The 144,179-nt window shown below is 40.1% G+C and overlaps 2 protein-coding genes and 1 pseudogene across 3 annotated transcripts; 2 read left to right on the top strand and 1 right to left on the bottom strand.

Moving 5' to 3' along the window:
• Positions 1–10,992: 10,992 nt before the first annotated feature.
• Positions 10,993–11,439, top strand: LOC307113814 (small ribosomal subunit protein uS19-like; the record flags this gene model as incomplete). The annotated part of the gene is made up of 1 exon (XM_079795755.1): positions 10,993–11,439. One exon carries the CDS (start codon positions 10,993–10,995, stop codon positions 11,437–11,439), a length of 447 nt encoding a protein of 148 aa, XP_079651881.1.
• A 31,829-nt stretch (positions 11,440–43,268) lies between these two features.
• On the bottom strand, positions 43,269–56,997 carry LOC307113422 (large ribosomal subunit protein eL38-like; annotated as a pseudogene). Its single transcript has 3 exons — positions 56,940–56,997; positions 51,278–51,380; positions 43,269–43,463 (listed from the first exon to the last, which is right to left on the bottom strand). The product of its transcript is annotated as a large ribosomal subunit protein eL38-like (transcript).
• An 11,737-nt stretch (positions 56,998–68,734) lies between these two features.
• Positions 68,735–143,518, top strand: STT3B (STT3 oligosaccharyltransferase complex catalytic subunit B). The gene is made up of 16 exons (XM_079794791.1): positions 68,735–69,520; positions 96,860–96,968; positions 101,702–101,989; positions 108,492–108,557; positions 110,491–110,590; positions 120,167–120,265; positions 121,842–121,988; positions 122,929–122,977; positions 124,270–124,424; positions 126,239–126,450; positions 127,967–128,154; positions 129,018–129,189; positions 130,077–130,250; positions 132,751–132,864; positions 137,610–137,822; positions 141,895–143,518. Exons 1-16 carry the CDS (start codon positions 69,207–69,209, stop codon positions 141,973–141,975), a joined length of 2,481 nt encoding a protein of 826 aa, XP_079650917.1. The 5' UTR covers positions 68,735–69,206; the 3' UTR covers positions 141,976–143,518.
• Positions 143,519–144,179: the final 661 nt, after the last annotated feature.

Here is a 144,179-nt window from a genome sequence, read left to right as displayed (position 1 = left end):
AAGTGGAACAACAAATCAATCTTTCTCTCTTTCTAAAATCAGTAATTTAAAAAAAAATTTTTTTTTTCTTGAGTCTGCCGGGTCTGGATTGCCTTCAGCTCAAAACAATCCATTTGCCAAATGGCATATTTTGGGGTCACATATCTTGCCCCCCTTCACAAATAATAAGACAAATGGAGAAACAAGTTGAGGACTATTTTCAGTCCAAAAAAAGTATAAATGGGAAACTCCAAAGTTTACTAGATGGGTCATCACAGAAGTGAGCCAATTTGGATTCTGTAAAATAGTCACTAACTTTTGCCAAGATCACAGGTAACTAACTACGCTTCCCCACAATCAAGGACAGTGCTTCACTTTTTTTGAAACAGTCTTTTAAAAATAATGAAATACAAAACTGTAGCATTATAAGTGGAACAAAAAGGAGGAACTTCTTGTCAATTGTTTGACAAGTGTACTTCAAAACTTTCCTTTAAGATTGGTAAAAAGAGAAAACTAACAGCGGGTGTTGTCAACAGTCAATACATTTAAGGATAAAATTGTACATCGCTTTTCTAAAATGTCATGATTTAGTTGGAGTGGGCGTATTCAATACCATATTTCTCAGGAATGAGCAATTACCCAGTTTAACCAGCAGTACTCCAGTTGGCAACCAGATAAATGCAGCTTGATCCGATGGACAAAGCTGGGTATAGAAAATTCAGCAAATTAAAAGCCATGTACAAACTGCATTAGTGTTAAAAAATGTGTCTTCTGAAGATGCGTGGTCATAATAAATAAAAGTGTCCTTTGATATAATTCTCATTAGTAGGATGCCTGTTTCTTCTGGGGGTTATTTTAAGCACATGGAGTGTCGTCCTCATTAACCACACGAAAGAACTTGGGATGAGCCCAAGAAGGCCTCAAGAAACCCTAACTCCATGACCATAGCATACTCGCCCACAGTGTTGGTATCTCAAGGACATCTGGCCGCCTTTTCCTTTTACCTGTGATAGATGCCACTTGTCCCCATTGTTCTGCCAAAGCAAATTAAACCAAGCTCTCTCTGCTAACCTTGAAGGCATTCTATTGGTCAAAGCCACCTTCCTTAGCTGAGTCACCTTTCTTATTCAGCCAAGAGCAAACCCACTCAGGAATCTTGTCTGTTGAAAGCACTTACTCAACTCCCAGAGATTCTTTTGTTGGGTATATCATGCCTGGTGCTCTGCAGTGTGTGTGTGAATAGGCCGAAAGACTTCAGGGGAAATGGTTTCTGGCCTTTCTTGAAATAAACGTAACTATAGCTTCAAGTTTGGAGATCGACAAGTCTAGACGTGAACTCCTGGCTAATCTCCCAGGTTGTAAATACATTTATTGGGTGGAACTAGAAGTCTATGAGTCCTGTCTTACTCTTCTGGGGAAGATATCTCTTGAGAAAATTATAGCAAAGCAATAAGATTTTTTCTTTTTGTTTTCTGTTTAAAAATAAACTGTTCGGAGAGTAGCATGGTATATTCTGATGTTTTTGTCCTGAGATAACTGCATTTTACCTTATATGTAATGTGACCTGAACAATTATTATTTCTATCATCCATATGACATAGGGATGGTAACGTTTCCACTGGGGCTACTATTCATCCAACTAGTCAATATATTTTATTCCCTCCAAATATTCATAAGGCGTCTTAAAAATTGATTTCTCAAGTATGGGTCAGTTGGATCCAGTGAAACACAGTGAGTTTTCAACAGGTACTGGTAAGTCAGTTTTCAGCATTTTCTGGTTTTTGTTAGGTTCAGTCATTCTTCCAAAGAATATGCCAGCACATCCACTGGATGGCTTACTGCGTTTCTTTCTTGACCTTCTCCCAACCAACACCAGAAAAATAAAATCCCCAGAAAGCCAAGTTTAAAATATAAATATTAGCTGACAGGTTGTCAACTTTCCAAATGTCAGGAGGAGAAATAAAAGGCTGCAGACTGATTATTGGTAGAAGCAGAGACATACGAAATGACCCCAATCTATCCAAAGGACTGTCTTCTGTCTCCCTTGTCCCAGGCCTGTTTGAAATGATTCCAGCTCAGGTTCTATTTGGGATATTTACAATTCTTTTCTGTTTATGTAATGCTCTTCTTCAAATTGACTAATGGTCTCTTTCTTTTTCTCCTTTCCACGATCTCTCTCACAGTTCTCTAGAGGTTTTGGTTTCTAGGAGAAACATGACTGAACAATTCAGAAGCTTTTTTATGGCTCTAAAAGAAAAACAAATTCCCATCTTACATTTCCACACAGGAAGTTTTCCTTCATGATACTTTCAAATCTTTTCAGTTCACTGTTATATTCGTAATTATCCACATTTTCTAAGTAGTTGAGATTTTCTTTTCCATAAAGATTCATAAATATCTCAAGTTGATCATTTTCACGTGGATAGTATTACACTGGACATGATGCAGCATTAAAGATTCCCTAAGAAAACATACAAGAAATACCATTCTTTCTATTCTTAGATCATCCCAAACAAAATCTTTCGGTTTAAAATGTGCCAAATTGTTCTGATTTCCCCTCTAAACATAGGGAGGTTGTCTCAAAAAAGAAATGGAAGACCGGGAGCAACAGTGGGAGTGAAATTTGCATTTTCACTTGGCTTGGTTTTCTATTGATCATGAAAAGCTTCGCAGCTTGAAACAATAGGAATTAATCATTTCATAGTCACAAGTCTAGTTTGGATTGACTGGCTTCTCTGCTCTGGATTTCATGGGGCTCACATCAAGGTGGCAGCAGGGTTTTCAGCTCATTCAGGTTGTTGGCTGAGTTCAGTTCCTTGTGGTTGTAGAACTGAAGCCCCAGCTTCCCCGCTGGCTGTCAGCCAGGGGCTGGTTTTGGAGCCCCAAGGTTGCCCACATTCCATATGGTACCCTCTCCCCATGGCTGCTCCAATCTCGCTCACACTGGAATCTCTCTGCCTCCCTCTCCAACTCCAGCCTGAGAAATTCTCTGTTTGTAAGGGCTCATCTGATTAGACTGGGCTACATGATGCAGGATAACCTAGCTATCTTTTTTTTTATTTTTATTGATTTCAGAAAGGAAGGGAGAGATAGAAACATCAATGATGAGAGAGAATCATTGATCAGTTGCCTCCTGGGGATCGAGCCCACAACCTGGGCACATATGTGCCTCCTGGTTCATGGGTCAACACTCAACCACTGAGCCACACTGGTCGGGCATAACCTCCCTGTCTTAAGGTTCATAACCTTAATGACCCGTGAAAGTCCTTTTTGCCATGTAACATATGCCCAGGATCCAAAGATTAGGGAGTAGACATCTTTGGGAGGGGGCATTATTTGAACTATTACATCACTGAATATTTTTCTTTGTATTTTGAATTTGTACCATTTGTCCTAGTATGTATTATCTATTCAAAAAGTAATTAAAATCATAGAAAAGGACATATGGAACACGAAGATGACAACATTTGTGGAAGTTGTAGCATATTTGCTGAGTGCTTGCCAAGTGACAGACTGTTCAAAGAGCTATACTGGTATCACCTAATTTAATCATCACATTATCATCTCGAATTTACAAATGAGGAAACCCACGTCCAGAGAAGTTAAATGTTTGCCCAAGGTCCTGCCAAGTCCCCAACTATGGGAAGCTCTGCTCTAATACCTCCTTTGTCTCTCCCTCTTAGAGATTTGTCTAGGGCCATGGTTGGCAAACTGCGGCTCGCAAGCCACATGCGGCTCTTTGGCCCCTCGAATGTGGCTCTTCCACAAAATACCACGGCCTGGGCGAGTCTTGAAGAAGTGGCGTTAGAAGAAGTTTAAGTTTTAAAAAATTGGCTCTCAAAAGAAATTTCAATCGTTGTACTGTTGATATTTGGCTCTGTTGACGAATGAGTTTGCCGACCACTGGTCTAGGGGAATAAACGATAGAGGGAAGAGACTAGATTTGTCTGGGGGAATAAATGGCGGAGGGAAGTGACTTTAAATGCACTGTGTTTTATGAGAGCCCGGGGAAAGTTTTCTTTTTCTAATAGATCAGCACCCCTGTACAAGCCATTTTCCTCCGGCCCAGCCCAGGGGGAGAGAGCTGGAGGCCACCACCAGGACCAGTGGGCTGGGCTGGGCAGAGAAAGGCACTGGGAGCAGTCTTTACAGGTGGCAGGCTACAAACCACCTCTTGACTCTCTACACCTGCTTCTAAGCACCACATGTATACATTACCCCAACGGCCACTGAGTAGCTGCCTGGTGGCCCTCAGAGGCTTTCTGCTCCCCCCCCCCCCCCCCCCCGCTCCCCAACTATCCCTCAGCTAATGGAAAGCCACATTTTACCTGATAAAAAGAGAGCCCCACGCCTACATCAGCATGCCATAGGGAAGAGGGTGAAGGGCAGAGAGAACAGAGCCACCCAAATTCCCCTCCATACACATACTTCCAGCATCCTGTCTAGTGCATGTGAAATTAAGCTCTATTTTCTTCTAATTATACAAGTATTTAATGTTCATTGAAGAAATTTATAAATTATACCATGAGCAAAGAGAACAAATTAAGTTACCATATCTCTCCACTAACACAAAACCACTGTAATATATTGGTATATGTGCCTCCAGATGTGTGTGTGTGTGTGTGTGTGTGTGTGATGAGGGAGAGAGAGAAAGAGGCCAAGAGAGAATAAATTGCATTCTTTTATGAAAAAGTAGAATCATCACACCCTTTCATTTATATTTATTTTTTGTGAACATATTTTTCATATCAGTAGACAAACCTCTACAATGATCCTCTTTTGCAGTTCAAATGAAATTTTTGAAAACATTTAAAAATGAGTAACACAGCCTTGGCTGGTGTTGTTCAGTGGTTAGAGCATCGGCCTGTGCACCAAAGGGTTGCAGGTTTGATTCCTGATCAAGGGCATATACCTGGATTGCAAGTTCCATCCCCAGCTCGGTCAGTGCGCATGGGGGAGGCAACCAATCTATGTGTCTTTCTCACAGTGATGTTTCTCTCTTCTCTCTCTCTCTCTCTCACCTCCCTCCCTCTCTCCCTTCCACTCTCTCTAAAAGCAATGGGGGGGAAATATCCTCTGGTGAGGATTAGCAACAACAAAAAGGAGTAACACATATTCATTAAGGAAAAATTAGAAAATACAGGTAAGCAATATAAAATTGTAATTCCACCATATGGAGGCAACCACTGTTAACATTTCCACCTTCACTGTTACTGAATATACATTCCTCTAGCCCTCCAAAACTGAACACTGTTGCCAAGCTCTCTAGACAAGATTTTGCTAGACACACATTTGCTAGACAGGCAGCAACAAACAGAAAGGAACCTGAATCTTTGCTCACATCCTTGATTTTTTCCTAAAGACTAAGTTGAGAAGTGTTATATCAAAGTATATGTACATTTTTAAGGCCATTGATCAATATTGCTAAATTGCTTTTAGGAGGAGGTTACAAGGTATGGGGGTACTTTTTCCCCAGGCCCCCTCACCAATATTGGGTGATATAATTTTTTAAAAGTCTTCCAAACATTTTCAACTCTGGCACAGTCCAAAGCTGTTTTGTGTCTTGCTTTGGGAATACAGGTCTAATAGCTTTTCTGGCATAGTGTTTTAATTAGATCCTGGTCCACTGTGAGGGGCAGATATATTCTTATACCAGAAAAATCATGAAAGACACATACATTTACAAGGAGAAAACTATGCGATTACAAAAGAAAATATGCTGGCAAATAAGATGCCCTTTGAAATTGTTTTCAGAAGAAAATAGAATCATCTTCAGTTTGATTTCATTTTCTTTAGCGCCCAATCCCAAGGAGTCCATTTGTAACTTTAAGACTTTGGTGTCAAATATCAATTTAAAAACCTGAACAAGTCTGACACGCTTTTGGTGACTATCTGAGCACAAAGAAAGGGAAACACAGGAACATCCCATGCTCTTCTCTCTTGCTCTGCTCCTCAAAACACAGAGCACCTGTTGAGAAGGTTCATCTCTAAGAAGGTCTTGTCTTTTGTGGATCTGGTTTGCCAGAGCATGTCATCTGCCACGTGGAGCTCAGACCAGCACAGGCACTGGCCCATTTCCAGCAATTATCTGGCCAATTCTATTTCAACCACTAAATCTCCAGTTTTAATCAACTTGCAAATTCCAATCACCCCCAGCAGTGAGCAGTCACAGTTAGGTCTGATGGGAGCAGTGATTGTGTCTGCGACTCCAGAAGACCTCTCTCCATCAGCTATCACTTGGAAATCTCTGGGGGGTCTCACTGTCTCCCCTTAAATTGTCACTCCTTTTATATAAGATATCTGAATGAAGAAGGAAATGATGCCCAGGTACTGGAAGGGCTGCTAACTGATATTGTGCCCCTCGGGCTGGAGCGTGTGGAAGGGAAACAGCTACCCAGGAAATAGGTGTCTATTTTGTTCTTGAGCATCGCCTGCCTGTCTTGAGCAGATCTTTTTCTCCCAGCAGCTCCAGCGGTGATACTACTGTGCCAGCCATCTGAGGGTAACGGGTTCCTTCGTGGGTTTGAATTTGGTGCCAGCAACTATTTCAGGGTGACATGTACCCAGAGTTTCTAGTTTAACCCCAGCAGTTCACCCTTTTGGGCACTGCCAAAAGCTGCCATCTCACCCAGCAAAAAACCCCTATGTAGAGCCTTGGGTACCCGGCAGAGGTGCAGGTTGTATATTGCAACAAGTGGAATAGATCACCTCTTCACATGGCAGGTAAAGCTCATTCATTCTGAACATCTGCATGTTAAAAACCACATACCAAGTAAACGAATTGTTTTCCTTCGTAGCTAAATCTAGGAAAAGATATCGCAGAACTTACCAGTTCATATTATGGATTAAAAATAAAAAACCTATTTCTGCTTTTTTTTAAAGCGTTGAGATAGAAGGGAGAGGACAGAGGTAGCCAAAATTTGCCTTTAAAAAATGAGACCTACTTCCTAAAACTGCCAGCACAGTTATTCCAAAACACGGTATTGAAAATTAATTCTCTCTGTAGAAATAAATGAATGCTAACCAACTTACACTTTTAAAAATAGCTCATATTTATGTCCTAATTGAACACAACAAAAAAGACCACAGGTATTGTTTCAGTTGGGTCAGAAATTAGGAAGTTAGTTGTGCCAACACTACTGTCAGGCACACCTGCCAACAATTTAGCATCTCCTGCTTCATGCTTCTCTGAACAGCAGGAAATGTTCAGCTTTGTCACAAAGCTGCTTTCTTGTGCTCTGCTACGCAAGCATCTTCCACCTGCATTATTTTTCAGGGCTTTTCCCCCCATCTTGCAAAAAAAGAAATTGCACCTACCTGTTCCTCTATCTACAAAGATTCCTTCTAGAGTTTGTTATTGTTAAATAAAGTCCTGATTCCTCTTAATCAATCAAACTTAAGCTTTATGCCTGAGAACACTTGCATGGTGTTTTTGCTTGGGTTGCACAGTCCGTTCAACATTGAGAAATAGTAACAGGCAACAGTTACTACTACATGCTTTGAAATTGGTGAAATGCATGCCACAGGCCAGGGGTGCTTGGCCCTGCCCACACTCCATAGTAAGCCAGAAGAGTCTGCCCACCGGAGTGGCCTTTATCCAATAACCAGGAATATGGAAATCTAAGGTCAAGATAGCTCTGAGACAAAATTCAGATCTCCCCAATGGGATCAGGCTAGAGATGCCCATAGGGTTTTGCCTGAAATCTTTCCCCTACTGAGTTTCTTCCTATTTCCATTATCTATTGCTGCTTAACACACTACCCTAAAATCACTTATCTATTGTGTGTAAAAAACTACTCCGAACTTCAATTATCTATTGCTGCAAAAAACTACCCCAATGCTTAAAACAGTGATTAAGGGGGAGGGAGGTTGTTTGTTTTTTTCTTTTTGTGTTTGTTTTTTTGTTGTTGTTGTTGTTTGTTTGTTGGTTTTTTTGCCCTGGCCAGGGTGGCTTAGTTGGTTGGAGCATCATCCTGTATACCAAAAGGTGGTGGGTTCAATTCCCGGTTAGAAAAACAGCAAAAACAAAACCAGTGACTATTTAATTTGCTCATCGTTTTCCAGGTCAGGAATTCAGACAAGGCCTGATAGGGATGTCTGTCCATGATGTTTGGGGACCTCAGCTGGGATGGCTCAAGTGAGTGGGGAACTGGCTGGGATGGCTTGACTGGTGTCATATGACACTGTCACCTGGGTTCCTCAGTTCTCCCTGTGACCTCTCCAAGTCACTAGCTTGGATTTCTTCACAGATTGGTGGTCTCAGGGTGGCTGAGTTTCTTACAGGGCAGCCAGCTACCCTTAAGGACAAGAAGAAGCTGCTAGGCCCCGTAAAAGATACGCCCGGCATTGTCTCAGCACCATTTCCACCATGTCTACTGTCCGCGGCAGGTTAGAAGGCCAGTTCTGACAGCGGGAGGGTGGACTGACTGCGTCTTGGCCAGTGGAGTGTCAGGTGCAAACAGAGAGGGAAGGAATGGAAAGCAGCCACCTTGGGAGACCAGCTACCATACTCACCCCCACAACTACTTCCTCACCCCACCCCCACATCCGCCCCACCTTACTCCCTCACAGGTTTCTCCTGGGAGAACTAATTGAAACCACTTGTACCCGAACACTCATTCACCATCTGCCTCTGGGGAACCTGACCTAAGACACAGGTGATCCCAATCCAAAGGTTCCAGCCTCTTCTTCCAAGGGTGGTTACGAGCACAGGCCAAACCCAAGTCTCCATCCTGACACTTGCAAAACCCTCGGGGAAAGCAGTGTCGCTCTAAGTCGGGGGACCTCAATTTTGCCTGCTCATCATAAATACCTGGGAACTTTTTTAAAAAATTGTCCAGGTCTGCCGAAACCGGTTTGGCTCAGTGGATAGAGCGTCGGCCTGCGGACTGAAAGGTCCCAGGTTCGATTCCGGTCAAGGGCATGTACCTTGGTTGCGGGCACATCCCCAGTAGGGAGTGTGCAAGAGGCAGCTGATCGATGATTCTCTCTCATCGATGTTTCTAACTCTCTATCCCTCTCTCTTCCACTCTGTAAAAAATCAATAAAATATATATTTTTACAAAATTGTCCAGGTCTCTTACAAAACCCAGAGATTCTGAATTAATTGGGTGGGTGGAACCTACACGTGGGTATTTTGGGTTGTTAGCTTTTTTTTTATTTCCCCTAGAATTTCTAATGTGCAGCTCTGGCAGAGAACCACTGTTCTAACTAGTCCCAGCTACGTGTGCTCACACTGAGTGTGTGTGGAGAGAGGTGTCCTGTGAAGAGGAGAAAAAATAGTAACCTTTGAACAAATCACCTCTTGCCTTGGAAACAAAACTCTTATCACTGCCATCAAATAATGTTGGTTGCTAATCTGCTTTCCAAATCCAGTTGCTCTGTTTTCCAGTCTAGGAGTGGCATGGGCCGCTGAACATGTCTTGGCTGAATAAAAGTCACATATACATACCCTCCTAGTTTTGAAAAACAAATTAGTTAACATGGACCCTTTGCCTTATGGCCTATACTATAGACCCTATAGCATAGAGAATGTGATTCCTAAGCCCACTCATGCTTTATCAACACGGTACTACCTAACTTTCTCTTCTTGAAGGACAAAAATCAATCTTGGCTATATCAGTGCCTGAGTTTGAAAATATGTCTTCCAATGCCCTTTATTAAAAGTGCCTATTAAATTTTCAGAGTCTAAAAGATATTGCAGAGTATAAAGTATCAGCAGGCACTTTTCCTGGCTAATTCCACAATAAACAGGACAGTTCTCTTTTTTCTTTTCTTGCTGAACCTGTTCCTGTGGTTATATTTTCTTCTTAAACTTTTATCCTTATTCCTAATTCTCAATTTGGTTCCTATCATCACTGGCTTTTATTCTAGAAAACTTTGTTTTTTTAATCAGCAAGATAGAGATCAATGCAATACAAAATATGTGCTAACGCAGAACTGGATTCTGCTGTTCCGTGCATGGGCGCCAGGAGTAACAATCACCTGCAAACACAGTCGGGAAGAAACTTGAACTCATCCCAGAACCTGAGCTTCCTCTTTCATGGGAAGCAGCAATCTTGAAATATCGCACTTCAACACGCACTTCCCCTTTTTCCCAGGAATTTTAACATCTATGAAATGAGATGTCGTATCATTGTTATAGTTTAATTGGCTTTTTTTTTCTTTCATAGTCGTACAAAAAGTAATAGTGGGCCTTAAAAATGAGAAAGTCTTAGTTTAGATGATATATGGCAATCCAGCCCTAACCGGTTTGGCTCAGTGGATAGAGCATCGGCCTGTGGACTCAAAGGTCCCAGGTTCGATTCCGGTCAAGGGCATATACCTTGGTTTCAGGTACATCCCCAGTAGGGGGTGTGCAGGAGGCAGCTGGTTGATGTTTTTCTCTCTCATCGATGTTTCTAACTCTCTCTCCCTCTCCCTTCCTCTCTGTGAAAAATCAATAAAATATATATATATTTTTAAAAATATGACAATCCACATCCACTTGGCTGAAGAGAGAATTGAATATATTTCCGATGAAATGCAGGGATGGGAAAGCAAAGAGAAAAATGGAATTTCCTCTCTGATGTAGCCCATTATGGATCCTTCCTGGAACGAACAGCTATCCCCAAAGCTTGGAGTGCTACTTGCAGGCATGTGTAGACACACACAAGGTGCACCCCCCCCAAAAAAAAGCATACACACACTTTGAATAATTATAAAGGCAGTGTTAATTAAACTACATTTCATTCTCAGAGTTGAGCCATCAGCTGTTAAAGTGTGTCATCATAAGAGGGATGCAGAAGGCTCAGAGCCGGAGAAAGAGGATGGAGGCCTGGGCCAGGGAGGAGAGAATGTGGTGCCGCCGGCCTTAAGGAAGGAAGAAGGGGCTGTGAGTCAAGAAACAGGCAGCCTCTATTTCTAGACTCAAGAAAAGGCAAACAAGCAGCTTCCCCCCCTAAAGCCTCCAGGAGAAACCCAAGCCACTGGTCTAAAATCTCACCTGGAGGTCCTTTCCCAGGAACCGACAGGATGGCGGAAGCGGAGCAGAAGAAAACGCGGACCTTCCCCAAGTTCACCGACCTCGGCGTGGGTCTCGTGGATCTCGATCAACTGCTTGGCATGTCCTACGAGCCGCCAATGCAGCTGCACAGAGCCTGGCGGCGGCCGCAGCTGAACCGGGGTCTGCAAAGGAAGCAGCACTCGCTGCTGAAGCGCCTGCGCAAGGCCAGGAAGGAGGCTCCGCCCCTGGGGAAGCCCGAGGTGATGAAGACACACCTGGGGGACATGATCATCCTGCCGGAGATGATGGGCCGCATGGTGGGCGTGTACCATGGCAACACCTTCAACCAGGTGGAAATCAAGCCCGAGATGACGGGCCACCACCTGAGTGAGTTCTCCATCACCTACAAGCCAGTGGAGCACGGCAGGCCTGGCATCGGAGCCACCCACTGCTCCCGCTTCATCCCTCCCAAGTAGTTAATAAAAGCACAGACTTACCTAAATAATAATAATAAAAATAAAATCACACCTTGATTTTATTTTATTTTATATATTTTATTGATTTTTTACAGAGAGGAAGGGAAAGAGATAGAAACATCCATCAGCTGCCTCCTGCACGCCCCCCACCGGGGACGTGCCCACAACCAAGGCACGTGCCCTTAACAGGAATCAAACCTGGGACCTTTCAGTCTGCAGGCTGACACTCTATCCACTGAGCCAAACCGGTTTCGGCCACACCTTGATTTTAGACCAGAATTGTAAGATAGTGATTTGTAAAATACCCATCCAGAATTGGAAGATAGTGATTTGTGTGATTTTAAACCACTGAGGTCGTGATCCTGTGTTGTAGCAGCAATAGAAATTTAACACAGTGGGGTTTTAAATTGTCCTTCTTACTATAGAGCCAAAAATTCTCAGAGCAGTGACCTCTGGGAGACCCAGGGGAGCAGGCCTTGCAGGAGCCTGAGAACCAGCACCCGGATTTTCCTGTTTCCCTGAAGCAGCTGGGATTGACCGACTGTGACCCTGATTCTTAAACAGCAGATGCCGGGGTCTCCGGGCCCATTCCAGGAGATGTGCTGCGTTTTGCAGCCAAATGAGAGGACTCACCAAGTCTGCAAGTCTCCTCTTAAAACCCGCTTGTGTTTGAAAACATGCTTGCTTGCTCCTGGGATGTGTATAAGGTTCTGTGAGAGTTTACAGGAAAGCTTATTCACAAAAAAAAAAGCTTAGTCACTTCACAAAAGTGTCCCCCCCAGAAAAAGATAAAAGAAGGTGTGGCTCTTGCCCTGGCCCATGTGGCTCAGTGGGTTGGAGTGTCATCCAGTGCCCCGAAAGGTGGCTGGTTTGATTCCTGGTCAGGGCACATACCCAGGTTTTGGGTTCAATCCCCATTTGGGGCATGTAAGGGAGGCATCTGATCAATGTTTCTCTCTCTCGCCTTTCCTCTCTCTAAAGTCAATAAAAAACATATCCCCGTATGAAGATTTTTTTTTTAATTTAAAGAAGGATAATCTGCCCTACATTAGATGGTGAAAGGGACTAACCTGTCCATGCTTGGAAGTCTCCTGTGTTCTTAGACTGTAGGCACTGGCTATCACTGTCCCATTCATTGTCCAGTCTCTCGCCCCACCCCCACCCGGGTCAATCATCCCTAAAAGGTCATCCTATGCCAATGCTTAAGCTTTGGGAGTCTTTGGTTGATTTTTACCATCAGGAAGAGGGTAGGAACTTGGGGGTGAGATGCCTGATGGCATCTGGTACGTCCCAGCCCTACACTCCCCTTCTCCAGCCTGGTCTCTCCTGCCAGGGCCGAAAGCTGCAGACTACACTTCCCAGACCTGCCTTCCCCCTGGCTTCCAGTCAGGTGCTAGCGATGGAGGCCTGGCAGGAGCCGGGAAGATGAGAGAAAGGGGAAAGCCTTATTCTCTGTCACTTGGCAGTGCTCTTGCCGAGGGGGCCACGGCGATGAAGGAGCGGCCACGGAGGCGGCAGTAGCCGTGGGCTGGTGCTGGCTCCTGGGTTCCTGCCAAGTCTGCCAGCCCGGCTCTGACAACAGCACATTGTGCACTCCGAGTAACATTATTTTCTCCTCGTTCTCTCCGATCCGGAGGTGGCAGACGCTTCCGGCAGTTAATGATCTCTGAGAAATCTTACCTTTCCAATGTTTCTCCGTGGCTTCTAACGCCTTTGCAACCTGCTCCCTCTTTGAACACGTTCCTGATTAGATGCAGACTGATAAAGCCCGAACTTTTCACGTTTGTTAGCAGGGGACAGGGAGTAAGTGAAACCCTTCATCTGCCTTCACTATCCTGGGTTTAATGGATCTCATTTCATTGGGATCAAAGGAATCAAAGTAGGATCCTGCCCCAGAAAGGGGAGGTGGCTGGAATTTGGCAACACGTGTCAAACTAGACTGGAAGCCACTGTTCCTTCTTAGATACTCGCGGTCCTTAGGTGGCTTTCCCAGGCATAGCCCCCGAGGTGTTTCAAGCATGAGTGGCTTTCTATAGGCGTGCTACCAGGAGAGCCTGTAAGAGTGGAGGTAAGCAGGGCGGGGTGAAGCCCAGCAGAGAGGAGCTGCAGGTAAAGCCTCCGAGGCCACTCCAGCCTGATCCCCAGGGGAGCTCTGCGGTGTCATCTCTGCCTTAGGGCTTTCATAATGATTGCACCCATTAGTCATTTTCTAAGTGCTGCAGGAAGAGGCTCGTCACTCCCAGCAATTTGCCTGGCTCTGTAGCCTGAGAACAGGCCTCTAAAGAAGACTTGCAGGTGTGAACCTTTGGAAACACAAATACCCTGAAGCTGGGGGAAAGCACCCAGGAAAGGTCAAAGGAGCCCGAGGGGATGTGGCCAGAGCACTGACTGGGCCCCTCTGATTGTGGCTCTCCTTATATCTGACTAGGAAAAGACCCTCGGAGAGGGATGGCCGAAGCTTCCCCGCTGCCTCCCAAACTTCACGCAAGGTCCTCCCTTGGCCAACTCTAAGCAACAACCAGAGAGCGAAGGGGATTCTGGGAAATATAGTTCCCAGCTTCACCAAGCTAATAACAGAACAATCCAGATACAGTATTAGGCCTGGCTGTTTCAATAAAGTGTCACAAAATCCCAGGATAAGGTAGGCTTCCTTTTGCTGCCAGGTCCACAGTCACTGTCCGTGAAAGGCCCAGCAGTACCAGGAAGAACTGTCGACACAACGCCTCTGTGTGGCTCCTATCGTGTGTTCAGTGAAATGGAAGGAGATGTTCTTCAGGTGGAAGATAGGGTTCCATGCAGCAGCCTGGCCCTGGCCCTGGCCCTGGCCCTGGCCCCGGTCCTGGCCCCAGCCCGGAAGGGGTTAGGCCAGTGGTCGGCAAACTCATTAGTCAATAGAGCCAAATATCAATAGTACAACAATTGAAATTTCTTTTGAGAGCCGAAAACCGACTTCTGCGCAAGGGCCACGAAGTTTCAATCGCACTGTACGTGCGCACCCGCATGTGGTGTTTTGTGAAAGAGCCACACTCAAGGGGCTAAAGAGCCGCATGTGGCTCGTGAGCCGCAGTTTGCCGACCACTAGGTTAGGCCAATTGTACACCTCTCCGCGTGGGCACCCAGTTCCTCTCACCTTAGCACCCCCATCCTCAGCTTCCTTGAGCCTTTCATCTCAATTTTTAAGTGCTTATTTGGGAAATCAAAAATACTGCTCACGGATGATTTTTATTCGCTTTCATGCCAATTTAGAGGCCTTGTGGTGTTGCAGCTGAAGACATGGTCTCTGCAGCCAGATTTTCTGGGTTCAAGTATTAGGTCCATCACTTACCAGCTATATATACTTGACTGAGTTACTTAACCTCTCTGCCTCAATTTTCTCGTTTGTAAAACAGTAATAGTGTCACCTCCCTTCTTATAGAGTTTTGGAGAGGACTAAAGAAGTTTATAGGTGTCAGTCCCTTAGAATTTATATAAATAACAAACTCATTGAACTTCAATGATGATAAGTCACCTTTATGTAATGACTATATCTTGTTCTTATCTAGTCTACTAACACATTACCCAGTAAGATTTGCTTTGGGACAAATTAGCATCATCATGTGTAAAAAAACATTAAAAGTGCACAATATTTTCAAAACATTCTTATTTCTACTTGTCACTATTTCAGAATGGCCTCCCCCAAATTTGTGAGTTTTTATCATACATAGAATATCGTCTTACAAGACAATCGTTAGGGAAATTTTTCTAATAAAAAATTGTGATTATAGAAAGGTTAAAGGCTGAATATGAGACATTGGAAGTCTTATTCTATTAATAGCTGGCAAATTTCACCAACTATTTGCCTAAGTAGTGAGAACATAGAGCAATAAGGAGTGTTTGCAAGTATTGGGTTTCATTTGAAATCTCAGCCAGAATATAAATGTATCCTCTCTGAGACATATAAATAACCCAGAGTTCCTTGTGCTCAGTCTCAAATAAGTACCTGGCATTCTCTAATGATCCGGGATGATGAATCATCACTGGTCAAAATTCTCCCTCTGAAACACTCAGTGCTGGTGGGATTGCATGCTTGGTACAACCTCTTTAGAGAACAATTTGGAAGTGTCTGTCAACACTTTCAGTGCTTACTAGTAAACCTAGTGGTCTGCTGTTCAGTGTTCGTTGCACAATCAAGGATTTGAATGATCTAGTAAACCCTTAGAATTTCCTGTATGATAGAAGTCCCTTGTTTTCCATGGTGGGCTCCTGGGATCACACCTGAGTTTCTTAACAAAGTGACTCATGGTGGACTCCTAGAACGTTTTAGAATGGGTGCTGGCCAAGCCAGAAAGACCAACCTTATGATTAGAGGGTTGGGGCTCTGGCCACCTGATACCAGCCCAACCTCCTGATCTCTGGGGAAGGTATAGGGCTGGAGATTGAGTTCAATCACATGGCCAGTGATTTAATCAACCATGCCTACAGAATGTCTACACTTGAAGCTCCAGTGGGCTTCCTGGTTGGTGAACACATTGGTGTGCCATAAAGGTGATGTGTCCTGAAGCCACAGGGAGGAGACACAGAAACTCCACATTCAGGACCATGCCAGACCTCACCTGATTTGCATTTTTCATAATAAAACTGTAATGATAAGTGTAGTGCTTTCCTGAATTCTGTGAATCATTCTAGTGAATTATCGAACCTGAAGAGGTCAGGGGAACTCCCAAGTTTGTAGTGAGTCAGTCAGAAGTGTGGGCGGCCTGGGAACTCTTGGACTTGAGGCTGGCATCTGAAGTGAGGGCGTCTGGTTGGGAACTGTGCCTTTAACTTGTGGAGTTTTGCACTAACTCTAGGTAGTGTCAGTATTGCAATGTTTAACAATCAGCTCTCCAGGAGATAGAGAGGAAGTTCTAGTTTGTAATGTTTGCAGATTTCCATGATGGCAATACTTTCACTATGGCCAGTTTCAAGTTACAACATGATGTCATTGATCGTGGAGTTGAGAAGAGATGCGAGATGCACTTGATCTGCTCCTCATGGGCCTATGTAAGTTGACTCCAGCACACTATTGCTTACATCTTGTGACTAAGCAATTCCATTTCTCAAAATTGATTCCACAGATAGGCTGCCACATTTTTTTTCTTTCTCAAATATGTGCAGAAATGTACATTGAAGCATTGTTTGTATTCATCAAAGATGAAAAACAAGCTACAGGCCCACCAATAAACTTAAGCAAACCAGAGTGCATGAATAAAATGAAATGCTAGGCAGGCTTTAGAAAGCATGAGGCAAATCTATACTGATGTGAAATAATTTGCAAGATATATTCAGTGAAAAAAGGAAGAGGCAGAGCAGTCTGCAGTTTGCTACCATTCGGTATTACATGAAGGGAGATGTGTATTGACTTGTATACATGTACAGACCTTCTTGGGAAGGAATACACACAGAAAACTAGTAAGAGAGGTAGCTTCCGGGAAAGATGATTAGATTTGAGTAAGAGACACCACTTTTACATATGCCTTTTTGTACTGTTTGCATTCTTTCTAGTATCTAACGAATTAAAGCAACAGGCAATGATAGAAAGTAGGGTAATAGGAATGAATGACTGAATGAATAAATGAGTGAACCCTCTGAATAAAGTGAATTTTGCTCTTTTATCTCACCAATTTCTGTGCACAACTCTATCCTAGTCTGATTCAGGAAGAAAGTGACTGCAGGGCATTTTCTCTAACAGTGAGGTCAAATGGTGAAAGGCCTGTAGGAGCCAGGTAAGCGCCATGAATGCAGGAAGTTGAGATCATGCTGACCTGAAGGGCTCCCATCAAACATTAATGGAGAGAAGCCATGACTCATCTACAGCAGCCACTGGCCTGCAGAAATGTGGGCCTGGCGTTGCCACATCTTTTTTTTTTTTTTTTTAATATATTTTATTGATTTTTTACAGAGAGGAAGGGAGAGGGAGAGAGAGTTAGAAACATCGATGAGAGAGAAACATCAATCAGCTGCCTTCCGCACACCCCCCACCGGGGATGTGCCCGAAACCAAGGTACATGCCCTTGACTGGAATCGAACCCGGAACCCTTGAGTCTGCAGGCCGACGCTCCATCCACTGAGCCAAACTGGCCAGGGCCACATCTTTTGATTTTTCAAGAAAATTCAGAAATCCAAAATAGTATGTAAAATTTCTTCACCTGATTAAAGTAAGTAACAAATACAAATCTTCCAACAATATAACGTGGGCAAAAGCAACAATAATATAACTTTATAATTTTTTAAGAGGATGGCTGTTTTTAATCAATGAAATACAGAAACTTACTTTAGGCTGAGCTTAGATGAGTAGCAAATATTTGGATTTGGTGTTCTAAGGAAAAGGATTTTATCATCTTCACCCCAAGTCCAAGACAATTAAATGTGATAGTATTTGTAAAGTCAGTGTCTTAGTTTGTTTAGGCTGCTATAACAAAATTCCACAGACTGGGTAGCTTATAAATAACAGAAATTTATTTCTTATAATTCTGAAAGTTGGGAAGTCCAAGATCATGGTCACATCCTGTGGTGATGGCACCCTTTCCAGTTCATAGCCTGGTTCATGCCTTCTCTTTGTGTCCTCACACAGTGAAAGGGGCTAGGAATTTCTCCATAGCCTATTTGAAAAGGGCACTAATCCCAGTCATGAGGGCTCCACCTTCATGGCCTAAGCACCTCCCAAAGGCCCCACCTCCTAATACTACCATCTTTGGGGTTAGTATTTCAACGTGTGAATTGGAAGAGGGGGGACACAAACATTCAGACTACAGCAGTCAATTAAAAAACCTAATTCTCTTGACAGTATGTGTTGATTAATAGATTTTAAATGCTATGAGAAGTCTGTCACGGCCACTCAAAAGTGAAGGGTGGGAGTGTGTAGAAAAAGAGTCAAGGTGGGAGAAAGAGATATAAAGGTGGTATCCAGGTAAACATGGGGAGGGACCCAGCGAGGGGAGCCCAGCAGGGGGAAGGTGAAAGCAGAGGACTGCAATACTGATGGACCTCAGGAGGACAGCAAAGAGGCCAAAGATGGGAAGTCCAACCATTATAAGGTAGGTTTTTTTTCTGTGGGTTTTCTTATTTATTGATCTGTCTTTCTGAATCCTGTGTTCCCACCCTATTGATTAGAATTTTCTGAGTCCATCAGTATCCAAATTATGACTAATTTATCCCCACTTACTCAGGTTCTCCCATCACGCTGTTGGCTGAATATATGCTGATTTCCTGTTGCTCTAGCTTTTAAAAAATCTCAGCTGTAAACATAACCACGTTTCTATGCAATCTTAGACCCATAAGTATTAAGCAAGTCCAAATGAAGTGAGAGTAATGGTGGTGCAGAGGGAGAGAAAATAGTGGCAGTAATAATAATGATGACAATGGCAGCATTTGTTATGGGCCAAAGGGCTTTGTGAGAGACAACCAGAAATCTCACCCTATTTCTACATATAACTTTAAGCCCAACATCTCTGGGAAATGTACCCTCCTCTGAGTCAGGTCCATGTATAACTTCTCAGAGTCCAGCCATGATAAATTTAAATATTTCCAATCTACCATACTCAATAGAACAATATAGAAAGGAAATAAGGTAACTACAGTAGACTCCTTTGGGATAAAAGCAAATAGAACAACCAGAACAACTAGTCCTTGGCATATTCTATATCCAGCCAGAGAAGACTGGCAGGAACTCCTGTCCTTGGCAATGAAGTAATGTCCTTGGTCAGTCAATCTGGCTGACCCTGGTTTTGCGAACAGAAAGAACTTTGCATAGCAAGGTTATATCCTGTTTCTTCTCATAAGAGCCAGCTTGGGTTACACTTGGTCCCATTGTTTCAGGACTTGACTGAAAGCTGTAAGAATGAGCCAACACTATGACATTTTTCTACTTAAGTCAAGGCTGAAGTTCCATATTATTGTCTCCTCTCTACAGAGAAGAAAACTAAGACTCAGAAAAATTAAATAACAAAACTAGAGGCAGAGCACAGATATGAGTGAGTTCATCCTACTTCAAAATTATTCTTCTTTCACTTTATTTCATTGTTTATAACTTTTTTATTTCTACTTACAGAAGTAAGTAGTACATAAGGATGGTGGAAAAAATTGGAATATACAAAAACATGCTTTGTATTTCTTTCCAGTCTCATTCTCTTTTATTATTACATGCACACAAAAACACACACAGTATTTCATCAGGATTAGTCATTATATATTCTTTCCACTTCTCTACAAAGGTACAGAATTCTCACCATGAGGCAAGAAAAACAGCCCCAAGAACTCCAGGTTTCCAACAGTTTATTGCTTAGGCAAGAGCAACCTAAAATTACCGCAAATGGGCTTATATTTCACTGTGTTAATTTTCATATAGCCCATTACAATGAATAATACAAACACTAGACTGAGATTTTTTAAATATTTCTCTTTCATGCCTGATTTCAGAATTGGTGCTTGGGAATAACAAATACCAAGTTTAACTAAAGTAAGAACAATCCTAGCTACAAAGGAGATGATGATGAAAAGTAAAATAAGGACCAATATCCATCTATTCATTTATCATTCAACATATAATTTTGAGCATCATTTATGTGCCACAAGTTGTTTTGGATACAATACTATGTCAAATAGCAAATTCCTCTGCTCTCAGGGAGTTTACACTCTAGGAAGGAGAAACAGACAATACACAAATAAATGGAGAAAATGTCAGGTGGTGATAAGTACTATGGAGAAAAATAAAGCAGAATTACGGGAATGGGAAATGTTGAGGAATGAAGTGCTGCTCTTTTCTGAAGTATATTAGTCTGCTGGGCTGTCATAATAACATACCATAAACAGGTTGGCTTAATCAACAGAAATTTATTTTCTCACTGTTCTGGAAGCTAAAAGTCCAGATCAAGATTCCAGCCAATTCAGTTTCTGATGAGAGCTCTCTTCCTGGCTTGCATACAGCCACCTTTTCTCTGTCCTCACATGATCTTTCTGGTGTCTCTTTTTATACAGACACTAATCCTACCAGATCAGGGCCCCATCTCTATGACCTCACTTAACCGTCATCATTCTTTATTCCAAATACCGACACAATGGGGGCTAGGGCTTCAACATATGAATTGGCGGGCCTTCTGTGGGACCCCCACGTGCATACACTTAGCCCACAGGATAGTCAGAAAAGGCATATTTGATAAGATGTGGTAGCTAGCTTTTAAGATGGCCCTCAGTGGCCCTCATCCTAACATTGACACCCTTGTGTAGTCTTCTCCCACAATAAGTCAGGGCTGGTCTCTGTACAGTAGAACACAGCAGAGAGTAAGGTTTGTGACTTCTAAGTCTGGGTCATAGAAGACACTGAAGCTTCCACTTCGCTTTTTTGGATCACTCACCCTGGGGCAAGCCAGCCTTCATGTCATGAGGACACTCGAGCAGCCTTGAGAGAGGCCCATGTGGAGAGGACGTCAGACTACCCACCAACAGCACTAATCTGTCAGAAATATGAGTGAACCACCTTGAAAGTGGAATCTCCAGCCTTCAGATGACTTTCACTCCAGCTTATTCCAACCCCATGTGGAACACTTAGCTGGAACCACCCAGCTAATCTTGTTTCAAATTTCTGGCCTATACAAAAGGTCAGGTAATAAGTGTTTGTTATTTTAAGCCACTACATTTTAGAGTAATGTTTTATGCAGCAAGAGATTAGTACATAAGGTAATGTCAACAGATCTAAAGGAAGTAATCAAGAAAAAGCCTTTCAGCCAGAAAGAAAAACAAGTGCCAAAGACATTACATTACAACATGTGTGGCATGTTCAAGGAACAGCCAGGAAGGCAATGTGCCAGGAAGAGAATGAGCAAGGGCAAGAAGAGTAAGAGGCTGGTCAGAGGGGAAATATGGGTCAGGTATGGAGCGTCTTATGTGACTGCAGCGTTACCAGGGTAACATGTAGGCAGACATCCACTCAGGAGGAGCATCTCATTTGTTTAGATGACATATTCTGGTCCTGTTATAATCTCATATAATCAGATTATATCAGCCACCTCGGAGATCTCAACAATTCTCATGCTTTTAACCATCATTTACATGTTTACAATTCCCATATTTATACTTCTAGTCGAGATCTCTCCCTTGAAATTCAGCATCTTATACCCAAAGGCCTAGTCAACATCTCCCCTTATCTAGTGGGTATCTCAAATTTACGGGGTCCAAAATAAGATTCCTGGTCTTCTCCAGCCTCACCCCTGCTCCCACACACACAGTCTTTCCCATCTTGGAGAGTGAAAACCCATTCTTTCAGGTACTTAAGCCAAAAATCTTAGAGTCATTTTTTACCCTCCTCTCCCCCCACCCCCACCCATATACCCATCCAAATTATCAGCGAAGTCTATTAACAACTCCTTTTAAAATGTACCCAGAATCTAACACTTCTCACCACTGTTCTCCATCTCATTCACTGTTCTCCAAGCCACTGTCATTTTTTTAGTCTGATTATGGTATAAGCCTTCTAACCAGTTTCTCTTTACCTTCTATAATCTATTGTCAGCTCATTAGCCATAGGGACATTTATCAGATCATGCCATTTAACTGCCTTAAATCCCCCGATGTCTCTCCATCTTGCTCAACATGAAAACCAAAATCTTCATAAGATAAGACCCTTCAGGATCTTGCCCAATTATATTTCCAACCCCATCTCCATTGACTCTTTCTTTTACTCAGCTTCAACCACAATGGCCTTCCTGCTGTCCCAGAAACAAGCCAGGTACACTTCTGCCTCAGAGCCCATGCTCTTGCTGTTCCTTTGAGCCAAGATTCACTCCATTACCTCCTTCAGTAAATTGCTTAAATCTTACTTTGTCAGAAAAATCTTCCCTGACCACCCTGTAAAAATTGCAAGGCCCCTCCAGAACCCCTTAGCTCTTTCTTGCCTTATTTTTGTACAGAGTTCTTATCACTACTGGACATTATATTTTTTCAGTATTTATTTGTTCTATTTATTTGTTTTTGTCTGTCTCATTCCACTAGAATATAAGCTCCTTGATAGTAAGGATTTTTGTCTGTTTTGCTCAATGCTGGATGCCCAGATTCTTTTCTTATATATATTTTTATTGATTTCAGAGAGTAAGGGAGAGGGAGAGAGGGATAGAAACATCAATGATAAGAGAGAATCATTGATTGGCTGCCTCCTGCACACCCCACACTGGGGATCGAACTCACAACCCGGGCATGTGCCCTGACCAAGAATCTAACTGTGACCTCCTGGTTCATAGGTCAATGCTCAACCACTGAGCCACACCGGCCAGGCTGCCCAGATTCTTAGAATAGTGCTTGATACATGGGAAAGCACCCAATAAACCCTTGTGGAATGATGAATAAGCCCCTTAGGGTGGATATAAGAGTCTCCAGGACATGGCTGAATGATAAAGCATGGTGGCTCACATGCTATGCAAAAGATAACGAGAACTTGAGATGCTCTAAAGCAGTGGTTCTCAACCTTTCTAATGCCGCGACCCTTTAATATAGTTCCTCATGTTGTGGTGACCCCCAACCATAAAATTATTTTCGTTGCTACTTCATAACTGTAATTTTGCTACTGTTAATGAATCGTAATGTAAATATCTGTGTTTTCTGTTGGTCTTAGGCTCTTCAGTAGCGAACCACAGGTTGAGAACTGCTAGCAGGGTCACCTAAGGCCATCGGAAAACACAGATACTTACATTACGATTCAGAACAGTAGCAAAATTACAGTTATGAAGTAGCAACAAAAATAATTTTATGGTTGGGGATCACCACAACATGAGGAACTGTATTAAAGGGTCGCGGCATTAGAAAGGTTGAGAACCACTGCTCTAAAGAGTGAGGAAAAGAAAAATAAAGGCAGGTTATAGAGAGAAGAATCCAACATGTCTGGGGGTACCTGGAAGGAGCCTGAGAGAAAGGTCTTCCCTTTGGGGTGAGCCCAAAACATTGGACAAATCAGATATATTTAAGGAGACTTTTCAACTAGTTTGCTGTGGGATATGAAGACGTAAACTTCAATCCTCCACCTTCTCTACAAAATGTTTGTACAATTCTTTCCTTGGTACTGCTTATGGGTAGAGGGATTCTGGTTGGGGAAATAGAAGAGGATTGATGTCTGCACCCAAGCTGGCTAAGAGTCAACATGTTCCAATGCAGAAGTCAAAGGCCAAGAGCACAGTTGACATCTGAGCTGCACATGCAGTCTTTAGCCTTGCTGTCTGTTTCCTTGGCTGGCTTCTGTTCAATGGCATTGGTGATTTTTAACAAGGACCAGTGTTTTTAATTAATCAGACCCTGTTCGCTGTGGCTCTGGTCCAACTCATCTTAGGGCAGCTGCTGGTCTACACATTCCTCAATTCATGCTTTTAATTATTATCAATAACCACCACAGACACACGCACAGCCTGCCAGACACGATAGCCTGAAAAGACGTGACCTCTGAGCTAAACAACTTAGTTTCTATTTTAATCATGTAGTCCTAGAAGCTTACTCTCCCACTTTTTTCCTAATAGGGTTAGCTTTTTAAAAGCAGGTACTAGCCCTTTAAAAATGCCTCTTCATGGAATTCCTCTCAAGCTGTTCTTTGGGAGTGCTGCAGGCAAAGACATTTTCTCCAGGAACAACAAAGGTGGTCATTGCGAGTGGGGAAGAGCCAGAAAATTAACATATGGAGATGAAAATCATGCTGTTTTGTATTGTTAATATAAAATCATATTGAGATAGCACATACAGTGATAGTTAAGCCTGTTCACACAGACAGAAAAATATTTTGTAGGCTAAATTGCCATATTCACAAAAATTATATATATTTTCTTATCTACATCCTGTCTAGCTAACTTTTATCTGCCTTTATTTTATTCCCATTACATCCCACTGAGTGGTTAAAGTGTTCCGTGGCTAACAGAGCCATAATATTCCTCTTCCTCCTGGGCTTTTTGGGAGGGTCTGTTTGTCCTGAAACCCCAGCTTGTGAGCAGCCCTTTCTCACTTCTGCTTCTCGCCCAGCTTTCCAGATCCCTAAACCCTCCCCTTTGAAACTGTTATCTTTTCAGTTCCCCTCTCCAGAGGTATTGCTCACTCTCCAGGTTCCCTGCAGGTAGAAGACATACAGAACCTTTTCCAAATCTCTCTGATTTTGAAACACAATGCCATTTAATTCAAATACCACAAGTGATAAAAAAAAAAAAAAAAAAAAAACAGCAAACAGTGCCATTGTTACAAATGAGTGAACAAGAATAGGGATTAAGAATGATACTTATTAGGTAGAATTTAATAAAACTTTTTGAAACCAGATCAGAAAACCCCTGTTGGGATATAGGATGAACCGTGGGAAGAGCCTTCATGGGTGCAACACTGATTTTCTAGGTCATACTCTATTCACACCCCAGGGGTAGTATCTAAGTCCTGTGTTTAAGAAAACAAACAGACATTTATTGATGCAGGGATGGACAAATAGACCAAAGGAATAGGACAGATAGCTTAACATATACACATGCCTAGAAGGACAATTGATGTATAACAGCAGTAGAGAAAGACAGTCATTGAATAAATGGTGCCAGTTGGTTTTCCATGTGGGAAACTTAAAGTTGAATACCTCTCTTACAACATATAGAATACATTTAGAAAAGAATTTCTTTATGACCCAACGTCTTAAGGGGCAGAAAGATTGCTTAAGCAAAGCACAAAAAGTACAAACCTCATAGGATGCGATTGACAGATAAATTGTACTATTAAAACCATGAGCATGTTTTCATCAAATTACACCATTAAAAAGGTGAAAAGGCAAGCCACAAACTGAAAATAAGTATCTGCAATAAGATAATCAGCAAAGTATTAGTATCCTGAAAATACAAAGAACCCCGTGAATGGTTGAGAAAGCAAACAAACAGCCCAGTACTGAAGTGGACAAAATATAAGAACAACTACATCTCCAAATAGAATCAGTAACTATGACATAGTCAACAAATATAAAAAAGAAAATAACAAAAAGATGCAATGCCACGTGTTTGTAGAACAACAGGAACTCTCATTCACTGCGAATGGGAGAAAAGAACTTGGCATTACCTGGGAAGGTTACATAGATGTCTATAGTCTATGTGTAACTCAATTTGACTCCTAGATATAAATCCTAGAGAAATTTCTAAAAATAATAATACAAAATCAGAGAGCACTGTATAGTTTATGAAGCACTAATATTCATAGGTGTAGTCTATAATGTGAACCCATTTTTTAGTAGGCATTATTAATTCTGCTTTTCACTGAAGTTTGGTTACCTCCCCGGGTCTCACAATTGGTGAGTGGCACTAACACCCCCTGGTGTAAATTCCTTCTTTTCCTTGTAACAGCCCCAACGTCTGTCAGGAGATCTCCCCTCCCCACTTTTATAGGGTTTAGATGCGGCTCCATCCAGACACAGTCTATCGAAGCGCCACAGTGATTGGTTCATGGATAACGTGGGGCCTAGGTCTGTCCAATCAGAGTGAAACTTATGCCCACTGGGAAAAATTCTTGCCCTTTCATAGTGGTCTAGAGCCTGGGAGGAGATGAGATTAGGACTGCTTTAAGCTGCCATTTGGAGTCTGAGAATGAGCCAGACAAGCAGAAGGTGGAGTTGAGAGATGAAATGAAATTGTTTTGATGACATAGTTTACAGTGCTAAGGTAACTAAGGCCAGCTCTACCTCTGAATATCTAGGTTACATAAACAATAAATTCCCTTATGCGTAAGTGATTTTGAGTTGCCCTTTCTGCAACTTAAAACCCAAGGATTCTGGGTTTTAAGTAGAGCCCAGGTATCCCAATGTTCACTGCTCAATATCTAGCAAAATGTGCCTGGTGGTCTCCAATCCCAACATGAAAAAAATGAAAACAGTATTTTGCTTTTACTATGACAAAAGTCTTTGGCTTTTTTCCCACGCCTATTATACAGAAAGATATTGTTCTCTCTTATTTCTAGGAGTATGTATCTAGTTTGTATCTTATCTAATTTAAGGTCAACAACTTCATAATTCAAGTATTTTCTTTGTCAAAAATTCTCCTTAACATAGTCAAGGACAACAACCTGTAATTATAGATAAATTCATCCAAACCATCAATAGTGCTTAAAGGTGATCAATGTAAGGGTATATATTTTAATGAAGGAGATTTAGACTATTTAGTTAAACCACACAAATGAAACATGGGGACACTGCAAATAAAATAACCAACAGTACAGAGTCCTGAGCAACATTCCCTCCCCACCCAGGAGAGTGGGAGATTGTCAGAGCTGTCACTAGGATGTCCTTGTCTTCGGACAGAGGCTGGCAACACTCAGAGAGAGGACCCACCTTGCCAGCTGGAGTCAACAGCCTGAAACTGAGGGGCTCTGGAAACCGTGCCCAAAATTGCAAGACCATGATTTTCAGACAGTCTGACAAGTGTGAATGTCCTTATGAGGACAGTGGAACAGGGTATTTGAAAGGAGGACTACCCAGGAGTTCCAGAGTGATGATCACAAAGGTAGATAATAAAAGCCCTTCTTTCTCAGTCAGAACAAAGACCTCTGGATATCAAAGCCTGAGCATGAGCTGTCAACACCGCTGCCAAAATCGCAAAGCATTCAAAGTTGGTCTTCAAAGTCTTCCATCGCCTGTTTGCCTTCCCCCTCAGACCTTGTCCCTCTTCCCGCAGCCCAGTTGCTCTGTCTGTGGAACGCCCCATAACGAGGCACTCAACTCAGACATACCCTCTGGGAAAGGGCTTAAAGCTCCAAAAATAAGTTTTCTCTTTTCCATTTCATTCATCAAAATTTCCATGTCCTCATACAATCATGAGCAGTGGAGCCAGGCAGTGCTAGGTTAGAAGCCAAGCCATGCCACCTACAAACCAGTGAAACTGGGCCAGTTAGTTAACATTCCTAAGCATCAATGTCCTCATCTGAAAAATGGGAATATCGGCATTCAAAGTCCTAAACAATATTAACCTCCCCACACTTTTCAAAAGTTCACTTTATGCCACTTTACTTTTTTTCTTTTTTCTTTTTTTTTTGGCGAAACACCTACATTAGTACCTATTTTCGGTAACAGAAAGAAATCTGAAAAGGTTTTTCACTTTTATGAGAAGAGACGAAAAGTGAAAATACTGTGTAGTGTCTGCTTTGCGGCAAGTTGTTAAAGAGACAGCATACATCCTGTGCAGCAAGAGGCCCTGCTAGGCTCCTTCTCTGGGAACGACAATCAGCGTCTCAGCATCAAGCTCCGTATCTTTGAAATGTGTGAGTGTCTGTGCTTTATCTCAGTTTATTTTGTGCATCGGTTAGCAAGATGGGGCCTCAGGTCATTGTTTCTTCACTTTGCACCATTTTGACTTATGAAAGGTTTCATAGGAATGCTCCCCTTTTGTTTTTGTTTTTTTAGTTTTTTTGTTTTTTAAATATATTTTATTGATTTTTTTACAGGGAGGAAGGGAGAGGGATAGAGAATTAGAAACATCGATGAGAGAAAAACATCGATCAGCTGCCTCCTGCACACTCCCCACTGGAGATGTGCCCGCAACCAAGGTACATGCCCTTGACCGGAATCGAACCTGGGATCCTTCAGTCCGCAGGCCGACGCTCTATCCACTGAGCCAAACCAGTCAGGGCAAATGCTCCCCTTTTGGAGAGCCGGGCGGGAAAACTTGTAATAATAGCCCCTAACTCAGCATTGTTGAGAGAATTCAGTGAGATAAAGCACGTAACACAGTTTACCCAATGAATGGTCCCAGGGAAAAGCCCAATAAACATCAGTAATTATTATTATTTCTACTACTAGAAATAATAGTAATAAAGATAAGGCTAATCAATAGGTTTAACCATACTGTGAAAAGTTATCTATTTTTGAAAGGAGCTTAATTGCTGGTTGACACCTTTTTGGAAGTACTCATCCCCTATTTGCATATTGTATCAACTGGTTTTGCCTGTGGGGCTTTCTGTAGAACAGGTCGTATATCATTTACTGAAGTAAATTTCAATATTCCTTTTTCACAGGACCCATTAACTCTGACATAAGAAACTCTTCATACACAGCGCACAAGCAATGCAAAACCATGCACCAGCCCAAAGACACGACACTAGCAATAGTCGAGAAGACCTTTTCTCTCTTTTCTCTGGTAATTTACTTTATGAATAAATTGTTTTTCTTTAAAGGTCACTTTGTTGTTTTAGAACACTTCACACCCAACACTATTCTTTTGCTGAAGGGACTTGCACACAGGATAGTTTAGGCAGTATTTCTAAGATTTCATCTATTACATTATAACAATTCTCCCAGAGGAAAAGAAACAAGTCATAATGTGACTACATAATAAGGTGGTTTGCCTGAAAAGACAAGTTTTACCAAAAATCAAGACAATAAAAAATCTATTCTGTATTTATCTTCCACCTGGGTAGGACACAATAGTTAGTTACAAGTAATGTTTATGGAATACTTACTATATATGCCAGTCAATTTACATTATGTTGAGTCCTGAAAACTATTTTATGAGATGAATTATTATTATTCCCATTCTTAAAATAATAAGAATATTAACGTTTAGGGATGGTAAGTGACTGAGCCAAAGTCACACAACTAACAAGAGGATGAGTAAGGACAAATTTAATTATCTTTCTCTCTGATTCAAGCTTGTTGCTCAAACTAGCTAGACCCAAACTCTTGATCATACCTCCAAAAGGAAATGTTAGAAATTTTAAATTAGTACAGCTTTGAAGACCTGCATCAGAATAGCCAATTCCAGCAAATGTTGTAGATTCTATCTTCTTAGTGTTCTTTGGAATGTCTATCCTGAACTTCCTACCTTCTAGAATGGGACCTGAGAATTTCCTAATTCTAAGGCAGATTCATCATGAAAAAAAAGTCAGTCTGATAATGATTATCTGCCCTGAACATACACTGTTTTCTTCCATTCTTCCTACAGCCCTTTTCGGTGAGTATCACTCTTGCTTTACAAGTGAAGAAATAAGGTTCTGAGAGATCAAGTCAAAGACCAGAGACCCAGCTCACAGGGATGTTCTTTTGAGCCCACAGAGTGGCATTAAAATATTTGAACCAACATTTAAAAATTAGATTACATGCTTAAAACCTGAATTTCTGTATTTTATTGAGAACTTCCAATTCCTAGAAACCCTAGTCCAATTCCCTCATGGAAATCAATGGCTAACGCTGAGGAATAGTGGCCCAGAGCACATTTTTTTCCAGCCTTGACTGTCCCCATCAGCCAGCATCACTCATTTCCTTTTAACATGAAACTCTATTAGTTCCCACCTCTCATGAGCACTGGCAGAATATTATGACCAATTGTTGACTGATCTGCAAAAGGCCCTGGCTATGCGAGATACTGCCACCATCTTCAAAAGATGCTAAATGACTAGGAGAGCCACAGAGGATACAGATACAAGGACACTGAGTGTTTTCTATAAGTCTATTAAAAATACTATTTGCCACAGGACACATTTTAAAAACTGTTGCAGAATATGGTTTTCATTAGTTGTTTTGTTGTAAGTGTCTATTATGTGGGCAGCCTGTTTTGCCTCATGATGTCCCTAGGAGCAATTCTAACAAAAGACTTAGAAAGATCACACTGAATCCATGTTCCCCTTCTTTTCCATAGTAGAGCCCCTGAGTATTATTTAGCTAGGCATATAATCACCCAAGAAGAAACTACATTCCCTAGCTTCCCTTGTAACTAAGCGTGGCCATGTGACTTACTTTAGACCAATGGGGTGTGGACAAACATGGAGCAACTTCTGGATGTTCTCCTAAAAGACTGACCTGCACACTTTTTTCCTTGCCCCAGGCTGGACCACCAAAGTGGACGTGAGCCAGAATCAGCCAAGTGGACATTCAAGGAGATTACAGAATAAGAAGATGAAAGGCACCAGAGTCTCTCTGGATGTCTCTATAGAGCACAGCCCCCTACCAGCCTAAGATAGCTCATTCTAGACTGTTTCTTGGGAGATAAACTTTTATTTACTTAAGCCACTATAGGTGTAAACGTTTTGTTACCACAGCCTTCCTCCCCATATCCACTCCCACTCCTTCCACTTTCAGTCACCCTTTGCTCTTCCTAGGATTTCAGAGGACGTGGTCTCCTTCCTCCACGGCAGTAAGTATAGCCTTAAGTCCTGACGTCGTTTCTTGGGAGCAGTGTGACCTTGGGCAAGTTACTTAACTTCTCTGAACCTGATCTGCAGGATAACAGTTACAATGCTTTGTCAAAAGGAGATGGTACAGGTACCTCCACCTCCTAACATAAAACCACCCTCCAACCTATTTTTCTCTAATGCAGGCTTCAGCCCGTTCCTCCACACTAAAATCTATCCATGGTATCTCTATTGCCTCCCGAAAAGAATGTAAGTTTTAAAAAAGAAGTTTAAAGATGATTGGCTTTAGTGTCATCCCAGACACACTCTCCAGGCAGCTAGGGATACTGTCATTGAGTTGGGAAAAGGCCCTTAGCCAACCAGGCCTGTAATTCTTTTTTTTTTTTTAATATATTTTATTGATTTCTTACAGAGAGGAAGGGAGAGGGATAGAAAGTTAGAAACATCGATGAGAGAGAAACATCGATCAGCTGCCTCCTGCACACCCCCCACTGGGGATGTGCCCGCAACCAAGGTACATGCCCGTGACCGGAATCAAACCCGGGACCCTTCAGTCCGTAGGCCGACGCTCTATCCACTGAGCCAAACCGGCTTCGGCTGTAATTCTTATTTTAAAGCCATGTACTCTGAGTGTCCTACAGCTTGGCAAGCCAGAAGGCTGTACAATGTAGAGGGTAAGACAGAGGAATCAAACAGACATGAGTTCAAATATTGGCTCTCCCACTTCCTGGTGTGATCTCTGGCAAAGAACTTAACTTCCCTGTAAAATAGGTATAATACTATTACTCACTTCAGGGTTGCTCTGATTAAATCAAGGCCAGTACACAGTGAACACTGCATCCCAGATTATATCTTCCTAATAGCAATCTCCAAGTGACACAAATGTAGCCCGAGCCTTCTCCCACACACCTGTTTGTCCAATGCATTCTAGGAGAGGTTAATGAGTGAGCATGACTCCCTGGTAGATAAGTGGCGAAGTTCCAGCATTCTTGTGCCCAATCATCAGATCCAAATCCCTCTATCCATTTGCCCCCTTGAACCATATGCAAGTTGACTCTGGCTTTTGGAGTATTCTCATGAAACCCTCAATAATAACCCCAGCTGTATCATAGTCCAGTTATGCATTAATTAAAACAATGAGCCAGCATCCAAAACGTAACTTGTAATTAGCATTTTACTGCAGTTTCTCTCAAAGAACACCGAAGAGAGAACACAGAACTGTTAGAAATTCTCTCTTGCCTTTCACTCATTTTCAATTATTCTCAACCGCTGCAGCTGCCGCAAAATCTCTCAGCCTTCTCTCTAAAGCTAGACACAGGCACACGCACACACACGCGCGCGCGCACACATACACACACATACACACACACACATACACACACACACTCATGTTCACACTCACATTCATACATACACACATGCACAGCCACCAGAGGTTTGCCAGAGCCAGCTTGCACCACCTTAAAAGAGCTGTTTGTTAAATTTACAGAAATTTTCCCAGCTGGTTGTTAAACAACATCCATTATTAAAAATTAAGTAACATGAACTTACAAAAAAGCAAATTATAAACAAAAGTGATAAATATACAATACTCAGAGGGAAAAAGGAGCAGACATGAATCAACATGAATGAATCTCAGAATAATTATGCTGAAGCCAGACAAAAGAAGAGTATACACTAAGTGATTCCATTTATAGGAAACTCATGTATAATTATAAGAAGCAGGTCAGTAGAGGTCTGAGGGAGAGGGTAAGAAGCAGTGGAAGAAGGAGATTGATTACAAAGGGGTGTGGGGACATCTTGGGGAGTGTTGGATATGATATGCTCAGCATCTTGATTGTGGTGATGGTTTCACAGGTATATATATATATATATGGTGAAATTTATCAAGTTATACAACTCAAGTAGTATGTTCAATTTATTGTATACCAATTCTACCTCAATAAATCTGTCAAATAAACACTCAAAATCCATCACTTTCTAATTATTTCACTCCTATCTAAACTCTTGGGGTTTCTTACATCTTGGTAGCTGTTTACCTAGTAAATACTACATAATGGTGCTTCTTGGAATCTCTTCCCAATCCCATACCCAGCGATGTCATGTTGGTAGCTTGAAATTGGCCATGGTGGGAGTGTTCACACCATGAAAATCAGCAAGCCCTATAAACCTGGGCTTGGTTCTTTGTTTTGTTGGTGTCCTAGATTTAAGAAAGTCAAGGAAAAAATGCTAATGATACAGATTAAACTTTTAACTGTGTTGTGCTTATCGCCATTACACTGTGAATAGTATCAAGAATTTAGAAAATACTCTTTCAGTATCCAAAGGTTATTGTCTGATTGAGCAAAGAAGTCACTCACATCATTGATGAATGTATAAAGTTAAGCATATTTTCTCTTGTTTCACTTTCTTATGTCTAGCTTGTTAACATAAATGAAAATATTAACCAGTGTTTATGTCAGAACTATATTCATTTGTCAATTGCAATGAATGCAAGAGTTCTGCAAAAGTCAATGAAAGCATTCTGTGAGAATCAATTGTTTACATAGAATTTTTATTATCACTTATAAATTGTGTGCTACACAATAAAATCCTATATAATAAAAGGCTAATATGCAAATCGACCGAACGGTGGAACGACTGGTCTCTATGATGCGCACTGACCACCAGGGGACAGATGCTCAATGCAGGAGCTGCCCCCTTGTGGTCAGTGTGCTCCCACAGGGGGAGGGCCACTCAGCCAGAATCTGGGCTCACAGCTGGTGAGCACAGCGGCAATGGCGGGAGCCTCTCCTGCCTCCGTGGCAGCGCTAAGGATGTCCAACTGCCAGCGAAGCGGGCCTATGTCAGCAGTCAGACATTCCCCAGACTGTGAGAGAGTACAGGCCGGGCTGAGGGACCCCTGCCCCCCCACCCCCAGTACAGAATTTCATGCACCGGTCCTCTAGTCTATAATAAAATTATATATGTATGTGAGCACCCACACAGAATTTATTTTAGTTTTATTTTTTATCAGAAAGCCTGTCTTAAACATTTGCTAGCACTGTGTGATCTTCATGTCACTATGATGTTGTCTATGAAGTAAACATTCCATTTCCTGGTGTCCACAGCCCTTTCTTTACCTCAGTCCTTTATTATGTAGATTTATGATATAGTTTTATTCATTATGTAGATTGAAATTTTTTTGTTGTTTTTGTTTCTCTGTTTTGTCTGTTCATTTTTTCCAATTCCAGAAAATAAGAAAGGAAGACTGGACTGACCAAATAAGCAAGAACCCTTCCTCCTTAGTGAAAGAAGATGGCAACCACTTCCATTTAATTAGCTCTCTTTTCCTTTATTTCTGCCACAGCCACGTTTTTTGCCATAGTTCTTCAGAGCTGATGAGGTGCTTGCACACACCTATGCTTGCTTCCACACTCACTTCCCCATCTCCCTGAAGGCTGACTCACCAGGGTCCTGTTGTAAAAGTCAGGATGCATTTGCTGAAGGCGTTGCGGAAGAGAAGTACAGGTGTTCATTGCATAACATTGACTGAACTCAGAGGTGACAACCAAGGCCTTGAACCCAAGATTGCTGGACCATAAAATCGTATCAACACTCTGATTATGGAGGTAGAAACACCTCAGAGGCTTTGCTGCAAGGCCTGGAAAGATACAGAAAAGAAAGTACTCCTGTGTTGGGATGGTTAAAACCTGGATGAACATTTTTTCCTATGTTTTTAATTCTATTATCACTAGTATATTGTTAGCATAACTCTAGAAATCATTAGAGGGATTTATTTATGTATAGCACATCAGAGTAGAGAAATAGCTTTCTGTTTTTTAAATATATTTTTATTGATTTCAGAGAGGAAGTGAAAGGGAGAGAGAGAGAGAAACATCAATAATGAGAGAGAATCATTGATTGGCTGCCTCCTGCACGCCCCCCACTGGGGATTGAGGCCACACAACACAGGCATGTGCCCTGACTGGGAATCAAACCCTGATCTCCATGTTCATAGGTCACTGAGCCACACCAGCTGGGCTGAGAAATAGCTTTCTTATTTGCTTTGTTCCTATTCACCCTAAAGCACAAAATCTTGTACAGACTTCCTCATATTCATCCCTAGGCCACACCCCTACTACTCCAACTCCCACTGTCTGCGGTTCTCTCCCCATACTTGTTTCCTCACCTCCCCACCCCCAATCACAGCTGCTCTCCTCCCACCAGCCAGCCAGGGCAGCTGCTTCCTGGCCCCTCATGCTCTCAATGAACATTCCCTCCTCCTGCCTTGGACAGAGCCAAAGACACTTCCCCAGGGTTGTGGCCATGTGGCCCACTGTAACCTCCTAAACATGCTCCATATCCCTGGGAAGGCAAGCATTGCCGTCCCTTCCCATCTCTTTCAAACTGTTTCCTCCACCTGGAATGTTCTTCTTTGCCATTAACCAAGGAAACCCTACCTCTCTTTCTAAACTCTACAAAGCCATACTTCCTCTGGTTAAGCCAAGCTTCCTCTGTGGCCCCGAGGGGATGATTAACCCCTATTTCTTGGACTTCTCCAGTCCCTACCTAACCCTCTATTGCCATGCTCCTCTAGTGCTGTTGTCCCCAAGCCCCCTCTGCCAGTCTTTGAGCTTCTCAAAAGATTAACCCATATTAAACTCCATCGTCTTGATCCTGGAACAATGCCCCGCTGATTCGCAGAACAAATGAGTGTTTTGTTCTACAATTAGTAATTCACATTAATTCAAGAAAGAGTTACTATGAACTTAAAATGTGCCAGATACTAGGGTAAGTGCTATGGATCATATAAAACAATTAGGCCCAGTCCTAGTCCTCAACAAGCTTACAGATGTAGTGGCGGGGGTGGCAGGGGGTGGGGGGGGGGGAGAAAGATACAGAGCTGGGACTAGGGTGAGGCAAGTGGTGAAGCACTTGCCTGGGGCACAAAACTCATTATATTAGTCAGCTGTCTCCAGAGAAACAGACCAAGTAAGATATATGGATAGATATGAAATTGGCTCACGTTATTATGGAGGCTGAGAGTCCCAAGATCCTTACAGACCCACCCAGAATAATGTTTGCCCAAATATCTGGGCACCCTGTGGCCCAGTCAAGATGACACATAAAATTAACCAACCATCTCAGTAATCAAAAAATAATATTTGAGTGCAATATTTTTTATATCAGAATTAATATGCAAAGTCCGTGATGATCAAAATAAAGCCAGGATCCTTTGCCTTTTGCCTCAGACTCCAGTAGGGCTCGGCACGGCGCTATAGGGTATGTGTATGTTGGGATGAGAGAAAGAAGGGAAGACAACAACCACTAAAATATGACACACAGGAAGAAGATCTGAACCGCCTTCCAGAGTCAACAGGATGGTGCTCCTCACCAGCTCATCCACCCTGACCCCATCCTGCACTTCCCCCGGTTTGTCTTATCTCAGTAAATGATGCAGCCATGTGACAGGGGTCCAGCCAGAAACCAGCAAATTGCCTTGTCTGTTCTGTCTCTTTCCCCTCAGGTCACTGTGCAAGCTTCCTAGGCCTTCCGTCCAGTTCAATGTCCACCTTTGCTCCAGGGGCTCTTATAAATTCCAGTCTGATTCTCCTAAGGGTTTACTCCTCAGAGAAGCCTGTAGGACTGGGCCACGCCGTCCTCTGAAGCTCTGCTGCTGCCAGACTGAGCTCCACCCCTTGTAGTTTTCTGCCTCCAGGCTTAGCCCTTGCTGCTCTCCCTGCCCCCACACCCTTTCCTTTTGATGCTTGCAAAACTTCTATTCAACCCACAGCTGAGAAGCAAAGCCAATCGATCTACTACATAGCCCCCTGTAATTATAGAGATACAAAGAGACGCTGCTTAGAAAACTTGCTCAATTTTCCTCCAACTCCCAAGACAGGATTGGAAGGCCCTTCTGTGTCCTCTCATGGAAGTCCTCCTGTATACCTAATATCTGTGCTGTATGTGCCTGTTGGTCTCCCCACGATAAGCAACCTGCAGTCAGGGACATTGTTGGGGTCACGTTCGTATCCCAGTGCCATTGTTCTGGCACTTTTCGTATATGTAGTACATGCTCAATAAATGTTTGTTGAATGAAGGAACCAATGCAAGCCCTGTGGCCTCTGGATTGTTAGGCAGTACCAGTTAGCTGAAGGGAGAAGAAATGTTGTCTCCCAGCATTGTTCTGAACAGTTGGACAGGTTGTACACTTCATAGCTTTAAGAAAACATGATTCATGTGAATGGCACCCCCAGGGACCAGGTGGAGAGACTCTTCTCCACCTCCGAATTACCTTTCCTTGCGGGAAGGAACCCTTCCTTATTCCCTTCAGTTCTGCATACAGCACCTAGCACAGTACTCCATGCCCAGTAGGTCCAACCAGCTATTAAAAGAATGGATGCATATATTCACGTGAACTTTTCATAAGGTTGTGGTAACTAAAGGATTGCTTTTCTTCACATTAGGGATATTTTCACCTTTACAACTATGAGGAATGGTCAAAAATGTTGTCCTTTCTTCCCTAAAGACATTCATTCACTTAACAAAATTTGCTGAAATAGCTACTGTGTGCCAGGCACAGGTACTGCGTTGGACACTGAGGATACAGCAGTGATCAAAACAAATTTGAGCAAGTTTTGATCACTGCTGCCCTCATGGAGTTTCCATTCTAGTGAAGAACAATAAACAAATGAGCAAAATAAATGTATAATATAAGTCAGATAGTGGGAAATATGAAAAAAAGTAATGCCATATTAGGGGACAGAGGGAAATTGGGAGCAATTATAGACAAGATGGGTAGGGGAAGCCTCTATGAGGGATCGATACTGAAACAGCCCTAAATGAATGAAGTGAGGAAATGAGCATGCACATTTCCAGGCGGGGAAATGCGTACCAGGCTGCAGGCAAGGTGAGTGGAAAGGTCTGACTGTAGGAATGAGCTCCATATGCTTGGGGAAGAACAAATTGGCCAGAAGTGAATGGAGAGTAGTAGACAAAAAAAAAAAAAATACCAGAAAAATCTTGCACTCCAGTCTTCTTTTTCTAGGGTCCAAGGAGATGATAAGCCTTTCAGTTAAAAATCAGTTGTTAAGCCGCAGCAATCTTGAGGAAGAACAAAGTTGGAGGGATCACAATACTAGATATCAAGCTATACTACAAAGCCACTGTAATCAAAACAACCTGGTACTGGCACAAGAACAGGCATATAGATCAATGGTACAGAACAGACAACCCAGAAACCGACCCAAACCCATTATTCTCAATTAATCTTTGATAAAAGAGGCAAGAGCATACAATGGAGTCTAGACAGTCTCTTCAATAAATGATGTTGGGAAAATTGGACAGCTACATGTAGAAAAATGACACTAGACCACCAACTTACACCATACATAAGAATAAACTCAAAATGGATAAAAGATTTAAATGTAAGTCGTGAAACCATAAAAATCCTTGAAGAAAACATAGACAGCAAAATATCAGATATCTCACATAGCCACATTTTTACTGATACAATGCTTAGAGCAAGACAAACAGGGAAAAATAAACAAATGAAACTACATCAAAATAAAAAGCTTTTGCACAGCCAAAGAAATCCACATCAAAATGAAAAGGGCCCTAGCTGGTTTGGCTCAGTGTATAGAGCATCAGCCTGCAGACTGAAGGCTCCCTGGCTCGATTCTGGTCAAGGCACATGCCCAGGTTGCGGGCTTGACCCCAGTAGGAGGTGTGTAGGAGGCAGCCGATCAATGATTCTCTCTCATCATTGATGTCTCTCTCTCTCTCTCTCTCTCTCTCTCTCTCTCTCTCTCTCTCTCTCTCTCCTTTCCTCTCTGAAATCAATAAAATATGAAATTTTAAAAATGAAAAGGGAACCCACTGTATGGGAGAATATATTTGCCAATGATACATCTGATAAGGGGTTAATATCCAAAATATATAAAGTACTCATACAAATCAACAAAAGGAAAACAAAACCCAATCAAAAAATGGGCAGAAGACCTATATAGACACTTCTCCAAAGCAGGCATACAAATGGCCAAGAGACATATGGAAAATTGCTCAATGTCACTAATCATCAGAGATGCAAATTAAAATGATAATAAGGTATCACCTCACACCTGCCAGAATGGCTACCATCGATAAATCAACAAACAACAAGTTCTGGCGAGGATGTGGAGAAAAAGGAACCCTAATACACTGCTGGTGGGAATGCAGACTGGTACAGCCACTATGAAAAACAGTGTGGAGTTTCCTCAAAAAATTAAAAATGGAACTAGGAATATATCCTAGGAAAACTGCAACACCAACCCGGAAGAACATATGCACCCCTATGTTCATAGCAGCACTATTTATAATAGCTAAGATCTGGAAATAGCACAAAGGCCCATCAGTAGATGAGTGGAATACTATGCAGCTATAAAAAAGAAGGATCTCTTACCCTTTGAGGCAGCATGGAGGAACCTAGAAAGTATTATGCTAAGTGAAATAAGCCAGTCAGAGAAAGACAAGTATCACGTGATCTCACTTATATGTGGAATCCAATGAACAAAATAAACTGACAAACAAAATAGATCCAGAGTCATGGAAGCATCAACAGCCTGAGAATCCTCAGAGGGAAGAGGGTGGGGGGAGGAAAGAGATCAACTAAAGAACTTATATGCTTATATTCATAACTCATAGACACAGACAATAGTGGGATAAAGGTCTGGGGAGGGGGAGGGAGTGAGAAGGAGGGGGGTCAATGGGGAAAAAAGGGGAGACATCTGTAATGCTTTAAACAATAAACATAAATATATTTTAAAAATCAGTGGTTTATTTTTATTCATTCCTTACCTCAAGCTAACCAGTTTACAGCATTATTCAAGAGATACCTTTTTTTTTTTTAAACATCTTTATATTTCAGGCCTATCTTTTTGAAAACCCCAGATAGATATTTTTAGGAAAAACAAAACAAGAAAACACACCTCTCATTTCTCCAAAGCAGTACAAGCTTTTTTTTTTTTTTTTTTTTTTTTTTTAAGGAATGTGAATTTGGAGGGAATTGCTTCTCCATATGGCCATTTCCTGACCTTGCCCCAATTTGTGAGTATCTCCTGTGTGTTAGCTATTGGCAGTCTGACTGAAAAGCAAGATGGCTCAGGCAAGAAGCAAACAAGAGTTTCAATATAAAAAAATAAAGAAGGCTGAATTTTTATCTTTGCTTCTCTAAGCATGTGATGTCAAAAGACAAGTTACCATTGCTCTTTACAAGGAGAACCTGGTTCAATATTAATACTTTTCATCTTATTAGGGGTTCTATTTGTTTCTTGTTACCCAAGTCTAATTTCATCAAAGCATTTCTTCTCTTATTCTCAAAGATACTTGTGGGCAGAGTATTACATTGAATACTCTACTCTTTTAGACAATAATTTCTGCACAATTTTTCCAATCATAGAATAATGAGCAATCTGGTCATGTGAAATAATTTATGATCAAATGGCTTGTGCTGGGAATATTTTTTCTCTGTATGCACCAAGTTATAATAGTGGAAAAACCCAAGTTAATTTCATTGTTCCCTATGATATTACCACATTCCCAGAAAATGATTGCTCATTTGGTAGGTTGAAATAATAGCCACATTAAGATTAGAGCTTCGGAAGTATCAAAGATAAAGAGTATAGTGACCTTGTAAACTGTGGTTAAAACATTGATTAGTCTTTCATAAAACCTTGACAAGAGGTGATAAAACTATAAACATGCCTCTCCTTTTCCTAGCTTATCCCAAGGAAAAAAAAATGTGTAGTTCAGAATTTTGAAGACAGGGAAGAGAAAAATTTCGCCTGATATCATGGTGAATCTCTTAAGTCATTTTCTTCTTCTTTTTATTGGCCCTCTGTTCTGTGGCTATATATCTATTTACCTATTTTTTTTTCATTTATAAATATATTCTTTTCCCCCCGCCTTACCACCTCAAAATTTGAGAAGGTATTGTTTCTTTCTCCCTTTATTCTTCTATTTTATTATTTTCCTCAAAAATCTCTTCTCCTAAAAAAAAAAATCTTCTCTTTCCTTTTATTCCTTCTCTCACAACTGATCATAATACAGAATTCAAGTTTACTTTAAACTAGTGATTGCATCTCTGAAATTAGTTTATGTTCCACATTCTTCTTTGTAAAATCAGATTTTGGAGGAGGAGAAGGGAATTAAACACGTTAGGGCCAGACATTATGCAAGGTGCTTTGCAGACATAATTCATTTAATCATTTTAACAGCCTATGGCGGATACGATTATTGTTCAGAAATATTCACTTCCTCTCCCTCATTTTCTTGAGAAGTGGATACTTCCTGCTCCAGTGATGTTGGGTTTGCTCAAATGACTAGCTTTGGCTTAAATTGAGCAGGGTCTACTTCCCCTCCCCTTGGCTTTGTTTTCAGTCATGTGGCAAGCATTGGCCAATAGAGTGTTAGCAAAATGTGATACAAGCAGAGACTTGAAATACAGGGGTAAACATTCTCAGGGAGTCCTCTGAGCCCAGGAGGAGGAGGAGGCTCTCAGAGAACAAAACCTTGGATTAGACAACACCCAGTTGATGCCAGCACCTCACAGATGCATGACCTAAAAAAGATTTATTGCTTTATGCCACTGAGATTTTGTGGCTTTTATCACAGAGCAATAGCTAACATTGCTATGAGGCAAATAGCATTATACCTTTTTAACCAAAAGTGAAAATCACGCCCATAGTTACACAGCTAGTATGCCGCAGAGCCAGGACTCATACCAAGTCTGTCTGATCTAAAATCCAATGCTCTTTTACATGCATCACAGCATGCTTCTTCCTTAAACTTTATATTCCTCTATCCATAAAATAAACAAAATCAATTTGAGTTTTACTTTCATGTATCTCTTGGTTGATTTTTGCTGAGGTCAATAGCCCTCCCTACAAAATGTCTTCATTCCACTGCCCAGAAATTTGACTTCCTAGAATCACACTTCTCCTTTATTCTCCTTTATTAGGTTATTACAACCTAATAACTGGTTATTCAAAAAAATGTAGTTTTATATATGGAACTTGTATGTTTAAGCTCAGAATTAATCAGATTTGAAAAGCAAGTGCTGGGTACAAGTGTGTGATGGGTAATCATTCCCTTCCCTCCTCTAGCCTAGAGGGGAGCCCACGATAAAGCGAAAGTGTTCCGAGTAGTGGGCCCTGATAACAGTTCTCAGCACTTGACAGAAATTGGCATAAACTGCTGAGTCATGTCATTATTTTTCAGACTTGATAATGCTGAAGAGAAATGCCTGAAAAATGAGGAAACAGGACAAACACAGTGCCCATTATGTTTAAAGGCCATTCAAGAGTGGCTATTCAAGAAAGACCAGTTTAACTTCAATATCTACAAGTGAACTAGAAAAAAAAAACAGCCAGTTTAAAATGATGCTATAGTCAACTCCATTGCCAGTTAAACGGGTACCCACTTTGCTAGCTTAACCCTCTATTGCAAGTCTCTAAATATCACTAATGGTGGCTATAAAGTTGATAGGGGATACTGTTGGAGTTTGTTTGTTTGTTTTGTAAATCCATCTTTGAAATACAATTCAGAGTTTCTCAACTTGGGCACTGTTGACATTTTGGCCCAAATAATCCTTAGTTACAGGAGCTGCCTTAGTCACTGTACCTGTTTAGCAGTATACCCTGGCCTCCATGAACCAGATGTCAAGTCTCCAACCATTGCCAATTGCCCCATGGGGGTCCAAAAGTTGCCCCTTGTTGAGAACCACTACTGTTAATTATATTCATTTGGTATAACAAAGTATAAGGTAACCTGCTTTCTTCCAGCCTTACCAGCCTTTGTGTATGTTCTCAGCAGGCCTTGCTCACACGGATATATAGACTGTCAGGCCTCCTCGAAGCCCCAAAGTCTTACCCTGTTCCTTTTGGGAATCAGAAGGGTTGTCCCAAATACATTCTTAAGGAAGTCTTCAGCTGCTATTAACACATGGTGTTTGCAAATCTTTCCTGGTCTGCCTCAGCCTTCTCCCCATGCCCTGCCCCCTCCTGGTACCTGCAACCTGGTAAGCTATTTGAGGATACCTCCCCAAGACTGTCCTGCCTCCAGGAGTGGTCAAAGATACCGGCCGTGATACCTTTGTGCACCTCCTGGGGTCCTCAGTGCACCAGAACCATTCTGGTTTCCCTGCAGGAGGAACGCTGTGTACCATGCTCCATCACCTGGGCATCAAAGAATACTATTTGTGCCTTACCGCCCCACTCCCATCACACAGAAACAGTCTGGAAAAGCTTCCTTTGGGCTCGATGGTTCTCAAACCATTAGATACACCCAGATAAGTTCAAGCCCCCAGCAACTAGCCTAGGTTAGATGCCTGCTGGGCCCCCAGCAGACTAGAAGGGGAAAAGGTTGGTTCTCCTTCCAGGTTAGGGCACAGGGAGAGTCTTAATGGAGAATTTTTAATATTTTATTTATTTTATTTTTTAAAAAAATATATTTTATTGATTTTTTACAGAGAGGAAGGGAGAGGGATAGAGAGCTAGAAACATCGATGAGAGAGAAACATCGACCAGCTGCCTCCTGCACACCCCCCACCGGGGATGTGCCCCCAACCAATGTACATGCCCTTGCCCGGAATCGAACCTGGGACCCTTCAGTCCGCAGACCGACGCTCCATCCACTGAGCCAAACCGGTTTCGGCGAGAATTTTTAATATTTTAATACAGATCAGCGTGTCTGATTCATTTCGGCTCCTTCACTGCCAAATCTGGGGGCAGGGACTGCTTCAGTTTCTCGGCCTTCTCTTTGTGATAACCAAGGTATACTATTAAAAGTATCGGACTTTAAACTTCACATCATCCTTATTTGTCTTGATCTTGACAGATTTGGCATCCTTTCTCCTGGCAGTGAGTAGGAAGACCTTGATTTCCTCAATTTTTCAAGGCATGGTTATGAGGTGCAGAGACCTCACTGCTGGCACCTCCAATTATTCCCCTATTCTCTGTGTACAGCCCAAGAGGCACTTAACAGCCAGTTGCCTGTGAATTTAAAAGGTGAACGTTGACTGCTTTGACCTCTGCTGATTCTCTAAGCTCACCTCCACCCCCACTGCCCTCCTAACAGCAATAATGGCCATCTATCACATGACTGTTCAATGAGTACAGTATACGGTTCAACATCCTGACAGATTTGGTGGGATTAGACTAAATCTACCCAGGAAGAAAATGTCATTTTCTACTTTCATAATGGACTTTTGAAGAAACCTATAATATTACTATTCTTCTTTATGAAAACCTGTATTGCAAAGGACGAAATGCTAAGCCAAAGCAGATCAATAAATATGACAGCATGGTTCATCTGAATTCTAGTTTTATCCAGTTCTATCTTCAAAATAGATATTCATTTCATTGCACACTGTTTTTCTACAAAGAAATGCTCAAGAGTTTACATTTTAGATTATGATCCAATCCCATAATCTCTTTTAAAAATATGGCTACAAGAACTAAATATGGCTGCAGATTTCCAGAGTCAACCTGATGTTTTTCAATTGTCATCCTTGGATCCTGGCCTGTGGTTCACCCCTGTGTCTAAGAATACATTCTATTTTTCCCATTTAAAATAATGAAATATAGATTCCCCCAATCTGAAAATTTGCAGTCTCACACTTTTTCTGGAATGGATTTTATTCAGATGACCTGAACCCTTCCCAAATCTTTCCTCCCTCCCAGTCCTGGCTTTCCTTCTAATTCCCAGGGGCTTTAATCAATTTTCATTATGTCACAGTTCTATTTGTCTAAGCTGCTTGTTCTTGCTTTTGTCCATATGCACATTTGTGTGCGTCTATTTCCTTCCTAGACTGTGAACTCTCTGAAAACAGGAACCCATGTTTTTCATGGCATTTGCTTGTGTACCCATATACCTAACAAATAGGCTAGCACATGATATATGTTCAACAATCATAGGTTTTCAGTTAACAAAATAAATAAATGTGGGGTTGCCCATAGGTAAGTACAGAAGTGGATTTCTGAGCAGAACAGAGAACGTCAGGTCTGTGTAAGATGGCTCACCCAAGCAACATGAATGGCTTTGTGAGGGTGGGGGAGAAAGGGGATCATGCTAATGCAGAAGATGAGAAGAAGCCAATGACAAATGTCACCTTCATCCAATTTTTGTCTGGAGCTCATCTTGTCCACAAGCAATCACAGGAAGCTAAGTGTAACAGTTAGGAGTGAGGTCAAGGGCCAAGGGCAGACTTAGTGGAATTAGAAATTGAATGAATTCTGAAGTTGAAGAATAAAGAATTAATGCTCTAATGCTACACTAAGAACGTCCTCAAGAAAAATAAGTTCCATTAATTTAAATAACCAAAAATGTGGTTCAAAAGAGAAATTGTTTTCTTCCCACTCTCTATAAAAAGCTAATTGCTTGACACTGTTGTTGGTCCGTAATGTAAGATGTGATCATGGCATGCAATTATTTTTAGGGCTAGTGTTTTCTTAGGGCTTACACCAGAAAACTTGGGCCTTTAAATGAAATACTTAAATTAAATTAGGCAACATTTCAAGGGTACTCAAATAGACTCATTTTTTATTTTTATCCCTTAACAGAGGGGAGGGCAGGGGAGAGAGAGCTTGGACCTGGGCCTCCAAACCATAGTCACGTCCTATAGCATCCACATCCATCCGATTGAGTTCATCTTCTACCAAGCAAACAAAACTCACCCCCCAAAAGTTTTTCATGTTCAAAGGAGGTCTACAGTTTGCATATTTCTTAACTTATTTAAGCAATCCGGATGCTTCTTCCCCAAAGTTCCGATTTTTGATCTGTGATTTTTATTTTTGCCTCGGTTGACAAAAGATAGTACATCCTTTCTTGGCATTCTGCACCCCCAACTTAGTCACCAGAAGCAGATGGCCATGAACATGTGATCAAACTTATTTTTTTAATGATTTTTTTTTTTACAAAGTCGATATATCAATACATAAAAGCAGGCAGCCTGGTTTAAATAGTCTAAAATAATAAGCACTGCAAAAACTTCCTATGTATGAAGCGAAAACGTTGCTCTTGTGCACACCTGCCACCTCTACAGGCTCAGCGGCTTCACGCAGGCTGCACCAGTCCTCCCCACTTTGTTCACACTGCTCATTAACTGGGGGCATCACTATTTCTGATTCTGCCCTCATCACCAACCAGCACTTAACACTGGTGGTTTGATGTGCACAGATGATGAATTGGGACTTTGCGACTCAACGCGTAGCCCCCACTCTGTTCTCTTTTCCTTTTACTACTCTCAGCTACGTTGGTCGTGGTGTTCCAAGTTCTTCTTGATGCTGTTACCCACTTAGCGTAATTAAGTCCTTTGTTGATATAAATAAGGTTTGGGTTTAACTGAGCTCAGCAAAAGGAAGCGCGTGTCTGTTAAAAGTTCTTTTGTTGCAAACAAAAGAAATACAATGAGATGAGCTCAAGCTCTCATCCGAGGGGGCTTCACTGTGAGAAGTGCAGTCTCAAAGGCCTGGAGGACAGGAGGTAGCAAGACCTCCATGGCCTCAGGAAGACAAAGAGCCTGGGGGTTACAAAAGTAGGAAGACTTGCCCTGGCCCGTTTGGCTCAGTGGATGGAGTGTTGGCCTGCAGACTGAAGGGTCACAGATTCGATTCCGGCCAAGGGCACATGCCCGGGTTGTGGGCTCGATCCCCAGTAGGGGGCGTGCAGGAGGCAGCTGATCGATGGTTCTCTCTCATCATTAATGTTTCTATCTCTCTATCCCTCTCCCTCCCTCTCTGAAATCAATAAAGAAATATATATGTTTTTTTAAAAAATAGTAGGAAGACTTGTCCAGCAAAGGCATTTTCTGCATTCTCTCCCCACAGACCAGCTTCTATTTCTCAGAACCTGCAGGTTCAGCCAAGAGACAGACCCTCCTTTCAGTCTCAATTCCAAATGCCCAGGAGATTGGCCAGGGTAGAGCTGATATCCAGAATAACCATGTGGCCAGAATAACTATACACCTAACAGATATGGTATAAGTTCAATACCATGAACATATACTGGCTGAAGAACCAGGGAATCATTCCTGGGAAAATGGGGAGTCACAATCTCCTTGGCTGATCACACATCTCCAAAAGAGTCCACCAAAGAATAGCATCTTAAAAAAAACAACCTCCAAAATATCTAAACACTCTCTGATCCCAGAGAAGGTGTTCAGTAGCAAATTTGGGGGTTGGGTTGAAAACTGAGGAATGCTTTAAGCCAGTGTTTTGCATCACTCTGCAAGGAATGGCCTTCCCTATGCTTGTCATAGGGAAAATAATGGGGATTCGGGACAGCTTTCTAGTTCCTCTTGAAACTTATTTTAATAATGTAAATGACTTGCCATTTAGTTTGAAATATTATCATTTTCCACTGTGTCAAACAAATCCCTATTTTAATAGAAGTTCCCAAATCCATTTAAAACCTAACAGATATGACTTATGAAAGTGTGTTGTTGGATTTTTATTTCCTTCAAATTTTAAAGAACTGAAGCATAATGAGCACATCTCAGTTTGTAAATGTACTAAAGATAATGTTTTTGAGATTATTTTCCTCCGGTAGTTCATTTCTTTCCTACGTCCTTTTCTCTCCAGGCAGTTAGGCAGTTCTAAGCTCATTGCCTCAGAGAAAGGATGAGCCCTGGCGGGAAGCTAACACAATGAACTTTTCTGGCTTGGGCTTCCAAAATCCTAGGCCCTGTTTTGAGGGATGAGAGGACAGATGGAGCCCATCTTCAGCACAGACAGGAAAATTCCATGATTGAAAATAGGGGAGAAGTGGGAGGAGGTTGTTGAATAAACTAAGGTTTCTCACAGAGTTAGAAAATTATTTTTGGCTGGGGTAAAAGGGAGAAATCTAGGGGACAGCTTAAATATTTGGAAAACAAAAAGCTCTCAAGACTGTGGCCTTGTACCCTTTTGTCCTGGTCAGAGCCCCCAGTAGGCAGCAGAACATAAGACAGATTTGCAGGACCAGGGGATGTTACCTGCTCTCTGCTGCCTATGTGAATAGAACTGCCTAACGTTGTAGCACAACCTACACAATAATCTTCTTTGTAACCACAGGCAGAGACCTGAGGAGAGTCATATGCATCTAGGCAGGCAGAAATTTGGTCATCTCTGGCCTTGGAGAACCAACCATAGCACAGAAGCAGCAGAATGATTCTTATGCTCCAAAACATAGTGCATTAGTAGTAAAGCAAGCCACAGAAGTGACGTCTCAGCCATCACTTGCATGGGCTGACTTCTGAAACAGAAGAACGATGAACATTTCAGTTCATGTCTGTGCAGAAAGGAAATGTGGACATGACAGGCACTCTGAGGCTAATAAAAAAAAACAACACGGGGGTTGGGGGGTCAATTGGGGAAAAAGGAGACATATGTAAAACCTTAGACAATTTAAAAAATTATTTTAAAAAATTCAACCAACCAGTCAGTATCTTTCTTGGACTATCTTCTTGTTGCTCTTGTTGATCCATATTATTGCTCTCTGTCTGCTGTACAGACAATGGAGGGTGAACTGGAAATGAAAACAGAAACAGTTTTCTATTTAGAGGATAATATTGAATGGGGAACTTTGGGGGGAAATAATTAGTTGCAGATTCTAATGATACAACAAAGAAGAGAAGCTTCTTTATAGCTCCCAACTTTCCCATTTTCTAAGATCTTCCTGATACCATTTACCTCTCTGATAGTTCTCACTTCTGATATTTTTCCCAAATAAAAGGTGAGAGATCAGATCTTTCATTCACTTATTCAACCAACATTGCTTAATTAATTTAGTATTGAAGAGCACAATTCACTTTGTTTCTGTAACTATTTCCAAATTTTGTTAGTGATTATTTAACTAATCGTTTTGTTCCCCTCCAACTTGTTATATAGAAAAATGCCAAACACAGAAAAGTTGCAAGAATAATCAAATGAACATTTAGGTTCATCTTCCTTGAGGTTCACCAATTAACTTTTATTGATTGGAATATTGCTTATATTGTATTAGTAAATGGGGTCATAATAATGAAAGAGACGAAGCAAATGCCTCAGAGAAACCCAAGGGCTAGTCCAGCAGTTCCAAATAAGAAGCAGACTGCATCCATTATCTCTGATTCCTTTGGCCTGTGGTAGAGCCCAGGGAACTGAATTGATAATGAACTCAGCAGGTGACTCTGCTATGAAGCCAGGTCTGAGGCTGCTGGTCTAGCAGGAGAGAGAGAGAACAAAGAACACGGAGCCATGTGTGAAGCTGAATTAAGGACATGAAAGTGTTCTGTGGAAACAGAGGATGTAGCAGGATTGGAAGGTTCAAGTGGGGCTAATTGAATTTCTCAAATGGAGCTGGATATGAGGGTCTGACAGCCGTCCTCAGCCCTGGTTCTAGAAACCTCCGTTTAACCACTCTCATAAGCTCCTCCTGTGGTAAGTGGAATAATGGCTGTGTATTGGCCACTTAAATTCTCATAGCTCTTGGTAATTTCTAGACAATTAATCAAGAGACTTTCTCATTTGTAGAAAGGGGTTAATGTTTCCCTATTCATTTCACAGGATTGTGGTATGAGTCAAAGACAAAAAAGCTTATGAACGTCCTTTGTTGTCTGACAAGTGATTTATATACACAATAATTATTATCACCCACAGTCAGCGGATCCATTTTCACATTCACACCATCCACATATGTCTGGGTGCTACTTCCCCCCGCCCCCTGCAGCTCTGCCACAGAATGTGTTGAAAAGCACAGAGTACATGCAAGGTTTTTATTAACCTCAGTTTCCTTGGACGGAGCTGGCAACCAATAGTCATGCAATAAACTTTTATTGACTAATTAATTGATAGGCCTTTCCCAATTACATTAATCTCCCCTAGAGATGAAATGGAGTTGTTTGACATATTTCTGGTCTTAGACCATTTCCCTCACTCAATATAGGATCTCACAGTAACAAGGAGGTATTGATTCTTTCCCAAAGAAGATATAAAACTGCCCTGAGTGACACAACCCAAGGGGAATTGCCTGAAATTTCCTTATTTCATATGGAGGGGGCTGGAGCGCCTTGTAAACCACTGATTTGCGGACAGGATTGCCTCCATTGCTTTGTTTCCTGGTTCTTCACATCCCTCAGTGTGGATAGAATAATTAGATTTGGTCCGATTATTTTCTTGAGCTGGGCAAGCTCTTCCTGATGACAGCTGCTGCTACTGTATCTTGCCCCACAGCGTTTCAGAGGAAACCTGTCATCAAAAACCCTGCGTGGAATCTCTAACTGGTTTACTTGACTTTCTTTGTTTCTTGTTAAGCATCCTCAGAAGGGGGACACACATCGGAGGCCCGCTGTGTGTAATTAAGAGATAATTGTAGTTGTCTGGGCATTTTGTGCTGCTATACCATTAGCTTATTTGCAAGTGATGCCTAAATGTGGTTAAGATGACGATTGCGAAAATGAATGAAGAATACATTTTTGAAGGATGAAATGTGTGATAATTTGAAAGAGCACTTTACCTTGTTTTGCTAAGATAGGCTACATTTCAGGCTGATGTTTTTAAATTAAGCTTGAAGTTTTAAAATTAAGCTGACTTGCTTTGGTTTCCAGGAGCGATCATCACATATTTTGTCCTGCTGTGAACAGCCTTGGAGATTCTATTTATACCATAACTTCCCTTCTTCGTGGATGTGTAATACAATCTTTAGACAAGTGAATATGATTAAATGCATTCTAGGACAGTGAATAATGATTCTCAATGAATTTTGGAGCAAGCCTACTCAATTTCATTAACATTAGTTAGATGAAGAAATTGTCTGGTATTATCCTGGGTGTGACGTTTCTCTATTCTACTATATGATGAATGCTTGTGAGTTATTTATGGGAAAGAAATTAATAAAACAATATACTGAAAACATTATTCATCTCACTGAATAGCGGATGAATAAGTCAAAGAATAAAAGTCAAAATTTGGAAAGTTGCTTCAAGTTAAATAATGCACACAATTCCTATTTCATTATTGTTTTCTCCATTAAATTTTCTGCCATTTATCTTTGGATTGGGCTCTTCCTAATAAGGTTTATAAAGGTCTGGAAGGGACCAAAACTCTGCCACTCTGAAGCTGCTTTCTGGGATTAACGATTTTAAGTTACTTATTAAGAAACAAACAGAATGAACCTTTGACCCTCTCCCCTTTCCTGCCCAAAAGATTCAGAGAAACCTGCTTCAAGAAGGAGAGTTTAGGGTGGTAATAGAGAGCTTCGGGCTGGGCTCTGTTAGCGGGATACCACCTGTGTCCCATTGTTTCTGAGTCACCTAGCAGGGATTTTCCTCCCTTATGTTAAGCTTCTCCTCAACTACTGGTAAATCACCCATTCTCACTTCTGAAATCTAATACCCCACTCCCCACCTTTCCTCCTTTGTCTAAAAAGTCTTGTATATCCAATGTTGCCTTACTGTCTTGAGAACTTTCATGGATTTATCATGTCTATGTGAATTCCCCATGCACATGTATTAAACTTTGATTTTCTCCTGTTAATCTGTTAATTTGGTTATCAGCCCAGCCAGAAGAACTTAGAAGGTGGGAGGGAAAGTATTAATATTTTTATAGCGCCCCATCTCTAGCCAGTTCTACATGGTAAGTCTGAGCTGTGCATGCATTTGGTGAAATTGTGTTGTTGTCTAATGGAATCATGCATATTTGTTACGACCATTTCACCTAGGATTTTTATTTTTTCTAATTGAACTTACATCACTTCGGCTCTTAACATTGGTATGTTGGCGGTGATGAAAAGGTTCAGCAACCCCAGTTCTTGAATGATGGTTAAGAAAGAACTCAGAGCCAAGACTGAAACTATCAGAGAAAGTTTATTTAGAAAGTCACAGAGGTAGAAGATGTGATTCATAGAAGAAATGGGCTTAGGAAAGACGTTACAGAGGCAAAAGACAGGCCCTTGGAGCTTAGAAGAGGGAAGAGTAAAAGTAACACACCTGGGAAGGAAGAAACGGGGGACCAGAGAGGCTCCCCAAAAAGCTTCTGTCCTAAGGGCTCTTAAGGGCCTGGTATTTTAGGAGAGGCTCTCAATAGAATATTCATCACTTCCCAGGTGTGTCCCTTCAGGGTCATGGTCTCCACAGATTGCTTGGCGCCAGGGCAGGGGGTCATTAGTCAATGCAGCTGGTTCAGCCATGTCGTTGTTTGGTTCTAGGGCTTTTCTGGGCCTGGAGCTGAAACACAACTGAGGCCTTGATGTATTTGATGCAGGTCAGAACCTCACTGTCCTGCTAACCTGCATGACCAGCAACATGCCAGGAGAGGAAAGGTCAGGGGAGGGACCAAACCACATGACCAACGATATGAAAGGTCAGGGGATCTAAACTGCATGACCAGTGATAGGCTATGGGAGAAAAGGTTACCCTGGGGGTTGAGGGTCCTTGTTTTCCCTGTTTTGCCCATTGCTAGGCATCAGGGCTTTCCGTCTAGTGACCTTCTGTACCTGGTCTTTCCTCATTGTCCTTGCTCTGCTCATGTCTGTCTAACTGCCTACATACTAGTGGAGGAAGGTGAAAAAATGACAAGATACCTAGGAAGAAATTTAGTTGTCATTGAACACAATTGTATAAACTTATCTCCTAAACAGTGCTCATCTGAGTAATGTTGTGGGGTCGAACCCTGGAGTCAAAAATAAGACCACCGGAGGCTGCTAAATTGATTAAAAAAAGCAGGCAAGGATTTATTGAAACTGGCCAGGACGGCCGCGAGGGCACCACACGCAGGTGGCCACCCTCACGACCGCGCCGTCCTAGGTGTAGGCAGTCCTTTTAAAGGTCTAAATCACAAGAATTTCCCTTTGTTCTAAATTCTAAATTATAAATACTGGACATTGGAATGCGGACCTATCTTGCGAAAGCAGATTGTACAAAAGCAGAACTGAGCAGGGTTAATAATCTCTAAAGGTAGTCAACTCCTGGAGCCACTGAGTCAGTAGGAATCAATCTCCTGTGGTTCTGGTCCACAGGCACAGGAAAATGACCTTTGTGATGTGGTATGGATTAATGTGAGTTTCCAGGTCTCAATCTGGGGGCTGAGGTAGCTACCTTATTGTTTAAGCAAGTAAGTGCGTGCAGAAGCCAGAATAGCAGGGTTAAAATTTAAACAGCAGTTTTTACCTAAGTATAGTTGCTACCATATTTCAAGTAAGATATTGTATATTTTTTTAGGTTTTAGTGATGACTGAAAGTGAGTTAGCACTTATCTTTTTTTTTTTTTTTTTAAAGGCACGGCTTCCTTTGCTCTTTTGCAGTAACTGTACCCTTCACTATGATAATGGCTACCATAAATAGCATAATCTTAGAATTGTCATTATTATCAAATATTTATCAAGTCCTTCTTCGTTGCATGCATAGGTTATAGAGATTTATAGAGTTGATTAAACAGCCAGTGTTCTCAATAGTTTATAACCTAAAGACAGAGATGATTCAGAAGAACATAAAAGATACTATTTTCTTGATGCATAATAGAGCACATTATTTGGTATTTCTTATCTCTTGTTGTCCTTCTAGAGTCTCCTGTCCTAAATGGGCTCTCCCAAAAGTCAGTCCCTGAGACAAGAATTTGGGTGCAAATAGTTTATTTGGGAGGCAATTGCAGGAAACTCTGAGAAAGGGAGACGAACCCATAAAGGGTGTGTTCATCAGCATTTACTGTTGTGGGCCACAGGGCTCACTCCTGCTGGGGCCCCACTGAGCACCTGCAAAGAACACAGCTCAGAATTGTCCCTTCTCCCAAAGAGATGAGGAAATGTGGATATTTACCCTTCAACTGTCCTTACAGGGTTGAGGGCAGTTATTGGGGCATTAAATCCCAGGCCCTGTGGGCATTCTCCTCACACAGGCCCAGTACAATCCCACTGACAGAGAGGAGCTGGAGGAAGCTTCTAGTCAGTATAGGAATTCTCCACTGAAGCGGGCAGGTGACCTCTGTGGGGGTCAAGGGAAGGTGACTGGGGTATTTATAACATCTGCTCCATCCCCTTTTCCATCTGGATAAAAAGTTAGTTCTTTTCTTGGCCCAAAGCCATCATCAGAATACCTCGGATTTAAACATTTTTACCACTATTTTAAGGCACTATATACTACTTCCCTTGTACTAAAAATTGTGTAGTGTTTAATTTAGTCTTAAATAACCTATCCTGATTTTGAATAGCCTAGAAATTAGCACCCATATCTGGATCATCTTTTATCACAAGTGTGGTACACTGGTATTTTCTTTCTTGTCATTTTTTTTTTCCTTATAGGACAATGTGTACCTAAGAAAAGAAATTATCCATCTTATATAAGAAGACAATTATCTCAAAAGAATCAAAGTGAAACTATGCTAACCAAAATAGTAGATACTTCGGTGTCACTAAGCGATTGCATATTGTATTTCTGAGGTTATATTCATGCCAAACAGGCTCAATCAAATTCCATTTTAAAAGACTGAGTTCAAGAAAATCTATTTTTAGAGATTGTCTTCATGACAGGGAACAGCCAGTTTGAAGGTTTCTCCCAATTTCTTAAAAGGTTGTGTGGGTGACCTAAAGATTATGACGCATATTTTAAAATGTATCTTTATTGTTGAAAGTATTACAGACGTCCCCTCTTTTCCTCAATGACCCTCTCCACCCTGCACCCAAGTCCCCACCCCCACCCCCAAGCCTTTACTGCACTATTGTCTGTGTCCATGGGTTATGCACATAAATTCTTTGGTTAATTTCTTCCTCCCCACCTTCTGCATTTTAAATGGGCAGAGGCAAGTCAGGAGTGGGGCAACACCGGCCAACAGGGGTCATCATTCTTCTGGGAACGAGGCGGAGCAAAAGTGCAGAGCGTAAATGAATACAAGCAAACATACATGGTGGCCTTTTACAGGCCCTTAAAAGGAAAGACTGCTTTTCATTAGAGTCAGCGCATGTGAAAGAGATAGAAAGGAAAAGGGGCAAATCAGGACAAGGCTGTTTTACCACCTACCTTGGGTTCCAGCAAGAAACACAGGCACCTTGAAACTGAGGAATTTGAGAATTTAAGAAATGGGTTATTTATAAAAGTGTGGGCAGAATTAGGGAAACCACAATAGAGAGTGTAATATTCAGGGCTAGTAACAGCAGGGAGGAGGTTCAGAGCCTGAAAGGGCAGGGAGTAAGAGAAGTTGCCAGGTAATCGGAGAGGGAACTGTGAGGACAGGGCCACCTGGCAGGATAGGTGTCCGTGTGTCAGCACTGGTGACCCCACAAAGAGGATGCCAGGGCAAGAAATATCCCAACCCCACCTGACAATCCTTGCCATGGAACAGCCCCAACCAGAAGCCAGAGGGTAGGGACAATGTGGATGTCACCCATCCAGGTCAGCCACCAGGAGTAGAGGGCCTGGTGGACAGTGAATCTGAGAGCAAAGGGGACATTCAGTGCCTTGCTCATTCACATGCAAGCTAGGAAGCTAGCCACGAGAGATCTCTAAACCCTGCTCTTTCTGAGTTGTCCTGGCACCGACCAGAGAGAACGCAAGTAGAAGTTCACCATCTCATTAGGCAGTAAGGTGTCCCCTAATATCGGGTGTGAGAAACAGGATACTCAGTCACCGCAATGGCAGAGACTCTAAAATGTCAGGCTCCCATTTATAATCCTAAAGAGGACGTGCAGCTCTCCGAGTTCCATTAATCTGTGACAGACGCGGAGAGACGAGTCCCCGTAATCATAAATTAGCGGTATCCCCCCTGCATACCTGGACATTTGTAGAATTTGACCTTGTGCTTCCGAAGCTTTAGGGGTCCCCATGGTGCGGCCAGGCATAATTGCATTAGGCTGGTAGCAACTGCTTATTATGCCCTGGGGGAAATGAATGATGTTCTGTAACATGGCTCTGCCTCAAGTTAAATAAATTTTTAAAAAATGCCTGTAAGTGAAACACACCCAGAGTTCTCCCATTTGTGAAACTTGGTACCCATGGCTTCCTCAGCATCCAGTTGTGGGAAGATGGGCAGTAGTTGACTCAGAAGGTTTCTTCCTCCTCTTAGATGGTTTTGTGGCAACATGTCTCACAGTGGCTTAAGAAAATCTTGGATGTTTGTGCTTGGAGGCAGCAGGTATTGCTAAGCCTCAGAGAGCCGGTGAAACTTGGGCTGTGAAGGCAATTTCCCTTGCTTGAGAGGAACTCTCTGTGAGATAAGAAATTGAGCACTCCTTTCTCTTCTGCCATATGGTGCTGCAGCATAATTTAAATTCAAAAAGCCAAATTTCATAGCCTGAGAATTGCAGTTGGTAACACTCCTAATCACTTTACTGATATAAGTAGGTACAGAGAAGCATAATAATTTAAGTGAAAACCATGCTTTTAGAATCTGATAGGGAAACCTCCAAACTTAATGTTTATCCTCTTTTTTAAAAAAATATTTTTTTTAATCCATTTCAGAGAGGAAGGGAGAGGGAGAGAGAGGTAGAAATATCAATGATGTGAGAGAATCATTGATTGGCTGCCTCCTGCACGCCCCCTACTGGGGATCGAGCCCGAAACCCTGGCAGGTGCCCTGACCGGGAATCGAACCGTGACCTTCTGGTTCATAGGTCGATGCTCAACCACTGAGCCACACTGGCTGGGATGTTTTTTTATCTTCTGATTCTAAGGAAAGACCCAGAAGAAAGATGCCAAGGGAACGGCTAGGCAAATTGATACTATTAGCAAAGTTACTTTTTTAAAAAGCTGTACTGCTGATCGACTGTTTGGAACCCTTTAAAACGAGACCTTTTATAACAGGATTCTTAGAACAACAGAAAGAAATCCAGTAAGCTCTAATTCCCACAGATACTGTTAACATTAATAAAAGTCATAATTGAGAAAAAGGAGGTGGGTATGCAGCCAAGTTATTTGACAGGGGAGTTTTTACTGAATATCAAAATAATTCTAAGAAGCATTTGCTAAAGATAAATACATATACCTAGAATAGGTAGGCCAGAGAATTCCAGCTATGAGTCTTAGTAGAGATTTATAAGCCAACATATTTTTAAATTTTTAATCAAATCTAAGAAGGCAAGTTTTAAGAGCACACAGCAGTTCCCCACCCCACCCCACCCCACTCCTTTAAGCTGAAAGGAAATAAGGAAATGGAGCGTGGAGATGCATAATTTGGCCCTTAGGAGATTTAAAGGGAAACTCAGTTGCCATTCTGAGCAACTGTGAGAGGAATGGAGATCCTTAGAGGACAGAGAAATCATGATGACCTTACACGTTCTTTGGGAGAATCCTCCCTTCTGTATCATCAGATGGAAAGAAGGAAGGGAGGGAGGGAGGAAAGGAAGGAAGGAAGGAAGGAAGGAAGGAAGGAAGGAAGGAAGGAAGGAAGGAAGGAAGGAAGGAAGGAAGGAAGGAAAGTTATTACCTTCAGTAGAGGGGTAGTTTGGCTTCAGGTGCAGCTTGATCCAGAGGTTCAAAGACATCACTGGGGCAGGATTGATTTGTTTTCATCTTGCAACACTGCTCCTTCTGGACAGGCTCTCCTTTTGTGGAGATACAGCAGCGAAAGCTCACTGTCCTCCGATAGCTGTTTTCCCCCTACTCCTTTCTATGAAACCTTCGACTTATGGCTGGGCATGTAGCTTTCCGAGATAAAGACTATATTCCCACGCCTCTGTTTCAGTTAAGCATAGGAAGTGTGTGTGACTATTCTGGCCAATGGGATACAAGTAGAAGTGTCATGAGCAATTTCCAGAAAGTGTCCTTGAAGGATCTCTCTTCACCCCTTCCTCCTCCCTACAGCCTGGAAGCTCACGAAGCCATCGGGGACCATCAGGTAGAGCCATGTTATCAAGGATTATGGAGCAAGAGAGAAAGAAACCACTCCCTGGTGGCCTTGGGGCCACCACACAGCCCTGAATTGCTTACCTCCAGACTTCTTGTCACTTGAGGAAAAAATACATTTCAATCTGGTTTAAATTATTGTAAATTTGGGTTTTCTGTCTCTTAGCAAAATCTAATATTAATGAATACATATAGCAGAATGCTTACCACATTTCCTGGCTTATATCCTATGAGGTAAAATCCCTTAGCATACCATGCCTACCTCCTTCTCCATAGCCATAGAAAGACTCTTATCTGAGCATCACCATGGCTCTGATGGATCATGGGCGAATCCCTGAACTGTGGCCTGGGGCTCTGACAGGATTAACAGATGTGCCCACTGCTGGAGCTGAGAATGGAGTTCTCTCCATCCACATTGCACAAGCTGAGAGTCAGGGAGGTTTCCCAGAGGGGAAAGAACAAATGTTCACCATGTTTCCCAAGCCAGATTTCCCCCCCTAATTTTATGATTCGTATCAAAGATGTGACCATTCTTTTAGGCTCATAACATTTTAGATATAATCCATTACTTCTGGATATGGTTGCTTGTGCTCCATGTGGTGGTCTCTTCTCCCACATCTCTCAGGAAATAAAAACAAAGAGACAGATAGAAGAGGCATTACTATTCGGTAGTGTAATGTTTGGGAAGAGGGCAGTAACTGTTAGAGCCACAACGGTTAAAAGTTCACAAAGCAACAGGATAGCTGATCAGTATTCTTCTAAAGTGTCAAGGTTATGAAGGACAAGAAGACTGAGTAACTGTCACAGATTAGAGGGGTCTTAAGGAGACATGACAATTATAGAGGACAGAGCCTGTGGTAGCCTTCAGGATGTTGGTGGTTACACCCTTGTATCATCCCTTCTCCTTGACTTGTTTCTAATCAATTAAATATGGCAAAGGTGATGGGATGGCATTCTCTAATCGTTACATTACACAGACACCACAGCTGGGAGGCTCACTCAAGGGATCTTTCTTCCTACCTGTCTTCAAAGACGTTAGTAGCCATTTGGGGAGGCCCACTGGGCAAGGAGCTGTAGCCAGCAAGAAGCCAGGGCCCTCAGTCCTATGTACTGGACATACCTCATTTATTGTGCTTTGCTTTATGGCACTTCACAGAGGTTGAGTTTTTTTTACAGATTGAAGGCAAGACTCTCGGCCAGCAAAAAAGATTACAACCTGCTTTATGGTGGTGGTCTGGAACCAAACCCGCAGTATCTCTGAGGTATGCCCATAGTCTCAAGGGGATGAATTCTGCCAACACCTGAGCATGGAAGTGGATTCTTCACCATCTGGCCTCCACATGAAACCAGCCCAGCTGACACCTTGATTACAGCCTTGGGAGACCCTACGCAGAGCACCCAGTGAAGCTGTGCCCAAACGTCTAACCTACAGAAGCTATGAGATAATTAATGTGTTGTTTCATAAGTTGCTAAGTGTGTGGCAATATGTTATGTGGTAATAGAGAACTATCTTAATCAGCTCGAGCAGCAACAACAAAATACCATAAATTGGCAGTTTATCAACAGAAATTCACGGTGCTGAGAGCTAGAAGTCCCAGACCGTGGTGCCAGCACGGTTGGGTTCTGGTTGGACCCCTCTTCCAGGTTGTTTCCTCACATGGTGGAAAGGGAACAAGCTAGCTCTTTGGTCTCTTTTATAACCACATTCATAAGGGCTCCATCCTCCGGATCATATCACCTCCCCAAAGCCCCACCTCTAAATACCATCACATTGGGGCTTATATTTCAACATATGAATTTGGGGAGGGACACAGACATTCAGTCCACAACAATACCTAATCTGTCAACTAAATGTAACATGCTATCCTGAAACAGAAAAAAAAAAAAAGACATTAGTGGGAAAAATGGTGAAATCCAAATAAAGTTTGTAGTTTAGTTAATACTCAAGTGCCAACATTAATTCCTTACTTTTAATCCTTGTACTGTGATTATGATAGATGGTAATGTCAGAGGAGCTTAGTAAAGCATATATGAGAACTCTCTGATACACATCCAGAATCTCTAAATAAAAAATATACTTAAAAGTACACAGATCAGCCATAACACTTGTCAAAAATAAGCCTTGATTCTGATGGCTAGCAATAGTGTGAAAATAACAAACTGTTCATCAAGGTGGAAAAGAAAACTATGGACAATTTGACCCCACATTTGGTTGTCTCCCTCTTGCCCAAGCTGGTCGCTTATGTCAACACCTGAGCAGCATTTCTCCCCTTGAAAAATTTTCATTTTTCAATCATTTTGTATCACACAGCTGTAGTTGGTTATAGTTTTATTTTGAGTTACTATGATTATTTGAAAATAATCCTATATAATAAAGATATAATATGCAAATTAACCCTCATGCCATAACACTGTCACAAGATGGCGGCATGCACAGCGAGGGTGGGGCCAGCTGCTCCGCATGCCTGCTGCCACAGTTCCCACGGCCCCGCAGTGGGGCAGGAGGTCCGGCAGCCGCTCCACGCGCCTGCCACTGCGGGTGGTGGGTCCCCGCTGCTGCTCCATGCAGCTTCCCTGGAGTTCCCTCAGCCCTGCCAGGGGGCAGGTCCTGGCTGCTGCTCCACGTGGCTTCCACCAGAGTGACCAGGCCGTCAGGGGAGGGCAGTTGGGGGCGATCGGGCCACCAGGGGAGCAGTTAGGCATCAATCAGGCCAGCAGGGGAGCAGTTAGGGGGTGATCAGGCTGGCAGGCAAATGGTTAGGAGCCAGTAGTCCCGGATTGTGAGAGGGATGTCCGACTGCCGGTTTAGGCCTGATCCCTCTCACAATCCGGGCCTAAACTGGCAGTCAGACATCCCCCGAGGGGTCCCAGATTGGAGAGGGTGCAGGCTGGGCTGAGGGACACCCCTCCAGTGCATGAATTTTGTGAACTGGGCCTCTAGTTTTATATAAAAGATCTCCCCCCCTCCTCCACTCTTCTTACTCCCTAGAAATGTCTTGCTTCTGTCTCTCCAACAGTTTCTCCCATAACTATAGCACTTTCTTTCCTTTCCATAACTCTTACCTCCCTTTACCATCTCTTCCTCATACGATTTGGCCTCATATGATTTGGAATTTCTAAGGAAGGTAGGACAGAAACTACCAATGTTAGAGAAACAACGGAACCTGGTGTGTTACTGTTTCTTATACTCTAGACAGCAACACACAAAACAGCCCCCACCACTTCAGAATTTCAGTTGGGCTGTGCTTAGACTCCATCCAGAATTCATCACTTCTCTCCACCTAAATCTTTACAACAGCATCTCAGCTCAAGGTAAGATGTGCCTCAACTATAGTACCTTCTTGATCTCAAGCAGGTTTTATAACTTTAAAGGAAATTTATCACCAAACTTAAAATGTAGAACAGGTAGGTATACAACTTGGTAAAGGAATGAATGCAGAGAGCCAGAGAGTTATTAAAAAGCAGAGTTCATTTGTATAGGCTATCGGATAGCTGCTATCCTTTGGAAAAGAAATAACTCAACCTAGATCCCAAACAAAATAAAATAATAAAGGTGCCATTGACTTGATGAAAATGTCATGTATCTGGTTGAAAGGAGCATAATGATTAACTGAATAAATTCCTTACTTTCATTTTAGTCTGTAAAATTAAAAAGCCTCTTAAACTTACTGGGAGCTTTTGAGGCTACTTCTTGCTACTCACCCTGAGCATTATGAATTACTGTGTAGATCTTCATATCAGTGCTAATGAAGTCAGTGTCTATTATATAATCTGTATGTACATGCTCTGCCTCCAAGATGCCTAACTATCCCTCTGAAATTATAAAACCTTCTTTTGAAGTGGAGCTGGAACAAGACATTCCCTGGTACTAAAGCAGAGGCACGAAACCATATTATGTGTAGGGTATAAAATAAATCTCTTTTATTTAAAGGACACAAAGATACATAAGGAAAAGAGAGAACTAAATTAAGGCCCTTATAGTCACAGAAGTTACTATTTACCATTCATTTTTTGTTAAATAATGTACATAGAAAGAGATTTGAGTTTCTTATTTCCGAATTACCTTTTTAAAGTAAATTTTAAAGTGCACTCAGAGTCTTGAGGGTTCTACTTATCTGTGACATAGTAAGATGTGGATACATGGACTTAATGAGTACTCTCGATTTAAAGAAACAGAAACTTGAATGCAAGCAGAAATAAATTCAATTTTAAAGTGAATGCTGCAGGTTTGCTGGCATCCCTGTCAAGATTTTATCCTCACAAATGTTTCGTTGGCTTCTCAGTCTTGAAATGAAAGGGAGTTGTGCATGTCCAGTAGATGCTGGCAAATGGGAGAAGCGGCCCGGGCAGGTTGGGCAAACTGCTGGTAGGTGGTTTTCAGTTCCACATCCCCAAGGGGAGGGAGGGAAGAGGCAATGGTGCTCATGAATCCTGTGCAGAGCCACTGAGAAATCACATCCCCCAGAGACTGTCTAGAAAAGGACTAAAAGTTCAAGAAGTACAGTATTGGGCTTCTCTGCAAAGTTTTCAGGCCTCAGCAGCCAAGGAGAGATTGAATATATTTCGTGTGTGTGTGTGTGTGTGTGTGTGTGTGTGTGTGTGTGTGAAATAAGAGTAGGTTAAGCAAAATCTACATTTTCAGTTTAGGTTTTACTTTAAAAAACAAAACAACAGAATAAGGTCAAGTTTATTCAAATGATAACATGGCTCTGGGTGCCAGCACCCCACTGTTAGAAACAGGTGAGAAGCACAAACCAAACGGGTGCATCTCGGGGTGCTTCCGGGGAAACTGATCTAACACAGATGTGCAAAGATTTCCTGAGAAGCAGAGAGATGTTCAAGAGAGAGCAGGAAGCAGAAGCCCAAAGCAGTAGGAGTCAGAAGGAAGCGTGCGTAAGGGGTATTTGACAACAAGAACAGTGAGTGAGTTGAAGGGAGGCAGTCACGATGGGACCCAAGACAGAACGGTCGAGTCAGCATATGAAGAGGGCACAGCCTCTGTAGGGAGCTGCTGAGCGCATGGAAGATGACAGGTCATGCTACTGGCCTAGCAGAGTTTTTTTAAGCCACCAGAATTGCTGTGTGTCCCAAAATAACTTGTTTTCTATGAGGCCTGGCTCTGCAGCTGCAGAGATGTCTTCCGGTCTCTCGTATTCCTCTGCATCCTTTCAATAACCATTACCCAGTAACCCAAATATATCTCTGCTCTTTAAAAACTGAAAGACGCTAAGAAACCCACACTATTAGAAGTAAAATTAACTCCTAAACTGTACATGCCTTTACCATACTTTAGATGTTTAAGATAGTTTTATAATTATATATTCCTTCAGCTCCTCTTAATTTTGTTTTTCTTATTTTGCTTTTGTAGAAATTTATTTTCTTCCTTTAAAAATGTTTTGTTTAATTTTGGTTTTATTATCAAAATTATAATGTAGTTTTCAATTTCATAACTTCCAGCTAATGTGCTCTCCATTCTTCATTGTGGGCACTGTTACGATTCAAGTAATTAATTTAATAACCAATAAAATCTCTTCTAATTCCTTATAAATGATTGCTTTGTATGATTATGTGGAATACACTTCCTCAGCATAATATTTATTATACCTAACTTTAAAATTAAACATTTGAGATAGCAACAATTTATAATAAAAAAATGTACACACAAATAGTGAAGCTCAGTGTATATTAAATTCTCTTACTAAGAGAGAAGCCGTATATCAAGTTTCCTGCTTTCCTAACACCTATCGGGTGAAATAATAGCATCTTCATCTTTTATAAACTTCGCTCTGACTTTATAAGAACATAATTTAATAATTCTCTTACACATATGATGCAGTTATTGATTCTGTGATTGCTTGGGTTAATATACAAACAAAACCCCAAATGTATAGAGATAGGTGAGAGTACTTCATCAGAATCGCTGTTAATTGTCGTTGAAATACATTGAAAAAAAACATTATTTGTAATTAAAAAGAACAACAGTACCAGAAAAGAACAGAGCCCTGGCAGTGTGGCTCAGTTGGTTGAGCATCATCCCATGTCCTGAAAGGTCCCAGGTTTCATTCCAGTCAGGGCACGTGCCCAGGTTGCAGGTTAGATGCCCAGTCAGTAGTGTGTATTGGAGACAACTAATGGTTGTTTTTCTCTCACATCAATGTTTCTCTCTCTCCTCTCTCTCTCTGTCTCTCCCTCCTTCCCTTTTTCTCTCTCTAAAATCAAATTTTTAAAAATATAAAAAATAGTGGTTCATGAAGCTTCCCTTTTAAAAAACTACAAAGAAACACACACACACACACACACACACACACACACACACACACACACATTATTTGCTAAAGTAACCTGTTTATTCATCTGCTCCTATAAGGCTCACAGAAAGAGATGGCTAGTATAGCTACATATCAGGAAGGCACAAAACTTCATGACGTTAAAACAAAATTAAACAACCACCTTTCTATCAGGGGAAGCATTTACTAACAGTTATTTTATCTTTAGGAAATTTCCACTTGAAATTTTTTTTCTATCCTCACCCGAGAATATGTTTTTATTTATTTGAGAGAGAGGAACATCGGTGTGAGAAACACTGATTAGTTGCCTCTCACCCACCATGGACGGGGAATCAAACCTGCAACCTGGGCATGTGCCCTGACCGGAATCAAACCCGAAACCTTTTGGTGTACAGAATGACATTGCAACCAACTGAGCCACCAGCCAGGGTTCTACTTGAATTTCTCTTCTGTTTAAAATATATTTTTATTGATTTCACATTGCCCTGACCAGAAATCGAACCATGACCTCCTGGTTCATAGGTCGATACTCAACCACGGAGCGATGCCAGTAGAGCTCTACATGTATTTCTTAATGCATCATTAAAAAAAAAAAAAAATCCTGTTGCCCTAGCCGGTTTGGCTCAGTGGATAGAGCGTCAGCCAGTGGACTAAAGGGTCCCAGGTTCAATTCTGGCCAAGGGCATATATCTGAATGTGGGCTCGATTCCCCCCAGTAGGGGCATGCAGGAGGCAGACAATCAATGATACTCTCTCGTCATTGATGTTTCTATCTCTCCCTTCCTCTCTGAAATCAATAAAAATATATATTTAAAATAAAAAATAAAAATCCTGTCGTTACTTTACAGGTACTTTCATGAAGTACATGAGCTGGAGTAGATAATCTAGGGGATATACTAAATTGAGCAGTAGAAGGGTTTTGTTTTTAAGAACAGATTCACATGAATTCAATATAGATGACCTTGTTTTCTGAGCATCTTGCAAATAAAACTATACATGTTAATTGTTTCCATAACATTGGACTACTCCAGTCATTACAGTTAAAGATAATCAGTGACGGCAATTCTGCCTCATTGAGGATGTAAAAAGATTGCCTTCAATATAAAATCACGTACCTCAGTCTTACTCATAAAAGAAATGCAAATTAAAACGATCCGTCTGCACCCCAGTTGTTAGGAAAAAGCAAACAGTTTCTTAATGCACTCTGCTGGTGAGCCCCGGGGAATGGGTCTCTCACACATGGTGGGGTAGGAATCGGGGTGCCGTTCAGCTGAGTCCGCTGGCTCAGGGTGTCTCACTAGGCTGCAATCAAGGTGTCACCTGGGTCTACAGTCACCTCAAGGCTGAACTGTGGAAGTGTCTACTCCTAAGCTCACTCTTGTGGCTGTTGGCAGGCATCGGGTGCTTGCAGGCTGCTGGCCACAGACAATAGTTTCAAGTCACATGGGGCTTCTTTATAGGGCTACTTTGCTTTCCTCAGAGTGAGAGCTGTAAAAGACAGAGAAGAATGGGAGAGCAGAAGGAGAAGAGGACAGGGGATAAGAGACAGGTTTTTGTTACCTAACTAGAGGCCCAATGCATGAAATTCATGCAAGAGTTGGCCTTCCTTCCCCTGGCTGGCGGCACCGGCTTCCCTCCGGCACCCGGGACCCTGGCTTCCCTCGCAACCCCGGCTTTGTCCAGAAAGACGTTCGGTCTAATTAGCATATTACGCTTTTATTATTATAGATTTTGGAAGTGACATTCCATCATGTTTGCTGTATTCTATTTGGTTGAAATAAATCACTAGATTCAGCTCACACTCAAGTGGAGGGGATTCACAGGGTATGAAGACCAGGAATCATTTGATCCAGTAATCAGTAATCCCACTTCTAGGAATATATCCCAAGAAAACAGAAATACCAATCCGAAAGGATATATGCACCCCTATGTTCATAGCAGCACAATTTACCATAGCTAAGATTTGGAAACAGCCTAAGTGCCCGTCAGCAGATGAGTGGATTAGAAAACTGTGGTACATTTGCACAGTGGAATACTATGCCACTATAGAAAAAGAAGGAATTCTTACCATTTGCAACAGCATGGATGGAACTGGAGAGCATTATGCTAAGTGAAATAAGCCAGTCAGAGAAAGATAAATATCACATGATCTCACTCATTTGTGGAATATAATGAACAACATAAACTGATGAACAAAAATAGAACCAGAGTCATAGAAGCATCAAACAGACTGTCCAACCTATGAGGGAAGGCGGGGGGTGAGAGATCAACCAAAGGACTTGTATGCATGCATATGAGCATAACCAATAGACACAGACGGGTGTGTGTGTGTGTGTGGGGGGGGGGGGTGCATGTAGTGGGGATTGGGGGCAGCCGGGGAGAGGTCAATGGGGGGGAAAAGGAGACTTATGTAATACATTAAACAATAAAGAATTAAAAAAAAAAAAAAGACCAGGAGTCAAAGATCATTAGGAGCCATTTAGAAGCTGCCTACCACACCCTCTCTCTGAGGTTTGCTTCCCACCTTAACTACCTGCTAGTTTATCCAGCAGAAATTTGATTGAAGCAGCATTCTGAGTAGTGGTTGATTTGAGGCAGGCACTTCCAAGTTTAAAGAAATAGAGAAGCATTCAATGTCCTCAGATCATGGAGGGTTGTCTTAAAATATCCAGGGAGGTAAGTCTCATAGCCCTTCTGTCATTGTTCTAGAGTTCTAGATATTGAAGTAGTCCCAGTAATATTGGCAAAAACCAACATGTATTACATGCTTCCTCTGTGCCAGGCACTGTTCTAAATTCTTTTCATGTACGATACATTTACTCCTTATTAAAACCCTAAGAAGGTGCAATCCTTACCCACACTTTAGAGGTGAGGATACCAAGGGGCAGAGAGGTGAAGGAATGTGCCAAAGCCATATGACTCAGAATTAGCCGAGTCAGGATTTGATCTCTGGTGGTCAGTCTCCAGAGTTTATGCTCTATACCACCACACCACACTGCTTCTAATCAGCATGCCTAGGATTTCCCAAGCTCATAACTCAGTTTCTCCCTCCCTGCTTGTACTCTGATGGATGCTTGTCAGAAGGGGATAAGGTAAGAGTTGAGAAGTTACTCAGTTACCTAATATTTATAAACTAGAGGCCCGGTGTATGAAATTCGTGCATGGGAGGGGGTGTCCCCTCAGCCCAGCCTGCACCCTCTCCCGTCCGGGACCCCTTGGGGGATGTCCAACTGCTGTTTTAGGCACAATCCTGGACCACTGGCTCCTAATCACTCACCTGCCTGCCTGCCCCTAACTGCCCACCCCCTCACCGGCCTGATTGCCCCTCACTGCCTCTGCATGCCGGCCTGATCGCCCCTAACTCCCCCCCGCCCCCTGCAGGCCTGGTTGCCCCTAACTGCCCCCGCTGCCAGCCAGGTTGCCCCCAACTGCTCCCTCCCTGCTGGCCTGGTCACTCCTAAATTTCCCCCCCTGCTGGCCTGGTCACCCCTCATGGTCCCCCACCCTCCTCTGCCAGCCTGGTCACCCCTCATGGTCCCCCCCGCCGGCCTGGTCGCCCCATGCAGCCTGCTTGTTCAGTTCTTTGGTCATCCCTCACTAACCTCCTTGCCAGCCTGGTCGTAGGCAGCCATCTTGTGAGGGTGAGAGGGTTAATTTGCATATTACCGCCTTATTATAAAGGATTATTATATAGGACTAGAGGCCTGATGCACAAAATTTGTGCAAGTGGCTTGGCTCTCGCAGCCCCTGCTGCCTTGGCCAGCCCTTGCCGCCCCGGCTTTGTCGGGAAGGTCCTCAGATTGGTAGTCCTGCTGTTCAGTCTAATTAGCATATTAGCTCTTTATGATATAGGAGGATGCCAATTATATGCCAGACTCTGGCAGCTCCCTATTGTGGTCAAGTTGTTATTTACCTAATAAATGGACAATTAACTGTTAATTTACATGAAAAGTTATTTACTGAGTGTTAATTATACTGAAAGCTCTGTGCCTCCCCTTAATGGAGGGGGCTTACATCAGAGCAATTCTAGAGTCCCTACAACTCCACTTTCGTTTAACACTTATTTTGAGTTTAGTCTTCTGGGCCGCGCTTTCTTTTTGGAAGGAGAGTATAAAAATGCAACCTAGACGTGCAAAAATTCCTGTAGAGGAATCTTAAGTCCGTTATTTACTAAAGAGAGACTTGGGTGAGAGCTGAAAAGTCCACATGTGGCAAGTTGAACAGTTTCACTCCTTTGATGTAATGTCCGCAGCCGTTAAAACACATTCCTGCATTTTCCCTTATTTCCAGTGAACAAACTTTATTTTTGCAATTAGAAAAATACAAGAAGTAAAAAAAAAAAAAAAAAAAACGAGACGAAAATCGCACTTCTCCAGCTCCCGGGGGTCTTTTCAGAGCTAGGAGCTGGCTGCGGGCTCCCAAGAGTTTTCCGCACCCGCAAACTTGTCTCCGATCACAAGCTGGTGGGCAGGACGCCGGGCACACCCCGCAGGGCGGACCGCGGCGTCATCACGGGTAGTTTACGCGTTGCTGCATCGGCTGCCGGGCGCCCCGGGCGGCCGAGCCCTGCCGGCCAAACACGCGCGGCCAGGACTAGTGTGGCGCGCCTGCGCGCTCAGTCACGTGGCGGGGGCTCCACGCTGAGCGGGTTAAAAGTCGCGTCCACGGCGGACCCGCGAGCTCCCGGCGGCCAGTCTGCGGGGCGCTCTTCCGTGTCCTTTAAGCCGATTTTGACGGAGGACACTCAGCTGCTGTTGACCATCTTCCCACCCCTCGGCTCGGCTCGGCTCCACACAGCGAGCGGAGCCGCCGAAGCACCCTTCCTCGCCGAGTACACGGGAGCGCGAAACCGCGTCTTTCAACTGACAATGAAACCTTAACCTCACAGCACAGCCGCTCCGGGCGAATGCGCGCGAGGCCGGGAGGGGGAGGGGGAGGGGGGAGTAAACGGTTGGGCTAAGCCCCGTCCCGGCCCGCGCCCCTATTGGCAGGCTCCACGGTTCTGGGCACGCCCCCTAACGGACCTGTCGCATTGTGACAGGTGGAAAAGCCAGTTCCTGTTGGGTAGGGGGCGGAGTCAGAGGCTGGCTGAGCTCCGCCCGGGCTCCAGGGCGCTCCTCCTCCTGCTCCTCACGGCGGGGCAGGCGGCGGGTGTAAGGAGGAATGTCATTGCTGTTACGACTCGAGGTGCTGCCTCCGTCCGCTCCTGCTCCTTCTCTGGCGCCCTCGTCCCGTCGGCTCTCGCCGCTGCCGCAGCTGCACGGGGGACACGTATGGCTAGTGGGGCGCTAGGGCCATCCGAGTTGAGAGAGCGGCGGTCGCGGCCGCAGCGGAGGCGTAGACTCTCCGCCGCCGCCTCCACCCCCCGTTTCCCGGCCTCGCGGCGCTGAGGGCGGGAGCGCGCGGGGCGCTTCCCTCCTCCTCCTCCTTTTTATTCTTCCTCCTCCTCCTCCTCCTCCTCCTCCTTCTCTGGGTCCCCGCCCAGCACCCCTCGCACCAGGCGGCGGCGGCGGCGGCGGCGGCGGCGGCGGCGAGGAGCGAACCCGCCGCCGGGGCACAACATGGCGGAGCCCTCGGCCCCGGAGAGCAAGCACAAGTCGTCCCTCAACTCGTCTCCGTGGAGCGGCCTCATGGCCCTGGGGAACAGCCGGCACGGCCACCACGGGCCCGGGGCCCAGTGCGCGCACAAGGCGGCGGGCGGCGTGGCGCCGCCGAAGCCGGCCCCCGCGGGGCTGTCCGGGGGGCTGTCGCAGCCGGCCGGCTGGCAGTCGCTGCTCTCCTTCACCATCCTGTTCCTGGCCTGGCTGGCCGGCTTCAGCTCGCGCCTCTTCGCCGTCATTCGCTTCGAAAGCATCATTCACGAGTTCGACCCGTGGTAAGTGCCCCGCTGCCCCTCCCCCGCCCGCGGCCGGCGGGGACCCCGCCGCCGGAACCCCGCTCACCGCCCCCCCACCCCCCCCTCACCCAGCGGAGGTGGGCGCGGGTCCCCGAGTTCCCGGGCGCGCCCCCTGCCCGTGGGCGAAGTTTCCCCCGAGCAGCTCCAGGCGAGGCGTCGGGGTCCCGGAGTGGGACCTTGACCCCCGGCGGGGCAAGGGGGACTACCCCGGGGAGGGTGAGCGAAGCCCCCCCCCTGGCAGCCGGCTCGGGTCCCAGAATCCGGACGGGCCACGGCGGGAGCCGGCCGACTTGGTGGCGGGCGGACTCCCCTGCCTCCCGGCCCGTGGCTATCGCGTTCTTTCATTTTTTTTTTTTTTGCTTTTGCGGTCGCGTGTTGGCTGCTTGGGATGGGATCGGCCCCGCGGGTTGCCCTGTTGCGGTTCGAGATGAGTCCAGATGTGCAGGATCCCTGCCTGCTCAGCCTCGCTGTCTTAACGCTCTTACCGTTTCTCTCTCTCTCTCTCTCTCTCTTTTTTTTTTTTTCTTGCTCTCATTATACAAGAAGGGGGAAAAGAGTGAGCGAGGTGTTGTAGGAAAAGAAATCATATCCCTGAAAGTGATCTGAAAGCCCGGGACTCTTATTTATTTAACGTTAGATATTTTTTTTCAAGAGTTGGTTTTTTCAAGGCCCTTAAGTGCATGCACTCAGCACCGCACTGTTCCACAATCATCTCGGGTTGCTTTTTAGAGCAAAATCGTTACTCTGTTGTAGCCAAACTGTCACCCTCAGTGTGTGGTGCCCACTATCCAAAAGCATGGCATTAGTTCCTTTATTGGTCTCTGCAGGAAGGTTGATAGGGAGCCCTAGATTCATACCGGAGTTGCACATGATATCGGGGCTGACCTGAATGTTTTAGAAAATTACCCCATTAAGAGCACTAGTTAATGTAGTCACTCTACTAGTCTGCGAGTTATCTAGAAGAAGATTGCTTTCATTTATTTTCTAACTTGCGAACCTGAGTTGTTGTTTTTTTAACCTGAGCCTAGCTTAATTCATTTCTTTGACCTATCAGCCTTGAGTTAATCTTACTTGCTAGACCGAACTAAAACTTTCGAACATTTATCATTTGAAATGCAGAGACAATCTTGAGAGTTACTAAAATACAAAGTTAATAAATGTTTTGTGGAGTAAGTTACCCATATATCAAAGTACTGAGATTGGAGTTGTGTTATGGATAGAAAAATTGATAGTACATCATGTATTGAACACCAGAGGGGCCCACTTATGGAGAAACTCAATTTAGGATAACAGTTAATTACTGACCATTCTTTGGTGAAACATTTTAATTCCATTTTAGAAGTTTTGTGTTTTGTTCCCTAACACCTTTTAGAAAATAACTTTTTTTGTTTGTTTTAAAGCCGTGGAGACCTTATTATATATTTATTACAGAATTAGAAAATAACTTATGTTACTTGGAACCACAGAAGGAAATAAATTATTGTAAAGCTTTGTGCTAGACACAGTATTCTTAGTCTTCCCTTTGAAACACCAAATTAGATAAAAATGAAATTGGAACCAGAAAATGAAAACTGCTAGTATTGTACTGAACAGTGTGAAAAGAGAAAGTTGTTTCTTCAGATTACAACAGAAGTTCATTGCTGACCAAACATTACTGGTAACAAAACTTGTATATTTTCAGAGTATCATTTTTACAAACTGGAAGGCCAAATACTGTTCAGTAGTAATAATGAGGCTAAAATAAAGGCTTGTAGAAAAATTCACAGCTGAATGATGAAATGATTTTGAAGATTAGAAATCTGCATTAAGTTATCCAAAGATTACTAATGAAATTGAGTATTGTAATCATGAAAAATCTTAATGGGTTGCTTCACAGATAATGTATATATATATTTTTAAGTATGGCAAAGAAAAGTTTTCTTTTTCTGGTTTCTAGAAAATACTTGAAGATCATAACCCTTTTTTATCCACAATAAAATTTGTTTAACTTATATTTTTCTTTGTATAAAACACATTTCAGAAACATTATTCTTTTTTTCAGAAACATTCTTTAGCTAAACATATAACATCTGAATTCTATGACACATACACGAATTTAAAGGTATACACACCTCTTCAGTCTTACAGATTTACTTAATTTTGGTGTTCTGTTTATTGATAGTTTCAGCATTTACGTTTCGTTATATTTATGATTAAATGCTTATAATGTTAGATAATTCTGATTAGTAGTTAACAGCCCTTTGTAATAAATTGTCCCATTTCCTAATTGGGGACAGATAAACCTAATTCAGGTGACTTTAATGAAAGCATTAGGTTTAAGACAAAAAGAAAACCTGTTTGCTCACTCTTCACATCTTTTAAAGATTTCCAGTAGTTAGGCTTCTCATTCTTATATTGTTTGAAAACTTTAAAGAGGCGGTTAGGTGTAGATTGCCTGTCATTCATTATAACTTTGGATTTTTAAAGCAGTTGTCCTTCAAAGCTACTAATAGTACCAATACTTTGACTGATCTACTATCTAACATCTTAGGGCTATATATTAGCTTGGGAGTCTCTCAGATTACCATTTAACATTTAGCAATGGACATGAACCTTTAATAATATTTAAATGTTTTTTCTCAGGTTCTGCATCTACAAACCAGTTTATTCTGGCCTTCCCTGATCCCTTTTTCCATGTCTCTGTTACTGGCTTCATTTCTGAAGTATTTTTAGTGAAAAGTTTACTTTCTCTGTTTGATTGTTTCTATAAATTTTACTGTTCTTAAATTGTGTAAGACTCTAGTTAGCTGTTGAAGGTTACTCATTGTCAAAGTTATACTTTTTTTTTTAATTGTCATGGTTTTGTTGTTTACAAATCTTACCGGTTATAAGGGGTGGTATATGATGTTGAATATTATCTATTTATTGAATTTTAAAGTACAATGCACATTTTTAGAACTTAGCAACATTTTTGGTAATGATTTTCTTGTCACTTCAGTAATTTCCTCCCTTATCAGTTGAGTTGATCAGACATGAGGAAGCAGTTTGAAAATATGTTCTCTCGACTTGCCAAACATTTGGTTGACCAACTAGTTTAACAGCACCTAATTATTTTATCTTATTTTTATCTGGAGCAAAATGTAGTTTCTACTTATTTTTGTTGTAATTATTATACTTTCACATTATATTAACCACGTACGTTTTCCATAGCTAGTGTCTTGGTAAATTAGCTTTTCCCACAGAAGCAATGTAAAATCACCCTATGTAAGGAGAGCTGCCCTTTTTTGTGCCTGCTCAGGGGTTATAGTGGATTCTCCCTAGAGCTATAGAGAGAATTCTCTGAGCTTAACTGTAAAAGGACACCAGATGACTTTTTGCAGGGCAGAAAACTGCAGGTTAGAGTTGAAACTTGGAATGCAATGCTTCACAGATACTATGGTATATTAGTACAAAACATGTTTTAAAAGGAGTGATAAACCTTTGGAACATAAGCTATTTGTAAGTTGGGGGATACTTCCTGTGCTTTGAGATCTCCATGTTTTTCTTCACTTAGCAGATGACAAAAAGAGGCTATTGACCTCAGTTCTGAAGAAGACAAAATGGGTAATAAAAACAGTTTTAGAACAAAATGTCCCTAAATCTTAAAAAGTGTGGAGTTATTAGCAACTGCAGTTCAGCTGCACTTTTTTCTACTCTTGAGCTCTTGAGACCATTTTAAGTTACAAGAACATTTAGGGAGGAGGTGCAAGGGAGTGCCTTGAGATGCTGGATTGGATGATGGGATTGGACCTGCTCCCATTTGAGGTCAAGTGTGGTGGCTCCTATAGGTAGTAATCATTGTGTTTCATGAGGCATATGATAGGTTTTGGGAGAGTTAGGATCTGTCAGCAAAGACTAGAATTTTTTCTTTCCCTTTAGGGTTTTCTTAAGGACTAACTTCGGTAAGACTGAAAGCCCCTTACTGTCTGCCATATGTAGTTTGCATAAAGACAACATTGTAGACCAAGCATTAGAAACTCAGAATGAAGATTTACATTTTAGGTTCTAACCCAGTTGTTATGAATATGGGAAAATTTACTATCCTATATGTACTTAACCTGCCTCTGGTTTTTATGCTCTCTGTAAGTTTTGAGTGCTTTGGATTATGACAGAAAAGATGAAAGAATTTTATAGTGAACATTCATACTCAACAGCTAGATATTCTACAGTTAGTATTTTACTTTATCATCTTTCTATCTGTCCATTACTGCTTTAAAAGCCTGTACTGATCATGTACTAGTCATTATAATAAAAGAATGTTATCATTGTTCCCCAACTCCACGATAAAGAGCATCTCATTTTTGGAAGAATTTATTTTCTGTAGTACTTGAACATAATTGGCATAAATACTCTTTCTGTATGATTCTCAATTGGATGCAGATTAGAATAAGATTCAGTTATTCTGGGTTTTGGTTAGTAACTTACTTGAGTACATCATAAGTCAGTACATTAGCCCATGTGTGTTAAATAACTTGACTTTGCTGATTCTGGAAGATATTTTTTGTTTTTAAGCCACTTTTTTCTGAAAGGTTTCTTTCTGTATCCACACTTTACCTACTTCTGATCATGTATAATTTCCAGGGAGTTAAAAATTTATTTAGAAAGTGGCAATACTGTAGAATTTTGAGGGTCAGGGGGGACTGGTTAGGTGAGGGTAAGGGTAAGAAGAGGCGCCTATATTTTAGGTAGACATTGGTTAACTGACTGGTAGACTCGCTAGGAAACCTAACCACTATTTGCAATGTTATCTCTTTGGAAAAATGCTTTCATTGTTTAAAAGACAGCTAAACATAATTTGGAATATAACCTGTAAATGTTGGTGAATGCCTTTATGTTGGTCAAGTTTGTACTATTTTAAATAAGTGAATTTCTAATGAATTGTGACCAGTACCCTAATTAAATTGACCATATCATCTGTGACCATTTTTCTTTTCTTTCTGTAGAACTTAGTGTTGTAGGATAACTTTAACATATGGTTTAAATGGTAGTAAACACTCAGTTTTTAGTGTCTTCCAACTTGATTTTAGATCACAGAATTGAGGAGATTAGGTAGCATCTTTCATTTCTATAAACAAAAGACACTTCACTTTAGTATTCCCCACAAGGATTAAATAATACAGGTCTGCCTGTCTCCAAAATTTATGTGTGTCCCCCCCCCCCCCCCTTTTTTTTTTGCATACTCTGTTCCTAGGCTAGCTTAAATGAAAGTCTCCTCCATTTAATTTGTTTTTTAATCAGCTGCCCTGATTTAAGTCTTAACATTGGCCTATCAAAATACCTGGGGCACAATCTGTGCTTTAGCTGAACTCACTAGTTGGTTGATGGCTAAATTATTTTGTTTTGATGTAGGAAAGAGAGAAGAGTTGATGATGTCTTGATGATTAGGAAATTTTCAGAGATGGGAATTTTAAGACAATAGCTGAATGAGAAAAAAAGGTAATTGAATCCAAGTGGATGTTGTTTTCATTTAGATTTTTGTTTGTTTGTAAGAGATTCATATTAATGAGATTGGAACTACTAAGCCATTCCAGGTAAGGGTTGGAAGCTAAAATTTCAGAGTAGACCCAGAATTCTGTAGCCTAAAGGACTTTCAGAGTACCTCCACATTGGCTTGTCTTGTTTTCTGGACAAAGAAGCTGACTATGAGAGGGGCGAAGTACTTTTTCTAAGGTGGTACAGTTGTAGCTTGGCTAGATTCTTTTCTGTTTTCTTTGCACCTATTTTTGCATTAGAGGGAGTTTTTTTGAGAAGTTGTTTGAAATTTATTTCATAAGATGAGGGGAAGTTAGTTTGTACCACAATATTGGAACTGTTGGCAATTCAAGTTTAGCTATGGAAACTGCTTTTGTGTGAAGTTTCACTTCTTTTAGAATTAGTGATTTTAAAAATTGTGTGCATCAGTTACCTGTAATTTCCATAAGTTAATAGTTTCAATATTTTTTCTCAAACTTTATTTTTTTTACCTTTTTTTTCTTCATTTTTATCCAAAGGGAAATAAATTTTGCATGAAAACAAAGAAATTTCATGTTTGTATTAATAAAGTGTTAATGATTTGTTGATAATGTTTCTTTTGGGATTACCTTTTAATTCATGCCTTCCAGGTTTATTAGCTATTCTCAGGTAGTTAAATATTTTTCTTCACAGTACCATGTTCTTTTCCTTAGGGATATCTAGCAATTTCTATAATTTACAAATGACTTCAAATGAATATGTGTGTTTTTCTTTTAATGTATTTTTATTGATTTCAGAGAGGAAGGGGGAGGGAGAAAAAGATAGAAACATCAGCGATGAGAGAGAATCATTGATCAACTGCCTCTTGCACACCCTCTACTGGGAACCAAACCCACAACCCGGGCATGTGCCCTGATCAGGAATCGAACCCTGACCTTCTGGTTCATAGGTGGACGCTCACGCTCATCCACTGAGCCACGCCCACCGGCTGGGCTGAATTTGGTTTTTAAACTTAAATTATTGGATCCCTCTCTATCTCCACAGGTAGATAATATTGCAGTATATACTGTTTTCCATACTATTAAAAAATTAAAATGTAGTAATTTATAATTAATTTCTAAAGTTTCAGTATGTGCACAGCTTAAATTATTGTTTGTTCCTGGCCAAATGGTTGGAATAGAGTTGGTGAAAAGAATTATGACTGGGAACTCACTTTTGACTGCCATGTTTACTAGATGCCTTTTCTTTTTAAATTGAGGTATACTCAACATATAACATTATTTAGTTTCAGGTATGACATAATGATTCAATATTTGTGTATATTTCAAAATGATCATCACAATAAGTCTAGTTAACATTCATCACCATACATAGTTACAGATTTTTTTGTGTGAGAACTTTTAAGATCTACTCTTAGCACTTCATGCCTGTTCTTAAAACAGTAAACACTGTAAAGTGCAATATACCCTATTTAAGAAGGTTTAATTATTAAAATAAACTATTATACCCTATTGTGTAATCCACATGAGAAACAATGAAGTACAGAATTATTGGAAGATAACACTCTTGTAGTTTTGAAATACTCTTTGAAAATGTCTTAAATGTTTATTTACATAAACAAGGGCTGTGTTCTACAAAGGTGTTCAGTTTCAGTCTGTAAATTTGTTTTCTTTCATGGTGAAATAACACATTCTGAAACATATATAAACCTAATTTACAGTGTAGTGACCAGTTATAAAATAAACACCCATGTGACCATTACCCAGATTAAGAAATAGAACGTTGCCAGCACCTCAGAATCCTTGGTGTGTGTTTCTTGTCCCCACCTCCCCTTTTATAGTAATTTCATCCTTTTTTCCTCATAGGTGGTATAATTCTTTATTGTTGCCTATTTTAAAGCTAGATAAATATACTTGGGGCTTCTCTGTCTTTTTTTTTTTTTTTTTTTTTTTTTTTAGCGTTGCTTTAAACGTTTTCTTCATTGATCAAAGGGTTGTTTTGAAAGTGCGTAGGAAATAAAGTTTAGTAATAATTTGATTAACCAGGTTTCTTAACCACCTGAGAAATTTTCATGCTCTTTTGCAGCAGAAAGTATCTAAAAAAGGGAAGGCATTTCATCTCTTCGCTGGAGCTCAAAAATTACTTTATGATTGAACTCTTGATCTGGAGTCAGCAGCTTGTCTCCAGATAATCTTGACTAACTGGCCACACAAATTCAGTCTTACAACTGACACTGAGACTACAAGGAAAATCGAGCCAGGGAGGAGACATCACTGTCTTTAAAGAGACAAAAGATAATCAAATAACCAGATAAATGCAAAATTATTAGTATTTATATTACAGATCCTAAATTGTGGTTTTTGCCAACTGTTGTTCAATTTAAAGTATATTAAAATTTACATAGGGAAAGGAGTGGTTGTAAGTTCTTGGAAGAGAAAGAGAGAAAGAAAATGTTGGAAGGGGATGTAAACTGAAGGAATTCAGGAGAACCCTAAGAATGGACTGTTTAATGTATTTATATTCTTGTAGAGGATTTTTGACCCTGGATTGTGTGTAATTTTATTTGTGTAGCTATCATGGGATCATGAATAGCTTGTATTTCTGTTACATTGTTTTCCATGTTGTTTTCTTCTTCCAATTTTCCATGGCTGCCACTTTTATTTCCCCCCAAATCTTTGTTTTCTTTATTGATTTAATTCTATTTTGGTCTTTAGGAAGAATAGGAAAGGTATGATAAGATCCTTTCAGAAATAGTCTTTGGGGGGGAATACTAAGTTTTATTCGAAGAAAGGTTAAAGCAAAGGTTGTGGATCTTTATATAGGAACTTGAAATCTGTTGGTTGTGCAAATTTGGCACTGTGTGTTAGCAAGTGATTAAGTATATGAAACGTGATTCCAGCTTATAAGCTTTTTAAATATTAGAAAATAGTTCTTAAGATAAACTTGAATGCTCTCTAATACATTCTATTTATTGGTCAGGATGATTTTGGTCAAATTCAATGTTGTGTGTGTTTTTTTCTTGATGTGCATTAGTATGGAACCCATGCTACTTAAATGGATAATTTAACTCTAGGACTGCCTTTCTTCAAACTTTAAATTTTGTCAGTCAGTATTCAAACTTAAAATTTAAACCAAGTATCACAAGAAAGGTATACATACTTATTACCCATTCTCCCCCAAATCCCATGTAATACTAGTATATGCCAGGGAGAAATATAAATGACTTTGAATTAGGCTCTATTTGGATAATGGTTCAATATAATGATTTAAGTTATTTTAATCCCTCTGGTATTCCTCTTATATGAATTCCCCAAGGAATTGGAGATTCTTTTCTGAAATGTATTAACTGTTAGAAAACATGCCAGGCATATTTCTTTCAGAAATAGCAATCTAGTGTAGCTTAGCTGTCTTATATTTGGGATGTATAAGTACAGGTTTTATTAATCCCAATATATTAGTAAAGCAAATTTACTTAATTTAAATTTTGTTCAGGACTGTTCACTTAACAATTATTAAATAAGGCTACAGCCATTTTGAAGAAGAGACTTTGTTACTTGTTCTTTGACTAAATGAGTAAGATATTATTATGGTGAAATGGTGCTTATTTCCCCCTTTAATGATAATAATAATATTAATAACTTACTGTTCTCATTATAGGTAGACTTAACAGAAGACCTTTTCTAATCTTACTAGAATATATTTATTCCTACACTGTATTGGGAACAGAGTGAATGTTCATTTTATATTAACACAGATCCTTTATCCTTAATGATAACCACACTTTGTTTTTGGTAGTGATGATAGTAGAGGCATTCTTTATTGTGTAATACCTTGATTAACCTTGGGTTTGACAGTGATGTCAGTAAAATCATATGTGTAGTTGTTTTGATCTTCATCCCTGTTTCTGGTACGGAGCTCTTAAAACTCTTATCATTTTCTAAATGGGGGGAGGGGTGTCTTTTGGAATGTTAATGAGGTGACTTTCGGAAAGCCCCTAGGTAATCTAAGGATGGGGGCTGGTTGCCAGAGGAGCCAGCCTTGATATTAGAGGGTTGGAACTGTAAGCTTCACCCCTAGACCTTCTGGGAGGGGAGTGGGACTGGGAGTTGAATCACCTGAGGTCAATAATGTAATCAATTATGCCTGTGTAATGGAGTCTCCACAAAAACCCCAAAGTTCGGAGTTCAGAGAACTTCCAGGTTGGTGAACATGTGGAGATTTGGGGGGAAGTGCTCGGAAAGGGCATGGAATCCTTACACCCTTTCCCAGATACCTTGTCCTATGCATCTCTTCTGCCTGGTTCTGAGTTATATGCTTTTATGATAAACTAGAGGCCTGATGCATGAAGATTCGTGCAAGAATGGGCCTTCTTTCCCCTGGCTGCAGGCACCGATCTGGCCAGAGCCGCCTTTTCGCTCCGGCCCGGAGCCAGCTGCCTTTCAGCCTTCCCATGCTGCCCAGAGGCCCGGGGCGGCTGGGGTGGTGCGGAACATTGCATCGTTGCCATGGCGACGACACAAGCATCCAGCCTGGCCGCTCAGCGCCTATGTATGCAAATTAACCCTCCATCTTTGTTGGGTTAATTTGCATACTCACTCCTGAATGGCTGGTGGGTGTCACAAAGGTATGGTCAATTTGCATCTTACTCCTTTATTAGTGTAAAGATTTTATTAGTGTAGATGGGTGATCTAGCAAGTAAAATGTTTTTCTGAGTTCTATTAGCCATTCTAGCAAAATAGTTGAACCCAAAGGAGTAGGGTCGTTGGAATCTACCTACTATTGGTTGGAAGCACAGGTGACAACTTGTACTTCAAATTGGCATCTGAAGTTGGTGTGGGTGGGTGTCAGTCTTGTAGGACTGAGCCCTTAACCTGTGGGATCTGATGTTATCTCTAGATAGATAGTGTCAGAATTGAGTTGAATTGTAGAACACTCAGCTGGTGTCAGAGAAATGCTTGGTGGTGTGAATCCCTCCCTCTTCCCCCTACCCCCCCCCCCCCCCCACACACACACACATAGGGATTGGTTAATAGTGAACAGCATAATCTCTTTCAATTAAGGTGTCTTTAATTTTATAGAAGGAAAGAATTGATAATGATGATTACAGAAGTAATTTATGTCATTGATTACCATCAGCAATTGGGAGATGGTTGATTGGCTGGATAATTTAGGAAGAACCTTAAAAGAGGGAGATATTTTGTTGCATGAGTATTTCTCCCAAGTACAATGAACTCTTAGGGAGTTCTGTCTCAAATTTTAATTCACTAGTTGAAGAACACTGAATAAGAAAAGACAGACTAGTTAATATCTAAAAAATATGAGTGGTAAAAGTTTCAGTGCTGTTAACTTTTGAAATAGATGAAATAAGACAGATGTCAGCAGTAGAAGTAAAATTTCCAAACTGGCATTTTGTTTGAACTTGAATAATCTATCTTGATGTGGAGGAAGAGTAAGAATAGATATTATCATTGTATATACAGGCATTGGACTATACTAAAGTCATGCTAATGATGAGTTTGGATGGGGTTAGATTAATGATCCACTTGGTTTCTTGGCTCTTGACTTAACTTTATGAATACAGGTAATTAACATGGAAATTAAGTAACTCTTAAGGAAGGCACCACAGCTTTGATCTCATTTAAACTTGCTCATAAGAAATTAAAGTATACTAAACAAAAATACTCATTACGGAAAAAAGTTTCTTGTCTCCATTAAAGTGTTTCTGCAATGGAAATATCTTTGTCTGTGTCAATTACTGGGGGGGGGGGGGGGGGGGGGGAGGTCATTGAGATATTTTAGATCTTGAGAGTTAAATAAGCCAAGACATAAAGTCTTTATCTTCTTTTACTATGGAGTGAACTCTTGACAAAATGACTGGTCAGCTCTTTAATTATACTATTATTCCATGTAATAACAGTATTCCTGTGAGTCCTAAACCTGATATGCTGTAATGACCAGTTTTAGATGTTTCGCTTAAAAATGTGTGCTTTAAAAACAAAATCTTTATCAATGTGCCTTTAAAAAAACCTGTTACAGTGAGCTGGCGGGGTTTGTTGAATATATTGAGAATCATAACAGTGCATATGTTCATAATTTTAAAATTTTAACACATTTGATTCATGGAAGTTTAATTTCAATACTAAAATTATTTTTATTTTAGACCTTAGCTAAAGAAAACTTTTATTATAATATGCTAACCAGCTTTTTGGCATTTGAAGGAATAAGATAATAAAAAAATGTGGTTGATGAAATAAATCTAATCTTAAAATTGTGTAAAGGCTAGTCATTTTTTCAAAGTAGAAAAATGAGCTTGAGGAGCAACTAATATCTTTTTTTTTTTTTAAGCCTCACCCGAGGACATACTTAGAGAGAGGGAGGGAGAGAGAGAAACATTGATGTGAGAGAAACACCCATTGTTGCCTTTCCTATGTGCCTCTACTGGGGATTGAACCTGAAACCCAGGTATGTGCCCTTACTGGGCATCAAACCTATAACCTTTTGGTTTACAGAACGACCCTCAATAAACTGAACCACTCCAGCCCCACACAACTAATATCTTTTTTAAGATATATTTTTTGAAGGTTGTTAAAATGAGTGAGTCACTTCATTAGAAAGGGAAATCTCTTTAATTTTGGTTGTTATAATAGTTTAACACCTTTAAATAGTGTCTAATATAAACAGCATCCTACATAATAAAATGGTAATATGTAAATTACCATCACTCCGCTACGCCCACGATTGGGCCAGCAGGAGGCGCAGGGGGCGGGACTCAGGGTGGCCGGGGTAGCTGATTGGGCCAGCAGGACGCTGAGCTCGCGGCGCCAGTGGTGCTGCGAGCTCAGTGTCTGTGCCATGGCTGCCGGAGGCTTTCGGAAGGCCTGGGGCACCGGCGGACAGCCGGCCAGGTCCCCCGCGATCAAAGGCCAAAGCGGGGGACCTGGCCGGCTGTCTGCTCCGGCGCAAGGCCTTTCGAAAGCCTCCGCAGCGCCGGAGGCTTTCGGAAGGCCTGGGGCACCCGCGGACAGCCGGCCAGGTCCCCCGCGATCAAAGGCCAAAGCGGGGGACCTGGCCGGCTGTCTGCTCCGGCGCAAGGCCTTTCGAAAGCCTCCGCAGCGCCGGAGGCTTTCGGAAGGCCTGGGGCACCCGCGGACAGCCAGCCCGCTGGTGCACCAGGTGCATGATTAAATCATGCACTGGGCCTCTAGTTTTAAATGAAAGAAAAGATTTCCCTTTTACTAGTAAAGTAAAAATTCTGGACTTCTGAAAGTGTAGTAAATAGTTGTAACTGTTGGGTGTAAATTACAACATAATATAAAGTTATATTAACGTTTATAAGTCAAGCTATATTGAAAATCCTACTTGTATATAGGAACATAGATACCTATATATGTAGCTGTGAACACAATTATAGAACACCTGAGAAACCCCTACCCAACTATAGAACTGAAACATTACCAATTTCTCATCTATTTAAGTTCCTTCTCTAGCCTATCATCTTGGTTTTCTTCTTGGCACTAGGAAACCATTGTCCTGATTTTGTTTAACATTCCCTTTGCCATATTATAAAACAAAAACAAAACTCATGTCTCATGTATCTCTAGAGAACATATTAAGTTTTGCTTTGGAACTTTAAAAAAATATAGTATCTTCTATGTAATTTTTGACTTGCATTTATACATTTGGGAGTTGTTGGACACTTGGGCTTCCAGTTTTTAAAAATGCTACTATGATGCATCTATGTGCATGCTTTCTAGGGTATATACCTGGAAATCCTACCTAATAAAATGGTAATATGTAAATTACCATCACTCCGCTACGCCCACGATTGGGCCAGCAGGGGGCGGGACTCGGGGTGGCCGGGGTAGCCGATTGGGCCAGCATCTGCGCCATGGCTGTGCTGTGGAACAGAAGGGGCCTCTGGGGCAGCGAGCTCACGTCCCGCTGCGGACCATCAAAAGCGGGGGAGCTGGGTGCCTGTCCACTGGTGCACCAGCGGACAGGCACCCAGCTCCCCTGCGATTGAAAGCGAAAGTGTGTAGGGGACCCTACAAGTGCATGATTCAATCATGCACTGGGCCTCTAGTTTTGTCATAATATGTTTTAATTATTTATAGAACTAAAGTACATCACCCCAAAATTTAGTGACAAAACAGTATTTTCTTCACAATTCAATGGATTCAGTGGAAGGTTCTTCTGCTTCATGGTGTCAGCTGTGGTGCTGGGATGATTGCAGTCATCTGCAGTCATCTACACTCAGCTGGGGCTGGAATGACTGAAATGTTAGACAGTTCAGAGTAATCTGGAATCTTGATTGGGAGCTCAGCTGGGGCTTTTGGCTCCTTGTGGATACTTGGGCTGCCTCACAGCAGGATGGTTGGGTTCTAAGAAAGAGCATTCCAAGAGAGAGGAAACTGCCAGACCAGTTAAAGGCCTGGAATCATCGGGATCAGTTACACTATGTTTTACTGTTCAACATATAGACTCAGTCCTATCTCACAGTCAAAGGAGAAGATGTATATACAGGTAGAGGCAGAATTGTTTTGGGCCAGTCTTTAAAGACCAGCAACCACAGTATGTTTATCATTTTTATTTCTTCTTTTGTGAAATACCTTTTCATTTCTTTGGTTAGTGTTTTTATTGGGTTGTTTTGGATTTTTTGAGGGAGGAGAGACTAAGGCTGGGGTAAATTTTTGCAAATCTTAATGCATTTTGTGCTTTATTGGTCCTTAAGCAGTCTTAAGAGGTAGATATCTTATTACTCCCATTTTACAAATGAGAGAAGCACTGCTTAGTATGTTAAGAGAATAGGCTTTGAAGCCAGATAGCCTCGGTTGATATTTTTTGGTATAAAGAATAGGATGTGTAAACATGTACAGTTATGAAATAGCATGATGCTTCCATCAGCCTACTTGTTACACTCCTCACCCTCCAAAAGATTGAGACTTATACAAGTAATTTTTATTCATTTATGGTCAATTATAATGTTTGAGATAAAGTGTGACTTGTTATGAGGTGACTCAGGCCAGATGTTGTCAAGTGACATGCCCACAGTGACAGTCTAGAACTAGTATTCAGCTTCAAGTTCTTTCTAGTCCTTCCTGCTTTCCCCATCATGCTGCCTGAAGCAACACTTCTATCTACACTGAAGAGATGTACTGAGATGTCTGTCTTCAACATACAGAATTGTAATGATCAGAAACTATACTTATATACACAAAATGATCTTCCTAAATTTGAGGGTTGGGAAGAAGAGTCTACAAGTTTATTTCTGCATATTTTGTATTTGTTCAGGCAAAGTGTACATTTTTTTGAATGGCCTGCATTGTGGAACTAACAATTGCTCTGTGGCATTTTCAGTTTTATGGCAATTCAGCTGCATGCCTACAGTGTTCTTTTTAAAATACCTAAGGCAAATATTTGAGTATTAATTGTGAGTCTCTCTGGCTTTTATTATAATTTTATAAAACTACTAGAGGCCCGGTGCACAAAATTGGTGCATGGGAGGGGGGGGTCCCTCAGCCCAACCTGCACCCTCTCCAATCCAGGAGCCATCAGGGGATGTCCTACTGACAGCTTAGGCCCACTCCCCATGGTTTTATGCTCTCTGCAGGGCCTGGCTGCTTCGCCGCTGCCGCTGCAACGAAGCTACCACGCCCCGCTGTCCTCTTTCTGTCTGCTGGGCCTCAGGACTTCACCACCACCATGGGAATGAAGCCGCCATGCCCTGCTGCCTAAGGGCGGATCCAGCCGCGCCACTCACCTGCCGCGCGCCGCCCAACCCTCCCCCCCCCCCCCCCCCCCGGCGTGTCTGTGGACTCCAGCAATGGGGCTGGCAGGGCTGAGGGGACTGGGCGCCGCCATCTTGTGGCTATGGGTGCCACCATCTTTGTGACAGAGTGACAGTTAATTTGCATATTACCCTTTTATTAGATAGTATTTTAACTATAATTCATAAGAATCTTAATTTCCACTATAAAGTATGGCGGTAGGGTCAGTGAAAAAAAAAATCAGCCAATTCCTTTCCACTCTCTTCTGAAATTCATCATACCTTCAAAGTGGAGAAGTGGTAGTAAAACTAGTCTGACTACCAAAACATAAGTGTTTGAAATGTATTGGTAGGTCCTGATGGACTGTTTCAACTGAATAATTTAGAGGGCCAGCAGCAGGGTCAGTTGGGGGCAGGCAAGCTGGCACGGGGGCAGTTGGGGGTGATCAGGCTGGCGAGGGGGGGCATTTGGGGCGAGCAGCCTGGCGGCGGGGTGCAGTTGACAGCGAGCAGGCCAGCAGGCAGAGTGGTTAGGGGCAATTAGGCAGGCAGGCAGGTGAGTGGTTAGCAGCCAGCAGTCCCAGATTGCAAGAGGGATGCCGACTGCCGGTTTAGGCCCAATCCTTGTAAACCAGCAGTAGGACATCCTTCAAGGGGTCCCAGATTGGAGAGGGTGCAGGCCGGGCTGAGGGACACCTCCCTCCCCATGCACAAATTTCGTGCACCGGCCCACTAGTTATTATATAATGCCAGTAAATTAGATAATTAATAATAAATAAATGTAAATATAACATGTTTACATGTAACGTTTGTTGGAGATTTTGTTTCTATAATACATGAATGTGTGCCTGACTTAAATGTGTATTACACATGCATGTGCTCTGTAGAGAGAAAAAATACATGCAGATCTCTCTAGATTTCAATCTGTATTGGAGCAAATAGTTTTAATTTATCAAATACATTATTTTATATGTGATCCTAGAATATTTTTTTTAAGTGGCACTAGGACACTTACACAAGCCTTATTTTGATGTAATTTTTTTGGTGCCAGCTTCTCATTGTTCTTTCCTTTTTTTCCAATTAGTTTAAGTGTCCTTTATAAACTAAATAAAGACTAAAAGAGGAGAGGCCCTCTTTTTCAAATGGATATTTATGGAAATTGATAGCTGTCACTGCCAGTCAAGGCAAAAGTTAAGAGATAGGACTAAAATAGGGATCTGGTTTTCAATTAATATGTATTTGGAATAAGTTTTTCTCTGTGTGTTCCTAATGGATTTAATATTATTTGATTTGTAATGCACCTTACCTTAAATGGGAGGGTATAGAAAAGCTCAAGAGGTCTGCATGATATTTTAGCTTTTGAATAATAACCCTTGTTTTTTTCCATGTGTTGCTCTGAAGTAGAGTGTAAACAGGTAGTTTATCAATCTGATACATACAGCCTGCTCTCTGCTTATGAAAGATCTTGAATCAGAATGACCTATCCATGAGTTGTAAGAGCATGGAGCTTAACATCCAGTTGGAACTGCTTGTACATAAATGAGTAGTGGTGATTTGGTGGTATGACAATGGTTAATCTATATTTGTGGGTCTTTTCAAGCTTCAGAATTGACCTATGTAAAACAGTAAAATGACTTCTTGCTCTGCATCATTAGTAATCCTTTGAAATTTTACTGTTTTGCAGTTACTTAAACACTGATATCAATCTGTGTAATCATACTAGGCTTGAATATATCCTCACTTGAGTTTCTATAGTTGAAGTAATAAAGTTAGTTTTGTGTTTAATATGATTATCTAGAGTGTTCATATGCATCACATGGCAGGATTGGATTTAGATTGTTAGTTTTAGTAGTCTTACTAAACAGTTTTTTTTTCTGCCTGGTGTATTTATTTAATTAACATGTCAGTCTGGCATGTTTTTGTTTTTTATCCTGCCATTAGATGGCAGGAATAATAAAAGGTAGTTTGAAATGTCAACTTTAGCTTGTGGTCTAGCTGCTTTGTACTTTTCTTATACTGTTGTTTTCATTTTCCATTAGTGCTGAATTTTGTGCCAGCTAATGGAAGTTCTGTAAATCTGGCATCTTGTGTAGTCTAAGAGCACCTAGTGCCAGGGTAAAGGAGAAAAGAAGGAACAGAAGAAAATCTTTATGTAATCATTGATGTTCTAGCCCTGTGCTTTTCATTTCTATTTTTATTTACTCTTTGTGGAATTCTATTTCTTTATTTCTTAGTGCTCTTATACTTATACTAGAGGCCCGATGCATGAAGATTCGTGCAAGAATGGGCCTTCCTTCCCTTGGCTGTTGGCACCATCTTCACTCAGGCCTGAGCCGCCTTTCTGTCTTTGCTCCGGCCCTGAGCCACCTTTCTGCCTTCTGCGTTGTCGCCATGGCAACGACACAAGTGTCCCGCCCCCAGCAGCTAGGTGCCTGCGAATGCAAATTAACCTGCCATCTTTGTTGGGTTAATTTGCATATTCACTCCTGGTTGGTTGGTGGGTTTCGCAAAGATACGGTCAATTTGCATCTTTCTCTCTTATTAGTGTGGATTGGCATCCATAACTGGTAATTTCTGTTGATGACATTAGTTGCCTTCTCATTTATTAGGTGAATTAACCTGGCCAATTTTGTAAAATCTTACAACACTACTTTGCAAACAAACTCAGAGTTATAATTGACTATATAAATCTTTTCACAGAATGATTTTTTAAAGAGCCTGTTTATAGCATTTGAAGAATAGTGGACAGAAGCTGGGTAGTGTGATGTAGCTTCCACGATTATGTTCCATTACATAAGACTTTGTCTTACTAGTGGACTTGCACCAGTCTCCCATTGCTGGAGTTATGAAGTAAGCAGCCATCCTATATAATAAAAGGCTAATATGCAAATCGACCGAACGGCGGAACGTCCGGTCGCTATGACGTGCACTGACCACCAGGGGGAAGACACTCAATGCAGGAGCTGCCCCCTGGTCGTCAGTGAGCTCCCACAGGGGGAGTGCCACTCAGCCAGAAGCCGGGCTCACAGCTGGCAAGTGCAGTGGCAGTGGCGGGATCCTCTACTGCCTCTGCAGTAGTGCTAAGGATGTCCAACTGCCGCAGGGAGCGGACCTAAGCTATCAGTCAGACATCCCGGAGGGCTCCTGGACTACGAGAGGGCGCAGGCCGGGCTGAGGGTCCTGCCTTCCCCTACCCCCACGAGTGCACAGATTTTGAGCACTGGGCCTCTAATGTTGTAGATAGAAGTCTTATGTTGCAGAGAACTGCTGGCAGCCTTTATAAGGCTCCAACCAACAACCAGCATCAAGGAAATGGATTCTACTTAATTGAGCTTGAGATGCTTGGCTTGGTGAGGTGTGTCTCATTTGGAATTTTGGTTTTCAGATGGTCTCCCTCAAAAAAAGAACCAAGTTTTTATATAGCTTAACACAGATTTTCTTATTTTAATAAAGCCACTTATCATTAGAGGTCTTTAGGAAGCAATGTGGATGGAACTCTGAAATTAGAAAAATACATCTTTTCCACAAAGCCAATATACTTTTTAACCCTTTGCACTCGCTTGCTTTTTTCTCGATTCCTTTTTTTTTTTTAAATATATTTTATTGATTTTTAACAGAGAGGAAGAGAGAGGGATAGAGAGTTAGAAACATCGATGATAGAGAAACATCCATCAGCTGCCTCTTGCACAACCCCTACTGGGGATGTGCCCGCAACCAAGGTACATGCCCTTGACCGGAATCGAACCTGGGACCCTTCAGTCCGTAGGCCGACGCTCTATCCACTGAGCCAAACCGGTTTCGGCCGATTCCTTTATTCTACTTGGGATTTAATTTTTTAAATACCCCAGATTTTACAAAGCGCGGCAGTAGAATAAAAAACTGGAGTTTCTTTTCATACAAACTTATTTATTTGGTTTTTTTTATATTTCAAATTATTGATACATTCAAAGAGTAATTTTAATCTCGACATCCGAGTGCAAAAGGTTAAAAGAATGTGTTGTTTTTTTCTTGTTTTCTCATACTACAGTTTTTGCTACTATATTTTGAAGAAATAGGAAAAGCCTTTTTCTTTTATGTAAAACCTAGACTAATGCTAGAGGGAAAAGAAATTAATTGAAATAGTTAAGTATTAGAAGTATGTAATGAAGAAGGTAAGCTTCCATTGGTTTACTTAGAGTGGAGACTCTACTTTTAGATAGTATAATATACTAGAGGCCCAATGCATGAAGATTCGTGCAAGAATGGGCCTTCCTTCCCCTGGCTGCTGTCACCGCCTTCGTTCTGGCCAGAGCCGCCTTTCCGCTCCGGCCTGGAGCCACCTTTCTGCCTTCCCACGCTACCCAGAGGTCCAGAGTGGCTGGGGGTGGTGCGGAACACCTGCGTCGTTGCCATGGCCACTCAGCACCTGTGTATGCAAATTAACCCACCATCTTTGTTGGGTTAATTTGCATACTCCTGATTGGCTGGTGGGTGTCACGAAGGTACATTCAATTAGCATGCTACTCTTTTATTAGGTAGACTAGAGGCCCGGTGCACGAAATTCGTGCATGGAAAAAAAATCATCCTTGTAACCATTGTTTTGAATTTTGTATCTGGTAGTTTGCTTGCTTCCATTTTATTTATTTCTTTTTCTGGAGATTTCTTCGGTCCTTTCATTTGTGACATTTTGGCTGTTTCCGTCTTTGTTCTATGTATTAAGTAGAGCAGCTATGTCTCCTGAAGTTGGTAGAATGGCCTTATGTAGTAGAGTGTCCTGTAGGGCTCAGTGGCTCAGCCTCCCCAGTCACCTTAGATGGGCACTCAATGTGCGCCCCTGTGTGGGCTATGTGCATTGTCCTGTTGTAGTTGAGACTTGGCACCACTGGGAGGGATTGATCCTCAGGCTCATCAGCTGTGCAGACCACCTGCGACTGTAGCAGAAGAGCTGCTGTGCAGGAGACACCCCTATAGAGCTTCAGTGGGGTTTTGGTGCTCACTGAGTCTGCCCCTTGAGTGTGTTGCTCTTGGATGTGGTAGGGTTGTAATATGGGGTAGTCTGAAGCTGACCACTGGGTGCACTGGGTCTAGGGCCTCCTGGGAGGTGCAAAGTCAGCTAATACCTGCGCCCTGCCTCTGGCCACCAGGCACAAGCTACAAAGTGATCTGCAGACGACTGCTACTTGTGTTGGGCTTGGAGGTGCCTAGGTGGTCATAGCATTAAGGCTAACAATATACTGTTGTTTCACTTAATTTATTCTTAGACATTTTTGATTTTTTTTTGTGTGTGTGTGTGGTACACTGCCATATTTTTACAGAGAATTGGGTATTAATTAAACATAAAAAAACTGTTTCCCACCTCAAAGATTTCTTCTTGAAGATAGAAAAGCCATAGGTTGATTTTAGGACTGTGGCATAATTTTTTTTTTTAGCCTTTAAGATTAAGGGTATTTAATGATACTTTTCTTTAGTACATAATCATGAGATTTCATTGTTGTTTTGAGTATACATTAGATATTTCAGTGTAATGTAAGATGAAATAGCAAATCTAAAACCAAATGTATCAAGTGGTTAGGTCTGCAATAAGATCCATAGAAGGGAAATGCAGAGGCAGTCCTAGTTTACAAATGTGTTGGTACTTTTTGTTTTCCTAAAGAAACAATGTAGTTTAGTTTTATGCTGAATAAGCCTTAGCCAGTTTGTAAAGTACCATTTAAGCTGTAATGTTTTTAATACAGTATTGTACTAATATCTCTACTAGGACCTCAGAAGTATAACCATTTTTCCATAAATGGGATTCCATTATTTAATCTTGTCTTGCTTCTTTAGGAGGTAGTCTCTTTTCCCTAAATCAAGCATATAAACTATTCTTAGCTTTTGAAGAGTTTGTTGGGAGGAAGAAGATACAATCTATAGAATTTACAAGGAATTTTTTTTAAGGGTGGCTTCCAGAAACAAGTTTTTATAGAGAAAAGGCATTTAAAAATGTAGTGTCTTTGACTAGCTGAAAAATATGTTTCAGAAGAAAATTATTTATCTATCTTAGTTTCTTATAAAGGTGGATCTCCAAGACCTCTTTAATTTATAAAATGGCTATTTTTCTTCCTTTATAAATTTAAAAACAAAAAAAAACATTTTACTCTTTCATATTTATATGCTCTTCATATTTATATGCCCCTTCCAGAAATGAAAACTGTCCATCTGAGAATTATTTTGTCTGTCTTAATAAGTTCTTCTCACATAATTGAAACTGCCATGTGGCTTTTGGGATTGGGTCTAGAGAATTTGGGGGAGGCTCTTTTAAAAAAATATATTTTTATTCATTTCACAGAGGAAGGGAGAGAGAGAGAAACATCAATGATGAGAGAGAATCATTGATTGGCTGCCTCCTGCATGCCCCACACTGGGGATCGAGCCCGCAACCCGGGCATGTACCCTGATCGAAAATTGAACTGTGAACTCCTGTTTCATAGGTTGATGCTCAACCACTGAACCGTGCTGGCTGTGCAAGGCACTTATTTTTGAAAAACTATTATGAAAATGTCAAACCAAAAATATAGAAGACCACAATCAATCTCATATCTACCATCTGTATTTAATAATTATCTTTTTGCCAAACTTGTTTCTAAACCATTTTATTTTAAGCTAAAATACTGAAAATTGCTCTGACAATATTAATAAAAGAGATATGTAAAATCTGGTAATGTTCTCAAACTATTTTAAGATCGCTGTTATTTTACCACTTGTGTGTTTCTCTTTTATTTTAGTTTTATTGGTGACTCCTAACCTTTAATACGATTTCTCAGTTTACCTAGTTTTATTTGGGGAAAACTGTAATTTGTATGCATGAGAATTAGTGTGTGTGTGTGAAATTTTCCATAATGAAGTTTACATATATATTATTTGTCTATACAATTATTTAAATCGTGTGTGTATGTAAACTACATACACATAGTATCATGGAAAATTTCTAGTATACACAGAAGTAGAGCTAATACTAGAATGAGCTTCTGTATATACATCATTCAGCTTAAACAGGTATCAATTTATGGTTCATCTTGTTTTGTCTATAATACTCCCCAGCTATTTAAATGTTTTTAATATGTAAATTGGATATGCTAAAATGAATACTACTTTTGTGCCCACAGTTGCTTTACTTTAATGAAGAAGGGAGTAGAAGACAAAAAATTTAAGTCAGTGTTACTATTCATTACTACTGTGCCAAAAAGGAGAATTAAGTAAACATTAATTGAGCCTCATGAATGAAGTGCCAGAAATTATATGATAAACCTCCATGAATACAAAAATCACTATTACATTGTGAGATGAACTAATAGAGTAGAGGCTTCAGCATGATGGGAAGGAAGGATGGAATATTAGAGAAGCCTCCTTCAAGAATTCAAGTTTTAGACGACTGAATGAAGGCAGAATAAAATGAATGGTAATACAGTGGGTTTCCATGTAGATGGAACAATGAGCTGAGAAAAAAAAAAAACAAGCCAGAATTGCTCAATAAGAAGCTAAAACTCAAGATGAAGAGATACATTCATATTTCAGTTGTTTATTGCAGTGATTTTCAGCCTTTTTAATCTCATGGCACACAGACTTAATTACTAAAAATTTGTGGCACAACACAAAAAGATATATATACTAGAGGCCCGGTGCACGAAATTTGTGTGCACTTGGCGGGGGGGGGGGGGGGGGCGGTGGTCCCTCATCCCGGCCTGGGCCCTCTTGCAGTCCGGGAGCCCTCAGGGCAGTGGTTCTCAACCTTTCTCATGCCGCAACCTTTTAATACAGTTCCTCATGTTGTGGCGACCCCCAACCATAAAATTATTTTCGTTGCTACTTCATAACTGTAATTTTGCTACTGTTATGAATCATAATGTAAATATCTGTGTTTTCCGATGGTCTTAGGCGACCCTGCTAGCGGTTCTGTAGAGCCTAAGACCATCGGAAAACACAGATATTTACATTACGATTCATAACAGTAGCAAAATTATAGTTATGAAGTAGCAACGAAAATAATTTTATGGTTGGGGGTCACCACAACATGAAGAACTGTATTAAAAGATCGTGGCATTAGAAAGGTTGAGAACCACTGCCTCAGGGGATGTCTGACTGATAGCTTAGGCCTGCTCCCCGGGCCTAAGCTGTGAGTCAGACATCGTTAGCACTGCTGTGGAGGCGGGAGAGGCTCCTGCCACCGCTGCTGCACTTGCCAGCTGTGAGCCTGGCTTCTGGCTGAGCGGTACTTCCCCCTGTGGGAGCGCATTGACCACCAGGGGGCAGCTCCTGCGTTGAGTGTCTGCCCCCGGTGGTCAGTGCAAGTCATAGCAACTGGTCATTCTGCTATTCAGTTGATTTGCATATTAGCCTTTTATTATATAGGATATATGTATTAGTATATATTATATATTTTGCCAACCTGACAACAAATAGGTATAATTTTGATTCATTTACATCGGGCAGCTATTGTTGTGTTGGCTGTTGTCATTTTTTAATTCAAAAATCTAAAGGAAAAGAGGTCAGTATCCCTAACTAAGTAGTCAGGTATTGCATGTTTAAAAAATTTTTGTGGCACACCAGAGAAAATTGTTGGTTTATTGTAATGAAAGAGGATAGTTGTGTGGTTAATCCAAATGCCTTTTTTATTTGTTTCAGATTATTTTCCCCCCAGTTGAAAACTTTGGGGGAGGGGGTGTCTTTTTTATTGAGATATAATTAACATATACCAATGTAATAGTTTTAGGTGCACACCAGAATGACTTGATATATGTGTATATTGCAAAATGATTACCACAAGTTAGTTAACATCCATCACCACACCTTAGTTACAAATTATTTTTTCTTATGATGAGAACCTTAAGATTTCTTAGCAACTTTCAAACATACAATGCAGTGTTGCTAACTATAGTCACCATGCTATAAATTACACCCCAGGGACTTATCATATAACTGGAAGTTTGTATCTTTTGATTATCTTTACCCATTTTGCACATTGCCTACCCCCACCTCTGGCAACCACCAATCTGTTCTCTGTATGAGTTTGTTTGTTTTGTTAGATTCCACATACACAATATTTGTCATTCTCTAACTTATTTCACTTAGCATAATACCTTCAAGGTCCATTCTTGTTGTCACAAATGACAGGATTTCCGTGTTTGTTTGTTTTTAATGGTAGAATAATATTCCTGTGTGTGTGTATATATACACACCACATTTTATTCATGTATCAATGGACACTTAGGTTGTTTCCATGTCTTGGCTATACTGCAGTGAACATGGGAGAGCATCAGTGAACACTGGGGTTCTCTTTTGTGAAAGCTTCAGGGAATGTGTGGCTGTCATGGGGGCTATTTAGGTCTTCAGTGTCAAAACCTGCCTAGTACCTCTAAGGAAAAAGCCCCTGGGGGCTCTGATGGCACCTACCACATGGCTGGTATTGATAGCCTCCTCTCTTTGTTCCTACCTATCTCCAGATGTCTCAGCTAAGCCTATCTCCCTAGCAATCGTTTCTGCATGGTTATTCTCCATTTTGTGCTTCATTGTGCTGCTGTAGGCTCTTCAATGTATTCCTGAGTATTCCCAGGGATATTTCCCTTCATGGATAGCTATTTCCTTTTTTTTTTTGGGGGGGGGGGGGATGAAAACTGGTGTCTCCTATGCCATCTTGCTGATGTCATTTCTGAAAATACTTGATTTTCCTTTTTGAACTTTTTACTGTTTATCCTATCTTTCATTTTGCTTGTCTTGACAATCATTTTTGACACTCAAAAACATACAGTTCTTTTATCATAGGTCTTTATCCTATATAATAAAAGCCTAATATGTTAAATGTCTGGTCATCCAGTCGTCTGTTCAACCAATCAAAGCGTAATATGCTGACGATATGCTAAAGGCCGCTCAACTACTTGCTATGACATGCACTGACCCCCAGAGGGCAGATGCTCCGGTAGGTTAGCTTGCTGCTGGGGTCCAGCTGATTGGGACGAAGCGAGAATGGCTGGACATGCCCTTGGAGCCCTCCTGCAGTCCCTCCCCGGCTGGCCAACCTCCCGCTTCCCTCCCTAGCCCTGATTGTGCACCAGTCGGGTCCCTCAGCCTGGCCTGTGCCCTCTTGCAATCCCGGACCCCTCGGGGGATGTTGGAGAGACAATTTTGGCCTGATTCCGCAGGCCAGGCCGAGGGACCTGTAATTTTATAATAATAGTAGCAGTAGCCTTCAAGTGTTTTAGAGACATATTGTTTACTCATCATAGTCCCTCTTTTACAGATGAAGAAACTAGAACATAGAGATATAAGTCATTTTGCCAAACCAAGGTCACACAGCTAGTAAAGTGTAGAACTAATATTCAAGCCCAGGCAGTATGATTCAAACATCTGTACTCTTAACCTCTAGGTCAGTGATGGGCAACCTTTTGAGCTTGGTGTGTCAAACTTCACCAAAAAACTGAGCATAACTCGGGTAGTGTGTCACTTTGAGGAAAAAAACATTATTTCGCAAATGTTTCATCCTCGGAAAGCGGCCGCGTGTCATCAGAAATGGCTACGCATGTCAGTGCTGACACACGTGTCATAGGTTCGCCATCACTGCTCTAGGTTATACTGCCTTTCAGGCCACTGTGGCTTCTTAGCCCTCTGATGATATTCTTATACCTGTTTCCTACTAGTAGCCCATCGTGCGATATCGCACGCAGTAGGCTGCCTGCCGCTTCCCGCAGCACGCTGCTGGGAGCCGGGAGGGACCTGTGCTGATTCCGCAGGAGGCGGGCCCGCTGTCTCCTCTCTGGGCCCGCGCTCAGCTGCGGAAGCTGCGGGCCAGGCCCCCTGTCCCTGTCCATGTCAGCTCCGGCTCTGGGGGGCCGGCCCGAGCCAGGCGTGGCGACAAAGCAAGCATTCCACCACTAGCCGCCCCCCTCCCAGGACTGGGGGACTCCCGGTGGGCTGAGAGGACTGGGCGCTGCCATCTTGTGGCTATAGGCGCTGCCATTTTTGTGACGGGATGGTGGTTAATTTGCATATTACCCTTTTATTACATAGGATGGTATTAGTTTTATTACCCTTTTATTAGATAGGATATTAGTTTTCTTCCAATAGTTGATTTTGATACTTAGCTTTTATGTTGCTCACTTTTCTCAAATGTTTGATTTTTAAGTGTGTCTTTTTTTTTTTCTTTTTGTATTTGATCAAGCCTGTCTAAATTATTACATCTAGTGATTGTGGGAGAGTTGTGACTTGATGCTGGGAAGAATATATCAAACTAATATCGAATATGAGGATTTCCTGTTCATGTTTTTTCTGTCCAGCACTGTTCTGCTTTTTGATTCATTTGTCAACATACGTAGTGCAGATATTTCCTTGCTTGGCAATGGTAGAGGAAGAGGATCCATTGGCTGGCTGTTCCTAATGCCATTACTCTAAGGACTTCTAAAGGATTCTCTCTTGCCATCCATAGCTGCTTTAAATGAAACATGGTTTGCAGTTTACTTCTGCTGTGGTTAGGCTGTGGTTTCTTCAATTTCATTTCTTCCCATTAGTCTTAGGTCTTCTATTGCTGTTATACAGTACTATTATAGTTTATTCTTATGGCTTTAGTGCTGTTGTGATATATTTAGCCTGTAATTTTAGGGTTGTAAGATTGGAGGTGACCATGTCAAATGTGCTCCATTCATTTTGATGTTCTCTTCTGCCTGTAGTTCTTAATTTTTTGAGACCCATTGAAATCTCTGACCATTTGGTGAATTTTATGTACTCTCACCCTGTTTTTTTAAATTCAAGTGCAGCTGTCTACCATTTGTACCCAAAGCAATGGCCAAATGTTAATTTGAGCATTAGTAGTTTTGTAGACATTGAGCATAGCTGGGTTGGTAGTCATTGGGGCTGGCGGGGGGGCACTTTGCTTTTTAGTTAGGTATATTAGAGGAATGAGCCGATTTCTTGGAAAATAATTTGTTATTCAAGTTTGAGGAAAATTGCTATAAAAGGTTTATTTATGTAGCCATGGAATTAACTATAAAGACACTTATATTTAAAGTATAATATTAGAAAGAGCTGTTTCTTTCTAGCAAGCAGTTTTGTAACATTTTTTTTCTTGTTTTCTCTAGGTTTAACTATAGATCAACACATCATCTTGCGTCTCATGGGTTCTATGAATTTTTAAATTGGTTTGATGAAAGAGCATGGTATCCACTAGGAAGAATAGTAGGTGGTACTGTAAGTATATTTGTAGTTATTTTTGTTCATATCATAAAATTTTATAGTTATTTGAGTAAATCATAAGCTGCTAAGATGTTGAGGATTCTCAAAAGCTTTGTATAGTTAACTAATATAGTTTTACTAGAGGCCTGGTGCATGAAATTTGTGCACAGGGGTGTCCCTCAGCCAGGCCTGCACCCTCTAGAAATCCGGGACCCCTGCGGATCGTGCCTAAACTGGCAGTCGGACATCTCTCTCGCAATCCAGGACTGCTGGCCCCTAACTGATCACCCCTAACCACTCACCTGCTTGCCTGATCGCCCCTAAACACTCTGCCTGCCTGCCTGATTGCCCCTAACCACTCACCTGCCTGCCTGATCGCCCCTAACCGCCTCTGCCTGCCTTCCTGATCTCCCCTAATCCCTCGCCTGCTTGCCTGATTGCCTCTAACTCCTTTGCCTGCCTGCCTGATCGCCCCTAATCACCTCTGCCTGCCTCATCACCCCTTAGCACTCTGCCTGCCTGATCACCCCTAAGCACTTGCTAGGGGCAGCTGGCTGGGGTGAGGGGCCATGGTAGTTCTGGTCTCTGGTTGTTGTGGTCGTTCTGCCGTTTCGGTCGCTGGGCTCTTATATAGGACTAGAGGCCTGGTGCACAAAATTTGTGTATGGGACGGGGGTCCCTCAGCCTGGCCTGCACCCTCTCCAATCTGGGATCCCTCTCACAATCCAGAACCACTGGCTCCTAAGCGCTCACTTGCCTGATGCCCCTAACTGCTATCCTGCCTGCCTGATGCCCCTAACTGCTCCCCTGCCAGCCTGATGGCCCTAACTAGTCTCCCCTCCTGGCCTGATCCCCCTAACTGCCTAACTGCTCTTCCCTGCCAGCCTGATCCCCCTAACTGCTCTCCCCTTGTGGCCTGATTCCCCCTAACTGCCTATCTGCTCTCCCTTCCTGGCCTAAACCCCCTAACTGCCTATCTGCTCTCCCCTCCTGACCTGATCCCCCTAACTGCCTATCTGCTCTCCCCTCCTGGCCTAAACACCCTAACTGCTCATCTACTCTCCCTTCCTCTCCGCACCTTCAGACCCTGGCACAGGAGTGTTGAGAGTTCTCTGCCAAGGCACCGCCCCCGTCCTGACGCGCCCCTCTGGGCTGGGCAGTGCCGGGTGCCTGCACGTGCCTCCACCGGGGGGGTCGCCCATGTCCTGACGCCCTCCTCTCGGCCTGGCAGCGCTGTGGGTCTGTGCGTGCCTCCTCTGGGGGGGGGGGGTCGCCCCAGCCCGTCCTGACGCCCCCCCCTCCAGGCTGGGCGGCGCGGCTGGCTTGCACGTGTCTCCGCAGGGGGCCTCTCCCCCCCTCCCCCAGCAGCAGCCTCATGTCCTGGTGGTGCAAGTCCCCACCCCATCCACGCCCACCAGCTCCTGTCCGCGCACAGCCTGTTGAACGGTTGGGTCGTGACTGGGACACCGTTAGGACCAGTTAGCATATTACCTCTTTATATATACAGATGTGGCTGATTGACCAGTGTTTAATTTTTTTAAATCTCGATACTGTCTGCTCCTCCCCGCTCCCACCCACCCCCCCACACACCCGTTTTGGGGTTATCTCACACTACCACTATTTCTGACAAATGGTGAAGGCTATGAGGGGGTCTCTTGTTACTGTGTATCCTTAGTTCAGGTTATTTGTGTGCTTTTGTTCCAAATCTGCCCTAAATTACTCTAGGTCAGTGGTCGGCAAACTCATTAGTCCACAGAACCAAATATCAACAGCACAATGATTGAAATTTCTTTTGAGAGCCAAATTTTTTAAACTTAAGCTTCTTCTAACGCCACTTCTTCAAAATAGACTCGCCCAGGCCGTGGTATTTTGTGGAAGAGCCACACTCAAGGGGCCAAAGAGCCGCATGTGGCTCGCGAGCCGCAGTTTGCCGACCACGGCTCTAGGTAGTTGAGTATCGATCATAGTTCATGGGGAATTACTATATTCAGAAGATGATGTGAGGGAACATATTTTTAGTATTTGGGAGGTAAGAAGAACATTGACGAGAAAGTGAAAGTCAAGTCACCTATTGGGGAGACATATATGTTTAGTTTGGGTTTGTGTTTTTTTTAAATCATTTTTTTGTCAGAAGTTTATCAATTTTATCAGATTTCTTAATCAAAAGAAACTTTGACTTTATTGATTATTAGAGGCCCGATGCATGAAATCTGTGCAAGAGTAGGCCTTCCTTCCCCCGGCTGCCGGCACCGGCTTCCCTCTGGCACCCGGGAACCGGGCTTCCCTCCAGCTGCTGGCAGGGACCCGGGCTTCCCTCGCAGCCCTGGCTTCGTCCGAAAGGTCGTCTAGAAGGTTGTCTGGTCTAATTAGCATGTTATGCTTTTATTATTATAGATTTCTATTAAATATTTGTCGTTGATTGTATTAACTTCTATTTATTTTCTTCCTCCCACATTTTTGTTTATTCTGACTTTCTGATAACATTTGGTCAATAATTTCCAAATTTTTTTGTTATTAATGTATTCATGTTAAAGCTATAAACTCCCCACTAAACAGTGTTTTAGCTACATTGCGTAAGTTTGCTTTTATAATCTTTATAGTATTTTTCATTATCATTTATTCTACTTCATGAGTTATTTAGAATTGTATTTAACTTTTAAGTGTAACAGGATTTCCTGTTATCTTGTTTTGATTTATATTTCAAATATATTTCATTGAGAGAAAAATCAGATATATTTTGTTGAGGGAAAAATTGTGTATTTCCATTCCTGTGAAACTTATTGAGATTTGATTCGTGGCCTAGCATTTGGCAAATTTTATAAAGGATCCCTTTGTGTTTGGAAAGAATATGTTTTCTGTGATAGCATGATGTTGTGTTTCCAATTTGAGGCATCTTCTTATCCTGGATGTAAATAGAGATAAAAAAATCAAGGAGGGTAGTCATGATGGTTTCCAGGGCAAATTAGAAATATATTGAATGGTAAGAGATATGGTAGATGGTTATTAGCTGCATTTCTTGTCACACACCTTATTGTATTAGTATTTGATGCCCCTAGTTTGTTTCCTATTGTGTTTAACTTTATATCTTAAATTCATCCTCACTGGAGGCTTGTTTTCTGAGACTCTTGGTTGTTATACCTGAAGTTGTTATAAATGAGGAACCCATATTCACACATGTGATGAATGAGTTTCTTATTTCTATTCAAGGCTTTGGATATACAGTAAGGCAAAACGTTTCTTACTGCTTCCCTTAATGAATGAGAAGAATTTGTCTAGTTTCACAAATAGGCCTTGGCTTTGTTCTGGGAGTAGGCCTTTTCTCTGATATCTGTATTGAGCGATAATCCCCCAACTTCTAGTCCTTAAGGTATATATTAGACCTGGAGTGTCTTCCCCCCACCCCCCTCTTCTTTTGGGCTCCCATGGCATTAGTACCTACTTTGAACTTTCTCTTTCTTTTTTGCGTCTGGAGTGTTCCCTTTTTTTAAAGCTTAAATATGCCCTTTTTTTTGTTGTTGTTTTGTTGTTTGGTTAGGGTTTTTTTTTGTATTTTCAATCAGTATTTCAACTGTATTTGGTGTGTCAGCTCTGCCATATTATCATAAATATATTAACTTACCTTTAGAGGCATTTTCAAATTTATTTTTATGTTCATTGAGTACAGCTGACAAAACCATACTCTGGAACCTAATATTATATGTGAAATGAAGTAAAAAATTTTAATTTTTAAGAATGATGATGATGATTGCCACACCCTCAACCCCCCCCCCCCCCCTCCTTTATTCCATTCTTCTGCGCATTCAGTAGGTATTGAGTATCCATTTTGTGTCAATAATTGTTTTGGGTACTGGGGAAAATATTCCTGCAGCTTATATTTTTGTGAGGGTGTTTTAGTTAATAGACAATATATAAAATGAGTAAAATAAGTATGTGAAATAGTGATAAGTAATGAAGAAAAAGCAAGGGAGTAGGTTAAAGACCTTGGGAATTTGCTATTTTAAATAGTATTAGCTAGGAAAGGAAATTTATGATGTTCTTCATAGCTTTTGTGATAAAGAACCTTTTAGGGTTTAGTGAAGGGTGGAAATGTAAATACACATTTTAATCACTAATGAATAGCTAAAAAATGTCCTTTTTACTTTACTTTGAATCCTCTTGATGTTTTATGTTCCTTGTTTAGAGTGAGGATGAAGAATACAGCAGCTATTTTAAGTGGTAGAAAAATGCTCAACCTTCCAAATATAGTCTTTGAATTCACAAAGTGATTGATTAGTTCTTCATTTCCTAGCTAGAATTGTGTACTTTTCAAATCTTGTCTTTGAAAGAAGGAAAGAATCCTGTACATTACTTCATTTTCTCTCCTTTTCTCATTCCTTTATACACACACAAGTATGGGCAAAATTAGAGCATGTTTAAAACCCTAAACCTAAGGGCAAGTTAGACTAGGACCCTGTTTTATGATGAAAAAATAGTGGGATTAATTAGTTTTCCATTGGAAAACATGTTTAGTGTTAATTATTCTATATGATCTTTCTTTATTAAATATGTATCTCTCCATATATGAGCTTTTTCTTTGTATCCAATACAAAAGTACATTTAATTTTGAAGTATGTGAGGAAGGAAAACTGTTTTGAGATATTCTCAAACTTACTTTAAACAATATATAATAATAAAGGAAAGAACTTATGTTAGTGTTTTCAGCTACCTCATTTTATATGTAATTAAATTTTCTATTTTTTTCTTCCTAGGTTTACCCAGGGTTGATGATAACAGCTGGCCTTATCCACTGGATTTTAAATACATTGAACATAACAGTTCACATAAGAGATGTATGTGTATTCCTTGCACCAACTTTTAGCGGCCTTACCTCTATATCTACTTTCCTGCTCACCAGAGAACTTTGGAACCAAGGAGCAGGACTTTTAGCTGCTTGTTTTATTGCTATTGTACCAGGTTACATTTCTCGGTCAGTAGCTGGATCCTTTGATAACGAAGGCATTGCTATTTTTGCACTTCAGTTCACATATTACTTATGGGTAAGTAACATGTAATTTATTGTTACCATTAATACTTATGAACTTTCTGCTGAAATGCTGTAGGTTGTACACATTTGTCTTTTATCAATTACTAGAGACCCGTTGCATGAAATTTGTGCACTCGGGAGGGTGGGAGGGGGTAGTCCCTCAGCCCAGACTGCGCCCTCTCGCAGTCCAGGAGCCCTCCAGGGATGTCCAAATGGATGTTATTTGGTTAAATGCTTTTTTTGTACCTATTGATATAGATACATGACCTTTTTCCTTTGACCTTTTGATATCATGGATTTCATTAATTACTTTCAAATGTTGAACCAGATTTTTATACCTGGGATAAATCTAACTTGATCATGGTATATAATTAGTATATACTAGAGGCCCGGTGCACAAATTTGTGCACGGGTGGGTTCCTAAGGGGGTTGGGGGTCAGGGAGTCTGGGACACGATCAGCCCTCCCGCAGGTGGGACGCCCTTGCCAGCCTGGGATCTGGATCCGTCCTGCTGACATTCGTGCCAGTTGTCGGTAGCCACCTGGTGGCCGTTTTATATTGTTTCTTCCTTGCGGAGCATCTAAGGAGGGGAAGTGGCCGCGGTGCCCGAGGCCTACTTCCAGGAAGCTGGCGGCACTGGTCCATTGGTGCCTGGCTTCTTCTCCGGAGATTGGACCTGCAGGACTAATGAGGGAGTGAGTGGCTGCCGCCGGGCTGGTGGGCCACTGGGATGGGTTGGTAAACTGAGCAGCACTTCCACTGTGGGAGCGCACTGACCACTAGGGAGCAGCTCCTGTGTTGAGCGTCTGCCCCCTGATGGTCAGTGTGCGTCATAGTGACTGGTCGACTGGTCGTTCAGTTGCACCGGTCACTTAGGCTTTTATATATATAGAAGAAGAAGATAGATTGTTGGGTTTGATTTGCTAATATGTTGTTGAAGATTTTTTAATTTTATTAACCTTTTCAAAGAACCAGCTGAGTTTCATTGACCTTTTCTATTGGGCTTTTAAATTTCTATTTCATTTATTTTGGCTCTGATCTTAATTATTCTGTTTACTTTGGGTTTTGTTGTTTTTCTAGTTTCTTTAGATGTAAAGTTAGATTGCTTATTTCGGATTTTTCTTATTTCTTGTGGTAGGCCTGTGAAACTATGATCTTTCCTTTTAGAACATGCTTTTGCTGCATCACACAATTTTGAAATGTTGTGTTTTCATTTTCATTTGTCTCAAGGTAGTTTTTTATTTACTCTTTAATTTCTTCTTTAATCCATTGGTGGTTTTGTAGCATGTTATTTATTCTCCATGAATTTGTGTTTTTTTCCATTTTTCCCCCCTGTAGTTGATTTCTGGTTTCATGCCAATGTGGTTGGAAAAGATACTTGATATGATTTCAATCTTCTTGAATTTATTGAGGATTTATGTTTTGTGCCTAGTTTTATCTATCCTGGAAAATGTACTGTGTGCACTTTAAAAAATGTGCATTCTGCTGTTTTGGGATGAAATGTTTTATAAATGTTAAGTGCATCTGGTCCAATGTAACATTTAAGGTCATTATTTCCTTAATAATTTTCTATGTGGATGGTGTGTTTTTAAACCACTGCTTAAACTCTTTTACAAGGTATATGTTTTTAAAAGATGCACTTTTTGTCATCACATTATTTTCAAAGCACTGTTGATGGACATTTTTTGTTATGTGTTCTTTAGAGATTCTAACCTTTTTTTCCATCAGGTTTTAAGAGAACAATCTTTGTAGCCAATCTGCCATGGTTTGGTTCCTTTTTGTTTAAATGCTACCACTGAGGGTGTTTAAACCACCCTAATGTGTATTTTATCAACTATAAAATGGAATATTAGTACCTACCTGATATGATTTAAATAAGTTAATGCTTGTAAGGGTATAGAATATTGTGGGAACACGGAAAGTGATGAGCACATGTTTGTTCTGTTGTTACTATTAACCAAAAACAGAGCTAATAGAGATAAAATAGTACTTGGAGCAGTGCTTATCATCTTGCCTCATATAGTTTTTGTTGTTGGTGGTGGTTTTTTAAAATGTTTTGTTCTGTGCCTTTATATTCAGTACTTTCCTTCACCCATATTTCTCACAGCCGGAGATTTGATTTCTGTCTATATGTACTGTATTTGGGAGTTTCTTTTTCAGAATGCCCCATAATCAAACAGTAAGGGCTAACCCTTTGTGTCTAGCCTACTTTAGTTAGCATGGTAAGTTGAGAGTCATCCATGTTATTGCATGTTTTAGTAGTCTGCTACTTTTTATTGCTGAGTAGTATTCTGTTGCATGGATGTACTATATAGAGTTATTTTGTTTTCTAGCTTTTGACAGTTGTGAGTAAAGCAGCTTTAATTATTTGCATGCTATTCTTCATATTGACATATATTAGTATTACTCTTAGATAAATGCCTGGGTGTGGGATTGTCAGTTTACATAAGTACATTTTTAATTTTACAAAAAGCTGCCCGTTTTCCACAGTGGCTATGTCATTTGGCATCCTCTCTATCAGAGTATGTGGAGTTACATTTACTTGCTTCACCAATGAATGGGATGTTAAAATTTATTAATTTTTAGCCATTCTAGTAAGTATGTAACAGTATCCCATGGTTATAATATGCTTTTCCCCAGTGACTGATAAATTGAGCATAGTTTCATGTGCGTGTTTTCCATCTGTTCAACCCTTTGGCTATGTTTCAGTTGGGTTATTTGTTTTCTTATTATTGAGTTGTAAAACTTCTTTGTATATTTTAGAAATAAGTCTTTTGTCAGATGTGTGTTGTGCAAACATTTTCTCCCAGTCTGTGGCTTGTCTTTTTATTTTTTTAATGGTATCTTTCTAAGAGCTGAAATGTTTAATTTTGATGAAGTTCAATTCATATATATATATTTTTTTGGTATATTGTCAGAAGTCTGTGTATAACCCAACATCACAAACACTTTCTCTAGAAATTGAGTAGTTTTAGGTTTTACATTAAGATCTGTGATCCATTTTGAGTTGATTATGGCCTGTGGTGCAATAAAAGGATTAGGGTTCTCTGTTTTTGGATTTGGATATCCTGTTGACCCAACACCCATTGTTGAAAAGACAGTTCTTTCTCCATTGATTTATTTACTTTAGTAGCCTTGTTAAGATCAGTTGTCAATATACATTGGGTCTGTTTGGCAATTCTTCTCTACTGTTTTTGACCTGTTAAGTATCTATCCTATGACAATACACTAGGTTGTGTTTATTAGTTTATAAAAACACTTGAAATCCAGTAGCATGAGTAATTCAACTTTGTTCCTCTTTTTCAGACTTTTTTTTTTTTTTTTTTTACTCTTCCTAGTCTTTTGCTTTATATAAATTTTTGAATTGGTTTGTCAACATCTACCCAAAAAGCCAACTGGAATTTTTATTGGGAGTACATTATCTATAGATGAGTTTGGGGAGAATTGTCATCTTTTTTTTTTTTTTTTTTTTTTTTGATTTTTACAGAGAGAAAGGGAGAAGGATAGAGAGTTAGAAACATCAATGATAGAGAAACATTGATCAGCTGCCTCCTGCACACCTCCTACTGGGGATGTGCCCGCAACCAAGGTACATGCCCTTGACCGGAATCGAACCTGGGACCCTTCAGTCCACAGGCCGATGCTCTATCCACTGAGCCAAACCGGTTAGGGCGAGAATTGTCATCTTAGTATGACAACCTGGTGGAGGCCCATGGAAAAGAGCTTGTGAGTGCTGGCTTCCCTTTTGTCTAGATCCTTATTCTAGCACTTGCATAATTGTTTGCCTTGTAACTAACTTTATAATAAGCTTAAGAAAACATATTGTTTAGACTTTTTTCTCTCATTATGGTGAAAATGACCTTTTTAGTTTTCCACATTCAAAGCACAAGCAGAATTTAAGTCTTTTAATACTCTAAACCTGAACACATGTTTGTAGATCTAGAGGAATGTTTTCCAATACAATTTTCTGTGACAATGGAAATATTCTCTATGTACTCTGTTTAATAGGTCCCAGTTATCAACTTACTTTTCATGGATCATACATTTGGTGTTGTATCATAAAAAATAAACCATCATCAGACCAAGGATACCCAGATTTTTTCCTATGTTGTTTTCTAAAAGTTTTATAGTTTTGTGCTATACATTTAGGTCTGTGATCCATTTTGCTTTAATTTTTGTGGCGTATAATGAGGTCTGTGTTCAGATTCACTTCTTTGCATGTACGTGTCTAGTTGTTCTAGCACCATTTTGTTGAAAAGACTATTCTTTCTCTATTGAATTGCCTTTGCACCTTTGTCAAAGGTCAGTTGACTGTTTGTGTGGGACTTCTTGTGGGCTCTCTCTGTTCTGTTTCATTGATCTTTGTTCTTTCACCAATACTATACTGTGTTGATGACAGTAGTCCCCCCCCCCCCTTACCCACAGGGGACATATATTAAGACTCCCAGTGGATGCTTGAAATGGTGGGTGGTAGCAAACCCTGTATTTACTATGTTTTTTACTATACATACATATCTATGATAAAGTTTGGTTCATAAATTAGGCATAGTAAGAGATTAACAACAGCAATGATAAAATAGAACAATTATAACAATATATTGTAATAAAAGGTATGTGAATGTGGTCTCTCAAAGATTTAATTTTTGAAAAGTCTCCAAAAATTTTCCACATATAAATTTATAGCCTTTACTATCTTAACTGAGCACTTACGCACTGTGGCTGTGAATTTTGTAGTTTGAGGTACAACAGCAAAACAAGAATGAATTTCTTTTTCCTTTACAATTTCATGATAGAATATTTGTTCTTACTGTAAATTTTAGCAGCCTCAGCTTATGTTTTTTTCCCCCCTTTATTGAATCAAGGACTTCTACCTTTTCCCTTAATGAAAGCATTCCACAGCTTTTCTTTGGCATATAAGAATTGCCAGCATCACTACACTTGTGCTTTGAGGTCATTTTTAAGTAAAATAAGGGTTACATGAACATAAACACTGCAATACAGAGACAGTTGATCTGATAACCAAGATGGCTCTAAGTGACTAATGAGCAGATAGCATACAGTTGTGGAGACACTGGACAAAGGGATGATTCATATCTAGGTAGGATGAAGGGGGACAGCACAAGATTTCATCACAATTCTGAATGACACTAAATTTAAAACTTATGAATTGTTTATTTCCGGAATTTCCCATTTAATATCTTTATACTGTGGTTGACTTCAGGTAATTGAAACCTTAGAAAGCAAAACCGTGGATGGGAGGCTCTACTGATTGAATGTTACCTGTTCTTTGCTTTAATGTAGTAGCATAATAGAGGCCCATTTTAAAAGAAAAGAATTCCTTTAAATGAGCTCTATAGAATAATGTTAAAATTGAACTTCTTATCAGGCATGGCAATGAATCTTTTAATACATAATTGCTTGTAATGGGACTTAATTTCTTTAGAACATTCACATGATTCGTCTTAAAAAAAATGACCCTTTGCTCTTGGCATGAGTATTTAGAGCCTTGTGTTTCTGAAATTTAAAATTTAGTTTTCTGCTTACAAAACAGATTAAGAGACAGAAAAGCATGGAATAGACTGTGGAATCTCAGAGGGAAGGCGGGGGAGGGTGGGTGGGATCAACCAAAGAATTTGTATGCATATATGCATAACCCATGGACACAGACAGTAGGGTGGTGAAGGCCTGGGGTGGGGAATGGTTGCTAGAAGAGATCGATGGTGGAAAAAGGGGGACATATGTAATACTTTCAACAATAAAGATTTTTTTATAAAAGCAAAGAAGAGTGAGGGCATGGCAAAAATAAATAAAATTGCTTTTCTGAAGTTGCTAATACATTTTGCTTTTTCAGATGAATATATAAACTCTTACCTGGGAATTATTTCTTTGATTAATTTTTAAGTCACTAGGTAGAAATTGGTCAACATTTTGAGCCTTTGTTTACTGCAAGTTGTCTTCCCAGTTCAGAGTAATTGAGAATTTTACTGTTATATTATTAGGCTGTTTAGAAACTATTTTAGGAATATAATAGTTTCTTGAAGATATTGATTATAGTATTTGAAAATTTCTAGATAATGAAAAGTTTTCCAAAATGGATGCTCATAATTAGAATTATACTTGAGATGATCACATTCAAATGTGAAGTTACATATTAAGGTTAAGCAAATCAACAATATGGAAATAAAGATTTACTGAATAATTTTATTCTTTAGTTAAAATCTCAATTTGATATTAATAATTTTAATATAAAAATGTAACAAATGGAAATATATAATTTGTTCCTTTGAGATGATTTTTTTTACTGAAAACTAAATAGCTAGAAATAAAATCAAAGCTATTTTTAAAATGTCTGACTGCTGCCGAATGTTATAAATGCATATATTAAGTGGATCTGAATAACCTTAGTACATTTTAAAAATAACTTTGGCTTTTTGTAATACATGCTTACTAAACATTTTTTTATTCAGCAGGAGCATATGTTAACATTTATTACATCAGGTTTTTTTTGTTTTTAGGTAAAATCTGTAAAAACTGGTTCTGTTTTTTGGACAGTGTGCTGCTGCTTATCGTATTTCTATATGGTAAGATATTATATTTGAAACTACATGAGTTCTAATAAATCTTTTTAGACGTTAGACCAGTTCCTCCTCTTCATTTTTCGTTTCATCAAGGGCTAGTTCTCCACTTTGTTTCTCCTGAAATCTTTAGGATCTTAATTTTGTTTAATGTATACTCTTTCATTACTCCCATTCTCTTCCTTTACCCCTCTCCCCAGGGCCCATATGGACTTTTGCTTTAGTGGGGAGGGCTAATACTCAACCTCTCAAATACAATATTTGCAGCGAATGAAACAAAAGTCTTACTTTTTAAATATACAACTCAACCTAAATAATGGTAACATCCTCTAGGTCAGTGGTTCTCAACCTTTCTAATGCCGCAACCCTTTAATACAGTTCCTCATGTTGTGGTGACCCCCAACCATAAAATTATTTTCGTTGCTACTTCATAACTGTAATTTTGCTACTGTTATGAATCGTAATATAAATATCTGTGTTTTCCGATGGTCTTAGGCTCTACAGAACCGCTAGCAGGGTCGCCTAAGACCATCGGAAAACACAGATATTTACATTATGATTCATAACGGTAGCAAAATTACAGTTATGAAGTAGCAACGAAAATAATTTTATGGTTTGGGGTCGCCACAACATGAGGAACTGTATTAAAGGGTCGTGGCATTAGAAAGGTTGAGAACCACTGCTCTAGGTTAACCTGTAAACTACCTATTTTTTCAATAGATTACTTAAGATTGGGGTTCAGTATTACCTTTTCATTCTCCTGTCTTTCTTTTTCACAGCACAACCTGTTTAGCAGTTTTATGCCTGAAAATTAATGATAAAGTTAGGTACCTTTTTTTTTGTTTGTTTTTAAACAAATGTCAGGATTTTTGCATCCAAATTATCTGTACCCCTTTTAAAGTGGTTAAAGCCTGGGACACATTCTGTGTAATTATACTCAGTAATAGTAAACCTCTTTCAAGTTAAGACTTAAATTTTGGAAATAATCAGGAATCCTTCAGTTAGGTGCTCAGAGTAACATTCTTTTTGCTGGGGAAAAAAAAAGGTAGCATGTGACTGAAACAATAAACTGAAGACAGTTCCTTATAAGTGGTTCTGAAATATTGTAGACAAGAGCAGCATTGTTAAAATATATGTTAACATATAGTCTTAAGACTATAAGCCATTGCTATACATGGCTTTTTCAAACTTTTAATTACTACTATTAGAGCACATCCAAAAACTTTTATCTTGATAAGACCCTATTTCCTATTATTGAATGTACTTAAAAAATTAATTCTATTGGTTGAGAATAAACATTATCTTTAGGATCTTTATAAATTTACACTAAAACATACTCAGTTATTCTGATTAAATAGACTTATTCTAATTTTGTGATGTCGGCCAAACATTAAAATGGTATCTTGATTTGTATAGGAAATAATTTATACCCTAGGCAACACCTTTATTTTGAGGATTACAAGTATATCCAGATCATTTGAGTATTCCCTTTAGCTGAGTTGTTGACTGCTGCTAATAGTCTTGTTTATATTCTCAGTAAAGTTTCTTGAATATATTTATCATGCAAAAATGGGGGAAGTAAATAGGTTTTTTTCTTTTAAATGTTTATGATCTATATCCTGAAAGTCCTTATTTCGTGACAATCCTTTTACTTTCAATTCACAAGTTATAATGTTCTCAACATTCTCTTTAACTTTAATTTAATTTGACCATTTTTCAAGTGAATGTAGGAAAGCATTTTGGATTTATAGTATTGTGTTATTTAATTATCAATAAAAGTAAGAAGAAATAAGTTATTTGTGGTTTTAAGTTATATGCTCAATTTTTAAGCATCTCTGAAAATTGCTAAATATATTTGTTTACTGTATGCTTTGATTATTATGACAAAACTTACCTATTAAAAAAAAGCAAACAAATTATTTAACTTATTTACCCATAGGTCTCTGCTTGGGGTGGTTATGTGTTTATTATCAACCTTATTCCACTGCATGTATTCGTGTTATTACTGATGCAGAGGTACAGCAAAAGAGTCTACATAGGTAAGTGATTTGACTTTTGAAATCTTTCTGCTTTTAAGAGGTGTTTCATATACATTATTTTCATTGTACAGACTTTTTCTTAGGCCAGTATTAGCAATGAGAAGGTAAAAATAATTTTAATTTCGCTTTTTGTACTTATAATGAGGGTTAGGCATTTTACCTGTGTTGTTACCAACTTCTTGATGAGTTTTTATAGAAATTAGTCTAGATTTAATATTTGTCATTAATTTTTTTTAAAAAATTGGGGGAATGAGCATTTCTGTCATGAAAATCATCCACATATACATATTATTCAAATCCAGCTTACTAGAAAAGATGGAGCATCTTCTAAGTAAACAGTTTAAACTTTTAAAAGCCCTTTCTATATAATATTCAACAGACTTAGTTCATTTGGGCTGCCGTAAAAAAATACCACAGACTAGGTAGCTTGTAAACAACAAGAATTTACTTTTCACAATCTGGCTGGAGGGTCCAAGATTGAAGCACCAGAATGGTCATGTGCTTTGCCCTCACATGGTGAAAGGGATGTGCTAACTCTCTTGGGGCCTCTATCAAAAGGGCACTAATCCCTGGATCCTTCCTGCCGTAATCATCTCCCACCTTCTAATGCCTTCATATATTGAAAACCTTGGGCATTAGGTTTTCAATATATGAATTGGGGGTGGGGCACAAACATTCAGACCATAGCTATCTTCATTTAGTCTACAGTTTTTAAAACATTCTTGAATTAGATGCTTAGTGATCAATGGTGTCTCAAGTCTTTAGAGTTCATTTTCTGTAATAGAGACAGAAAATTCTTATGGGTTGAATTAATCAGAGAAGTTGTGATTGAAAACCAATATATCAGTAAAATAATGCAATTTCATTATAATAATATTTTTGGAAAACAGTAACAAAGATATAAAAGCTCATTAGCATGATTAAAAAACATAGTAGTTTGTCAGTTCCTCAAAAACTTAATCACAAAGTTATCATATGATCCAGTGATTCCACTACTAGGTCCAGAATAGGCAAATCCAGAGAGAGAAAGTAGATTTAGTGGTTGGCAGGGGCTTAGGGAGTGGAGGAATGACTGAATGGGTATGGTATTTGTTTATGGGATGAGGACATGTTCTGGAAATAGGTAGTGGTGATAGTATACAACTTTGTGAATATAATAAAACCAATGGTATATTTTAAAAGGGTGAAATTTACTGAGCATTATATCAATTATAAAAAATTCTAGTATATTTATAGCCATTTCAGTGTACCTTATAACAATCACCACTGGCATAATTAATAGATGTTTAGTTCTTATTATTCATCACAACTGTCCTAAGTTCTTTACATGAATTTAACTCATTAATCTTCATAAACACACTGTGTGGGTAGGCATTGTTACTATCTTCGTTTTACAGACGAGGAAACAAGACACCATAATTTCCTGAAGATTTTGTAGCTAGTAATGGAACTTAGATTTTTGTCTCCACAGCCCATAATGCTAAAAATCACTATAACTATGTGCCTAGTATATAAATACCTTACAGTTGAAATACATCAACCTATTAGGTCTCTCTATCCTGAAAACACCATAACTTGTTATTGGGATCTAGAAAGGAGAATTGTAGATTAAACTGTACTTTTCAGCTTTTTTTTTTTAGAACTACAGAAGGAAAAAAGGTTTTTAGGTTAAATGGTTGGTTATAGGGAGGGTTAAGGTTAGGGTATGTTTAATTAAGAAATTTTGGGGTCCTGAAAATTATAGGGGGAATACAGTGGAGAGAAGATTGAGGGATACACTTTTGTGAAATGCAAATGAATTAGGAAGAGGGGAAGAGCCAAAGGGAAAGTCAAAGGTAGCCAAATAAGGAACGTTGTTGAAGAGGTCAAATGGAAGGTCTACGTAATAAAAGTTTAAAACAGTGATGGGCAACCTTTGAGCTTGGTGTGTCAAACTTCGCCAAAAAACTGAGCATAACTCGGGTAGTGTGTCACTTTGAGGAAAAAACATTATTTCGCGATTTTTATAGTTTAAATAACATAAATGTTTCATCCTTGGCATGCGGCCGCCTCAGGGGCCGCTTGTCATCAGAAATGGCACTGACACGCCTGTCAGAGGTTCGCCATCACTGGTTTAAAACATGAGCAGTGTTCAGCTCCCCTGGAGTGTTAGCACTAAGATGTAGTAGCATGAGAATTGAGACGAAACCTTTATTTGGTGGGTTAGAAAAGCATGGTGTTAATACTGGCTCTTGAGAGTTTTTCTTCTTTTCAGAGGGAAGAGAAAATGGTTTAGGGATGTTAGATATGTGTATAAAATTAGATTAGTAAATGTCTCAGATAATTTCATAGTGTTCAAATTCTCTACCCCAATCTCCTTTCTTCTCTCTCTTACTCCACTCATGTAAATAAGGGTATTTTAGTTTGTTTTTATGCTCTTTCATAGAGTTTACTTTTAAATGGGTAGGAAGTGATGGCACAGATCAAATGTTTCTCTTCCTTCATCCTGAATATATCAGGATTTAAGTTAAATTTAACCTAACTTAATGGTCCTGAAAAATATGGAAGCATTACCAAGTGTTTGTATATAGTTTGTCCTCTGATTTTTTTAAAAAATATATCTTACTGGTTTTTTACAGAGAGGAAGGGAGAGAGATAGTTAGAAACATCTATGAGAGAGAAAAACATCGATCAGCTGCCTCCTGCACACCCCCCAATGGGGATGTGCCCGCAACAAAGGTACATGCCCTTGACCAGAATCGAACCTGGGACCCTTCAGTCCGCAGGCTGACGCTCTATCCACCGAGCCAAACCGGCTAGGGCTGTCCTCTTGATTTTTAACACACAACATCCTGGTCTGTAGTTATTCCTCCTCATGAGCAGAAATCATCATACCTAATAAAATGGTAATATGCAAATTACCATCACTCCGCTATGCCCACGATTGGGCCGGCTGGAGGCGCGGGGGGCGGGACTCAGGGTGGCCAATTGGCTGGCGGTAGGAGGGGAGGGGCGGGGACTCGTGAGTCCCCGACCCCCCCCCCCCCCCCCCCCCCCCCCCCCGCTCCTCCTGTGGGCTTAAACGGCTGGCGCTGCGGAAGACGCTGGTGGTGGAACTCGGGGTGGCCGATTGCGTGGCTGCTGGCGCCAGTTTTCCGCCAGCAGCAGTTTTCCTCTGGCCACCCGCCCGATCGGAGCACCTCCCGATTGGAGTTCCTCTCGGGGTGGCCGATCGTGCTGGCGGGAGGCGCTCCGATCGCGGGTGGCCAGAGGAAAACTGCTGCTGGCGGATAACTGGTGCCGGCAGCCAGGTGAAGGAAAAGTCTATTGCACGAAACTTCGTGCAACGGGCTCCTAGTATTTAGATAAAAAAGGATTGCTAGATGGCAAACTCATAATTATATTAACCAAAAGTTTGATTGGGTTCTAAGAATCAAATTAAGTGAAGTAAAAATGAATTATTTGAAATAATTACAGAAAAAATATACTTTCCCTTTGAGTAAATTTTTTTGCACGTGTCTTTAGACTCAGTTATTAAGCCAAGGAAAACTGTTAATTTGTTCATGTGGAAAAGGAGGAGCATGGGCGTTAATGTGGATGTGTATGGTAGGAATGGGAAGCCAAGGTGTAAAGAAAGTTGAGATATAAGGTGGTAAGAAGCCTATCTACTTGATGAAATTGGGGTGTGATTATAAAGTTAAATTATTTTGTGAAAATATAGTTTGGACTTGTTGAATTGGGAAATAAATTTTACAAAATTACGTTACAAATAGGATTCTGATGTTTTCACACAAAGGAAGAATACCCAGGCCTTATTTTGCATTTATAGAAAGACTGGTTTTACAGGTATCACATAACACTGATGGAATGTAAAATGATTTTAACCTTTCTAATTTGATAAAGGTTTATCATACTTTATGTCATAAGAATATATTATTAAAGATATGAAGTCATTTAGGATGTTCACTGTGGTGTTATGTATAATTGTGAAAATAGCTTAAATGTCCAATAGGAAGATTATAATTTATAAATTACACTGAAAATGTAGTGTTGTCATATCAAAGTATTATGGTGCCATTAAATACAATCTGTTTTAGTATATAATGATATAGAAAAATGTTAACAAAAAACATAGCAAGGATTACTAGTGATTTTCTTCATATTTTTCTCTACTTTCTAAATTTTCTACAATGAGCATGTATTAAATTCAGAATGAATTACACCTGCTTTTTCATTTATCAAAATATGATTTTTCTTCTTATGGTTTATGTGTCTCATTAACTAAATTAGAATGATAATTTAAGAAGGAAGAAATTAGTTTCTTGTATTGATAAATGGTTTTTAAATGTTACTGAAGCAGTTTGTTTGTTATTGTCCATGTTTTCTCTAGTGAGTTAATTTGAGTAAGGAGAGTAAAAAAATCACTTTTTAGCCCAGCTGTGGTAGCTCAGTGGTTGAGTGTCTACCTATGACCTGGGAGGTCACGGTTCGATTCCCAGTCAGGGTACATGCCTGGGTTGTGGGATTGATCCCCAATGGGGGTTGTGCAGGAGGCAGGCAATCAAATATTCTCTCTTATCATTGATGTTTCTCTCCCTCTCTCTCCTCCCTTCTGAAATCAAATAAAATATATTTTTAAAATCACTTTTCATATTATACCTGAAAGATATTTTTATGGTAACATATGCTAGGAATCATCATTGAAAGAGTAAAGTGTTAATTTTGCACAAATTCTAAGATTATATAGCTTGTGAATAAAGAAAATCCTAGTATTGAGTGAATTGAAAGTAAAGCCATAAACTTTAGGAATCGTATTTATAGTTGGCAGCTATAAGCAAAACATACTTAATGCTAGATTAACTTACACAACAAACTTTAAAAATTGCTTGTAAAAATTCTAGGATATAAAAGTGGGAAGTGCTAGAATTTAGTTTGTCTAATTCTACGATATTATTTTTGAGGAAATTCAAGCAAATTGGTTCACTAGAGATTTTATTCCCCCAGTCTTTACCTCTTTCAGCCTCTGGAACTCTTTCTGTCTTGTCTGGCTATTCCTTCATAACTTTATCAACAACAGAGGCAAACACTTAAATCATGTTTTGTGTTATAAACAACTAGAGGCCCGGTGCACGAAATTCGTGCTTGGGGGGTTGTGTCCCTCAGCCCAGCCTGCACCCTCTCCAGTCTGGGGCCCCTCAAGGGATGTCCGACTGCCCGTTTAGGCCTGATCCCTACGGGCAGTCGGACATCCCTCTCAAAATCCAGGACTGCTGGCTCCCAACTGCTCGCCTACCTGCCTTCCTGATTGCCCCTAAATCGCTTCTGCCTACCAGCCTGATCACCCCCTAACCACTCCCATGCCAGCCTAATTGATGTCTAACTGCTCCCCTGCCAGCCTGTTTGCCCCAACTTCCCTCCTCTGCCGGCCTGGTCACCCCTAATTGCCATCCCCTGCAGGGTTGATTGCCTCCAACTGCCCTCCCTTGCAGGCTTGGTGCCTCCCAACTGCCATCCCCTGCTGGCCATCTTGTGTCTACATGGGGGCAGCCATATTGTGTATTGGATTGATGGTCAATCTGCATATTACTCTTTTATTAGATAGGAGGATAGAGGCCTGGTGCACGGGTGGGGGCCAGCTGGTTTGCCCTGAAGGTTGTCCTGGATCAGGGTGGGGTTCCCTTGGGGCGTGGAGTGGCCTGGGTGAGGGGCCTGTGGTGGTTTGCAGGCCAGCCACGCCCCTGGTGACCCAAGTAGAGGCCCTGGTATCTGGAATTTATTTACCTTCTACAATTGAAACTTTGTAGCCTGGAGCGGAGCCAAGCCTCCTGCTCGCTCCTTGGCTGGCAGCCGTTTCTGTTTGGAATTGTTTACCTTCTATAATTGAAACTTTGTATCCTTGAGTGGAGGTCTGGGCCCGCCAGAGTGTGTGGAAAGCTTGGCTTCTTCTGTTGCCATGGAAACCCAAGCCTCCCTTCTGGTAGCTATCTTGGCTGGGGTTAATTTGCATACTCACCCTGATTGGCTGGTGGGCGTGGCGTGTGTGGTGGAGTGATGGTTACTTTGCATATTACTCTTTTATTAGAGAGGATTTCTGACACTAGCTGGGTGTCATACCATTCAGCTCAATTCTGACACCATCTACCCATAGATATCATCAGATGCCACAGTTTTAGAGCTCAGCCCCATAGAACTGCCTCACCTTCTGAAGCCAATCTCAAGTTCAGGTTATCACCGGAACTTCTGACAAAATGGATGTAAACTAAAGGTTCTCACAGCCCCCTCCTTGGTTTCGATTAATTTGTTAGAGTGACTCACAACTTGGAGAAATACTTTACTTATTAGATTACTGATTTATTGTAAAAGGATGTAATTCAGGAACAGCCAGAAGGAAGGGCTGTATTAGCCATCACAAGCTGTAATGCTTTGTCACAGAGAAGATACATGTTAGTTTGGGGAACATCAGGAGCTTCTTGAAAACTTAAAATTTCAAAGGAACTTGAATTAGGCCTTTCAGTGCCTTTTATCTTATAGAACAACTCAATTGTGTAAGTCAAGGGCAATGGTTTATTTTGTTCTGTATCAATCTGGTCCAACCCCTACCCTTGTATTAAAAAAGAGTACTTTAAGAACGAAAGATATTTTGGCTCTGTTTAGAAGATTATTATTTGTCCCAAATCAAAGAGGGGTTTTTGGGTTTTGTTTGTTTGTTTTGTTGTTGTTAAAAATAATGATAGACTTTGTATATAACTTTTTAATGGCAATTTTTTCTGGAATTCCTCTAACACATTAGAAGTATGATCTTCAGTCGTGAATGCAAGTGCTTCCACAGGATGGCAGTGTGGTAACATTTTCATGATGTAATAAGTGATTTACAACATTACTGATACTGTACATTTCCATAGAACTCACTGCTTTGATGAAAAACTTTATTCTTCTGGTTTAAAGGGTAAGAAAAGTCAGTTAACATGGGTAGATAGAAAGTTATATGTGGATAGTAGCTTGGTTAAGTTTCCTGTAGAATTTGTAGGACAAATTGGGTGGAGAGTGATTGCTATTGCTATGGGTTGTTGAAGTCTTCTGAAAACAGTGGCAGAAATGGTATTGGTGTTGCTGAAGATGTGATATCGCCTTCATTCAAGTTTTTATAGGGCCAGGTTTTTTTCATCAATCTCACATGTACTTCCTTCACTGTATGTGGTTATTTGTGTACATCTGATTTTCTCAATTAGATATCTCTTAGAGGATGGGATTGCTCTTAAAAGGATTTTGTCATTTTAGACAGTCTTGACCATAAATGGATGTAAGGTTAATATTTGAGTAAATTATAGAGGTAATTTTTAAACCCGCTGTTAAATGCTATTGTACAAAGCCTAGGTAAAAACATGTTTTTGTTTGCAGACATTGAATTCTTTTTCTTGAACTCATCTCCATCACTCTTAGAATTAACTTGAACCCTAGTTCATCTGCTCTGCATGAAGTGTTTTCTTCCTTAGTAATAACAATAAATGTCTGCAGCGTTGCATAAAACCACTAATTGAGAATGTTAGCAAGCTTATTCTTTTCTTTTTGAATATGCCTAGAAATAAACTTGAGCAAATCCTTGAGGAAACTTCATCAGTAGTTTCTAAGCAAGTGATTGCTGAAATTTGTACACTGCCAAGCACAGTATACTTCCATTTGAAGAGAGATATGAACATGTTTGTGTATCCACCATACCTTTTAGTGATTATTTCTGGAAAATGTGACTTAGAGGGAAGTAAATGGACTAGAGGCTTTCACATTTTAAACAACAATAACAAAAAGCATTACCTTTGCAATTAAGAACAAGCCTTGGGCTGGCCCAGGCTGGGGAGAATGAGGAGCAACTGCCTAATGAGTAGGAGGTTTTCTTTTTGGGGTGATGAAATGTTTGGGGACTACAGAGAGGTGGTAGTTGCACAACATTGAGGATGTATTAAATGCACTTGAATTGATCACTTTAAAATGATTATATATGTATTTCACCTCAACTTTTTAAAAAGTTTTTCTTTTTTATTCAACATGTGCCATCTATCATATTTAATCCAAATTTTGACGGTTATAATATTTAGTGCTCATTTATGTTTATAGAAAAGAGAAATCAAGCCTCAGAGGTGATTGTGGTGTTTGGATGTAAGTGGGCTTAAGTATAATGAAAACACATAAATGACATAAGGTTTTTCAAGCCTAGCTTTTCTAGTTGTGATTTTGTGTGTTTAGTATTTGTCTAGGGTTTGATTTCCCAGATCTAAGTGTTTAAAAGGCCTATTGATAATGGAATCGTAGGTTATTGTTAGGGGGGATCAACAGATTTTCTTGTTCAAACCCCTCATTCTGTAGTGAGGAAATTGAAACTTCTGTTATTAAGTAGTTGTTCAAAATCAAATAATGGCCTTGCGCTAATTTTTTTTCTTTTCTTCCTGATTTTGCCTCTGACTCTCTGTCAGGACATCTATAAAAGACTAATTTGTAAATGAAACATTGATTTTAGAAAACTCATCAACCAAATAGGCTGAGAGTTCAAATCTTGTGACATAGAAATTTTTAGTTACTTCACTTTTATTGCATTTGTGTTCAAGTACTTCATTGAGGGCAATTCCATTCCAACATGAATATATCTGAAAAGGATATTATTGGGTGGATTACTTCTACAGTCTTCTAGACAACCAGTTCCCCATTAGCTTGAGATCATCAGAAACTTTATTCATATACATTGGTCCTTTCTATTAAATTTACTTGAACTTATCCTTTTCCTAACACTACAGTCATCTCTTAACAGACAGCTTGGGAGGCAACTTGACATTTGAATCATGAGCCCATAATTTACTTTCTATAGATGGGGTTGTTTTTTTAAGCAGATAAACTTTCTTAAGTAAGTTGGGTGAAGGGAAGTATGTGCTATATGCTGTGCTATACATGTGTAGCATACTGGTATGTATGCTATAACAGTTCTCTTCCTAAATATACCCCCAGGTGTTTTTTCCTAATAGAGTACTGTATTTGCCAACAACTAAGTATTGACTGTACTCCGTAAAATGACAACTGATACATCTTTTTCACATCCATATTTCTCTCTCTAAAAATTATTAAAAACATATCCTTGGGTGAGGATTTTTTTTAAAAGTTGTGAAATACTTGAGCTTTTGAGATAATGGCAACTACTTATATATACGATGATGATAAGTATTCACTAGGTCATGCATACTTTGGATTAATGGCAATAGGAATGTTTTATATATTATGTAGCTTCTTGGGTTGTGTCAATGATTATTAATGATAGATTGAAAAAAGTTTGACTCCATTTGGGGGAGAAGAAAGCAGCACCAGTTATCTCCTAACCTGTTCTAAATTATAGTTTGCAGAAATAAAGTACTTAAAACAATAATTTTTTAAATGGCAGAAAGAATTTTCATGATTTATAATGTATGATTAACCATCAGTTAGAAGTCACTTCAAGATTCTGTTCTTAAAATAAGTTCAGTTAAAACTTTGCTAAAAGAAAATGAGTTATTTATCCATTTATGTTTGAAGTACTTATGATAGTGGTAAATTATCTTGTTTCCTATTTTGTCTTTTTAGCATATAGCACTTTCTACATTGTGGGTTTAATATTATCCATGCAGATACCCTTTGTGGGATTCCAGCCAATCAGAACAAGTGAACACATGGCAGCTGCAGGTATGAGAAAATACTTATTTTCCTTCTTCTAAAGAATGTATGAATGTGTGGCTAGCCAACCTTCAAGAGAATAAAGTGGTTTTTCTTTTTTGTTTTTAATTTTCATCATATTGGTTCTACAACATCACTGTAAAATGAAAATATCATAGTTTTATTGAAACATTCTGCTATTGTGTTCCCAAAAGTGTCTATCTTCCCTCTCATTGCTGTTTTGAAAAGGCAAAACATCTTTTTTTGCACAATTGATGCTATTTGCAAGCACTAAATAATACTTGCTTTATATAAACTAATATTAAGCAGTATTTGTACACTGAGTTATTATACCAGTGTTTCCATTTCAGGAAATTTAGATGGAACTTTTCATTTTTATGTTCATTACCTTTTACTAAAGTGTTTCATCTATATCTACTAACTAGAATTAATGGCTTTTATATTGATTAAAAAGTCATATAATTCTCCTCCACATAAGCAGAGTTCTTTGCCATTATTAACCTGGGTCACAATTAACAAAAATGGAGGATCTGTGAATAAAACTTTATCAGAGCTTCTCAACTAGAGGTCCATAGTCAAAGGCCCATATGAAGGCTGTGGGTATTTATTTTACTTGTAACATTTTATAAATTCAGTATATTTAACTTTCTGAGGTGATGTTCTATAACTTTTATCATCACATTCTCCGTGAGAATTTGGCGGGGAGGGGCGGGAGGAGGACACAAACCCAAAAAGTTCAGAACCCACAACTTACTATTATATAGTACTTTCAAATCTGTGAAATGGTTTTACTTACATTTATAATGTGATGTTATAAAATTACCAAGTAGTAATTTGGAAAAAAATATTCAGTGTTGCATACAATCATGTATAGCAACGTCTGTGTAGATACACAATCAACCGACTCTATGCATATGCATTATTATATTTCTTAAAATCTAAATCATTGATAGTACACATTTAATAATTCTAAAATTAACTTTAAAAAATAACTCCTATGAATAAAATTTTTAAAAGAAAAATAATGTCCCAGAAGGGTTAGGGGTCTCATGTCTTTGTTTTGTTTTACACATGGTGGTTTGTATTGTGTTTTGCACATTTGGCAATAAATACTTTTCACAGTTATTGCTTTAATTTTATCTTAGTACTCACTTTAATATATACTAATTTAGAATCTTATACAAGTGTGTAATTAAGGTCACATACAATCACTCAGCTATAAATGATAACTATATATCATATCAGGATTTACCCGATCCAAGTAATTTCTTCCTTCAGTAAATCTTAGGATTTTTTTTAAATGACATTTCTATTTTTCCCCCCTAGAAAACATGTCACTAAAATATGGGACAAAAGGAGGACATTTAATGTGCTAAAATAGGCTCTAGTTGTTGAAATGGGATTTTTCTTTCTTGGTCCATGTATGGGGAGTCTGATCTTTTTTAAAAAATGTGTAGCAGAATTTTGGGGGTGTATTATTTGGTTGTCATTTGACAAAGAAAATGTTGGTTAGATGAAATGGCTAGTCTTTGTTATGAATGGTACCGGGTGTTCTAAGAATCTCTTATATGACCTTTTTCTTTAGGTGTATTTGCACTGTTGCAAGCTTATGCTTTCTTGCAGTATCTGAGAGATCGGTTAACAAAACAAGAGTTCCAGACCCTTTTCTTTTTGGGTGTATCAGTAGCTGCAGGTGCTGTGTTCCTTAGTGTCATCTATTTGACTTATACAGGTAGGTGTCATCATCTGTAGGATGTGAATCTTGTCTCTATTGTAAAAAGTAATTACTTACAAATTTTGTACATATTCCATTTATCCTAGAGGGTCAAATATTATGGTTGCATTCTGAATAAACAATATAAAAATAATAGTCAAAGTTTCTAAAATCTACATAGCACTACAAATTGTGATTGTTTTAGCAGTATCTTAATTTTGCTGCTTCAAGATCTGATAAGTCTACTTTCAAGCATCCTCTTGATATATGAATAGGCCCAAATTGTATAAAATTCAAAGCTTCCAATGTTAACCTACTGCATGCTTGCCCTCTTGTGCGCATATGTTCTCTGTCCTACTTTTAAACAGTCTGCTTATTAGTTTCAGTCTGCTTCTGGATTCTAAGTTACTTTGTGAACCTAACTTCACTATTTCCTAGAACAAGTCAAATTCTTTCTAAAGGTATTCCATCTGTTAAATTAATGTATCAGCCTAGCTCATAAAATCATGAAGAATTAATTGACCAGAGAAAAAGGCATGAATGATTAAAATCATTTTCATAATTCATCTAAATTGGGCATATTATATTAGATAATTTAGACACCACCACCCACCCCCCTTTTTAAATATTATCCAGTGCTTTCTTACTATCTTAGCTTTGTTTTACTAGTCAACTTGAAGTGTATGGGAGAATTGGAAAACTTCCTACAATTTTATCTGTCCACTTGTTGTGTTTCTCTGGAAATGTAATCTCCACAGATATTTGTTTTTCTTTGATCACATTAACATTTTATCTGATTGCCAGCCCTGTGAAATATGTTGTCACCTACAAGTTAAAACTGAAAAATTTAAGTACTAGGTTAAATTAAGCCATAATAATCAGTAAATATAAAACCAATAAAACAAACAAAAACAATTTAAAAAGGCAGATTAATTGCCTCTACATTTTTTCTTTTAAGGTTACATTGCACCATGGAGTGGCAGGTTTTATTCCTTGTGGGACACTGGGTAAGTGCATATAAGTTATTTGCCCTCATTAAAATGCCATTTTCCCCCCTCTGTTCTTATATTGTCAGCATTACCATTAGTCTTGGGTAACATTTTAAAAGTATCTAACATATACTAGTTTAGTAACTGTTGATTTGAATCCCTTGTATTTTTTCTTTGTTATAATACCTGCTTGGAATGCACCTTTAGTATGATACGCATGACATATATTTCGATTCTGCATGGACAGCTCCTTATTTTAGTTTTGTGAAAACATTTCAGATAACATTTGTGCAATTTTAATGATTGATTTTTATTTTTACCAATGTATTCAAAGTTTCCATCTAATAGTATTTACTTTTTAATCATTAAGGCTCATATACTGTAGATGTGAAGAAAAAATTTTAATGTTTTTTAATGCCACACTAAGTTTCTTGATATTTTATTACATATACTACAGAATATTTGTGTGCTTTTAAAAGTGCTATTAGAAAATGAAATAGTTTAAAAATTAATTTTAAATTAGACAACTGGTTCAATAAGATGTTTTTGTTTTCCTAAGGATGAGAAAATATCTTTTGATTATAATTTACCTGTCTTCTCTGTTCCCACTGTTCTATCTTCTTTGTTATTCCCTAAATGGCCCAATAAAAAACCTACCGCAGTTTATTGAATGGGCCTTCCCATTGCTGTGATACCAGAAGGTCTAATTAAAGGGCATAAGCAAATATACAGTATACTAATGACTGAAACTAACATTTGGACACATAATTGAAGAGATCAGCCAATGGACACCAGAGAGTTTGAGGAAAATCTCTAGTAATTAGATGAATTTTTGTCAGTAATATTTATTCTTACTTTATAAATTTTAATGGACTACTTTGGAATCTCAGGGCATTTCAGGAATAATTTGTCCTGTCCTTTCTATTTCTCTCATTGCCTTGCTAAGAAAAGTATTGTGGCAATATGATGTCTTATTTCTGCTAGTAATAGTAATATGTAGTGAGATGTAGGAGGTGCTAAGTTAAAATGCAGAACAAATTCATGTTTGAGCAAAACTTTTTGTATTAAAAGTCAGAGCCAACACTTTTATAATATAACTAGCCTTAGATAATTCTTCTAATTTTAGGGATGACATATTAGTTTGTTTTATCAATGTGGACCAGATTTATATCTAATACAACAGGTTATGTTGGACTATACTTATGATTGAGAAGAGATAGAAGATAGAAATCATATCTACAGTCAAAGAAAATTTTTCCATCAAAAAGGATTTTATTTTAATATTAAGTATTAACTTTTTTAAATACCAGGTATGCAAAAATACATATTCCAATTATTGCATCAGTGTCTGAGCATCAACCTACGACTTGGGTGTCTTTCTTCTTTGATCTACATATTCTTGTGTGTACCTTCCCAGCAGGCCTATGGTTCTGCATTAAAAATATCAACGATGAAAGAGTGTTTGGTAAGAGATTTTTAATAAATACTTAGCTTTAGAACAATTATTTTCATTACTGACATCACTTTTAAAGTTTTATTCTTTGCATGACTGCTTAGTCAAGATAAATTTCTTGCATAAATCTTAAGCAAGAAAAACCCAGTGAATTTATATTATATGTATTTTATTAACTTTTAATTTAGGGCTCATATATAACATTTTTATTCAAGTTACTACATTTTCTGAGAGGTTATTATAGTCTGTGGCTAAGCATTGGGAATTATAACTTTGCTTACAGTATAGTCTTGATTTAATTTTCTAAGTTAGATCTGATTAAGTAGAAAGAAGTTTGCAGGGGTGACCATCATCGAAATTTCAGTGCAAGTACATTTTGTAATGGAATAAGAATCACCTTTAAGCAAACACCCTCTTCACTGATAATTTGTGTAAATTTTCAACTAATAAACTGAAAAAAGGCAACATACACAAAAATAATCTGTAGTACCAGGACTTGAATTTATACAAGTAATGGGGCTTGGACCGTGAGTGACACTCACAGTACTATTCCAGAATGAAGTCAGGAGGAAAAGATAACGCTTGCATGAATTCTAACCAAAGTATGACACTCACTCTTCTAGTTTATGTAGACCAGTCCCTCTGGAAAAGGCCATGTTAATATTGCATTATTCAAAAAGATTTAGCTTAAACATATTGCCCACCTCATGACTCAGCAATCCTAATCCCAAGAGAAGTGAGTGCGTATGTCCAACAAAGGACATGTTTAATAATGCAACTTAATTCATAATAGCCCCTAATTAGAAACATTTCAAAGGTTATTAGCAGTAGAATAGAAAAAGAAATTCCGATGTATTCCTACAAGGGAATACAACACAGCTATTAATAAAAGAATGGTTTAACCTAAAAAGCCAATACAAAAAAAGAACATTTTTATATAATTTTAAAAATAAAGATCAAGAATAAGAAAATTAATGCTTTAAAAGTCCAAATAGTGATTACTTTTTTTTTATAGGCAGGGGGTGGGGAGAGCAGTTATTGACTGGGAAGAGGTATGAGGGATTCTTCTGAGGAGGCTCTATATTTTGATACGGGTGATAATTACATAGGTGTGCACATTTGTAAAATTTATTGAGATATACAGTTATGAACATGCTATAATTTTTTAGTGAGGAAATGAAATTTTAATTAACCTTACTTGATAATAGGAGCTCAGATGACTCATTGACTTTATGAATTCATATAGCCTTCAGCCTGAAATGGTAGAGCCTTCCTGGTGGTTAGCACATTATGTGGAAGGCTTTGGCTTTTGGAAAATACTTTAGAATTTTTTAAAAAGTCTCTTACTAGTAAGTTCCTCCTTAGGCTAATAAATTATATTCTCCTCATCCTATTTTTACTTTAGACAAACTTTATGCCAGATATTGGCACTAGCTTTTCATAGACTTTATTTGATTCTATAAACTTACTCTGCCTGATAATGTAATTCCTCAAATGTGTTTTCATCCATCAACTGTGGATTTTCTAATATGTGATGATATTGACAATGAATTTGTCTCATTTCCCGTAACTATAATTACTATAATTAAATTTAAATCATGATACATTTCTCTAAATTGTTGATATATAGTATCTAGTTAGCATTAGCTATAATTTCTAAATATGACTATTAAATCATTTGGTTGGTATATCAATTTAAAAACAATTAGCTCTTTTATGAGATGTCTGTTTTTAGACTTGTTTTATAATGTGGTATTAAATACTTAGTTCAGTCTCCTGCGAACATTTTCTTTTCTGAAGTGTTACAAGAGAGCTTGTCTTTCCAGTTGCTCTGTATGCCATCAGCGCTGTCTACTTTGCTGGAGTGATGGTGCGGCTGATGTTGACTTTGACTCCCGTCGTCTGTATGCTGTCTGCAATTGCCTTCTCTAATGTTTTTGAGCACTATTTGGGGGATGACATGAAAAGGGAAAACCCACCTGTGGAGGACAGCAGTGATGAGGATGACAAAAGAAACCCAGGAAATTTGTATGATAAGGTGGGGAATCTAAAGTAAGGCCTTTAAAAAATTTATGTGCTTTATTTTTCTACCACAGTAAGAACTATTAATATTAAGAAATGTGATTAAACAGGATTTAGACAAACTGACATTTCCAGTTGGTCTCTACTGTTTGCCTAAAATTTTGAATCCTGCTTGATCTTTTAGGTAAGAATAAGAAAATAGAATGTAACCAGAGTAGGAATTCTCATTTCATTTTGGTCAGGTTTTATCCAAAATCCCTCTATTTTTGAGAGCAAAAACCTAGTGCTCTACTAAGTTACATAACATTGAGCATTAATAAACCCCATTAAAACCATGTGCACAAACGCTTATCTTTGAGGTCCATGTTCAATGTAAACTTAAAATTTATTTCTTTATTATTTATTTATTTATTTTTGGTGTACTGGACGACGCTCCAACGAACCGAGCCACCCAGCCAGGGCATGTAATTTACTTTTACTTTTAACCTGTCAGGTTAAGTAAAGAGCAAGGTCATATTTGGTGCAAATGTGGAAAAGACTCGTAAGAATTAGAGCACTAATACTTACCTGGCAGGGGAGGTACCATGATCAGGAAGGTGGTTTTCCCAGGGCAAGGCTTATCCACTGTACTCTGGATGTGCTGACCCCTGCAATTCCCCCAAATGTGGGAAACTTGACTGCATAATTTGTGGTAATGGGGGACTGTGTTCCCACACTTCCCTGAAAAAAAAAACACACACACAAAAAAAACACGCTTGTCTTGGATGACGTACTAAACTTCATTTGAATATTAACTAGGTTTTTAAATACCAATTAACAATGAAACTTTCCAGAATAAGTATTAACTTTGAAAAGCTTGCCTTACTATATAGGCCCAATATAATTCATACAGATTGGTTTTAATACAGCACATACCTACTTTTGTGTTTGTGGTTATATTTTATTTTGTGGTTTCTTAACTAGCCTAGCAATTTAGAACTTATGACTCTGTTTAGTTTTCTGTTCTGGTTTTTTGGTGGTTGTCTGTTGTAGTTTTTAAAAATGTAATCTTAATTTTAATATGTCTGTTTTGGGATTTGGAAATTGGAAGATTGATTCTGAAAATGCATTTTTTGTCTTATACTAAAGTTCTACATGGTCCAGATTACAGCTGGACAGTTTTGTTTTTAGGATGAGGAATTTGGGTTTTGTAAAAAAAGCTTGCCAGAATAAGGCCATTTGGTTATCTCCTTTGTACATACATAAAACATAAGGATACTCGGTTTGAAAGCAGCTTCTTACTGGAGATATTTTGGTCTGTGACCAGCTCCTGGATTGGGTATAGTTCCAGGAAACCACCTCAATCACATTTAATTTGAGAATCTACTGCTAATTTTTAGAAAACTTATCACTTACACAAGAAACCTGATGGTTATACATTTTTTTCCTCAAAGGATTAAATTGACAGATTAACATTCTCCTAACTTTTCTTGAACATCTCAATGAAACCAGTGAAATGATGAATTTGTCTAACCAATTTTTTGTATCTTCAGGCAGGTAAAGTGAGGAAACATGTAACTGAACAGGAAAAAACTGAAGAGGGACTAGGTCCTAATATAAAAAGCATTGTCACCATGTTGATGCTGATGCTATTGATGATGTTTGCAGTCCACTGTACCTGGGTCACAAGCAATGCCTATTCTAGTCCGAGTGTGGTCCTGGCCTCTTACAATCATGATGGGTAAGAAAATAACTTGGCTACAAAAGGATTTTATACCTATCCCTTTTTTTCTGTCTCAGTGGTTAAGAATTAAAAAATAGAATGTTTGTGAGGCTCTGGATTTGAATCTATCTTGTTTTTCTTACAGCCTTTCTCTCCTACCCCATATGGGTGGTAATCATTGTATTTCATGCTCTTGTCCAGAATGTCTTTGCATTCATAACATGTATATTAGTTGTTCTCAAAATGTGGTCCTTGGACATACAATGAGTTCTCACTTAACATCATAGTTAGGCTCTGTGACGAAACAAAACAACATATAATGAAACCAACTTTACCATAGGCTAAGTGAAAAAAGAGTTCAATTCCTATAACGTTGATGAGCCATGATAAGGATTGTTATTCAAGGACTTGCTATACAGCAACATCATTACCAGGAAGCCTGTTAGAAATGCAAATTCTTGACCCCGTGTAAAGCCTATTGAATCAGAAACCTAGAGGTGGAGCTCAGCAATCTCTGATTTAATAAGCCCTCTAGGTGATTATGATGCAGCTGAAACTGAAGAAGAGATCATTTATATTTTGCCACCCCAGCTTCTGCTTCATTTGGGTTCTTGTTAGGCTTGCAAAATATCAGGCCCCACCCCAGAACTACTAATTCAGAATCTGTTTTTTTACAAGATACCCAGGAGATTTGCATGCATATTAAAGTTTAAAAAGCATTAGCTCTTCATTGATATCCTCCCCAACCCCCATTTTTTGAGGCGTTTAAAAACCGCCCTTAAAATGTGAGATTAATTCAATGGTTGAACACCTCAAGATTTTAAGTTACTCTCTTCACATTTATAATATCTCATTTAAAAGAATATTGTGATTCTTTTCAGCACCAGGAATATCTTAGATGATTTTAGAGAAGCTTACTTTTGGCTAAGGCAAAATACAGATGAACATGCCCGAGTGATGTCTTGGTGGGATTATGGCTATCAGATAGCTGGAATGGCTAATAGAACTACTTTGGTGGATAATAATACCTGGAATAACAGCCACATAGCACTGGTAAGACTTCAATAAACAACAGATCAAAGTTATAAATTTTTATTACTTAGCAATCAGGCATCACTTGTAATTAAGAAGGATAAATGTAGATGAATGTTCTCTTTGCGTGCAGAATTCTCAAAATTTCTCTTTATACAATTCATTCCATAAAGTGGGTTCAGGTTATGCATATTTACTTATTTAAGTATCATTTGAATTGTAAGCTGATTTCTGGTAGGTCTCATGATATCTCATGATGAGAATTGGCAAAATCTGAAACTTTTTTTATTTTTTCCAACACCAAAAATCTGAAACTTTTAAAACACTAAATTTGACTTGTATTTTCCATTTTATAAATTAAGATAATTATTTGCAAATATGTAAAACAAATGCACTGTATTCAGGGACTGTTTACTCTGTCAACTAATTTACATAAATTCAGGTAATCACATCTCTGTTTTTAAAAGATTTTAAATCAATAGTGGATATTAACCAAATGAGTTTTACTTGTACTAGTGTTGTAGCTAATTATCAGATGTCTGGTAGACTGAGAAGAATATATTTGTGCTGGCTAGATTGCTAGTCATACCTGGCTTTGAGGTAATGAGAAGTCCTGTTTCTTTTAAGCTTGCCTGCTTTTATACTAAAATGTTAATTTCATGAAATAATTAGCAAAATACTAAAACATGTATTCTGATTTTGACATTTCTGCTATACCTGCTTATAGTGAGTGAGGTGCTTCTGAATCTCAGTAAATTTGTTGAATTCATAGCAAATCATTTCTATAAAAAGAATTCCATGTAAATCAGATTCCTGAGGTACATTCCTTCATAAGGTAAAAATGTACATTTATTTCTTTTTTAGCATATTGTGGGGCTAAGTATACACATTCTCATTTTTTTCTGTAGGTGGGAAAAGCTATGTCTTCAAATGAAACAGCAGCCTATAAAATCATGAGGAGTTTGGATGTAGATTATGTTTTGGTAATTTTTGGAGGGGTTATTGGCTATTCTGGTGATGACATCAACAAGTTCCTCTGGATGGTTAGGATAGCTGAAGGGGAACATCCAAAAGACATTCGGGTAAGAAACGGTTAGTTCAGGTGTTTTAAAACAGCTCACAGGTCCAAGTAATTCTCTTATCTTGCTAATTGCATAGTATTTGTTTTCATTATTTTATTCCCCACATTAGACTCTTCACTCTGAATTTACTATTAAGATACTATAAGCATTTTCCCAATTTTAAATCTTTTGAAATTCGTACTTGATATTTCTGTTCTCCAAAGCAATCTTTTGTCAAGACTTTTCCTTTGACTCCTTCACAGCCTTTGCAGTTCTGCCCTTTCTTTCCGTTTCCATTGTTTCCACTGTTACTGATCCTTATGATCATAAACCTGAAATAGAATAGTGACCTTAAAATTGCTCTCCACCGCTTGCGTCTATAGACGCTTATGGCATACAAATGGTTAAATGAAGAAGGCCCCTTAAATTCCCTCTCCCAGTCTTACTTGACATTGATCATGTCACTTTACAGTTTAAAAGCCTTCAATTGATTAAGGAAAAGGGCCTTAAAACCATAGACAGACATCAGTTAGAACTAAAACCCTGCCACTGTCAGCTTGGTGCTACGAGCAAGTTATTTTTCGCCAATCAGTATTATATGCTTTGAGCACTCAGTCTTGTTCTAGGTTCTGGTGTATAATGGAGATTAAGGCCGTCTCAGATTATCACTAATGGGAATGCCAGGAATAATTCATCTGTAGTGCTGTTTTGAGACTTTGTAGTAATGTAGGTGAAGCCTCAGCCTAGTGGTTGGTATGTAATAATCTCTGCAATTAGGTAATGGTATAAAATCCAAGCTCCTTAGTACTTCACTTTTCTTTGCTTGCCTCTTGTCCCTCTATCATCTCCCCCCCCCCCCCCCCCACTCTGTCAGTCTACTTTACTGTCAATCTTTTCAAGTTGCCTTGAAACTTGCCCTGTGGTATCTTTCCTTGACTCATCTAACACGTGGTGTTTATACTCTTCTCTTTCCTGGGATAGTTTCCCTACCACAGATTTGTCCCCTCTCTAGAAGCTCTTCTCTGGTATATCCATGTGTACTCATCGTCAGAATCACACACAGCCTGTTTTGTAGGCAGATTCTATCATATCTCTCCCACTCAGTTGTGAGCTCTTAGAGGATGGGCACCCAGCAAGTGGTTTAACCAGTTAACTGTCACGATATTTTGAATTTAATTTAAAAGGATCCGCCGCTTGCGTCTATAGACACTTATGGCGTACAAATGGTTAAATGATGAAGGCCCAAAAGATGTGAGATTCACCACTGATCCAGAATAAAAGAACCTTTTGGGAGAATTTATGCATGTGTGTCATGTAAAGCCCCACATTTCCTGTTCAAATGTAAATGCTGTGAAATTTCCCCTAAACTGTGATTAATATATATTTCCTTATATTACACTAATCTTGATTTAATTTTTCAGTATGTGATTTTCATTTGTATTTCCTTTAGCAGTGTTAAAATTATGACATGTGGTGGATCCAGATATATGCTTTGAACATTTATATAGAAATTCTAAATTTCTGTGCTTTTTATATTCAGTATTTTTAAAGTTTGTGAGTAGGTAATACAGTCACATGGTTCAAAAGTAAAATGTAAAGGGCTATACAGTATAACTTTACCAACCTCCACCGCTCCCCCTGAAAAGAAAAAAAGCCCATGGCAATCACTTACTATTTTTTTATGCTTCTTATTCAAGCTGATATAATAGCAAAATGCACACCCTGTTCTTGCTTTTTTTAAAAAAATTTCACTATATATCTTAGCAATTTTTCTATATTAGAATATGGAGAGCTGTTTTCTTTTTTTTTCTTCACTTTGACACAGTGTATTCCATTGTGTATATGCATTCATGATTTATTTAACCTGTCCCTATTGATGGACATTTAGGTTGTTTCCAGTTTTTAGTCTCATAAACAGTGGTACAATAAGTAACTTTTATACTCATTACTTTACCCATGTACAAGTGTCTTTGTAGGGTAAATTCCTAAACTAGGAATTTCTATTTATAGTGCCAAATTGGCCTTTGTAGAGGTTATGTTATAAATTTTATGAGATCCCAATAAAATTACTATAGGAGTTTTCTAAACACTTCCCCCAACCCCCAACTAAAGAACTGACTTTAGAGTTCATATGGAAAAATAAAGACCAATTAAAGTAAACTGAAAATAAATAATGGGGTGAGGATGGGGCATTTGGAGAGAGTGAATCTACCTGGTATTAAAACCATGGTGTTGGTACCATTCTTTTGAATTATTGAGGTTTTTATATTGTGGTTATAATCTGGTAGGATTAATTGCCTTTCCTTACTCCAACAAATAGTATTGTTCAACACTCATGATAATTTTGGGGGTTCTTTTAGGGATCACATTAAATTTATAAATTAATCCTCTGATAGAATATTTTTTTGATATGTAACTAAATATGGCTTTCTGAATATACCCTAAAAGCTGGTTTATGGGGAAATAAATAGAGGGACCTGTAAATTTAACTGACATAAACTTCTGGTTTCTTTTTTTGTAGGAAAGTGACTATTTCACCCCACAAGGAGAATTCCGTGTAGACAAAGCAGGATCCCCCACTTTATTGAATTGCCTTATGTATAAAATGTCATATTACCGATTTGGGGAAATGCAGGTTAGTTATATTAGTTTTACTATAATCTTTTTTTAAGGGAATATTTTAAAAGTAGTCTTGTTTGCCTCTAAAAACAGGATAATGATGTTTGGTTGTGCTATAAAGAAAGAAGTGCTTATCTAAAATTCCCCAACACGCTCCCCCCTACCACCCCCCGCCCATTAAATTTAAATTTCTGAAACTTAAATGTGAAAAATTTAGATCAAAGATTTCCTTCCAAAATATTAACACTAGGCCAAATCCAATCTTTGCTTGCCTTTTGGCCTCATGCTTTTTGAAGGCATTTTTCTTCCACTTTAGGAAACTTGTGTGTGGTTTTTTGTTTTATCCTCACCTGAGGATATTTTTTCCATTGATTTTTAGAGAGAGTGGAAGGGAGGGAGAGCGAGAGAGAAGACACACACACACACACACACACACACACACACACACACACAGTATATCAATCAGTTGCCTCCCACACATGCCCTGGGATCAAACCTGCAACCCAGGTACATGCCCTTGCCTGGGAATCAAACCCAAGACCCTTCGATCCAAGGGCCAGCACTCTTAACCATTGAGCAACACTGGCCAGGGCAAAACAGTGTGATCTTAAGTAGATACTTTGGTGTTTGGTGGGGGAAAGCCTGAAATTAAAGAGTTGAATTATGTGGACATTTCAGATATTCATTCTATCCCTGTTCTTTTTACCACAGATAGCTAAGACTATCCAGGTTAGAGTTTTCTTGAAAATTAGAATGATGTGGTACAAAAGCTTAAGCGTCCAAAAAATGAGTGAATGTGCAGAGATATTGTGGCAAAAAGAACAGACAATGGACTTACTGTCACAATACTTGAGTTTTAGATCTGGTTCTGTCAAGTCATGTAATCCTTGGACAAGTCACATCCTTCCTGGACTTTTTTCTTGTCTGTTTATAATGGAGGTTGTACTGATGACTTCATTTCTAAGGCTCTTTATGGCTCTTAGATCACATGACTATAATACAAAGTTAAAACCTTCACACCAAGATTTCAGTGAAAACTGCCTTATTCCATATTGCATTCGGGTTAAGTTGATACTAGGAGGCAGAGGAAGAATTACTTGTTTAATTTTATACAAACACTAGCGATCAAGATAATGTTCATCACTATCAATTTGGAATTACTCTACAGGTGGCTTTTAATAAATAGACAGTAATTTTACTACTAAACTTAGATTTTTCTGTTTTGATTTCTGAAGGCCACTGCCTAGTTTCTAAACTCATTAAGGAAGAAACATTTAAGCCATAAAAATTAGCTACTTCAGAAAATGATTCAAAGGTTTGTTTCTTTTTTCAATAATGATGGTGGCAAAGAAGTTTTCTTGCTCTCATTTAAGTTTATCAACAGGCCCTGCCTGGCCACTGTTGCTGAGTGGTTAGAGCTTCATCCCGCCTACTGAAGGGTTACAGGTTCAATTACTGGTCAAGGGCATGTACCTGGGTTGCAGGTTCAATGCCCAATCTGGGGTGTGCAGGAGACCAGTCGATGTGTCCCTCTCACATTGATATCCCTCTCCCTCTCCCTCTCCCTCTCCCCCTCCCCCCTTCTCCCTTTCCCCCCTCTCTTCTTCTCCCCCCTCCTCTCCCACTATCTCTAAAAATCAATGGAAAAAATGTCCACGGTGAAGATTAATAACAGCAAAAGTTTACCAGCTGTTTTAAGCCATGCTTCCACCATGTCTTCATCTTGATGCCTTCCCTACTCAAGAATAATATATGTTTAAGACATGAAGTATAACTTTTCTATTATATAGATATTCATGAACAAGTAATTCCCTCATTAGAATAGATTTAGTTTCTGTTTTAAAGTGGAATTCACTTATGCTCTGTGTCAACATAAATGTAGCCTGAGAATTTAAAATCTTCTCTCTTCCCCCCAGTTTTTCCTTTCTTAATTCCTCATAAATCCTCCCTTGGTTTGCCCTTTTAAACTTTATTTATAGTTCCCACTTTCAGGATCTAGTATGCTTGTGCATTTATTTGACAAATAACACTGGGAAATAAAGCCACATTGAATAAGATAAGGTCATCATGCAGCTTATATCCTGGCGGAGGACACAGGTAATTTTTAAAATAAAGGCAAACTTTTACTGAAGTGTAAAAGATAAGAAAAACAACAGAGGAGATTTTTCTACCACCAATTTCAAGAAAATATTTGGGGGTTTTGTAAGTCAATACTATCCTACCTAATAATAGACAAATATGCAAATTGACCATACCTCTGACACATCCACAAGCCACACCCACCATCCAATCAGAGCGAGCATGCAAATTAACCCAAACCAAGATGGCTACAGCCACAGAGAGCAAGGTTTCCTAGGTAACAGAGGAAGCCAAGCTTTCTGCCTGCCCTTGCCTGGCCTAAGCCTCCACTCAAGCTACAAAGTTTCAATTATAGAAGGTAAACAAATTCAAACAAATGGTGGCAGGATGGAGCTTGAGAGAGCAGGCCAGGGTTGCCGGTGGCAACAGGGGAAGCAAAGCTTTCCGCACACCCTGGCCGGACCCACCCGCTTAAGGCAACAAAGTTTCAATTATAACCCCAACAGAAATGGCTGCCGGCCTGGGAGGGAGCCCCAGGCTTGGCTCCGCTCCAGGCTACAAAGTTTCAATCGTAGAAGGAAAATAAATTCCAGATACCAGGGCCTCCGCTTGGGTTGCCAGGGGGCGTGGCCGGCCTGCAAACCACCACAGGCCCCTCGCTCAGTCTGCCCCATGCCCCAAGGGAACCCCCACCTGATCCAGGACACCCTTCAGGGCAAACCAGCTGGCCCCCACCCCTGTACCAGGCCTCTATCCTATCTAATAAAAGAGTAATATGCAGATTGATCATCACTGCAACACACAATATAGCTTTCCCCATGTGGTCAAAGATCCTGCCCCCATGTGGACACAAGATGGCCAGCAGGAGAGGGCAGTTGGGAGGCACCCAGCCTGCACGGGAGGGCAGTTGAGAAGGACCAGGCCTGCAAGGGAGGGCAGTTGGAGGTGATCAACCCTGCAGGAGAGGGCAATTAGGGGTGACCAGGCTGGCAGAGGAGGGAAGTTGGGGGCAAACAGGCTGGCAGCTGAGTGGTTAGGGGGTGATCAGGCTGGCAGGCAGAAGCGGTTAGGGGCAATCAGGAAGGCAGGCAGGCAAGCAGTTGGGAGCCAGCAGTCTTGGATTGTGAGAGGGATGTCTGACTGCCCGTTTAGGGCCTAAACGGGCAGTCAGACATCCCTTGAGGGGTCCCATATTGGAGAGGGTACAGGCTGGGCTGAGGGACAACCCCCCTCCATGCACGAATTTCGTGCACCGGGCCTCTAGTCCTATATAATAAATTGACTGGACAGTGGAATGACCAGTCGGTGGGGGGTGGAGCTGGTGAGTGGGCAGTGCCAGGCCAGCCAAGGCGGGTGCCAGCGGGCAGAGGGAGGGGATGGCAATTGGGGCGGGGGGGGGGGTGCCGCTTGCCAGTCAGCGCCATTCCCCAATTGGCCTGCCGGTTGCATCCCGCAGAGGAAGGCTAGACTGTGGCCTAAGTCATCAGTCAGACATCCCCAGAGGGCTCCTGGACTACAAGAGGGCACAGACCGGGCTGAGGGGACACCCCCACCCACCCCCCTGAATGCACAAATTTTTGTGCACCGGGCCTCTAGTTGGATATATAAAGTAAATTTTTTTTAATAAGCTTATTCTTTAATGACTGACCTAATTTTATGTCAAAGTATATCTTTTAAGTATATAAAAAAGAAAATTCTTCCTTGAAGAGATGTGTTTGGGCTGAGACCAAAGAATAGAAAAAAACCAGCCATGCAAAATAGCTAAATGAAGAACTTTCCGGCTGAGAGAATAGATAGTGTAAGAGCCTGAAGCAGAAAAGAAGTCCCTTCTGTGTGTTCTCTCTATCCTATATAATAAAAGCCTAGGTGGTGTCGTGCGATGCATTTGTGCAACGTCGTCACAAGATGGCCGGTAGAGGTCAGTTGTGGGTGACCAGGCCTGCAGGGCAGGGCAGTTGGGTGCGACCAGGCCAGCAGTGGAGGGCAGTTAGGGACAACCAGGCTGGCAGGGGAGGGCAGTTGGGGGCAACCAGGCCAGCAGGGGAGCAGTTAGGGGGTGATCAGGCTGGCAGGCAAAAGCTGTTAGGGGCAATCGGACAGCACGCAGGCGAGTGGTTAGGAGCCAGCAGTCCCAGATTGTGAGAGGGATGTCCCAACTGCCGGTTTAGGACATCCCCCAAGGGGTCCCAGATTGGAGAGGGTGCAGGCCGGGCTGAGGGACACCCCTCTACCCCCAAGCATGAATTTCATCCGCCAGGCCTCTAGTATACCTACAAAAGGGGCTTTGATGGATTTCATTGTGACCATTACTTTCTGAACCTTTGTGAAAGAGTGCCAAATACTCAAGTAATACAGTTATGATCTATTCCTCATCTTTTGGTCAAAGCAAACTTGTATTGCATTTTCATGTTCTGTTTTGCTTTTTTTTTTTAATGCCTGCAAGGTTCTTATCCACTGTAAGGATTCAGTGAAATTCTAATTCTGATGTATTTAGTTTCTCTCTTCCTGATTTTTTCCTATTTAGTTAAGCGGTACATGAGAACTATTGCAATATATTACTCTGATTATGTTTTCCTAGTTTAAAGGGAGAGAGTTTTGCTCTGATGATAACATTTACTACCTTCTATTCGAATACTGAATGTTTTCCTATATGGTTAACATCCAATATGGTCACTTTTGCAGCTGGATTTTCGTACACCCCCAGGTTTTGATCGAACACGTAATGCTGAGATTGGAAACAAGGACATTAAATTCAAACATTTGGAGGAGGCCTTTACATCAGAACACTGGCTTGTAAGGATATATAAAGTGAAAGCACCTGATAACAGGGAAACACTGGACCACAAACCTCGAGTCACCAACATTTTCCCAAAACAGAAGTATTTGTCAAAGAAGGTAGGTGTCAAGTGAAATCATGGTTGTCTGAAAAATTGCTAATAAATTTCCATTTACCAAGTTTATAAAGACTATCACTTAAATACTAAGTAAATATCAAGCTAGCCAGTGAGGGCATTCCTTTCCAACTGAGTACTTCAGATATCCCAGCCAGCAGCTTTTACTGGATAGCATAGTGGTTAACAGTGAACCAAACAATTTTCCAGAGGCATTCTGGCTTTAGTTTACTAATGCCCATTAATAAGAATTAATTTGTAAAGTAAGTTGTGTTTGTGACATTACTTTCTGAACCTTTGTGAAAGAGTGCCAAATACTCAAGTAATACAGTTATGATCTATTCCTCATCTTTTGGTCAAAGCAAACTTGTATTGCATTTTCATGTTCTGTTTTTAGTATAATATTATTTACTAATTATTGAATAAAGAATAAGCTTAAGTTGGTTGAATCCAGAATAAAAAAATTATTTATCTTAAGATGATAATTATTAAATGTAATTGTCATTCTTGTTGGCAGGAATTACGATGATGAAACTATTACAGTCCTTTTGTATATTTAATAAGATACAAAGTATATTATTGGAGGTCATTATTGCTCACTTAAGCGAAAGAGATCTAATCTTTGCTACAAAAGACTACTTAATGAGTATTTATATAGGTTACCCTCTGTGAGAAATGGAAAATAATGAGCAGTCATGAAATATGAAGTTAAGCTACTACCCTTATAATACTAATTATTATTAGACCATTTTCAGTCTTAAGTCTTGAAAGGTGCTTGGGCTTACATTGCTCACAACAGTGAGCCATGCCAAAAGTCTTTATTTACTTAATTTTATTTATTACTTTTTATTGATTTCAGAGAGAAAAAAAGGGAGAGAGAGAGAGGGAGGGAGAGAGAGAGAAACATCAATGATGAGAGAGAATCATTGATTAGCTGCCTCCTGCACATCCCACATGGGATCGAGCCGCAACCCGGTCATGTGCCCTTGACAGGAATCAAAACCGGGACCCTTCAGTTCACTGGCCAATGCTCTATCTAGTGAGCCAAACCAGCAAGGGCCATTACAAAAATCTTTAATGTAGCGCTGGTACTACCCTTACTCTTGGGGGATACCTTCCAAGACCCCCCCCAGTGGATGCCTGAAACTGCTTATAGTACCTACCACAAACCCTGTATAAACTGTTTATTTTTTTTTACACTTACACTGTAGCAGTGATGGGCAACCTTTTGAGCTTGGTGTGTCAAACTTCGCCCAAAAACTGAGCATAACTCCGGTAGTGTGTCACTTTGAGGAAAAAACATTATTTCGCAAATGTTTCATCAGAAATGGCTACGCGTGTTAGTGCTGTCACGGTGTCATAGGTTTGCCATCACTGCACTAGAGGCTTGGTGCATGAAATTCGTGCACTCGGGCAGTGGTCCCTCAGCCCGGCCTGTGCCCTCTCACAGTTCAGGAGCCCTCAGGGGATGTCCGACTGCTGTGGAGGTGGGAGAGGCTCCCACCAACGCAGCTGCGCTCACCAGCTGTGAGCCCGCTTCTGGCTGAGCAGCGCTCCCCCTGTGGGAGAGCACTGACCACCGGGGGCAGCTCCAGCGTTGAGCGTCTGCCCTCTGGTGGTCAGTGTGCGTCATAGTGACCGATCGTTCTGCCGTTTGGTCAATTTGCATATTAGCCTTTTATTATATAGGATACCTCTTCATTTAAGGAAGTGCTTTTCAAGGTTTCTCTTTGGCACATCCAAATTACCAGCATCACTACTCTTGTGCTTCAGGACTATTATTAAGTCAAATGAGGGCTATTTGAATGCAAGCATTGTGATAATGTGACAGTTGATCTGTTATCTGGGATGGCTACTAAGTGACTAAAAAGTGAGGAATGTATATAGCATGGAGGCACTGGACAAAGGGATGATTCATGTACCTGGTGGGACCAAGTGGATAACATGAGATTTCATTACACTGCTCAGAATGACATAAAATTTGGAATTTTCCATTTAATATTTTCAGACCAAGAATAATTGAAACCATGGATGAGGGGGGAGTGATCTGTATTTTAAATCATTGAAGCAATTGTCCTTTATGTTTATTTAAAATATACTTCAAATATATTCAGAATGCAGATTATTTCAATTTGTACTATAAAAGTGTGATCTGTAAATAAAAACTTTTATTAGCTGCATGATATGTAAATGGAAACTTTTTAAATGAGTACTTCTAGGCCAGGTACAGATTACCAAATCTAGATTGATGTATTTAAATGTCACAGACAGCTGACACTATGTTAGTCCTATCAAATTTACTTACTAGTAGTCTTTACATCAAATGATAAATCAAATGATCTGGTTTCTCACAGGCCTGTGGTAAGAGAAACTGGTGAGTCACCTCAGGGCAGAAGTTAAAGTAAATGCTGCTAGTCTCAAGGCAGTTTTCTCCTATCCATCTAAGTCCAGTTAAGGCTTACTTTTTCGGAAAAACAATATCATTGAACTTGTCTGATGATAGTAAATTTTCTTAATCCAGACCTCTCTTGTCTTCTCATCATTCCCCCCAAATAAAGAAGTGAATAGATAAACCAAATTTATCTCTTTTTATAGTCTGTCTTGTATGCCCAAAATATATATTCTAGTAGCCAACAACATGGACTTTGAATTTCTAGTTTCCATGGCTTTCTATTATCTGTTTTGTACTAGCACTAGAGGAATGCTGGTTGGTTGGTTGGTGGTGGTTCTTCTCTCCACCCTGGTTAATTACTCTAGGGGTGGGGGGCGGGTGAGTACAGCAGTCATTCTGGTAATTTTCCTGCGCTGCAAAGCTGACATGGCTGAGGCACTAGTAACAGCGCTACAGAAAAGACTTTTTGGCATGGCTCACTGCCCACAGAGAAAAAATAACTTTGAGGGCTCAGCCCAGTTTTACATACTTTGCATAGACCTGGGCCATTTACATGATCTAGCAGAAGAGGTTTCATGCTAGAAATCTGTAGGTAATGATGATAAAGAAACTAGCTTCTTGGTTTGAATTTTAAAAATTGTGCCCTCTGAAATTTTTTACTTTTTGCCTTAAGTTAATAATAAAATAACATATATTATGAACAAGCTAGCAGCAACAAATTTTTGTAACCTTAATAAGGATTGCATTTTGCCTTGTTCTTTTCTCTGTTAGAAAAAATTATAAATTGTTTTAAACTGAACATCATAAGTAAATGTACACAATATAGGATATACCCTAGGTTTCTGAAATCTCTCCAAGAGTTGTATTTAAATGTGAAAATTGAATAGAGGGGTCAGTCTCTTGAGTCTTCAGTCTCTGCTAACCCAGTGCTTTTGATGGTACATTAAATTACTTCGTCCAAAAAATATTTGCTTTTATCAATATCTGTGGATACGTCAGATTGGCAAACACTATCTGATTTATCTTGTAGGATTCTAACTTCACAAACATTTTTGCAGTAATCTCTGCCAGCACATTTGTAGTAATTTTTTAGAAGTATTAAGAAAATATTGTTATTTTTAAGAGATCTATGAAACTCAAGGAATGTTATGGGGTGTTTTTTTCCTCGTGTTTGGTTTCTGTTTTGTTTTTCATTTTTAAGTGCTATTTTTCTACCTAAATTGTAGAATGTGTCAAGTAATTTTATTTCCTTTTATTTTTATAGATGGGTACAAAGTTACTTAATTTGTATTTCTGACACAGAGCTCATTTTTGGAGGCTATACCAGGAGCAGCATTAACATTTTCTGATACCTTAATTTAGTATTTCTATCATGCCTGGAAATGTAATTATTACAGCTAAGCATTTATAGTAGAGAGGAGAGGTGGGGTTCATTCACCTGATAATGAGGAGTATGTGATATGCATTAGAGGAATGCTCTAGTACTGCTTTTCTCTTAAAGCTAGGGACCTAGTCCAGTTTATCTTGGATCTTTCAGCATACTTGGCATAGACAGTGGTATTCACTGTTGAAGAGCTAAGGGCTTATTAAGAGACTCTTCCTCACATTGCAGTAAACCATGTGTGTATATTTTTTAATCTGTAGGAAACCTGCACTAACACCATGTGTTCTGTTTTCTTTTTAGACTACGAAAAGGAAGCGTGGCTACATTAAAAATAAGCTTGTTTTTAAGAAAGGCAAGAAAATATCTAAGAAGACTGTTTAATAAATAACTATTCTGGTTCCTAACTTGAAGCAGTTGTCCTTGTGAGAACCAGTCTTTGCCTTTAGCTCATGTCATGTTTCACAGCAACAGAGGGTACAGAACCATCACTGATCCAGGTTAATGTTCAAAATTTCCTGGCAATGCCTGACTTAAAAAATAAAATTGGCTTATTGAGAACAGCTGTTTTCGACTTATAATGTGAAGCAAGACAGAGCACTGCTGTAAATGTCTAACAGCAGATTTTTTTTTATTGGTACATATTATCCTTCAAATCTGAGAATTTGGACTAACTGCACCAAAGAACCCTCTAATTTGGTCCCTGGCACATGCATACTTATTAATGTTTTTATTCTTTTACAAGACCTGCATTTTATTTGAACTACCCAAATAGCAATATATAAATTACGAATGATAAAATGTGATACAAGCTCCTTGAACCACACTAGTAAACTAGTACAGGTCTGAGAAAGAGGTATTAGAAACGTAATTATACTTCTTTGAATTATATTTATTTTCGTGTTTCTGCAGTGCAAAGAATGTTTCATCAAATGCACATTTTCTGTTGCTTACTGTTTGCTCTAAGAAGAAGCTGCTGTTTCAAAGATGAACCTCCGAGTAACTAATTGATTCAAATAGGTGTTTTTTTTATGTTGGCACATTATTGCTGCTGTTAGCAGTTGTTTTCACCAGGTACTTACAGAGCAGATCTCATACATTGTTCATTCAAGGGCTAAATTTATATCCTTTGGAAATCATGGCAACTGAACAGAATGTTGCTTACCAGGATGGGGTTTATGGGGTTTGTATCTCAGCACTGAGGTTTAGCACTATGTTTACATGTAAAAGATTAAGGAAAAAACCATAACGTGGACAAAGTTCATTATCTGTGACTTCAAAATGACAAAGGATTTGTAAACTTTGCCTGTACTTCTCTCATTTTATATAAGTTTCATTTATCACAATGATTTTGTCCTCTTCTCCATATTGTTTTAATCCCTTAAGCATTTGATGAAACACTCTTTAATGCTATTGGAATTTTCTTACTTAAAAGATGTGACAGTTGTCAAAAATGCACTAAAATATAAATGGAGATTGAACATGTTCTCTTTCCAGCTTATAGGCAACTTTATATAGACTTGAACATTTTCTCCAGTTGTTTAGTAAACATGAAAGAGAAAGGGTTTTTCCTGCCACAGGATATAACTTTTTTTATATAAACAAGCATAACTTACACCACTGCTTTTGGTGGAAAAGTGCAGAATAGTATGTACCTTTTATGAAGAAAAGTGTAATTTACAATATTCAGTGAGAATGTTACTGCTGATTTTCTTTTCCAAAGTGTAGAATATTCTTTGATTTATAGGATTCATTTTTGACCCAGATGATGGTTCTTTTACAGATGGCTGAACATTTTCACAAATAAAGTGTAACTAAATCTGGATTTCTGATACTTTGTCATTTGGGGGATTTTAATTTGTTGCTTTAAAATTCAATGCAGAGAAGTTGTTGACTGTAGGGAAAATAAAGTTAATTCAAATTTTGTGTTAAGTGTCTTGTCTTTTACAAATCTGTTTTTTAAAAGGAGTTAAGAGCACTGAACACACACTTCCTTCCTTGTTCACTTATAAAGGTTTTATTTAGAGAATATGTATAGAAAAGTGCTAGATTCGTTCAACTTTGCCCTACCATTTTATTTTGCCTTCTTTTTGCCTCAGAATGAAAGTCTCTTTATAGGTTAGTGAGGGGGAAAACATCTAAGGACTTTTAACAAAAACCCTGTTTCATAAAGTTGTGATATTTAATTTGTCAAGTCTTCACTGTAAAATTTTCTCTTTAAGAGCAGGAATGATCTCTCACCTTTCTTAGTTTTAGGGAACACCACTTTGGTCCAATAGATTGCTTCAATAAAACAGCATTTGTGATTTTATTATATCAGAAAAACAAAATTATAGTAGTTTAAACACATTGGAATATAGGATAATTGGCTCAGACTATTTCTTTTTTTTTTTAAATATATGTTTTATTGATTTTTTACAGAGAGGAAGGGTGAGGGATAGAGAGTTAGAAACATCGATGAGAGAGAAACACCGATCAGCTGCCTCCTGCACACCCCCCACTGGGGACGTGCCCGCAACCAAGGTACATGCCCCTGACCGGAATCGAACCTGGGATCCTTCAGTCCGCAGGCCGACACTATCCACTGA

Source organism: Cnephaeus nilssonii, assembly GCF_951640355.1.
Source record: "Cnephaeus nilssonii genome assembly, chromosome: 17".
Taxonomy (NCBI): domain Eukaryota; kingdom Metazoa; phylum Chordata; class Mammalia; order Chiroptera; family Vespertilionidae; genus Cnephaeus; species Cnephaeus nilssonii.
The sequence above is the reverse complement of the archived record's forward strand: the minus strand, read 5'-3'. Positions and strand labels throughout refer to the sequence as shown.

Coding starts and splice junctions, on each gene's coding strand:
- STT3B (XM_079794791.1), top strand. CDS start 69,207: ATGGCGGAGCCCTCGGCCCCGGAGAGCAAGCACAAGTCGTCCCTCAAC. Junction 108,558..110,490: donor GCTTATCGTATTTCTATATG/GTAAGATATTAT, acceptor ATTTACCCATAG/GTCTCTGCTTGGGGTGGTTA. Junction 137,823..141,894: donor AGAAGTATTTGTCAAAGAAG/GTAGGTGTCAAG, acceptor TTTTCTTTTTAG/ACTACGAAAAGGAAGCGTGG.